Genomic DNA, 144,179 nt, shown 5'->3' on the forward strand with positions numbered 1-144,179 from the left:
GTAGAGTCACTCTTGCTTATCATAACTATGTATTTAATTTGTTTAAATAATACCCAGGAGTAGAGAAGAGGATTTTCAAAGAAATAATACACTTTCACTATATGACCTATATAGTCCCACCCTAGCACCAGAACCCCTGACCCTGGGGCTATGAATTTCACAATATTGTTAGAGTCACCCTTGCTTATCATAACTATGTATTCAATTTCTTTCAATAATACCCAGGAGTACAGAAGATGATTTTCAAAGAAATAATGCACTTTCACTATATGATCTATATAGCCCCACCTTAGCACCAGAACCCCTGACCCTGGGGCTATGAATTTCACAATTTTGGTAGAGTCACTCTTGCTTATAATAACTATGTATTCATTTTGTTTCAATAATACCCAGGAGTAGAGAAGAAGATTTTCAAAGAAATAAAGCACTTTCACTATATGATCTATATAGCCCCGCCCTAGCACCAGAACCCCTGACCCTGGGGCTATGAATTTCACTATTTCGGTAGAGTCACCCTTGCTTATCATAACTATGTATTCAATTTGTTTCAATAATACCCAGGAGTAGAGAAGAAGATTTTCAAAGAAATAATGCACTTTCACTATATGATCTATATAGCCCCGCCCTAGCACCAGAACCCCTGACCCTGGGGCCATGAATTTCACAAATTTGGTAGAGGGATCAATGCTTATTACAATGGTGCCAACAGTTTGACTGCTTGATGTCCAGGAGTAAAGAAGAAGATTTTTAAAGATTGCATTAATTTTGATGGTTTTGGCCCCACCCCTCAGGCCCCAAGGGGGCAGGGGCCACGAATTTCACAATTTTTGTTCCCCTTCACCCATAGATGCTTTATGCCAAAATTGGCTGAAATTGGTTTGCTGATTCCAGAGAAGAAGCTGAAAATGTTCAAAAGTTTACGACCGACGAACGACGGACGACGCACGACGACGGACGAAAAGAGATAGCAATAGGTCACCTGAGTGACTCAGGTGACCTAAAAAAGATGTCACTAAATTATCACTAATTCTTATCTACTTCCCTTGAAATAGGACTTGGTCCTTCATTTGAACAAACTTGAATCCCCCTTATCCATGGCTGCTTTGTCGCAAGATTGGTTGGAATTGATCCAGTAGTTCTTGAAGCTGAAACTGTGAAAAGTTTACAGACAAAAGGGACAGTCAGACAAAATGTGATCAGAAAAGCTCACTTGAATTTCCAGTTCAGGTGATCTAAAAGTATCAACCCCAACACCAATTATAACGGCACATGACAGTATAAGAATAACGCCAAAATTGATTTCCAAATAATCAGTACTACTTAACAAAAAAACTAATACATGTATTCAATCTCCAAGTATAAAGTACAAGAAAAAGAGAATAGGCTTATTTTTCAGATATCTCAAGAATTACGGAATCTTTGACAAATCATAGTGAAGTACATCAATCCTGGATACAATTTTCTGACCAAAACGCTTTCTCCCTATAGTATTGAAAGTAATGCTGTCTGTCTCACTTCGTGCGTATGTGTGTAATTGTCAATCTCTCTTTCCTTACTCAAGTAAACATTTGTCAAAACACTATATCGACGACATTATGTGCTGGCCTTGACTATACATATTGTCGCCAACGACAATATGTGCTTGTGTTTGACTGTACATTTTGTCGTCCATTATGCTGAAGAAAATAAGGCTTGTCTCGGCACATATTGTCGCCGGCGACAATGTGTACCGATGAACGACAATATGTGCCGTGAGGGTAGGTACATATTGTCGTCGATGACAATATGTACAAAACGACAATATGTACCGTCACAAGGCCTCATCCGAAAGACCCGTGACTTTCACTTCTAATGACAGGCACTTGGCAATGGAACAGTCACTACCTATGTATATGTCTTAAGTTTGACGTGGCGCGGCGAACGAGAATCGAACCCGGGCCTCTTAATCACGAGGCTACTGTGACCGGTACTAAAATAGACAGAGAACTTCTAAAAGGACAATGGATTATGAAAATTTATTTTTATCTGCATCCGACTTTCGGGTAAACATATAATTTTTTTCATGCAACAAACCAAAAATACGTGAAAATATTTCATATAAATACAACAGATTAATATGTTTATTTTATTTTGCTTCTTTCACAACATTCGGCTAGGACGTCAACAAATGTTAACAGTCAAGAATAATCGCAAGTTTATTTTCCTTACAGAATATGGATCATATGATCATTAAATCACATAACTTTACAATTATTGCAGTTTTTCAGTCAATACGATGATTTAGTAGCCCATCAAAATACAATATTCACTTCGCCCTTCGGGCTAGGTTAATTGTGATCCTCGGGTGGCTAAATCACCGTACTGAACTCAAAAGCAGCGATAATTAGATTTTTTTTTACTCCTCACTAAGATATTAACAGTAGTGAAAGAGAAACTTCAATAGTACTGTGCAACAATATATTCGAGAAGTGGTGTAAATCAGATGTGGATACTTAAAAATTCTAAGGAACTTTCGGAAAATTTGAAATTGCGAGATTTTACCAAATTCAACAGCTTAAAAACTTACGACTTTTCAACTTTATACACAACCATTCCCCACGATAAATTAAAGTCAAGGCTTTTTGATATCATTGACAGCTGCTTTTTCAATAAAAATGGAACTCGTAAATTTGCTTACCTTGTCATTGGTAATTTGCAAAATTATTTTGTTAAAAACATTCTGATTGTACACACAAGTACTCTGAAGTTGACATTAAAAAGATGCTTGAGTTTCTGATTGACAATTTCTATGTGGTTTTTGAAGACCAGTTCTTCCAACAATCTATTGGAATTCCCATGAGTACCAATTGTGCCCCGTTATTAGCAGACTTTTTTGTATTCAAATGTAGCAGAATTTGTCCAAAATCTTATACGTGAAAAGAAGAAAACACTTGCTATGGCCTTCAACTCAACATTTAGATATATCGACGGCGTATTCTCAATCTAAAATGTTTTTTTTTCCATTCCTATGTCGATACGATATATCCTGGTGAGCTTGAGATAAAAGATACCACACAGTTTGACAAATCTGTTTCATATTTGGATATTTTACTTGAAAAAGACGTCAATGGTAATCTAACAACCAAGCTTTATGATAAACGTGATGGCTTTAACTTTTCAATCGTCAACTTCCCTTACTTATGCAGCAATATACCTTCATCACCTGCATGCGGGGTTTGTGTCTCTCAATTGATTCCATGCGCAGGAGCATGCTCTAGTATGTACAATTTCTAGGCGAGGTAAATTTTATGCAGACAAGTTGATGGAACGGGAGTATCGGCAGTCTCGTTTAGAGTCGTCGTTTCGTAGGCTCTAAGGTCGATACAATGACCTTGTCAGCAAATACAATTTATCATTGAGTCAAGTAATGAGTGTCGTTTTTCATGCTGGTTGTTGGGCCATTACTTGCGCACTGAATTGTCGACGGATTTTTCCGTTATTTCCCGATCATGACAAGGAGCACACGGCGGGTGTGACCGGTCCGCAAGGGATGCTCACTCCTCAATGACACCTGATCCCACCTCTGATGTTTTGGAGGTCCGTGTTTGCTCTGCTCCTATTTTGTATTGAGTAATTGACTTCTGAGCTTGAATATTGTTCGTTATCTCCATATATTTCATTTTTCACATGTAAAAATGCCATAATTTGTTACCAATGTTGCATATAAATGTTACATGTATGGATTTAGTACCAACCTTATGAAGTTCATTGAAATATTTGATAGATATATAGACAATGAATAAAATTTTAACGTGGCCAATCATTTCTTCTGGGTTAATATGTAAATAAATTCGTTTGATTATAATTACCAGTATTCGTCTTCGGACAGCCATTTCTTAGATCACATATTTCTGCTGGACAGTTACACTCTGACAGACAGAGTCTTCCATAAAAACCTTTCAGGCATTTTTCTGTGCAGTTTACCCCTTGAGTACCCAGTGGACACTCTGAAACAAGCCATGAACAGGGACCCTGACGAACTACGAATTAAGGGAATGTGCTTGAACAAATTAGAATCTACAGATTTCAGGCAAGGCTATTTCACTAAATATCATATGTACACAGTGAAGAAATTTTTTTAACGAATTGATTTTTAACTTTCCATAACCTGCCCTAACCGCTTCAATTTACATGACGCTGGAATGCTAATTGATGAAATGCAATTCTAGGAAATACTGTGTAGAGGGAAATTTTTGCACCCGTTTTAATTGCTTTCCTATTACCCATTTTGCAAGTAGGTAAATTTAAAACAGGGCAAATTCATGGAAAATAGCATTCTCCCCGAGACAAAATTCTTTGTGAATTAAAACGTAAAAACTGTTTGCAAAGGTGAAAGGGCAATACTAGCACGGGAGGAAAATAACCCTATATACAATAGTTCGAGGATGCAAGTTTTAAAGTTTTATAATACTCCCAGTGATTTTTTTTTGTCTCTTATTACGAGGGCTGTCCGGAAATTATTGAGATATTGTCATATTCTTTCTAATAAAAATTCTCACGATATCAGATATTGAAAATATGTAGCACCTCTGTTCAAACTCCGACTCATGGTAAGAGCAAAAATAATTAAAATTACATGTATGTATATGAAGGTATTAGACACACATTACATATATTGATTTAGTAAAGTGTCTAGGTATTTATATAGGTCACGATAAAATTGAATGTTATAATAAGAATTGGATGAAAGTCTATCATGAAATAGAGACTCTATTTGAATCTTGGAAGAGAAGAAAATTAACAATATTTGGGAAATGTACAATAATAAATTCTTTAGCGCTAGCAAAACTCATTTACATAGCAAGTGTCTTGGAAACACCAAAGGGATAAAAACATTAATAGATTAATATTCAATTTTATATGGAATAAAACAGATCGGATCAAAAGGAACACAATGGTTGGCCATGTTAAGGATGGTGGTTTAGGGATAACTGATATTGAATCTAAGTTTAGAGCACTAAAAGCCACATGGGTTCGTAGGTTGAAAGAAACAGGACACTGCATTAAGAGTTACGTAAATAGTTACTGTATTCCAATAAATATAGATATCGATTATGTGATAAATACAACGGAAAATAAAATAGAAAATTACGAAATAATACAAAATATGCCTTTATTCTATAAACAAGTATTCACCTGCTTTAACGCATGCAAACGTATACAAGACAACCTCAACATTGAAAATTTTCTTAAACAACCGAAATGGTCAAATCTAAGATATTCATATAAAGGAAAAACAATTTTCTTTAAAAATTGGCTTAAGAGCAGTATATTGTTTGTTAAAGACATATTTTCCGAAAATGGGACTTTAAAATCACCAGATGAAATGGCAGGGATATTGATCAATAAGAGTAATTGGTTATGTGAATATAAAATAATAAAATCAATTTTCAAGACATATGAAAAAAAAATATGATTTCAATGTGTGTCAACATCATAAGGAAGTGTCATTAAATACCCCATGCTTTAATAAATATTGAACAAAATTCTTTTATTAATAATGAATTTTTGAAGAGCAAATTTCAAGTTCCAGTTGTGCAAGCAAAATATAATAAAGAGTTTAATATGCTTAAAAGAGACTGGGAAAAAATCTATATAAATAAGATAGAGTTAAAGAAAGATAAACAAATCGCGGAATTTAATTATAAGCTAATAAATAATATACTATCAAATAATTATTTTGTAAGCAAGATAAATAAAAACTCTAATTACGAATGTAAAATATGTACCGTATATACTCGCCTATAAGTCGGTTTTTTGGGAGTTAAATTTTGGTCCAAAACTCTATGTCCGACTTATAGGCGAGTCATATAAAGATGAGTATTTTTCTGGACGGCGAAATGTAGTATTTTATAAACATTTCCCAAGATTATCGTTGAACACTGTCTGGATATATCATATCATTTATGTATTCTAAGATTATTAATAAAGTACAAATTTTTTTTTATTTTAAAAACTTTATTTATATCTTAAGTGTGCATTATGTATTTTTCTTAACTATTAAAAATTAGATATCGGCGACATTTCTAAAAATATTTATCGAAACCAGGTTACAAAATTAGAGCATTGATTTGAAATTATCAACTGATTCTGGCAAAAAGTTGTACCGACTTATAAGCGGGTCAGTGGCAAATCCCTCCAAAATAACCTCCCGGTCCTTCGGATGAGACCGTATAAACCGAGGTCCCGAGTCGCAGTAGGTGCTGGCACGAAAAAGATCCCTCACTGCTCAATGGCCGTAAGTGCCGAGTATAGGACAAAATTTGCAGCTCTCCACCGGCAAGTGGTGGCGTCTCCATATGAGTGAAAAATTCTCGAGAGGGACGTTTAACAACAAACAAACAAACAAACAAACAAAATAACCTCAGAAATTATAACCGACTTATAGGCGGATCGACTTATAGACTGTTGCGAAGTTGTAGAAAATTCAAAGCACCTAATTTTTGAGTGTGCAAATGTGCAGCTTTTATGGAATAGAGCGAGTGATTTTTTTAGGTTTTGGTGTAAAATGGAAACACATGATTTTGGTTTTTACAATGTTAGAAATGAAACCACTGTCATGTATAATTTACTGTTGTCTTTTGTGGCTTTTAAGATATATAAATATAAAATGTATTGTCGATTAGAAAATGTTGATGAAACAGCTGAAGGAATATTATTTAATTTAAAATCTTGTAGTTTAAAGTATTCTGAAATTTTACATGCTGTGGGAAATACAAATTATTCCTTATTTTTCAAAAAAATTATTAAGAAAAATGTAGATGTACATAAGAAGGGAGGTAAAATTAAGACTCTGAGATGGTTATAGATGTACCTCCCTTCTATATATCGTAAATATATATTGTATACTTATGTAATGATTTTCCTGACACCTATACAGTATTTGTTCGTTTAAAATTGTATAATATTTATTACTTTGTTGCACATATTATCTAAACATTCTATGAAATGCTAATATCAAATCAAGAAAATTTAACATGCACATGTAATTACAATGTTATACTTGTAATGGAGCCTAGTCAGGGCCCCATCCCTGGCAGCTGCAAACTTATTAGCATATATATTTATATATATATCAAAAATTGTTAAATAAGTAGGATCTGGGAAATAAATTTGAAAAAAAAAATATTGATTTAGTAGCAACCTTATGAAGTTCTTCATTGAAATATTTGATGGTTATATAGATTTTGAGTAAAATGTTTAACGTTGTCAATCATTTCTTCTGGGTTAATATGTATATAAATACTTCTGATTATAATTACCAGTTTTCTTCTTCGGACAGCCATTTACTGGATCACACATTTCTGCTGGACAGTTACACTGTGACTGACAGAATCTCCCATAATAACCTTTATGGCATTTTTCTGTGCAGTTTTTCCCATAAGTACCCAGTGGACATTCTGAAACAAGCATGTCACCATGAACAGGGGCCTAAACAACCACGAATAAAGGAAATATGCTTGAACAAATTTAAATATCAACAGATTATTACATTTAAAATTATTGCTACAGAGTGGATTTTTTTTTTAACAAATTGATTTTAACATTCCATTGTAAAACTTAAATTCCCTAATGAGGCGTTAACCTGCACACAACAGCTTCAATTTACATGAGTTGGAATACTTATAGATGAAATGATGTTCAAAAAAATACTGTATAAATGGCAATTTTCGCACCCGTTCCAATTGCGTCCCTATTACCCATTTTGCAAGTGGGTGAATTTAAAACAGGGCGAATTCAAGAAAGACAGCATTTACTCCCAGACAAAATTGTGTCCTGATGAATATAAAACGGGAAAATTGTTTGCAAAGGTGGAAGGGCAATACTAACACGGGAGGAAAATAACCCTGTTTACAATAGGTCGAAGATGGAAGTTTTAAAGTTTTGTAATACTCTCAGTGATTTTTTTCTCATCTGATAACCATACCCTAAAAGGAACCCCCTCTCTCAACAAATTTTGATCTGCACTTCATGTCAATTTCTGCATACCAATAAGAAAAACTGGTTCGGTTTTTCTTAAAAAGAATTTTTTCACATGTTATGTCATTACCAAGTAAAAATTAAGTATTCCTATTTAAAAAAAAAGTGTAAAAAGCACTGGCTGTTCAGTGAAGCCTTAGGTAGTGGAACGAGGTCTGTTAAAGCAATAAGAGCTGCAACTTGGATGTCGGATACATATTTATCATAATAGCATATTTTAACAGCATACTAAAATTCTCAAAATTTCTGCTCATATTGCTTAAAAGAAAACTTAGGATTAATTAAGGCATTGGTTAGACGTGGCTGACGAAGGTTTTCCTTTCCTATTGTACATATCAGCTAAACTTAAATAAAGTAACCTTACTTATAAAAAATACTTATAATACCAGCAGTCAAGAAGAAATTGGCGTAATTGAGAGTACTAAATGGAGCCCTGGTGATTGAAACCTCTAATTATAATTGATTGCTCTTACTTTTTGCCCTAGACAAAGTTTTAAATGATTTCTATTATTTCCTATTCAGGTGTGTATAAAATGATAAACTGCATCATAGATTAAATGTTACCTCGATAAAAATTATTTTTGATATTCTTATGAATTATGATGTAAACAAAAATAGAAGTAGGTTTTGCTCACCAAGACAATCCCCCTGCGTACTTTGGTAAAAACTGAGACAGCACCTGTAAACATTTCAAATAAAACTTCAACAAAACGATTTTATTTTAACTGATTATTTTTTATCACATACAATTAATCTAGAATAAACATTTTCAAAAGCCATCAATAACAAACCTGTCTCCACAAAATTTACTAGAAGCAGTTTTTGTAAAGATGTGTATGAAAATTAAATGACACAATCTCCTGATTTTTGTCATTTTCATTTTGATTAGAATATCAAAATCGTTTATATTTGAGATCCTTGTCTAGACTTAAATATACATAACTAACACGTTCTATTTTCCTGATTTTTCCCTCTTCCTTTGTTATTGAAAATACAGAGCACTGAGTTTCCATTCAAACTTATTTACTTGGTACAAATGAACATATTTATGGTCAATTTAAGGAAGTGTACATGTAAAATAAATACGTTGGACGTTTAAAATTTTTAGGAAATATTTCTACAATTGGTTTCGACCTGGTGTAAACGAATTTGAATAACACTTGGGAATATGAAATCAGAGAGGTTCTAACCTATTTCTGTGTATATACAAATATACTCCTTATCAGCACCCATATCTTTCACGAAGGCGCTACATCAATATTAAAAATGCTTTTTTGTACTTCTCTAATTTCCGTTTTTTTTTAATAGTTACAAAATATATATTTGTTATATATTTAGAATAAATGTTGAATCCGTGTAGAATTTCATATGCGCTGTTCCAATGCTGAAATATTGATATGAAACATAATCAAAGTTGATCACATGCATTTCGTTACCTTCAATTTCCCTTCTCTCTCTCTCTCTCTCTCTCTCTCTCTCTCTATAATGCGCATATGGCGCCAGGGTCAGGGGTTCTGGAGTTAGGGCGGAGCTCTAATGGTCATATGTAAAATTAAAACGCATACATTCTTTAAAAATCTTCTTTTCTACCCTTGTATATTATGCGGATAAACGAAGTGCATATGAAGCATTAAAAGTTTAAATCAGAAGTTTGAACTTATCTTCAATAAGTTTAAACTTTATATTTAAACTTTTAATGTTACACATATTTCTGATGAGCAAGGGTGCCTCTTCCAAAATTGTGAAATTTGTGGCCCCAGGGTCCGGAGTTCATGTTGTTTGTGAGGGGGGCTATATTGATTATGTAATGAAAATGAATTATTCTTTGAAAATCTTCTCTGCTCCTGGACATGTAGGAGTTAAACAGAAAAAAAAGTTGCAAAAGAGTTTTGAAATTCTGGACCAATTGATCAGATTGTTTGGTGCTGGGCAGGGCTCTTTCAATTTGTATTCTATTGAGTGAAGTTATTTCCTTTGCTATTCACCACTGTAAATAATGTAATATTTAAAGGTCGATTGAAGAAGAGAGAATTATTCAAATATATAATGCAAAAAGTACTTATAAAGTTTTTCAAGGTCAAGTAGATTGTAAATAATAGGTAAATAAAAAATGAGACAAAAATACCTTATCTTTTTACATTAAATATTCTTCAGAGACCAAGAGAGTCCAATAAGAAAGGTAATGATGTAAGTTTACTTATAGTGTTCATGTTTAGTTTGCATGGTAATAGTGACAAATTGCGGCAAGAAAATAGATCTGCTTTAAGATTTGTTATTAGTACTAGACTTAATATTTTGTTTATCCCTGATCATCCTATTTGTCTTTCTTTTTGACAAAATAGCTTCCTCTATCAGTTTATTTTGTTTTATTTCATTCTTATATGAATTCTTTACAATGTTGTAACTCCGGTGACCGTTACGTCCCTGGGGCCTCTTGTTTAATGTATCCTCGGTCTTTTTTAGGAAATAAGAATCCCGCTCATCAACTGATGCTTTGAGGCGAGGTTATTTGATGAAATAACTCAGTACTGCATGCACGAGGAAAAGAAACTCTTGTTAATTTAGATACCCGATAAACAATAATTGTTTTATTATATTATATAATTCAATTATTAAATAATACAAACTCGTTAAGCAAACTTTGCCATCTTTCTTGGTTGTTGACAATTTTTTTTTTTTTTTTTTTTTTTTTTTTTTTTTTTTTTTTTGAAATCCTTGACGAATGTAGTGACATAAGAGGGATTTAAATGAACATAACCAGTGAAATTTTTTTTGGTCCAATTTAAAAATAAAATTAACTGTGACGATTTAAATGTGTAATTTACATGTAGGGAGAGGGCGTAATAAGTTTTCAGAACTTTTGCCCAATCCCATTGTATTTATTAATTACAATAAAATATGTTCAAACCAAAAATAAAATTACGAGTTATTCGGTCGGGTGCAGGTGACCATGACTATCAATGAGGATGATCTCGGTCTATTTTTGGTGCAACGTTGAAAAAAAATGCTATGCTCATCTGGAAAGTCTTGTGGAGGTAAACATGATTAGGTTCAGTTCTACAATATTGGATCTCAGCCAATCAGAGAGATAGGAATTATTAAATCATATTGGATCTCAGCCAATCAGAGAGCTAGGAATTATTAAATCATATTAAAAAAAACAAATTATATCAAAAGCAAAAGGTCACTTATGACCAAATATTTTGACCCGTACTGTGAACTGAAGCCACTCTGATAAACATTGTTTCAACTTGAATAGCATCTACTACGTGAAATATCAGTTTTTGAATACCCTTTTGATATCATTTTTCAGTTTGACAGTCGAAAGTACATAGAGCATACTGTTAATAATATATATAATACTATATGTAAAAAAACAAAAACTTAACATGTATGTAGAATGAACATACCATATTCCATTCTAAAGTTTAAAAGAAAATAAAATATACATTTTTATTTAAAAAATGATAATTTACATGTAAATAAGTATTGCTCATGTACAGTGATAGTTAATACTTGTTGTTCACTTGTTTGGAACACCAAAAGATAAAACCGTCTCTGCATCAGTTTGTCGTGTAAATCTATTGTTTCCTGAAAATTGGATACAGGTAAGAGGCAATGTAATCGGCCTTAGGAATTATCCGACTTCTAAAGGAATGTCAATTTTTCACGCCTTTTCTCAAGGAATTCCAGCCCACGATCTTTTACAACAGCTCTTTATTAACAATAAGGGTTGATTGTTTTTATAGCCCCCCCCCGCCCCCCCCCCCCTTTTTCAACAGATATAATGTTGATGGAAGTTTAACACACTAGGTATGCATACTTTCAGATTGGTCTTCCAAATGTCAAGAAAACACGTTCCAGTTCATTTCCATTGCCATAATGGAGGTAAGAATTGGAAGATATCTCCCAGGCCAGTCCCAGCTGAGGTTGTCACTGATGATTACAAACTATAAACAAACTATAGCTGTTATATTGACATAAGTTCCAATGATTTTATTAAATATTATTACGCGTATGTATCAGAACTAACAAGAGAATGTCTTTTAACATGCATTCAATTGTCAATGAGTGCATGACTATAATTTGTCCACTGACCATGAAGTGTATGGCAGCAGTTTCAAAATTCTCTCACACGTGGCTTGTCGAATCCCATGAAATGGATACTCCTGGAGCGACTGCTGGAAGGAGTACAAGGCTTCCTGGTAGTTTCCTGTTACCTGTTGACATATTCCGAGAATCTGCCAGGATATATCCCTAAACATCACAGGTACAGTCAATGGTTCATTTTGATAAATTAAGAGCTGCAAATCTTCTAACGCTTGTTTTCTACTGATGGCGTCAACATGCCTACAGCACAAGACCTCCAGCATTTGTAAAAATACAAATGGTGGAATGATCAAGAAGAAGTGCTTCATCTGAGAGCTCCCATGGCTTGTATCTTGTTCTCTACATAGTTCATCAATGTACAATATCCCATTATAAAGTTTAATGTTTTGTGCCATACATCTTCTAAACTTTTTGGACCAGGACTGTCCCCCTGCAGCTTCCATATATCTATCAGAAACTGAGTACGTATACGCTAAATATGGCTGCGAAAATTTAGCCTTTGTCATTCGCAACACAGCTAAAGCTTCTGCATATCTTTTGGTTTTGTAATAAAACAATGCAATGTACAACAGGTCAGACGTACACCCAATTTGTGCTGCCAATTTCAGCATATTACATGACAATTTGTCAATGATATATTTCTGTTTGTTTTCACCTGAATTAGTGAACGTGTTGTGCAATATAAAAGCAGTTCTCTGAAGTACGGAGGCCGTAAGCTTTTGCAACATTAGGAAGTTATATTTTGTTAACGGTAAGGAAAGCAATTGTTCTGCAAAACGCAGATATTTCATACATATCTTTAGGTCTATAATGACAATTGAGTCCAGATTATACATCTCTCCAAACATCTGACAATCGAATTCAGTCTCGGAGATTACGCTCCGCTGATCTGTGCAAATGAAGACAGCTGGATTGCAAAGAACACTCATGATATTAGACGTGATGGAGGCACAATGTAGCAAGCATGCATATCCTTTATTGTACATTACATATAATGCACGAAATAAATATGATTGTGCAGAGCCATTTATCTTTCCCAAAAACATGTTGTTTTGTGAAATGAAAAAGTTTGGACAAACTCCCTCATACACCCATTTAAGGATGAGTTTAAAACAGACCCAGAAACACTCCAGGAGATTTTGTGGACACCAGTAAGCTATTGTATTTTGTTGAAGCACCCAGAAAACAGCTGTCTTTACGTGATAGGAACACAGCAACTTTTCTTCATCACTTAATCCTTTGTTAATGACTTCTTTTAAGAATAATTTAAGCAAACCATAAGTTAAGAATTGACAGTGATCCATCGAATACATAAGTTTTCTTTCTGCAAGAGAGAAAGAAATTCTCCATTCCTTGTCTTCGTGATTTCCTGATTTGTGTCCGATTGCTGCAAAGTGACATCCCTGGTTAACTATGTCATAAACTACACGAGGCGGAGGCCATGCATGACATCTGTTTCTCCACAAAGATGCAGATGGGGGCCAAAAACCACAGGCAAAACAATGGGCACAGTCAAATTCTATTCCAAATCTGACTCCACTACCACAAGGTCCGTGCTGTGTTGAATTCGGAACAACCTCTGAACACATGTTCACTCTGTATTTTGAACTAGATAAGAACTCTCTGTTGTTTATTCTCAGCAATGATGATTCGATTTTTCTTTCGATTGTGGGTGTCAATAATTGTAGTAAAGCATACCCTGGTGGACTATCAGAACAGTCGGCGAGAATAACAGTCTGTCCATGATAAAAATGAGACTGACATAAATTCCAGACCACTTTGTGATCATCAGGCCAAAACATAGAATCCATGTCTGATCCGTGCATCCTGAAACCCTCGCTTTCACTTCCACTATACCTAATAAATGGTTTAATGCTTGTTTTCAAACGGTTGTATACAATCTCAAAGATGTCCATCATATCTCTCCTCATGGTCACAACTTGTGACGTCCCCACTATACGACAAAGTCCCATAAATACCGACTTCGATATTTCTTGTGCATGTGCTTCACTGTGGAAAAAGATTTTAAAAAACATGTTAATATTTTTGTATTTTTTTTAAACCAAGCTTTACAAAATATTATTAAAAATGTTCATACGTACCTGATTACATGCACTTGATTATACTTGGGTGAATCGGCCATCTCCTTGCCTGATACTATAAATAACTCATCCAAAAATCCAAGTATAGAAATAGCCTTTAGTCAAGCTGTTTGTAAACATTGTTAAGTTGAATGGCTGTGTTTCCTTTGGATGAATATTCATCATAGACTGTGGGATAAAATAACTGTAAACACTCGGTCATATATACGTACGACCGAGAAAAGGCTTAAACTGACCATCCAACTGTCCGTCTCTATCGTGCGACCAATGACGCATCGTGTAATCAACAAAACTAAGAAAGACAACTCTCCTAGCAGGTTCTGCTAAGATAAAGTCCACGGTAAATATTGACCCGGGCGTTTAAAACTCTTTGCTTGACAAAAGTTATCATTTACGTCTATGATTTTCTATTAAAGACCGATTCCAAGATTTACTTTCATAATTCAATGTCTTTTCCCCCCGTTTTTCATATCAAACAAATGTTTTGAATATACGGTTTTATTATGTGACGGAGTTATTCCTCGTTGACCAGAATCAAGTGAGGAAATTAGTTTAAAACTAATGAAAGTAGTTCATTTCGTCTTTCTCTAACTCTATCTACGTAGACTTACATGCATACTACTTGAAAAAAAAATACATTGAAAGTTAGAAAAGTATTGTGTGTATGTTTTTCGCTATCGAATATTTTTTTTTTTTAATTAGGCCTTATATCCCCATGGTTACTTTTAATTAGGTATTATGTAATCTTCCGATCAGATTTATTATATCATTGATTTACAATGTCTAAGAATTTGAAAAAACTTAAAATTTAGATAAATGACACTTGTTCATTATCTATTGTAGATGTACTTTTGTCCGCTTGGGATTGATTTACACTATGACTACCAGGTATGTACGCGGTCACAAATTTTCCGCGGAAATTCACAATGTACTTAAACTATACATTAATATGACAAGAAAAACGGGTAATTTTCTTCCCGAGTAGAATAGAATATATGAATTTAGAGAAGATGGGGAGAGAATGTGTATAGATTTAAACATATTCAACTAACACAGTGTACGAGTAAGTGTATATTGTATAAGAATTAAATTGGATCAGTAGGATTTAGATAAATATTCAATTTTATCTTAAAGGTATCGTAATAAAATGATAGAAATTAAATGATGATTTTAGCAAATAAAATGGAAAATAATTTTATGCACTCATACAATTTTGTTTTTAAAAAAGTAATCCTGCGTGTATGTGGTTCAAGAGATTCGCGACAATGCACACGCACAATCACACACGCACAGCGAAATGAATACCTATGTTTTCATGGCCGTAGGAACGGAGGGGGGGGGGGGCACGGAGGGCAGTGCCCCCCCCCCCATAATGTTGCCGATATATAGATTACTATAGTAAACATAGATACTATAAGCTTGTGCCCCCTCAATAAAAGCGGCTGATGACCTTTTTTTTTTTTTTTTTGCTTGTCAGAAAATTTTTGGTAGTGCCCCCTCAACTGTCAACTAAAAAATGTTTGGTTGTGCCCCCCCAAACTGAAATTGCTTCCTACGGGCCTGGTTTTTCATTATAAAGTCATATGTGTTACCGAATTAATTTTGTTCCGAACCCCAAAATTTTCTAGTTGTTTATTTTAGCTAATACATTCATTATACAGGTAGTTTAGAAAAAGAACGAGAAACCAGCGGACAAGACAATTCCAAGTTGTTTTTTCTCTGCTAGCGTTCACGGACGGATTGGCTTTGGGGTATGAAAATTTAAAGAAAAACAAAACTTACAAAAATTGTATCACTGTAAAATTTATTGGGATCGACATATCATTCTTCTTTTACATTCTTTTAAAGTTTTGTGGAAAATATTCGTTTATTAGGCTGTCCAAAGTTAATTCTTTGTTTAATTCTATGTCTAATGTCACACGCCCGAGTAGGTTTAAAACGATTTTAAGAAAAAAAAATCTATTTTCGAATTATTTCAGTATGGTTTTACTTTTTACTTACTTACAACCTTAAACTGCCTTCCATAGAAATAGACAATATTTGGGGCCATTCATGAAATATATTTGGCATACTCTCTGAGGCTATCTTTTAAACTGACAGTAAAATTTAAAAAAAAAAAAAAAAAAAAAAAAGATCATTTAGTAATAAGCCTATGGCTATACAGGGTACATGTACTTTTTCTTTTTCTTTTTTTCTTTTCTTTTCTTTTCTTTTTTTTTTTTTTTTTTTTTTTTTTTTGACATTTTGATTTATGAAAATTTTGTTTGAAATTTTTGTTGTTAAAATTTTCCCCCTTCTTCCTAGGTGACTTACACATAGAATTAATTTCAGACAACCTTAGTTAATTTTGTTACGATATATAAAGGTTTTAAAATTTTAGGTGACTTACAGAATTAATTTCAGACAACCTTAGTTAATTTTGTTACAATATATAAAGAAAATATTCTCAAATGATAATTAACTTTACCAATATTGTATTTTTTCCGTTGGTCTGCGCTTTTCTTTCAGATAGAAAGATAAGTTTGAGTTTTGGATGGACACTTAACATAAACAAGAAGTCCAAGAGCCTTAACGGTCACCTGAATATAATACAACACTGTAAAGTATCCATAGAAGTACACAATTTTAAAAAAGTTATAGATGATGATAATATTTCCCAAAATTATGAGAAAAACGATGATAAGGGATCAGCAAAATAGTTAGTCTAGTACTCAGTAACAAATCATAATAAGCAGATTTTGCCTGTACTTGCCAGTGCTAATACACTTATGTGTTTTCACTATAAAATTGATATCAATAAAGCCCCACCCACCACCAGAACATTTAAGGTCAGGAATTTCACAATCTTGGAAGAGGCATCTTTGCACACCATAAACATACTTAGTTTATCTACTAAATACCTAAAGGCAGAGAAGAAGAGTTTTAAAGAATTTATGCATTTTCACTATATGAACAATAGATTCCCGCCCTAACACCAGAAACCCTAACCAAGAGGCCAATGATTTCACAATTTGGAAAGTGGCATCCTTACTCATCATAACCATAAACTTAGATTGTCTGTTAAATACCCATGCAAGAGCAGAGAAGAAGATTCTCAAAGAAAAATGCACTTTTACAATGTGATCACCCTACAGGAACCCTGACCCAGGGGTCATGAATTTTAAAATCTGAATACTCAAGAGCAGAAAAAAACATTTAAAAAAAAAAATGCATTTTAACTACGTTATCAATAGAGTCCCACCCTAATACCAGAACCTCTCACTCTGTTGCCATGAATTTCACAATTTTAACTTGAAGAGGCACGCTTGCTCATCATAACCATGCACTAAGTTTGTTCTCTCAATACACAGGAGCAGGGAAGATTTTCATATATATATATATATATATATATATATATATATATATATATATATATATATATATATATATATATATATTCATGCGTTTTTACAATGTTGTCAACATGGCCCTAACCTTACACCAGAACACCTAATCCAGGGGCCATGAATTTCACAATTAAGGAGGCATCCTTGCTCATCATAACCATGCATTTAATTTTTCTGTTTAATACCCAGGAGTGGAGAAGATTTTTAAAGAATTTATGCATTTTACTATATAATCAAAAGAGGCCCATCCTAACATCAGAATCCCTGACCAAGCGGCCAGGGACTTCATTATTTTGGCTAAGGCACCCTTGCTTATCATAATTATGCATTTAGTTTGTTTGCTTAATACCCAGGAGCAGAAAAAAGATTCTAACAGAAATAATGCATTCTCACAAGATAATCAATACATCCCTGTCTTCCCACCCTCACCCAACCCCAACAGAACTCCTGACCCAAGGGCCATGAAATTAACAATTTTGGAAGAGATACCCTTGCTCATCCTAACCATGCACTTGATTATCTACTAAATATCAATGAGCAGAAAAGATATTCAAAGAATTTATGCATTTTCACTATATAATCAAAAGAGCCCCGCTCTAGTACTAGAAATCATGACTAAGGGACCATGAAATTAACAATTTTGGAATAGGCATTCTTGCTCATCATAACTATGCACTACGTTTGTTTCCTAAATACCAAGGAGCTGAGATTAAGATTTTCAAAGAATTAATGCATTTTTCATTACATAATGAATACAGCCCACCACCAGAACTCCTGACCCAGAGGCCACTAATTTCACACTTTTGGAAAAGGCACTCTTGCTCATCATAACTATGCATGTAGTTTTTCTGCTCAATACACGGCAGAGAAGAAGATTTCTAAAGAATTTATGCATTTTCACTATATGATCTAAGAGCCACATCCTCCTTAACCTGGGGCCATGAATTTCAAAATTTTGGTAGAGGGCTCAATACATGGTTATTACAATTATGACAACATTTTGATGTCCAGGAATAAAGAGGAAGATATTTAAAGACAGCACTAATTTTGATGGTTTTAGCCCCATCCCTCAGCCACCGGGATGCGGAGACCATTTAATTCACAATTTTTGTTCCCCTTCACTCATATATATTATATGCCAAAATTGGTTTGAATTGGTTGAGCGGTTCTATAGAAGAAGCTGAAAATATTCAAATGTTAACGTACGATGCGCATCGCACAAGGCACGACGGCGGACAAAAACAGATAGAAATAGGTCATCTTAGTAACTCAGGTGACCTTTAAACTGCCTCATCGTCAGATGTCAAACTCGGGTAAAAATGTAGCTGCAGCTCTAAAGCTCTTTGGTCTGAATACAATTCGGATGGACGACCAGAGAGCTACAATGCCACCAACTGAAATAAGATTAGTGTATATTTATTGGGTACTACTTCCCTAACAAAACAATATGAACATGTCATGCATGAAGTGCGTGGGACCGATTTGGCTAACCACCCAAAATGGCAGTGCATCGTGTAAATAATCTCTTTTTATTTATAGAAGCGTATTAACAACCGATTTTAGGGGATGTATTGTTGTAGAAGTAGTAAAACAATTAAATTCGTTGAGAACACATGGTAATTAATATTATAAATCGAAAAACAGCGCGCTCTTTTACAGCGCAATAAACATACACATTTTTCAATGGATGGAACTGTAGCTCTCTGGTCGTTTTTCAGACCACCGAGCTACAGATCGCAGCAAGTAAAAACGGTATAGGAGATATTAAGTGCTGATAAAAAACAACAACAAAATAACATTCTTAATATAAAATATGAAAATGAAAGCCTGCCTCAGGAACAAAGATGTCATTGACCCAGGATCAAAGAAGGCCTGCCTCAGGAACAAAGATGTCATTGTCCTAAGATCGAAGAAAGCCTGCCTCAGGAACAAAGATGTCATTGTCCTAGGATCGAAGATAGCCTGCCTCAGGAACAAAGATATCATTGTCCCAGGATCGAAGAAAGCCTGCCTCAGGAACAAATATGTCATTGTCCTAGGATCGAAGGCCTGCCTCACGATCATAGAAATCATTGTCCCAGGATCAAAGGAAGCATGCCTCAGGAACAAAGATATCATTGTCCAAGGATCGAAGGCCTGCCTCAGGAACAAAGATGTCATTGTCCCAGGATCAAAGAAAGTATGCCTCAGGAACAAAGACATCATTGTCCAAGGATCGAAGGCCTGCCTCACGATCATAGAAGTCATTGCCCCAGGATCAATGAAAGCATGCCTCAGGAACAAAGATGTAATTGTCCCAGGATTAAAGAAAGCCTGTCTCAGGAACAAAGATGTCATTGTCCCAGGATCAAAGAAAGCCTGTCTCAAGAACATAGATGTCATTGTCCCAGGATCAAAGAAAGCATGCCTCAGAAACACAGAAGTTATTTTCTTTGGATCGAAGGCCTGCCTCACGATCATAGAAGTCATTGTCCCAGGATCAAAGAAAGCCTGCCTCAGGAACATAGATGTCATTGTCCCAGGATCGAAGGCCTGCCTCGCGATCATAGAAGTCATTGTTCCAGGATCAAAGAAAGCCTGCCTCAAAGACATAGATGTCATTGTTCCAGGATCGAAGGCCTGCCTCACGATCATAGAAGTCATCGTACCAGGATTATAGAAAGCCTGCCTCAGGATCATAGAAGGCATTATCCCAGGATCGAAGAAGGCCTGCCTCACGATCATAGAAGTCATTGTACCAGGATTATAGAAAGCCTGCCTCGGGATCATAGAAGGCATTATCCCAGGATCGAAGAAGGCCTGCCTTACGATCATAGAAGTCATCGTACCAGGATTATAGAAAGCCTGCCTCAGGATCATAGAAGGCATTATCCCAGGATCGAAGAAGGCCTGCCTCACGATAATAGAAGTCATTGTACCAGGATTATAGAAAGCCTGCCTCAGGATCATAGAAGGCATCATAGAAGTCATTGTCGAAGGATGGTATAAGACATGCCTCAGGATCACAACAGGCATTGCCATGGATGCATCAGTATTTTGGCAGTCAAAACAATGCCTCAGTATCATAGTAGTCAGAGTAATGCCTCAGTATCTTTCAGGTCAAAACAATGCCTCAGTATCTGAGTAGTCAGAACCATGCCTCAGTATCTAAGTAGTCAAAACAATGCCTCAGTATCTAAGTAGTCAGAACCATGCCTCAGTATCTAAGTAGTCAAAACAATGCCTCAGTATCTAAGTAGTCAAAACAATGCCTCAGTATCATAGTAGTCAGAACCATGCCTCAGTATCTACGTAGTCAAAACAATGTCTCAGTATCTGAGTAGTCAAAACAATGCCTCAGTATCTAAGTAGTCAGAACCATGCCTCAGTATCTAAGTAGTCAGAACAATGCCTCAGTATCTAAGTAGTCAAAATAATGCCTCAGTATCTAAGTAGTCAGAACCATGCCTCAGTATCTAAGTAGTCAGAACAATGCCTCAGTATCTAAGTAGTCAAAATAATGCCTCAGTATCTAAGTAGTCAGAACAATGCCTCGGTATCTAAGTAGTCAAAATAATGCCTCAGTATCTAAGTAGTCAAAACAATGCCTCAGAATCTAAGTAGTCAGAACAATGCCTCAGTATCTAAGTAGTCAGAACAATGCCTCAGTATCTAAGTAGTCAGAACAATGCCTCAGTATTTTAGTAGTCAGAACAATGACTCGGTATTTTAGTAGTCAGAACAATGCCTCGGTATTTTAGTAGTCAGAACAATGCCTCGGTAATTTAGTAGTTAGAACAATGCCTCGGTATCCTAGTAGTCAGAACAATGCTTCATAATCATGAAATGCGTGGGTAAGGTTATACCTCTGAAATGCCTTAAGCAGTATCACACTGATAATATGATATACTGAAACCTTCTTGAAGACTAGATGATTATGTCAATTTGTGCACATCGAGAAAAATGTAAGCATTATAAGTAAAACTCCTTTAGCAAATGTTCTGTATATGAATGTTTTCCTTACAAGTGTGATTTTTTATATCGAAACATTTAAATTGTTTTTAATTAAGCAATATCTTAATTTTAAAGATTTCTTTTTATTCGTCACATAGAAAACAGTATATTTAACGAACATAAATCACTTTTTCTCAACCACAATCGCCAACTGATTGTCGGTGTAAATGAAGTACACGTCACCTTATGTTACCTGACAGATATTTTACCTGGAGCTTTGAGAACTTCATTGATGAGAAAACAAGCAGTTATGTCAACACGATTATCGAAGACAGACCCTGTGCTGTAGCCGGTATAAATGGCAGCGAGTGATCGTTCGCCGTACTGTTTAACATTGGATTACGTGAGACGCACGGCACTTCTGTCAGTGAACAGGTGCGAGCTTATAGAGCGGAAGCACCGACTGTCCTACAGCCGGCCGCGCATGCCAGACAACTAACTGACCGCATTGTTTCGTGTATTAGTTTATCCCTTGTTTTCATAAGGTAGAAACATTTCTGTGAAGAATATGGCCCTCCAGGAAATAACCGAAAAATTCGGAGGGATATGGAAAATGGAATCGGAGGAAAATATTGCTAAATATCTAGAAGCGATGGGTAAGGAAAGAAATTAATTTTTCAAAACTAAACAATTTTGATTTTAAATTGTTTTCAATTTCCGATGAAAAGTCGTGGTTTTAATCGACTCTCTCTCTCTCTCTCTCTCTCTCTCTCTAGAAATGAAAACCTGTAAGAAAACTTTATTGTTCTATTTAAAATTATTTTTGATGAATTTTGACTCTATTTCCTTTTTACCTTTGACAAAAAATACCGATAAAACCACTTCATGTTTATTCTAAAAGATATCTTAATTAATTGCTCTAATTAACGGTACGAAAATAACACAAAATAGAACTTCCGTTGTAGCGTAATTATTTCTGACGCACGTTTCATGTCTTAATCATCTTTAACTTTGGGAAAAGAAAGCATGTTTCATAAAAAAAATCTTTTGGAGGAGACAGTAATGGGGAAAATATGTAACAGGTCGGGAAAATTAATGTGCTTGGGAGAGTGAAAATAGATTGTTGTCTGGGTGTACAGCTTACGTAATGTGTTTTTAAATTTACCCCTCACCTTTGTAATAAAAGATCAAAGTTCTTGACTGCATAATTTCAAAAAGAAAAAAAAACAATACCCTTATTTGTAGCTATGTGTAACTTTAAAATTTGAATGTTTATTGCGCGAGGGTATGTCACATGTAATTTATTTTGATTTAGCGAGTGTAACTGTCATTACTAACACCGGAATTTACATGCTTCGATAAAATAAATTCACCCCCTGGAGGACACGATATTTTATATCTTTTAAAACAGATACACACCTTGTTTTGTTAAATAAATGTAAAGTAAAAAGAAATTATTGATTTTATCTGCATCGGCGCCCTTGTACACACAGTACATTGAACTTCAAGGTGTCTGTTTACTTTTAAAGAAAAAAAATGACAATTAGCAAAGACATACTGTATAATTCACACATCAGACTTTTTCATATTTACTGCACCAAGCTGTCATTACCAAACACATAATTTATTTTCACTTGGGACCTCTTGGCATGTCGTCATATTTCAATGAGTACCATATTTAAAATAAATATATACTTCAGAAAAATAATGCTTTTGGGCGCCTCGGTGTCAGCGAATAAATCTTCAAGCTTATAATCCTAGACATCTACCGGCAATTAGGGGCACACAATAGTGTTAATGTTGATGAAAACAATCAGTCAACAACAACAATACTTTTTTCAAGTAAAATTAAGCACATTTCTGTCGCTTGTGGTAATAACTTCCTTCATTAATTCAAAAATATAAATGCGAGCAAACGTAGTGAAGTAAACGTACCAGGACATAACATGCATCGGGAGATAAGTATGTCGTTAGCGGTTAGTTGATTTACTAACAGACAGACAGTGTAATCAATGCATAGAACTCATACTCAAACCTGATCATTGATCACTGACAGACAAACAGACAGTGTAATCAGTGGGACTTATACACAGATCTGATCATTGTTCACTGACAAACAGACAGTGTAATCAGTGGAACTTATACACAAATCTGATCATTGATCACTGACAGACAAACAGACAGTGTAATCAGTGGGACTTTTACACAAACCTGATCATTGATCACTGACAGACAAACAGACAGTGTAATCAGTGGGACTTATACACAGATCTGATCATTGTTCACTGACAAACAGACAGTGTAATCAGTGGAACTTATACACAAATCTGATCATTGATCACTGACAGACAAACAGACAGTGTAATCAGTGGGACTTATACACAAACCTGATCATTGATCACTGACAGACAAACAGACATTGTAATCAATGGAACTTATACACAAACCTGATCATTGATCACTGACAGACAAAAAGACATTGTAGTCAATGGAACGTATACACAAACCTGATCATTGATCACTGACAGACAAACAGACAGTGTTATCATTGGGACTTATACACAAACCTGATCATTGATCACTGACAGACAAACAGACATTGTAATCAGTAGAACCTATACACAAACCTGATCATTGATCACTGACAGAAAAACAGACAGTGTAATCAGTGGAACTTATACACAGATCTGATCATTGTTCACTGACAGACAAACAGACAGTGTAATCAGTGGAACTTATACACAGATCTGATCATTGTTCACTGACAGACAAACAGACAGTGTAATCAGTGGGACTTATACACAAACCTGATCATTGATCACTGACAGACAAACAGACAGTGTAATCAGTGGGACTTATACACAGATCTGATCATTGTTCACTGACAAACAGACAGTGTAATCAGTGGAACTTATACACAAACCTGATCATTGATCACTGACAGACAGTAATAAGTGGAACTTATAAAAAACCTTAGCAGTGACTTCTTAATTCACGGAGGGACCTATGATCAATCCTCCATCACGAGTTGCTCCTTTCTCATTTGTTGGAGAGGGGATTCTTTGTGACTCAGAGGACCTATGCATTCCCTAGATTTCGTCGTTACCCTCAGTAAGGAGTTCGTAATCCCCCTGCTATAAAACACGTAATCCTTATTCCGAAAATAAACTTGAATAGTAATATTGAAAATTTTTTTTCTCTAAAGCACAAACAATGTACATTTTGTTCAAAGTAAATTCTAACAAAGCTTTAAAATCAGATTAGATGTTCAGAGCTTGAAGTCAAAGTGAATAAGATTGATTAATTGTATGTTAATTGTTTTACGTCCCATTCAAGAATTTTTCACTCATATAGTGACGTCACAATATACCGGTAAAGGGCTTCAAATTTAGACCTTTACTTGGCACGATCAGAGTCATTGAGCAGTGAGGGTTCTTTATCGTGCCAGCGCCTGCCGGAACCTCGGTCCGAAGGACCCACAACTTCAAAGTACCGAGCGCTTGGCGAAGGAACAGTTACTACCTATTTTTCAACGACTAGGTCAGTCGCGGCCATGGCTCGAACCCACGAAGTGAGCGCTCTACCGAATGAGCCACCATGACAGTCAAAGTAAATAAGAAGTTTGTGATATAATAAGGGATATATCCCTGCTGCAGATAATCTTTTTGGCGATATTTCATGGCTACAGATGCTCTTTTTGGCGATATTTCCACAGATACAGAACTCTTTTCGGTGATATTTCCCCGCAACAGGTACTCTTTTTGGTGATATTTCCCCGCTACAGGTACTCTTTTTGGCGACATTTCCCCGCTACAGGTTCTTTTTTTTTTGGCGATATTTCCCCGCTACAGGTACTTTTTTGGCGATATATAACCGAAGTCCCGTGTCACGGTAGGCGTTGGCATGATAAAGAACCTTCACTGCTCAATGGCCCTGAGTGCCGAGTTAAGGTCTAAATTTGAAGCCCTTCACCGACATACGCGTACGGTGACGTCTCTATATAAGTGAAAAATTCTCGAATGGGACGTTAAACACCGTACAATCTATCAATCGAATAATTTCGATTTGACTTACTTTTGAAAAACGTTTAACCTTGGCCACCTCTTTTGAACGGTTGGTACTAGGGTATTCATATTTAAAAGATATATTCCTTGTGGCAAGGCCTTCCCTTGGGTACCAATAATTATCTTTTACCTTGACTTTTGAGTTTGACCTACTTTTGAAAAACGTTAACTTTGGCCATCACTTTTGAACGGTTGGTACTAGGGCCTTCATATTCCTTGTGACAAGGCCTTCCCTTGGGTTTTAACAATTTTGACCTTGACCTTTGAGTTTGACCCACTTTTGACTTTTGAACAGTTGAACTTTTGAACAGTTGGTGCTAGGGCTTTCAAATTTGGCAGGTCTATTCCTTGTGACGAGAGCTTTCCTTGGGTACCAGCATTTATAATCTCTTGACCTTGGAGTTTGACTTGCATTTGAGAAACCTTAACCTTCGCCATAAGCTGCCATACGGGGGCAACAGTTTTTCACAAACACATCTAGTTTTATCCTGATCCGGGAGAGGTCAATCATACATTTTTTTTAAACGTAATAAGCACCTCAAGCTTCTGGCAAATTCGCCATTGTGTTGTTCGTATTTTTATGCCCCCGGTATCAATGATTCGGGGACATTTAGTTTTTGCTCTGTCCGTCCGTCTGTTTGTCTGTTTATCAGCAAAAACATAAAACTTTTGAAGAGTTGGAGCTCTGGTTTTCATATTCAATATGTGTATTTCTTTTGACAAGACCTTTCTTTACATAGCAACATGTTTGACCTCTTGGCCGACCTTGACCTTTTAAGTTTGATCAACTTTTTAAAATTTTTATCAAACTTAAACCTTGGCCATCACTTTTAAAATATTTGCTACTAGAGCTTTCATACTTCACATCTGTATTCCTTGAGACAAGACCTTCCTTGGGTATCAACAATTTTGCCCCTTGATCTTGACCTTGGAGTTTGACCTACTTTTGAAAACTTTTAACCTTGGCCATAATTTTGGAACGCCTTGGGCTAGGGCTTTCATACTTCACAGTTGTATTTTTGCGACAAGACCTTCCCTAGGGTACCATTTATTTTGACCCTTTGACCTTGGCCTTGGAGTTTGACCTACTTTAGAAAAACTTTAACCTTGGCCATAAATTTTGATCAGTTGGTGCTAAGACTTTCGTATTTCACAAGTCTATTTCTTGTGACGAGAACTTTCCTTGGGTACCAACACTTTTTAGCTCATGGCCTTGACCTTGGCGTTTGACTTGCATTTGAGAAACTTTAGCTGTCACCATGAGCTGCCATACAGGGGCATCAATGTTTCACAAACATATCTATTTATTTTTACATTTACTTAATACATCAAATGAAGTGCATTAATCTAAAGCAAAATATAATTTTGCATACTATTTAAGAGTGTGCATACTTTTAAGAATAGGTTAATCTTTCACATGTAAATATAACTATTAACTTGTTATTACTTGATATATATATTATCTGGAATTAATATTAAATGACATTTAGTGTGGTACAGATGTACTTTAAAGCTTGCGTCTTCTGACACATGTGTATTGGAAAATACTTTTATTTACCTAGTACGTGGAGTTCATCACGTCCATATATGCCAGAAGTACCTAACTACATTTCCTAGAACGTTTCTACCCTCTTTAGCCTTCATAATAGCTATGAAGAATATTTTCAAATAACCGATTTTATTGCCATTTTAGGAGTTGGGTTTCTAATGAAGAAAATGGCCTCCGCGATGAAACCCACTATGGTTATAGAAGTTCAAGGAGAGGAGATAGTCGTTACGAGGAAAACCCCGATCAAGGACCTTCATTCCCGACACAAACTTGGAGAGGAAACAGACATAGTCGAACACGACCGGAAGTATAAGGTAACGTCTAGCACTTGAATGGAGTCAAGGCAATATCCGGCAATTGAAATAAATCATAGTTTTTTAAACAAACATGATCAAATCTAAACATGAAAATCACCGACGCTGTAATTAGTATTAACTTTTGCTTTGTGATGTATTGATTTTACCTCTGGGTTTTTAGCATTCGTGGAAAAAATTATATGTTTTGATGTGCTGATTATATGATGTACACAAGAAGATATTTTTCCATAAAATGAAAAATGTGGTTCATTTTAGGGTAGGATGGTCAAAATTCTTTGTAGAACACGTATGCCAGTAGGAAATGTTTGATTACGTAGAGGATAATTTCAAAAACACGTCTTTAATTACATCTGTGTGATTAACAATAATTTTGCAGTGCCCGTATCCATTTCCTATCGCGTCTTGTGTGATTGACGTTAGTATGAATATGATTTCAGTTCTCAGCCATGCGTTATTAAGTAATTTCTTTAACATCTGGAAAATCTTTATTGGTAGTCCACCATGACGTTCAGTGATGGCAAGATTCAAATAAATAACGTGCCTGCGGACGATAAGGGAAAACCGAACACACTCACACGGGAAGTAGAGGGCGACAAACTAATTCAGGTAATCAAACATGTAGGCTTCACTGTGACATCATGAAAAAAGTACAATCTGATTGGAATTTTTGACAATCCTTCTATAATCAAATTAAAGTCACTCAATTTTAGCAAAGTCAAAGACAATTTCAATTTTCTTGTCTTACAAATTGATATGTAACGCAAAACGGACTCGATCTACATGTACCCTAAAAATCGGACTAAGATCGAGGTTCATGCAGGGTCATTCGGCGTCTCTTGTGAACACACTCTATGATTCCTGGAAATACATATATTTTTTTTTTCTCTTTGAAATCTCCTATATATACATCATTATACATATTGCTGCACTTTGGAAAAAAAAATTATGCTTATGGAAATTTTCGTTTAAAAAAATTACAATGATCGGTTTGCCAACTGATAAACACACTACCAAGGCAAATTTTATGAATTCCAAAAATCCATGTTTCCCTATGCAACGTGTATTTGGTCGATAAACAAACCCTACAGGTATAACATTTCTTGTACAAATAAATCACATAATAGACAACACATGTATCTCTAAGATCAAGTGATTTTATCGTCAGCTTTGAACCCTTTACTCCGACGAGGTGAAAGATTTGTTTATAAACCTGTGAAACTGGCCTCGGTGGATATAAGCTAGATACAGAACAGACCCCAGTCTGAGTGTTTGTAAAATGATTGATGTTAACTGGTAATTAATGAACATGCCTGCTCTAAATACGAGTCTGTATAACAGAGATGTATTACATATTTCTTAAGTAATGAAAACGATAACGTATTCAACACGACGTTACACGTCTTCTGTGATCTAAGATATTATAGCATTTAGTTCTTTTCCTAGAGAAATGTTTTTATCATTTATGTCATTTTAAATTTGGATCTTCTTTGCCAGTCTGCAGATCAATAACTTGAGTTCTAAATTTTTTTTAGAACATCCTTTTCAAAAAAAAGTGTTCAAAATGTTTTACTGTATCGGTCAATGTTTAACTTTTATTTCTCTGTAATTCATACAAATACAGACTTTTTTTAATTGGAACAAATTCGGCGATATAGAAGTAACTGCTGTGGTAAATAGCTATATCTGGAGTCAATAGTACACCCAAAAGAATAAACATTATACAAAGGGCTTGCAACAAAATGCAAGCAATTAATTTTTCTTTCAGAGAGAAATAAACTTCAAACATGAACCATCCACTGGAGGCTGATAAATTGCATTAAACCTATAATGAACAATTATCATTTAGATAAAGTTATAACGGACGAGCGACCGTTATGTCATTATTCAGTTAATCGACTTTTGTTTCGTTTCAGACGTACACAGTGGACGATATTGTCGCCACAGTGTCTTTCCGGAAAAATTGATTCCAACCATCACCAAGTGCCATTCTTCAATCTACATCACGCGAATCGCTTCCACGTGGCGAAACAGTTAATGGTGCCTTAAAAGCACGAACATTTTTAATGCCACAATTTTGTTGCAGATGTATTTGTGTTGTTACTTATTTTACATGCGCCCATATATCTGACTCTAAATAAGATTCTATGAACAGAGGGCGGCCATGTCGAAATCATCAGAATTGAATATTTCTGATGCTTCGATCCGTTCACCATTTTCTGCTTCTACAGACAGTATTGTCGTCGTGTTGAATGTTGATACTTATTTTACTGTATTTTATGTTTTTATCTATATTGCTCATTTTGTATTGATTATTTTTACTTTTGTTGAAAAATTTACAGTTCGTCTACATAAAACTTATTTAATCTTTAGTAGGACAATACTCACTTCCGGTTAGCGACAGCTGAATTTCTCTATAGTCTGTGCAGTTATTATAATCGCTCACTGCATGGAACAAAAAAGAGATCCTTTGATGTGCATGTAGAACAACTTAAAAATATCCTAAGGGTGGTCAAGGATGTCAAGGTAAACATAACCTTCTGGAGGAAGTACGACCTGACATATTCCTATGGCTACTCATTCACCAGGTTTTTAATAGTAAATGTTATACTACTTATATAGCTGGTATAAAACTCAATATACATGAACTTATTTTCAATTTAAAGTTTTAATTCATTAAAACCAAATATTTATAGCATTTTCAATCCTTATATTAATCTTGATGCACATTTTAAACATTTTCAATTTAACTGTATAACTTTGCTTAATGTTAATATGTCTGATTCGTATTTTGCCTCTAGACGTTCCAGAGCTTACGTTAAAGACTAAAGGAATGTTAATAGGGGGATCCAGCGTCCTCTGGGGCTAAAGTTTAAAGGCACTTGAATGTGTGATAATTTCCTTTGTTCCTCGCGCTACATAGAACGCATGCCTTTTTTTCTCAGCCATTACATAACAATTGACCTCCAAGAACAACTTCATCCTAGTCTTTGAATTGTCAGCGCTTTTGTATCAGAAACCAGGTTACCAGAACAAGGAGCCGTGAGTAAACTCTCGCTGTTGGATCGTTTCATTGCGGTTTTTGGAGGCTTGTTTTCCAGTTTTGAAAGCAGTGCAATATCAATCTAGATACTTATCGTTAGGAACCGACAAATTACGGCGAATCTTTCACGCCTGCCGGCGCAGCATCCGCCATGGGAACACGTTCCTCGTGTTCTGCTGCATTTTTCGGCATGTTATATTAATTATTTTGCACGGGTTGACTCCCCCAAAACATTTCCTTCTTGAGATTTTACTAGTTTTTTGTTAGAGACCGATTTCATGATGTGGAATTTTAATCAGGTTAATATAATATGGTAATTCTACAGACCTTTAGTCTGCCAATTATTATTTTAAAAAAACATGAAAGTTTTGTTTCAATTCCAAAAATAAAATTGGGAATATAACTACATGTATAACATTATCATTATTATTTTTCTAAATTTATAGATTAAAAATATAAGGACAGTCATGGATTGTGATAATATGTAGGTTAATAGAGAGCAATCACTCACATCATGATTACATTCACAGGAAAAAAGCAGATTTTTTTTTTTCAAAAAGCAGAATGGTATTATGTTCACAACATAATTTAAAAATATCAATTACTGTCCTATTTTTGTGTATCTCTTGATACTTTTTAAATTGTGTGTCCTAGTTCTAACATTGTCCTTGACCTTTGACCCTGAATCAATGGGCTTCTGTCTTTAGCCACCATGCATCTTTTTAGTAAGTATATATGAAACTGAAAGGACAACAGCCATTCTCTCAATCAATCCACAACGGAATTTATACCTGTACAGGATCCTCTGTCACCTGTAGTAAACTTAGTCTGAATTAAGGATGAAATAAGGTCGGTACTCTTGAGTAAATTAAGGACAATTAAAGGTCAGTATTCTTGAAGCTGAACTAAGGATGATTAAAGGTCGGTACTCTTGAAGCTGAATTAAGGACGATTAAAGGTCGGTACTTTTGAGTCAGAATTAAGGACGATTAAAGGTCGGTACTTTTGAGTCAGAATTGAGGACGATTAAAGGTCGGTACTTTTGAGTCAGAATTGAGGACGATTAAAGGTCGGTACTTTTGAGTCAGAATTAAGGACGATTAAAGGTCGGTACTTTTGAGTCAGAATTAAGGACGATTAAAGGTCGGTACTTTTGAGTCAGAATTGAGGACGATTAAAGGTCGGTACTTTTGAGTCAGAATTGAGGACGATTAAAGGTCGGTACTTTTGAGTCAGAATTAAGGACGATTAAACGTCGGTACTTTTGAGTCAGAATTAAGGACGATTAAAGGTCGGTACTTTTGAGTCAGAATTAAGGATGATTAAAGGTCGGTACTCTTGAAGCTGAATTAAGAATGAATAAAGGTAGGTACTCTTGAAGCTGAATTAAGGATGAATAAAGGCCAGTACTCAACAAATCATGAACACAAGACTGATACAAGACATCGTAATTTCAACCTTATTAATAACCTTAGAACAGTAAATATGAGGTTCATTTTTTCACCTTTGACCTTCAAATAAAAAGGGGTACTCCTCCTTGCATTAACATGGTCTTAAGGATCATACATGTATAGTACTCCTTATATTCAGATACCCTTACTTTGAACTTTGATCTTTTGACCTTTTAGACGAGTAGCCTTGTATTCGTGTATATCTTCCACCTCTGTGGCAGCTGAAAGTTTCAGTGTCTTCACAACATGACCCTCAGGCTGGCCTTGATTTGTAACTATTGGCCCTCAAAAGTTTCCTCTGGTCACTTTCCCTGAGTCTGCATGCTCAATGGTACACTATAAATATCGTGTTCACGACATTGCTAAGGAGACGTTTTTACTTTGACGATGGCAGATTAAGAGTAAGAATTAAGTAGATTGTTTAACCTTCAAGGACAGACATATTTACTGGAGAGAATTATTCTGTCCTCTCTCAAGGTTTTACAATCAAATCGCATCGAAAAGAATGTTCAGTTCACGCATCCGTGTGTTTAACGGAATCACTTGTTTTGAACATATTTTATTGACAATATGTCAAAGGGATTGGACACAAGTTCTAAAAACTTAGATAGACCTCTCCCATACATAAAACGGAATCACTCTTTTAACTTTGATGTTAAGAAATGAAAGTAGAAACTCCTACTTCCTCCCAGATCATTCTAGACAAAATAACGCCTTCCTCTCTCTGTTAAGTCCTCAAATGGTCTTCCTTTCCACATCGGTTTTCTGCAAATGTCAGTATGTCATACTGAAGTACCCTTCCTTGGTAAGCCTACGACATTTTAATTCTACGGAATGATAATATTTACAGCATCTAGTAACCCTTTATCTGTACAATGTCTTTGCCACCGTATAAAGGGCCATTTCTGTGGGTATTTCTAGCCGTGGGTGAAGAACTATATATAACGTTAATGAGTACGTAGCCTGTAACGGATCAGACGAGTTGTTCTTTAGAATATTGAAATCAAAAGAATAGGTGGGCTGTCACTTTCGTCATCACAATATATCAGAAGATTTAGTAGAGTGATGAGTGCTTTAAGCTAAAAATAGACTTAAAACAGAACGGAAGGCGTTCAAAAGATCTCAATTATATAATGCACTAAACATCCATTATCCATTGCCCTGTATTTATAGCTATAATAAATAAATCCAAGGAATCTTAATGATCCACAAAAAAGGCTCCTGCAAACCCGGAGGACAGTTATAATATATAATTTATATTCCAATCAATTCCAGTCACATGACGTTTGTGTGTTATGATAAAATACTCCTCTCTCCCTCTCTCTCTCTCTCTCTCCAACATCAATATGACTTGTCCTCGAAAGACAAGCATTTGCTTACGAGTGTTATGTAAGGGTATTGTGTGTCATTGTAAAGTAGTGCTCAATACTTTTAGAATAAAGAGCTATATTTCAATGCAATGCTGTATTTCAATGCTCCATTTCGCCTTTGCATTTAAATCGGACTTGGTCATTTCTAATGCTAGACCTAAAGACTCTTTTGGTAAAGCAAAACCTGAATGTGAACGGTTGTGATTGAATTTAAAGTTATCACAAAATTATGATGGCCCGATAGGGCCATTTAAAAAGTCTAACCCGTCTCCATATGAGTGAAAAATTCTCGAGAGGGACGTTAAACAACAAACAAACAAACAATCAATCAATAAAAAGTCTAACAGCGTGTTATCAACAACACAACGGCGCGCACCTTAAAACAACATGACGTCGCGCTAACACACAACACGAATTGTGTAAATTTGTGTTAGCGCGACGTGTTTTGTAAAGTTGCGTTAGCGTGACGGCGTGTTTTGTGCTAGCGCGACGGCGTTTTGTTTAAAGTTAAAAAGTTTTCTATTAGCGCGACGGCGTTTTATGTAAAGTCGTGTTAGCACGACGACGTGATGTGAACAACGCCCTATCGGGACACCATACAAAATATCACTTCTTCAACAAAATCGCGATATTAGGGATTTAAGGGGGGAAAACAAAACATAATTTATCATTTAGAACTATTATCAATTACCTGTGAAGCTGTGCCCTTGCTTGGTACAATAGAAATAATAAATAACTGCATGTATCACAGTCTGCACCGGAAGTTTGATGCTGTTTCGTTTGAAGTTACGTTTTCTATAATAGAATTTACTACTTATAGTTGTTTTCTATTATACGTTCTGTAGAGGACGTTTTGGTTCAGTCACTGCTTGCATGAAGCGAAAAACGATAGAAGGAAGTCATTCAATCATAGCTAGATCTCACCGATCATCGGTAGTAAATTTGTGGACATCTTTAAGATCAATTGTGAATGGAACCCCCACCCTACCCAGAATCCAAGATGTCCCTTTTTGCATAGAAAAATAAATTTTAAAAAAACCTGCAAATTCTACAGGTTTTAGTTTTAATATTAATCATCATTTAATAATCTAATTCAGTCATATTCTGAAAAACAAACAATACACAAACATACCATCCTGACTCCAGGCCCCTTTGGAAATGGTATACTATGTATGTATATATCATATATAAGTGGCATATATTTCTGCCCCCTACATGCAAGATAAAGTGTGTCAACATGCTATAAAAGTATGTCTACATGCAAGATAATTATGTCTACACATAAAAGATAATTATGTTAATTGACATGCAAGTTATCTTGCATATAAGGGGGGTGGGGGGGGGGCAGATATATGCCACCATATTTTCCTCTTTTTTTAATTACAAAATAACGAACAGTGGAAGACTTTCATTTTTCACTCGCTGAGACATAACATATTGAGTTGGCAGACCTTCCCTATACAATCAAAGTTTACAAGCATCTCTCTCCTTCCCGAGGCAGCTATTTCCCAGTTTCAGACAAGTCGTCTCTCATCCAGGTTCCTTAAAAAGCCTTCTGACACCAAAATCGGTTAAATGTTTTGAAATGTTCAAGGACTTCTATAATTATCGATAGGATTGTTTGTTTTTTATTGATTACAAAGTTATGCATATTACCGGTATTTAAATGCAGGTTGCTTCCGGAAAAGACGGTGACGTGTTCCGGTTAAGTGAGAAATACCGTAGGCTGAAAAAAGAACATAATTTTCCCCATTTAAAGATAAAGCGAATAAATCTAGATGTCGTTGTCAGTGCAGCTGACATTTGTAAAAACCATATTTCCTAAAACTTTATGCATAATAAAGGAGAAAGTATCAAGTGTGTTGCTGGCGGCTGATAGATAACTGTAAAAAACTTGCTTTACTTCAAAACATAGAAGTGATCAGTCAGTAAACTCTCTCTCTCTCTCTCTCTCAGTTACAGATTAATATTCCTGAATAACTTCGTCTTGGATTGACATCAGCATATCCCCGCTATATTTATAGAGATTTTTATTTACATTAAATGTTCCTTCATCCTGGGCATCATTTTGAACTAGTCTTTCAAGAATATGATTTAGTCTTGACTTGGGTTTGTATCAGATTCCCCACACCCTGGTATAGTTGTGAATTATATCAGGAATTATTATGTACTTCATAAACTCTGAGCATCATTTTGAAAATTACTTAAAGTCAGTTAAACTCAGAATATTAGTAACGACAGCGATAATAATTCAATTCAATTAGTTTATTTACCAATTAAGGGCCCTCATGGGGCAAAAAGAAAGTACATTGTAAATAAACATTTATATATAGTCATATGCATGTAATACAATATACATACACACAAGAGAGAAAGAGTTGCATGATTGATAGGAGAAAGACATAAAAAAGAAGGAATAAACCAGATAGTTTTTATACATATACATGTACATAAATTCTGCAAAATATCATACATCATATATATATGCAAATTTACATATTTATATCATATACACATATTAAAGTACATATTTTTTGCATAATTTATCATAAAACAGTTCACATGCCTCAGACTTGACTTATGGTAATGCTTTTTGTAAAAATCTTCCAAGAGAATTCAAAATATCTAATTCCTCACAATTTAGAATCCAGAATAATTTTTGTTTATCAGGCAATTTTGTAAAATGTTTTACGTTAGATGAGATTAAGTTAAATAGGTCTTCTCTTTCCTTTGTGAATTTGCTACAATGAATAAGGAAATGTTCTTCATCTTCAATTTGATTAAGCATATAATTTTTACATATGACAAACACCATCAGAGCTTACAGCGTGGTAGATGCTCTCATATACTCTGACTAGGACGATAATGCACGAGCAAAGCGAGTTAATCCAAACATCATTTTCCAGTATAGTTTGTAAAATGCTTCTATCAAGACTCACGTTGCTTTACTTATTTAAATACAAGCTGCATTTTGACATACCTAATAGTATTTATGAATACAAATGGAAAACAATGGATGAATAATAAATAAGTATAATCAAGGGTGGATCCAGGATTTTTCCTCCACGGGGGGAGGGGGTTGACATGTCAGACTCGGACATTTTTTTTTATTTTAAACAAAAAGAAAAGAAAAATTAAACAACTTGCCCAAACCCGCAAAAAACCTTTTTTTCAGGGTGGGGGATTAGAAGAAGACACTCCGGCCCCCAACCTTTTTCGGGGGATTGTAAAAATATACACTTTCCGAAGTCAATTTTCTTCAAAAACATGTCTTATTACCGCGTTATAGAGGGGGTACGTACAAGGCCATTTTTTGTTACTTTTACATATAAACTTAATAAATCTGATAATTTCAGGGGAGTTCCGGATCCCCCCCCCCCCCCCCCAGATCCACTCCTGTAAGTGAAAGCTTTTGTAAACATTTAAATGGTGTTATCATTATCTCAAGTAAAATAATATATTCCGCAGAACTAAAAAAATGTATTTTCCAGTAGCAGATGAATTTAAAACACATTGTTCTTTGGCAATTATCAAAATCCCGTGACCCACAAAACTCTTAATTTGCACGTGTGTTTTCGCAGAGTGTGCTCTGCATGGTGGGGACCGTTTCAAAGTCTTGAAAAGGGTTTTTATGTCAATGAATGTTATGAACTGTAATTTTTCTAGCACGTTTTGTTTTAATTGATAATGTATACATTTCTTCTCATTAGTACGTGATACATGTAGTTGTTTATGGATTTATAGGAGACATTTATACACTCCAATTTTCGTTTGGGGTCATCATTTTGGTTTTTCTGCGTAGCGATTGGTTAATTTGTGGAAGATTTGTGGAAGGTTTTCCTCGTAGCGATTGGTTAAATTGTGGAAGATTTGTGGAAGATTAAAGGACAGTGATTAGACAAAAGTCGAGCCAGCTGTTATAGGAAATGTTCTTCAGTCTAAGGAATCTACCAACTTGAGAAGTTAAACTATAAGTTAGGAGTAAAAAAGAATTAATTATCACAATATAGCAAATGGTTCCACTCTTTATTACATTATTAAAATTAAATCTTGTCGGTTAAGCTACAGTACTGTTTGCATGATTATGAATATGATCATTATACTCTCTATACATATCACTCACAAAATATTCCTAATACATATATCAAAATAAATAGATTGAACAACAAAGATGGTTCAATAATGATAATTACAAACAGTTACCGATAAATCTCTAGCCTATTCAATAAAGGATAGGAATATTACATCCATTTGGTTGACGAAAATAGGGTTAATGGCAAAAAAAGAGAGAGATGTCCATCAAAACAATCGCCTGAGGTAAAATTTTCACTAGTTCAGCTGCAGTATGTAACTTGTACTAACCAACCTGAGTAAGAGGGGCTGATAATCACGGATCAAATGAACAAAATATACTAGTGCATGTTTGTTAAAGTTTGTTAAACCCCCTGTGCAACGTAAACCGTTTTGGAAAATGCGTAGGTCTGTTTTTCAATTAACTGAATCCTGGCGTGGTGACATTTTTTTTTCGTTTTGAAAGTCACTTTATCTTTCAAGTCAGCAAAAAGAATTGTTAAACACTTTAAAGAATTAAGTATTACCTTTCTGAAATTTAAAATAAAAAAAGGAATTAAATTATGTTCACATATCATACTGCATGATAAAATGATTCTATTCAATATGGGAACAAAATAAATGACAGTATTTAATAGTAAAGCCTGCTTTTTCTTGAGATTTATCCGAGTTTTACCAATTTGTCATTCAACACAGAAAGATTAATCTTAACCGAATCATTCCTAATCACGAATCAGAATAATATTCTGAATTGAAATAAAAAAAAAAATTAAAAAAAAATTGTATATAACAAATTCACATCTATTGTATATCCTTCATCAATTAATTTCAAAATGAAAGAGTGAAATAATGCATATAACTGAAACAGAAGTAGATATATATAGATGAAATAAAAATAGTACCAAGTGCATGAAGTGGTCTTACAATGGTGAAAATAGTGGACCAGTTTGTTTACTTAGGTGTTGTTTTGAATTTTAATGGTATTTTTTATTACTCAAAAACAACTAGCAGTACAAGGCTGCGAAGCATTGTTTGCTCTTAAATCATGAAACAACTACATATTAAGCACCATACTTTACTCTCTCTTTTTGATACTGTTAATCACTTTTTGTTCGCGAGAACTTTATTTTCGCGTAATTACGGGAGACTGACTGCTCATGAAAATTTCTATCTCGCGTAGATTAGTATTATAAAAGATTATATAGAGCAATTACCGAAATTCGTGAAAATTTTGTCTTGCTTATAAATACCAAATAACAATCTGGCAAAAATAAAGTGTCACGAAAATTAAGTGATCAACAATACTCAAGTGTGTCGTATAATCTAAATTACGGTTGTGAAGTCTGGGGTATCCTAAGAACTGGTATAACAATCAAACAATTATCTTACTTATGTAATTTCCTTTTTCATTACATTTTTGAATGCACACAGAAAGAAACCAAAGAGGGTAGATAAAAAAAATAATCTCATATACAGATCTATTACAGAGAAATTTGAACAATTCTTTTGAACAACAAACTGTTTAGTATAAAAAAAAAATAATATGCAAAATCTGTTTGTTGTCAAACAAATCTTAGAAATAATTGACTTGAATGATTATACATGATATTTATATTCTAATACTGTTTATTATGTATATACATGTATTATAAGACCGCGGAACATTAACTGGCAAAATTGGAAATATGCAGCTTACGCCATTTTCATCTGTTACAATCAAAACATTTAATGATAGACAATGGAATGGGCGGGTACAATTCACACGGACGTCTGAGAAAACATTGGATTGAAATTCTAGTTTGAAAATCATTTTCAATCCACCTCAGTTATGCTAAAAGGCAATGAGTTATTGATTGACCCAGAAGACAAATAATTTCAATTTCGTAATATGTTGAAGTTTAAATATATAAATCAGAATTTCTTACCAGTGTTTTTAAAGAAATATAAAGGGACAAATATTTAATTTCTGTTAGGTATGTGCATGCATGTGTTTGGGGGTGGGAGTGGGGGTTGTGGAGGAGGCTGAACGATCTTGGAAATAAAAAAGAATTTTTTTTTAGTTTGGACAACCCTTCCCTGCTTTTGATTGTCAAACATTTTTCAGTTCAGACAAAACTAAAGAAAATACCTCCTGTCATCCTTGAAATAAATATATTTTGTCATGTGAAGGCATGATCTGACTCGACAATTTTTACCTTTTTACCCCCCCCCCCCTTTTAGAATCAAATAACCATCCCCTGAAAAAATAATCTCTGTCTTCTATGACTTTTACGTGTCCTTGGCATTATATGCTAAAAATTCATATAAACAATGATAAATACGAATTTCAAACAACATGTATTTGGCAATTGAAATTATTTGTCTTTTGGATCATACATTCATTTAGACAGCTCAGTTGGATTGAAAATGAATTTCAAACTAGAATTTCAATCTAATGTTTTCTCGGACGTCCGTGCCGAATTGTACCCGCCCTTTTCATTATCTATCACTTAATGTTTTGACTGCAACAGATGGAAAAGACGTAAGCTGTATATTTCCAATTTTGCCAGTTAATGTTCCGCGGTCTTATTCTCCCTGTGTTTGTAAATTCGCCTTCATTCCTTCTCTCTTCAATATAAATTTTGTACATTTAAAATTTAAAAGAATACATTCGTTGTCATTGTTTTGCATACATTTTAAATTGCAATTGCAAATCAAGAACAATTTTAACATAAAATATTGGAAAATGGGTATAAGATTAAGTGATTCACGTATATTTGTGTGGAAACTCATTGAGCTGCACGCCCTCTTGTTTACAGGTAATTATATGTAACGATAAATAAAGGTCAAAAAACGGGCTGATTGAGAGTTAAATCTGTTGACATTTCAAAATACATACATAAAAGTCCTGTTGTTGAGGAAAATGCTTTTTTAAAATAAATAATTTTCATAAGTACTATTTTTTTTATTACTGCTAAACGATATTAAAGCCGTTGTCTGTTATCCAGTTACTTTAATTTACTCAATAATTATTCTCAGTTAAAGCATTTTTACTGAACAACCTTTTCAACCCTTTGACGTACACTCTCGATTGTGCAATTACTCCAACCAGCAATTTAAAATTCATTCGATATTTGTAAAGTGGTCAAACAGGTGACTACATTAGACATTGTTTGTATTCCTACTCATCCATGGGTGTCCGAGGTGAGAATGAAGAACGGTGTGAGACAGTATATAAAGACAGGGGGCCTCCCACACCAACACACGACCCTGAGACCCACAGAACACCACATAAACACACAGATAAATATGGCCCTGGACGAAATTAAGAGTAAATTCGAGGGGAAATGGCAGTATGTGAAAGCGGAGAATATGGAACCTTTTCTTGAGGCTATGGGTAAGTTATAAAGAAAATTAATATTGAACGTCCATGCATGGTGGACATATATTTTTTTAATTCATTCATACAATAGCCCAATATTCTAAAAATTTGTATCTTAAATATTTTAAAATATACAGTAAAGCTATACAACTTAATTGTGTAAAAATGCGTATTTTGCGTATACGAAATTTCTTTCCAGGAAAAAAAAAACAATGCAGAGTTAATTTGCCATTTTCTCGATCTCAGATGTGAGGAAAATGTTCTGAAAGTATTTGAAAAATACGTGTTATTGAGTATTTTTCAGCTGCAGACCTGTAGCTCTCTGGTCGTCCATCTCAATTTTTTTCAGACCAGCGAGCTATACAGATCTGCATTTAAGTATTTTTAAAAACGAACGTGTACATGTTAAAATTTTGTTACCATTAAATGCCACTACAAACTACCTTTTTTTGTTTAAAAAAAAAACATGATTAAAGCTGTGTGATATGAACTAGTGGATATGACAAATGCCTTTGCATTTCTAGGAGTTAATGTCATTAAACGGAAGGCTGCCGCTCAACTTAAGCCGACCTTGATTATCACGGTCAAGGACGGGAAGGTCGAGGTCATTAGGAAACTCCCAATGAAGGAAATGAAGAACCAGTTTGTACTAGACCAAGACAACGACATCAGCGACGCCGACCATAAATTCAAGGTATGTAGCCCGCCTGCGTCTGAAAATATAACAAACACATGTACTATAGAAAATAATGCTACTTTATGGATACGAATAAATAATAACATCTATCAGATGACCTATTTTTGCTGGTCAATAAACTTTGTTTGGTTGTGCCTCCCCCCTCCCTCCCCTTCCAGCTTAAATTGCTTCAGGACTACATACGGGCTTGTATGTACAAGTAATCATGTTTATCTGTCTTGATATTACAAATACTAACTAATGGAGACCTGCCCTTCTCTACAATTTTTATAAATATGCCAAATGACTAGAGGACATACATATAGTTATAATAGTCGATTGTATTTAAGTTCAAAGCTTTTTTCACTGAATGGAACAGAAACAATATGGGTGAGTCTAGTGAAACAATAGAAAAGAAGGAAAAGTCTTTAGGCCTATGGTAGCAAATAAGATGGTAACAAACAGTGCGAAACGAGAATGGGAGAAGATCAAACATCTTGGATTGAAGATGACTATTTCTTTGATTAAATATTTTGTTTGAAGGTGATGTTCACATATTCTGACGGGAAAATGAAAATGGATTTTAAAGCGGTGGATGGTAAATCTAAAGACAATGTGGTAGTGAGAGAGCTAGAAGGAGATAATCTAATCCAAGTAAATACTTATTCATATATCATCAATAAAATTTTCTTAAATAAAAATATCAATTTATGTGCGTTTGATTTGTCAACTTATTGACAACTGTGAATTATTCAGTGTCATGATTGTCCTTTCTTTCTTTTTTTCAGACTGCGACTTGCAATGGAATTACAGCGAAAACAACATTTAAGAAGTTCTAGATCTGTTTAATTTTGTACGTGTTTATTGTTGTTTATTTGTAAATAAAATTTTTATTTCTATATCGGAATATTTACTTTTTATTCATCAAAGACTATTCATATATTTATAGAAAACATATTTGAAGAAAAAGTCACATCATATATTAAGTAAGCACTATGTACCTCCACCAGCCTTCGAAATCTGAAAATAAAACGCTACTTTTTTTTATATTACTGTGTGGCAATTTCAAAGTAAATAAAAGAATTTAGAGGACAAAAAAAAGACATACAGTGTATATGTGAATTAAATTTTGATTATTAATTAAATATTGATTAAATATGTACTAAAAGAGCAATTTTGTGATCAGGATGTGACAATTCCTTTCATGTTGCACTAGACTAGAGAGACTGTACGCACGTCCTAGACTGCGTAAACTGGACCTAGACTGACCGAAAATATGATATTGAGACAGGTCCTATACTGACTGTAAACAGGACATTGAGACAGGTCCTAGACTGACCGTAAAATGGACATTGAGATAGGTCCTAAACTGACTGCATGTAAACAGGATATTGAGATAGATCCTAGACTGACCGAAAACTGGACATCGAGACAAGTCCTAGACTGACCGTTATCTGGACATTGAGACAGATCCTAGACTGACCGTTAACTGGACATCGAGATAGGTCCTAGACTGACAGTTAACTGGACATTGAGATAGATCCTAGAGTGACCGAAAACTGGACTTCGAGACAAGTCCTATACTGACCGTAATCTGGACATTGAGACAGGTCCTAGACTGAGCGTAAAATGGACATCGAGATGCATCAAACCTAATTCAAAATCACTTCCCACATTAAAATAACAACTTGTGGAATTAAGGGTTGGCGTAGGGAAAGTAAGTTCCAATTTGTTGTCAGATAGTAATGCATTAATTTATAGATATCTGAATATCAATTTAATATTATGTTAAAACGCGTTTGGATATTAGCTTCATACAAGAACTAGTAATCAAAAGTTGGAAGTTGCATAAATATGGCATTGCCTTCTGCACTCATTGTACCCCTCTCTGGAAACACCATGGACCTGCCTTTTCGCCTTAATTCAAATTGACTTGAAAACATTTGTACAGTCTAATATACATGTAATAGTAATATGAAAATGGTTTAGATTTTTATTTTAAACTTACAGAACGGCCTTAACGCCTATTATGTAGTAAGTTCTGTAAACCAAATCAACAAAATATTGAACTTTCATTAATTGTAATTAATACTTGATTACAAAGTAATCATTACAATTTACGTTCAATCAGTTGTGTTATCCCATTAAAATCAATCATATTATTATATAACAGAAAACTCGAAATCTACTATATATCAAAGTCATGGTTCACATGGTAAATTTTACATTTATCCCGTAATCCTATTCAATATGGCGTTTCCTCGGCGTATATTCCTCTGGTCTACCCGGGGTATTTTGCAATATTCTGAAAAAGGATTAAAATCGAGAGTGTATTTTAAAATTACCAATAATATTTATAGAATTGATTCTTCAATGCAGCCGAGCGCTGTCGGGGTCACAAGGGAGAACAGGCTGGGGATATAAGGACTGACAGATTTCGGTAGGACGGTCCTAGCCTCCATCAGAGTAACCATGGCACTGGAAGAAATCAAGAACAAATTTGAAGGGAACTGGCAATGTGTAGAAATAGAAAACATGGATCCTTTCCTAGAAGCTATGGGTAAGATTGATGTAATCACATAGGCTTACATGTTTATATATTAGACGTGGAAACCAAATGGAGGAATGGGGGACTCTCACCATAGCAATGCTATAACAAAGTTCTTAAGTAGTTTGTGCCTGACAATATTAGTGAATTGTGTCAAGATATATAATCATTTGATGTACGTAGAGTCATTTCATTGTGATATTGTGCAACACAGCAATTAATTATGAATCTTAAAGCTCCTGATAATTTGCACCTCTGAAGTTCCAATTTATTTTATATTTTCCAAAATAATGTCAAAAACATCGCCCATGCAATTCGAATCTATTGCAAATAATTTAAATCCAATACCAGGGTCTATAGGAAACAAATTGTTGCGGGGTTCGAAAGGTGTGACTACAGATTACTAATCTATAGGGTTTTGCATCGATTAACGAGGGCCAATCGCATCTTTCCATGTTATAGGCACTCTGTAACAACCTGTCAATAGTTAATACATCAATACATGTACATGTTGCATTTGACGAGATGCCTCATGTACACATGTTCAAGAATGAAAGGTTTTAACAGTAGAAGGGAATAAAGCAGCTATAATTAGTAACCAGTTATAAAGCTTTAACGGTTTTCTAAGCTCTCGCGTATGAGAAATAACTGCTTTTTATGTTAGGGAAGAGAAGATTTTATTTGTTCAGAAATACATTCGAATGCAAATTTGAAAAATCGAATATTTCTTTTAATGAGTATTGATTTTGTTGCATCCTGTCTAAGCGAAAGATATAAAGCAAAATTGTTCAATTAAAATGTACAAATATTGCTGTCAAAAAGTGTTCAATATCGAATATTACCTATCACCATAAAGTCAAACTATGTAAAAAAAAAAAAAAAAAAACTACTTTTGGGTAGTACGCAAAGAATACTGTTAGAAAGGTAACATTGTTAACAAATACATATACAAAATATTATGTACAACAATTAGATAAATCTATTGCTGTACAAGTCAACCCTCTGTGTAGTCTTTGATATCGATACTTTAGGGTAATTAAGATTTCAATAAGCGACAACAGTCACATTGATTTTATATACTTATTGTACGCTGATTTCTCTATTTCCTTGACTTTTATCAGGTACATGTATATAAAACAGAACCTCTTCTGTATTCCTGTAAAAAAAATTTAATAAAATCTCACTGATTTCCTTCTTTCTATTAAAAAAACATAGGCGTGAATATCATAAAACGTAAAGCAGCAGCTGTACTGAAACCAAACCTGATCATCACCGTAAAGGACGGTAAAATGGAGTTTGTGCGGAAACTGCCTATGAAGGAAGTAAGGAACCAATTTGCGCTGGATGAAGAAATAGAAGTATCAGAAGATGGTCATAAATACAAGGTAAGCTTTCAGACATTACAGAAGTGACGTCATAAATACAAGTGCTTTACAGATGTGACGTCATAAATATAAGGTGTCATTAAAGAGACGTCAAGGTACCGTTATAGAAGTGACGTCATAAATGCAAGTACCATTACAGAAGTGACGTCATAAATACAAGTACCATTACAAAAGTGACGTCATAAATACAAGATGCCATTCAGGAGGTGATGTCATAAGGACAAGGTACCATTTTAGAGGTGAGGTCAGAAAGCCGAAGACGTGAATTAATAAATACAACGTATTCTTCTTGTAATTAAAATTTTACGAACACTTAATTTATTTCAAATAACTTTATAATGCAACTTTGTACATTGTTCAATTACTTTTTAAAAATTTGAAAAGATCGAATTGTCATTCAACTTTTATCTTGATTGATATTCTTAAAAAAATATTTTCATTAAAACCTTGTATATTAAACTCTTTCTAAAAACGTATCATAATATACTAAATATTTCCTTTGCAGTTAAATGTAAAAAAAAAAAATAGTTACTTGCTTCATATTTCAGGCAAAAGTGTCCTACTCTGATGGAAAGATGATGATAGAATTAAAAGCTGTAGATGGTAAATCGAAAGACAATGTTGTAGTAAGAGAGATAGAGGGAGAGAATCTAATCCAAGTAAGTGATCAGTCATTGTAACCATGATAGAGATAATCTAATCCAAGTAAGTTATCAGTCATTGTAACACAGATAGAGATAATCTAATCCAAGTAAATGACCAGTCATTATATCAGAGATAGAGATAATCTAATCCAAGTAAGTGATCAGTCATTGTAACCAAGATAGAGATAATCTAATCCAAGTAAGTGATCAGTCATTGTAACCAAGATAGAGATAATCTAATCCAAGTAAGTGATCAATTATTGTAACAGAGATAGAGATAATCTAATCCAAGTAAGTGATCAGTCATTGTAACAGAGATAGAGATAATCTAATCCGAGTAAGTGATCAGTCATATTGTAAAATAATGGGAGATCTATCTCACCGTGTGGCCAGTCTTTTTTTAAGAGGGATTTAATCTTCCAAGATTTTAATGCTTTCCCTTAAGCCCTTTCCTTTTTATTTTCCTGGCCATGGCTTCCTTTTTCGTTATACTTCATCTTATGTAATATAGTGAGGGACGTGTCTCTTTTTGTATTTTCTTCTTTTTTTTCCTTTTTGGGGATGGGGGTGGGATGTATTTATTGTTTTTAATAACATGTGACAAGGTAGGTCACAAATTTATTCAGCTATACCCTTGTGATGCTTATTGGATGAAATTATAAGAATATGTCATCTTCCACAGAAAAATACCCAGTTTTCTTTTAGCTTGTCAAGGCCAAAGGTGGTATTATATGTGTAGTGATAGTAGATAATGATGAAAATATGTCATCTTGAAGAGATCTTCAGATAAATGTTGATCATTTTTTAAATGTCAAGAAGCCAAGGTCAAATCTAATGACATATTCAAATTATCGAAATTACTATTGTGAAATTTGACAATTACACTCAGGCTGTATGTTTAAAATAACCAAAACAGAGATAAGCTCGACATCTAAACAAAACTGTTGATGGAGACAAAAAGGAAGATGGACATCCTAAATTTATTTTACAATCAAGCATATTGTGAAATTTGATAAACATGCACTCAAAATATAAAAAGTCGTGAAGATAATTTTTCTTACAATTCAAAATATGAAATAAACAAAATTTATGATTAGGACATCATAACAATTTTGATCTTTTTCAGACAGCGACTTGCAACGGAGTGATTGCGAAGACGATATTCAAAAAATCTTAGGTTCGGAGATTTTTTTTTTCATTGTGAATTGTGGTATTGTGTAATAAAAGGCTTTATGTTGTCCAGCGTTTTGTGTTTATTAGAAACTCGTATTCGTACTTACACAGAGGATTACATGCACGGATCTAGAAGGGGGTCGGGGGGGTCTGCCCCCCCCCCCCGGAATTTGCAGTCATTAAAAGTATATACTGAAGCAAAAAAAAAAATTACTTTGGAACCCCTCCCCCTAGAAAACCTGGACCCCACCATCACCACCACGAAATAGGTGTTTTTCACGTAAGGAAAATGGATTATATGGGTTTTTTTTTTTTTTTTTTTTTTTTTTTTTTTTTTTTGCTTGTCAAGAAATTTTTGGGTGGAAATTTATTTGACTGAGTTGGACCCTCTCTGGAAATAATTTCTGGATCCGCGCCTGAATTATTGTCTCATTCCCTGAGGAATTTCATTATTATACTAGAACTTTCCAGTGTCCATGCACCCATCATCTAACACTTTTTTGTCGTTGGAACCATTCTGTCCATTTTAAGATGCAGCAGCTTTTATGACAAGACAAAACATTGAGACAAAGTCATGCCAGAATTAAACCATGCAGCTGATAAATTCTTCTTTTTTTTAAGAAAAAATAAACGAAGTATTGGATTAGGCACATGTTCTAAGAACGTACTTGGGCCTCTATCTGGTAGACCAAAAAAAAAAAAAAAAAATTCACAACAATTAAATTTCATCTGTCCTAGAGTTCGTACAGAATAAATTAGCTTACAGCACGAATGCTAATTTTGCATAATATTTTAAGGTAATTTACTAGAATACTGAGTACACACGAAGAATAGGTCTAATTGAAAAAAATAAAGTTGTTTATTTTCACCGAGAAAAGTGAAATATCCACCAGAGTAAAGTATGGGCGTCAACAAAGTTCGTGGACATTGATGTTTTAATTAATGAAATAGATATATATATATATCAATAGTATTTTATTGATGTTGAAACTATCAATTTGTTGATGAAATTTCCATCACTGAGTGAATGTGTTCGTATTTGCAAGGAAATAAATACTGGTATCGAAATTATTAAATTCCGGTTTTACTTCCGATTCCTCTCGGTGTCTTAATTACAATAATTATGGTGAAATCAGTTGGACTCTAGGAGCTAGCCAGTGACAGATAAATATGGAAATCTTCAGAGGAGTCACGAGCTGTATAATAAAAAGTGATCAGTATCATTAATCCGGTAAACAAAAAGAATCGTGAACACGGCAAAAAAACGGGCCCCTGGAAAAATTACGAAAAGAAAGTATGTCCGAAATGGAAAAAAGGGAAAAAAATGTGGCTGTCAGCCGCCGGAGTGTTCCGTGCCGGAACCCGGGATTGAACCGGGGGCCTTTAGATCTTCAGTCTAACGCTCTCCCAACTGAGCTATTCCGGCTGACAGTTACTTGATGTTTAAGAAACGTCAGAATCAAGCACACTCATTTCACATGTGTATATTTTGACGAATTGTATAATAGTGCTTTATGCAGTTATAGGCTAAAATATTTCGAAATAATAAAGAACAGCAAAAAAACAGGAGAGTCAGAATTGCACTTAGTAGTTCTGAGAGAAGCAGACGTTCTACTTTGTCACCTTTCGTTATTTGTCGACATTAAACAAACAGTGGCTTGGGGCAATGTGCGTACACGTTTTATGATATCGGAAACCTTCGACCTGTTAGTGTTAATCCACAACTGGTCAAACATGGCTCTTGCAGAAATTGAAAAAACGATAGCAGGTGTATGGATTCTAGACAGGAACGAAAATTTAGATGAATACTTAAAAGAAATAGGTAAGTGTCCTTTCTGTGTTTTGAAATTCTCCCTCATTATCATCTAACCTCCAAAGGCTAGTTGGCCTTGTATCCATTAGGGCGTGTTCAGATGCCTCATCGATCTAAAGCAAAGAACGAGATAACACGGGATTGTAAGATCGCGCTTTCGTTTTTCAGTTTAATCAGAAACTACCAGTATTATACATCTACATTTATTATACATGTTATAGTGAATGGTTTCTATAATAATATTTTGATACCTAAAAGTACAAGAATTATAGCTGTGACAAACAATTATGGAAGAATGAAAGGGATATAGCCCTACGTGGAATTGATTAAGGTGATGAGCTTAAAGTTGAAAAACTACACCAATTTCCACTGGATATAGTTTTACATAATTAATAATTACAAAAAATGTAGTAAGTCACCTTTTTAGCTCACCTGAGCCGAAGGCTCAAGTGAGCTTTTCTGATCGAAATTTGTCTGTTGTCTGTCGTTGTCGTAGTCGTCGTTGTAAACTTTTCACAATTTCATCTTCTTCTCCAGAACCACTGGGCCAATTTCAACCAAACTTGGCACAATGCATCCATGGGTGAAGGGGATTCAAGTTTGTTCAAATGAAGGGCCACGCCCTCTTTCAAGGGGAGATAATAGAGAATTGGTGAAAAAATTAATAGCATCTTTTAAAAATCTTCTTCTCAAGAACCACAGGGCCAGGAAAGATGGTTGTTTGATTTTATGTTGTTTTACGTCCCATTCGAGAATTTTTCACTCATATAGAGACGTCACCACATACCGGTGAAGGGCTTCAAATTTTGACCTTTACTCGGCACTCAGGGCCATTGAGCAGTGAGGGATCTTTATCGTGCCAACGCCTGCCGTGACACGGGGCCTCGGTTTTTAAGGTCTCATCCGAACGACCCGCAACTTTCACTTCAAAGTGCCGAGCGCATGGCGAAGGAACAGTTGCTACCCATTTTTATCGACTTAGGTCAGTCGCGGCCGAGATTCGAACTCACGACCTCCCGATCACGAAGCGAGCGCTCTACCGACTGAGCTACCGTGAACGGTACCAGGATAGATGAAACTCATGTGGAAGCATCCTCAGGTAGTGTAGATTCAAGTTCGTTCAAATCATGATCCCCGGGGGTAGGGCAGGGCCACAATGGAGGATATAAGTTTTACATAGAAATATATAGGAAAAAGCCTTTAAAAATCTTCTTCTCAAGAACAGCAAAGCCATTATGAGTCATATTTATATGGAAGCATCCTCAGGTAGTGTAGATTCAAGTTTGTTCAAATCATGACCCCCGGGGGTAGGGCGGGGCCATAATGGAGGATCAATGTTTTACTTAGAAATATAAAGGAAAAATCTTCTTCTCAAGAACAGCAATGCCATGATGAGTCATATTTATATGGAAGCATCATCAGGTATTGTAGATTAAAGTTTGTTCAAATCATGACCCCCGGGGGTAGGGCGGGGCCATAATGGAGGATCAAAGTTTTACTTAGAAATATAAAGGAAAAATCTTCTTCTCAAGAACAACAAAGCCATGATGAGTCATATTTATATGGAAACATCCTCAGGTAGTGTAAATTCAAATTTGTTGAAATCATGACCCCTGGGGGGTAGGGCGGGGCCACAATGGCAGCGAATTTATTATTTACTTATAAAACCCAAAACGTTACACCATGATAAGTCATTTTGATATGGCAGTGTAAATTCAATTTTGTTCAAATGATGACCCCCGTGGGAAGGGTGGGGCCCAATGGGGGATTGAAAATTTTACATAGGAACATATAGGAAAATATCTTCTTCTCAAGAACTGAAAATCATGTTTAGTCATTTTGATATGGAAGCATCCTCAGGTAGGGTAAATTCAATTTTGTTCAAATGATGACTCCCAGGGCAGTGGCGGATCCAGGAATTTCGTAACTGGGGTGGGGGGCAGTAGTTGCAGTGGGTCTGGGGGCTGCATTGAAGCCCCCAGTGGGTCTAGAGCAAGGCCTTGGTGGGGGTCTGGGAAGGTGACGAATTCTTACAAAGAAGAGATGTTTTTTCCTTGATTTTAGGATAATGGACATATAAGTTCTACATAAAAAAAATTCAAACCGGCGGCGCACCGGCCCTGGATCCGCCTTTGCTGGGGTAGGGTTGGGCCCAATGGGGGATCAAAAGTTTTACGTAAGAACATATAGAAAAAATATTTCTTCTCAAGAACAGAAAAACTATGTTTAGTCATATTGATATCGAAGCATCCTCAGATAGTGTAGATTCAAGTTTGTTCAAATGATGACCCCTGGGATAGGGAGGAGCCACAATGGGGGATCAAATTTTTACAAAGGAGTATATGGGAAAAATTTTTTAAAATCATTTCAAGTACAACAAAGCCATTTGTTAAATTGACATGGAAGGTAGTTTAAAATTCAAGCCCCCCCCCCCCCTCCCCAGTAATCTTTTCAATAATGAACTGATTTGTGCTTTTGCCTAGCCAATGTGCTCAGGTGAGCGATGTGGCCCATGGGCCTCTTTTTTAAATTTCAGATAAAGCTTAAAAAGAAGTTTCTGTTAGCATTAAAAATTATCTTGGAATCACATAAATAGTGGTTCAAATCAAAGGCATAATTTTAATGATGAAAGTTCCGAATGATTGTAACTTAATGTATAAAATGTGGATATCAGGGAAACCATTTACAACTCAACAAAATGTATGAAATGAAGGTGCACGAATATAAAATGTTATTGCTTTTTATTGCCTTTGCACATCTGAAAAAAAATGAATAATTATGGTAAATATTAAACGATATTTTCAGGCCAGTAGGAAGCAATTTCAGTTGGGGGGGGGGGGGGCGCACAGCCATACATTTTCAGTTGAGGGGGCACTCTCATCTACCAAAAATTTCTTGACAAGCAAAAAAAAAAAAGAAAAAAAAGGTCGTCATATGTTTTTATTGAGGGGGCACAAGCATATAGTATCTATGTTTTCTATGGTCATCTATATATCGGCAAAATTAGTGCCCCTCCCGGTTCCTACGGCCATGATTTTAATTACATCTATTTTATAATATTCTTCTATAAGATATATTTCTATTTGTTACCATGTTATGTTGATGAAAGATTTTGCAAAAGCTAAAATTTAACTACCAGGAGTTGTGTGTTCCATACTAATAATATAGAAAGTAAAGTCTGAAAACGGCTTTTATATCTAAAGAATTTTATAAGGTGATCTGATCAGAGATTTTCTCAAATTTTAACAATGTTTATTCAGTGTAAAATTCATGATAGATGTTGAAAGTTCTTATCTGTGTAGTCGGTCATAAATTCGAATTCGTGTTAACATTGTTTAGTGTATAAAAATATTGATATACGAGGGATTATCAAAAAGTTCGTGGACTAGCGCCATAAAATTAAAACCGCTTTGGGTACATCAATGAATTTTAATACATTTAGTTAGCATCATCTTTTCTATCTTTAGAATAAACCATAAATCATAAGTTTTATTTTTTAATAAATTGTTAATGTTTTTGTAAGCAATGGTATGTCCAAGCGGCGCAACCTCAAATAGGACGTTTTTTCTACCTGAGTGTAACTGAGAAAAACTCTTTTGATATGAGCATTTGTCGTCAAAAAGTCCGGTTAATTCAGGCACGTGTTACAACACAATTGTTTCGTAAAATTTGCAATTTTTACCCCATTCTGTAAATTCTATGAAATTTTATCGTAAATTTTATATGGAGTGTCCAAACAATTAAGGGCTTGAAAATGACGTCAAAAAGGGGGAGGGGTTTCTGTTTCCAACATTCTTTAAAGTTTCGCACCTGGAAAAACTGGTATAGATCTAGGGAATGTTTAAACGGACTACAGAAAAATAAAATATATCCAGAGTACTTGTTTTTAAATGTCCAAAAAGATTCAGAGAGATGAAAGATGCACAGTTAAAGTCAAGTTGTAGTCAGGGTGTCAAAATTCAGTCACGTCGAAAAGTGACGTTGATCATGTGTGGTAGAAATTGAACTCCAACAAGCTAAGTATTCTGGTATAATCAAGTGAGGATCTTTCCTTATGTATAGATACATTTACAGTATTATATGCATTGAAAGCAGCTGTTCATGACATTGTAAAGTCACATAAACAAGACGGACTTAAGTCAACTCCAGGTAATCACATCAAGATAAGTGTATAAGGTAGGCGGAGTGGACATTGAGAAACAATGACGTTGTCGGACGTCATGAAACTAAACGCCGACAGCGCCGGGCAGGGTGATCATATAATGCATGTCTTTTTTATTTTAAAATAATTTGGAAAATTATCAACGTATCAAGCTAAAATTTTCAACATTTCTTAAACTATTGTTGTTTTATGTTTTTCATAAATTTTGTAAGCACAGACTACAAAGTATTAATTTTATCGCATCAGTCCACGAACTTTTTGATAACCCCTCGTACATGAATGCAAATATGATAGAATAAAACGCCATTAAATTCAGTGATCCTCTTCCATCTTGATTTTTAATTTATTGAAGAGGTCTATTCATTTTTTGTATTTTTGTGATCTTATAATCCTATTTAATCAAGCAGAAGAGTAGAGGTGGACTGAACCAGTCTTGATCTGAATCACATGAAAGCTATTGTGCTACAGACGAAATGGCCGGGTCGACGAACTCGGAGCGCTTCAAACGAGAGGATATGACACCTCACTGCATCTAAGCTATAATTATTTGTCAAAGTCTGTATTCATACTGGTAAATCCTGTGTGGTTCCCCGGAACTACTGAATTGTCGATTGAACATAACGTGGAGTGAATATCTGTTTATATTCCGAGGACTGTCTCTTGATACGTTGTAGATATGTAGTAAATTCATCTGAGATGAAAACATGAATTTAGAAAAATTAGCTTCAATCCCTACCTTTTTCTATTTATATGTCTTTCTGTAGCAACAATGACTAAAACACTAGATTTGATTCGCATTTTTATCAATTTTTAGATATTCCGAATAGGACAAGTGTACACATGTATATGGTACTTTGTTTCAACTCTATATCCAAATTATGAATGGTGGGAGCTGCAATTATATTATTTGAGTACATAAGCACACATGATAAACCATCAGTTGAAATAATCAGGAAGAAAGAAAAGTGGAAAAGCTCTAGAAACTACCACGAAGGCAAAGTCAATGTGAAATAATGTTAAAAATATTGTAAACATTCCACCCTTTCTCTTTAAGAGAAATGATATAGGGTCGATGTTTGTCTCTTTAAGAGAAATGATATGGGATCGGTGTTTGCGTTAATATGACAAAGTATCCATATGCTTCTGCATGAAGGTCTTCCAAAAATTTTAAAGCATTGATTTAATCATTTTGTTTAACAAAGAAATACATGTATGTATGCTGTAGACATACATGTATTATATAACGTTGAAGACAGGTCGTCTGGACATCGCAGAGTGCTGATCTAAATCAATATCAGCCGTGACCGAGGGCGAGACTAATTCTGGTTTCATTCACGCCCATCATTTCTGGAGTAATTTGATCTGACTATAAATACATGTTCTTTCTAAATACACTGTAAAACCCTTCTGTAAAACTTAGTTTATCTATTTAATTTTGTTTTTGGGCACGTTAGGTAGCATGGCGAAAAAGATTTAGCGCGGCAATAAAAGAACTACGCACGCTAACTCTCGATTCCCGCCTACATTTTACACCCATTTAATTCAATACTAATGGTAATTTGGCCGTAAAATCTTTGTTGAATGTAAAGAACAGTTCAAAGGTAATTGACTGATAATTTTAATACCAGTGTGAAATAGTTAATTACCCCTAATTTTAGCTCTTTAAATAAGGGGGGTAGACGATATTTTCCATTGAAATCGGGCTTTAAAGCATCACCAAATTTTAAAATATTCTTAAATATGAATAAATGTTCCTTATATAAATCTTTTCTTATGTTTTACGCATATAAAATTAAACTATATTATTAATAAAATACAATGTTTTAGTTGTAAACCCCTTTGAAATTGGAGAAAAAAATAAGCATTTTTGTAGTTTTTCGTTTGTAAACATGTGCCCCCCCCCCCCCCCGTGAAACACAAAAAGCTTTGGTATGAATTCGTAAAATGATAGTCGATATTACCTGTAAAAAGGAATTTTTGCTTCACGGGGGGTAAAGGGGGGGGGGAGGTGTTTTAAAAATATTTTTTCGTTTTCCGTTGATTTCTGTAGTGAAAAAACAAAAGTTTTACCAAAATTATAGAGTTATCTCTCTTTGTTTTCCCAAAGAAGTAATGTTTTATGAAAATTCATATAAATATCTATATAGATATGAAAAATCATTCAAATGTGTTAACTTTTGAAAATTGACTTGGAGGTAGGCGGGAGAACAATACTATCGTCCGCAGTTCTTGACAATTTGAGTGATTTTGAAATTCAGCTAAGACACGTGTAATTCAGATGCACATGCTATATCCTTATTTTTATTTTTCTACCTTCTCCGCTCCTGTCACTCCTGTGTATCAATTGCTATTTGTGCTAACAATTTTGTAGTTTAGCTAGTAACCCTTGTATAAAATCACATTTCATTTTACACAAAAAATGATAAACAGTAATTCTTTTGGGGGGTGGGATGGGGTGGGTGGGTTGCTATCAAAGATTTTCGGGTAATTTTACCCCCTTCCCAATTTTCAACCCCCATGCTAGGAGCCTGCTTAGATCTAGAAGGCAAAGTGAGGAGCTGGAGTCGGGATGGGTCGGTGTCATTTCATAGGTATACATGTAGCTTCCTTGTCCTTCATTTAAACGTAAATCCCCAACAGGCCATCACCCTAGAAAGATTTGTTCTATACGTTTGGTTGAAAATGGCCAAGTTTATGAGTCTATATAGTAAGCGAGTCAAAAAATGAAAAAAAAAGTTAATGAATCAAATGAAAACCCGACATACTATACAATAAAACGGTCGAGTCCCTACAAAAAATAACGTCTGAAGACCTTTTTTCGGCTTGTTATTTCTGTAAGTAGTCCCTCTCTCTCCCCCAACTGATATTGCTTCCGACGAACCCGGGACAAGAAAGGAAAATTGCTCAAACTCAAGATTTCTATTTCTTGATTTTGTATGGTGGTGGTGGTGGTGAGGCGGAAAAGGGGTTGTTAGGTTCCAGCTTATGATCGTGTTGAAACAAAAGAGTTGGCCGGGGGGGGGGGGGGGGCTTTCATTGATCGTTTATAAACTAAACAGTAAAAGATTAGGTTTGGAAAAGGGGTGCTATTTCCGTGCCTGTATAGTAAGCGACACTGTTGGACACTGTTACACTCACCGTAATTTTTCTCAAGATAATCTCAAACATCTTTATTAGGTGTGAACTTTGTGCTCCGGAAGTTAGCGGCTGCCGCCAATAGCACCATGACGATAACGGTGGAGGACGAACAAGTTCGGATCCACACCAAGGGACCAAAAGACTCCGACCATAAATTCTCTCTGGATACTGAGGTGGAGTCTAGCGATCCTCAGGACAACCCTATGAAGGTAACAAGATCACGTGACAGAAAGGGGAAGGACACAAGATATATATACTGTCTATGGCGGAGCTAAGGGTCAGAGGAATGGGAGGGGGGGGGCACTGACTTTGGTAATAGTCATTGTCCAGAAAGGATAGGGAAAACTATTGAAGATTCACAATGGAGGTCCGGAAGATACTGTAAATGATAGTTGTAAGGATGGGGCTAAGTAACATAGAAATCAGATTTATATACCATAAAGGGGGGGGGGGTTAAAGTAGACGTCGGTATATGGTGGGAGATTTGAGATTTATATAGTTCTGTACAATAAGTTTAAAGGCATTGTAATTAGAGGGTATAAAAGAATTATTTCTCATACACATTTGTAAATACATTTTTGCAAATTTAAACGTAAATTTCCTGATTAACTGCATAGGCGCTCCCCATGTAAATGACGAAAGAAAGGTATATATATATATATATATATATATATATATATATATATAAAAAGCACTAAAAACCAACAACACTGTATATCCGAAGTGTCGGATCTACTAAGTAGATACAAGGTCACGGATGGAAATTTATATAAAGCACTAAAAATGACCAACGACACGAACAATAATAATTGTCAAATTTTCGGGACAACCTGTCCCTTCCTCAGGACAAAGAAAAAAGTTAAGAAGTCATAAAAACAAAGGAAATAGAGAAGCAAAAACAACTAGCACTACTACTAAACTACTAAACTGGTAGTTTAGTAGTAGTGCTAGTTGTTTTTGCTTCTCTATTTCCTTTGTTTTTATGACTTCTTAACTTTTTTCTTTGTCCTGAGGAAGGGACAGGTTGTCCCGAAAATTTGACAATTATTATTGTTCGTGTCGTTGGTCATTTTTAGTGCTTTATATATATATATATATATATATATATATATATATATATATATATATATATATATATATATATATATATATATATATATATAGGTACACTATGAAATCAACTGTTGATTTTATAGCATAGAGGGGTATAGACCTATCTATATATACTTATCTTTCGGCATTTACAGAATTACATGGGGGGGGGGGGGGCTATGCATTTTCCGCTTTATTTTCTGTATGACACTTACACTGGTATTTCCTCTTGAAAGGCAGTAGTCAAATGGACAGACGGTAAATTAGTCACACATTCCATGCCTACAGTGGGGTCAAAGGCCAAAGAGACGAAAGTTATCCGAGAGGTGGTGAACGGCGAGTTAATAATGGTAATAATTAACTTTCCTATTACTAACTAACACTCTAACACGTTACAGGCTACAGTCACTTGGAAAGACGGGAAACTAATTACGGAGGCCAAACCGACCGAGGGGTCAAAGGGCAAGGCGACCCGAGTGGAAAGAGAGTTGGTGAATGGGGAACTTATAATGGTAGATATCAAGCTCCAGGTTATTTTAATCCACGCCAGCATTCATAGCGCAACCTTCACATGTGTGCATGAGAAAGAAGCGCACGTGCTTTAAACACGCATGCCTGCTTATTTGCTTTTCAGAAGGGGAAGCAGACATTAATAAATCAGACCTCTGGGTCACATAATTTCTTAGTTCTTTGCTGTGTCATGCATGTTTTTCTTTTGTTTGTGTGTGTGTATATGTTTGGTTTTTGGCTCGCGGAAGGAGGGGGTGGAAAGGGAGGATTAGCTAATGTAAGACGCTGTAGCCTATAACAGGCCCATAACGGCGTAAGAAACAATGTCAGCTGGGGAGAGGGGGCACAACCAAAGATTTTCCTTTTGGGTTGGCACTACTAAGAAAAATTCATTGACAAGCAAAAAAAAAAAAAAAAAAAAAAAAAAAAAAAAAAAAAAGGAGGGGGTGGTCATCAGACGTAATTATTGAGGGGCACTTCAGTAAAATGCCCATGTTTTCTACAGTATACCATATATCAGCAAAATTATTGGGAGAGGGCACTCTCCTCCCTCCCCCACCCGGTTCTTAAGGCAAGAAAACGCATGTTGTTTCCAGAGAAAACTAACAATAAACGACTTAATCAATATTCACAAATGAGAAACATTCCTATATTTAATTCAGAATTAGAACATTAGTGAATGAGGTGTCATTTTACATTATACCAGAAAAATGTGTATTTTCAGTTATATACAATGTAGCTAGAACTAATTGCCTGTAATTGTCTCTTCTCGACTTCCGCTTTATAAGAGCTTTATAAGATTCCTATACATGTACATCAGCTAAACTGCAACTGTAAATTTAATACTAATTATGCTTTCCTAATCCTTTTAGAATTTTTCTTTGGTTTAATGACTTAATTTTCTTTATTGTAGACAGTTTATGTCAACAATGTCGTGTGCCGGAGAATCTTTAAGAAGAAATGAGGTCCACCATTTCCTCTCGCTCAGACCAGATTTGTTCAGTATTAGCATACTTCACCGTCACATTAACCATTATAATAACATGATTACATCGTATCTGGACCATGTACATATATTCAAGCTGATATGCAGCCGTTATGTATATATTTGTTCGTTTGTTTTTGGCTTTTTTGTTGGGTTTTGTTGTGGTTTTGGAGACCAAACAGATGAGCCCATTCTTTCTATAAAGTACCATAAAAATTAGTGAGATTTATAATTGTATATGAGGACCAACCAATTGTTATATGCTTGTCAACAGATCTAATAAACAAGTGTTATAAAGTCTGTGTTAGGGTTTTATTGTGTGAAAAGTCCCAGTTTTATAGCAATACATGTTCACCAGTGCTGTATTCGGCAAAGCTCGAAGGATTCCGTCGCCTTCATTATAGATGAGGTACGAATCGTCCGAGGTGTACCGAGTGTAATTTTACACAATCTTTCACCAGAGGGCGTATTACGCTCCGCTCCAACAAGTAAGCGGAGCGTAATACGCCCTCTGGTGAGAGATTGAGTCTTAGATCTGTAACATGAAGCACACCTGATACAACCTCTTCAGTCACCATTACAAGAGGCCCAAGGGCCTTACTGGTCACCTGAGTATAATACAACACTGTAAGGAACCATAGAAGTAAAAATAAACTGAGAGATGATGCCATAAATACTCAAAAGTAAGAGGAATAGGATGAACATGGATCAACAAAATAAGAAATCTTAGAGTAGATCATTTTACTTGCCTGTGCTTGCCCCAATTTGTCACTATCACAGTACGATATATCATAAAAATTCTTGTATAACTCTCTTATTCAACTGACCTTTCAATTACATTATTAACAGTGTTTAATTATCATAGGCAAATAGAAAAAGGGGAATAACATCTCTCTGTAGAATAATGAAGCCCTGCCCAGCACCGCAACACTTGACCAAGTGGTCCTGAATTTCAATTACCCTTGATTATTACAACTTTGTAATATGTTTGCTCCTAGATCTCCAGAGCAGATTTTCAAAGAAATAATGTATTTTCAGTATATAGATTCAACACAGCCCCACCCTAACACTAGAACACAATGGTAAGGGGCCATGAAAATCAAAAGAAGATGGGTGTATTTAGCGTGTGATCTGCAGGAATCATCTGTACGAAACATTCATAGTTTAATGTCCACGATTTGGTCGGCTGACCACAGGTGGACAGACTTTCCAAAGTTAGGTACACAGGAAAATGTTACGTTTGGTTTCAAATATCTTGTCAAATTGTTATATTTAAGTCTGCCCATCTTAAAAATTACTATAACATAGTAATGCTTCCCATAAATAATAAAAACCATTATGATAAGGGTATAGTTAAAGACAAGTACATTTGTATATATTATTGGAACAATTGCTTTTGCGCTCGGTGCAACAGAACCATAATAAATACATTTTAAAATAAAACAGTGCATAAAATTACACTGATAAAAGATTTGATTATTTGCATTAAAAAAAATATTAACGCTCTGTGTGAGGATAGAACTAAAAAAATATTTCTTTCTCATTGCACTGGACGGGTAACGCATACTACTGACCTATACTACAGAAACATTATGGATTTAAAAACGACATTGAAGCACCGCATTCACACATTGGATTTTTTTTTCTCGAAAAAAAGTTCATTATTTTTTTAATGGTCTCCGGGTCTTTTCTCCATTTTTTACAGATGTTTGTTTGTTTCTTTGAATTAAAATGCACACAAATAACGTTTAAAAATCATGGAAAGATGACCAGAGATAACAATTGTTTTTTGAAAAACATGTTTAAAATTGTGAAATTTTGTATAAAATGACTCATCTAGCCAATTTTCAAGTTATGTTTAGCAAATCAAAACACAATATCAGGAAAATATTTCCCTTTCATATTTCTCAGGAACCGGATACATCAAAAGAATGCTAAAATTTCATGTGACAGATCAATGACATTTTCACTTTTCAAGTGTGCCCAAATTCCTGCCAAATGCCTATCTAAAATGCCCTCGTTCTTTTGTAAGAGAAACACTTGCTCATCATAAATATGAACTTAGTTAAATTTTTCAAAGAATTAATGCATCTTCACTATATATTCAATATAGTCACACCCAAACACAATGACCCATGACCCTGAGGCCATTAATTTCACAGTTTTGGAAGAGGCACCCTTGCTCATCATAACATTGCATTTAGTTCCTTTGCTTAATACCCTGGAGCAGAGAAAAAGATTTTTTTTTTTAAAAAAATATGTATTTTCACTATATAATCAATACAGCCCCATCCTACAACCAGAGCATAACCCTGGGGCCAAGAAATGCACAATTTTGGAAGAGGCATCCTTGCTCAACCTAACCATACACTAAGTACATGTTTGTTTGCTAAATACCTAGGGGCAGAGCAGAGGTTTTTCAAAGAAACAATGCATTCTCAGATTATATTCAACAGAGCCCCACCCTAACACCAAAACCCCTATGAATTTCACAATTTTGGAAGAAACACCAATATTTTCAAAGAGTCAATCAATATATAATCCATAGAAACCTGCCCTAATTCCAGAACACCTGACGCATGGGGCATGAAATTCACAGTTTTGGTGAGCAAGGGTGTCCCCCTCCAATAATTACAAAGTAGCCCCCCCCCCCCAAAAAAATAAATAAAACTGAAAATGTTTGGTTGTTACCCCCTCCCCCCTTTTTTTTTTAATTTAAATTGTTTCCTATGGGACTGGAGCTAAGACAAAAACAGAACAAAAATAAAATGTCTCTGGTATTTCACTTTGGGGGAAATCAGAGAATTAGTTAGTACACTGATACAAGACTGAAAATATATAGTGCTATACAAATGGTTGTAATGTGAGAAAATTTGCCTTCACTCCGGTACTTGAAACAAACTTGTGTCCTTGTCCATCCAAGACCATAAAAAACTTTGTACATACAAAATTTGTGTTGAAAAATTTATTTTCTAAAATATTTTTGACAATAATTTACATTATATTAAACAATACTGAATAGAAAAATATTATGACTTTCAACTACAAAAATTATCTGTGATAACACATGATAAAAATTCTTGCACAACCTTACAGATAAAAGTCCTTGATATGCTTATACATGTATACTGGAATGTAACCTATTAGCTACCTACAAAATTGATGAGGGATTTCTAATGAAAAAAAAAGTGTGTTCTACCATGACATACCACAACCCTGATGTGATGAGTGGGTACAAAATTAAGAAAACTCACGGAAAAGAACACTTATATTAAATCTATTACACTTGTGTATACAGCTTACTTTCATACATGCATAAAATGTCCAATGGATCCACTAATCATTACATGCAAGAATCTGTGCTTTAAAAAATACATTCATTTCTTTCTTACAAACTCATTCAAGGCAATGAACCATGATAGAAATTAAACATGTACATAGCACTGATATTATTATATATACAAATGATAAAAGACAATACATGATTATCACAGTATGTTTACAAGGTTACCATGACGATGACACCTAGCAACACACATAATGACCTCTTATACATGACCCCGAGCGACCTCCAAATTAGTGTCAGTAGAGACAGTTGACTGATTAACACAAAAATACAGATATCTCAGCCATTCATAATGGACTGTACAACACAATATAAAAACTGTATAAAATGTTATACATGTATGTAAAGGTTTGATCTCTATGTAGGAATCTCATGCTTTGATGTATAAATGGTTACAATATCAAATGAGTATTTTATAATCTAAACATAAACAGTGCATATTGTTCAAATTTTAAATCAAATTATAATTTATTGTGTTTAATCAAAATATAAATGTTGATTTCTGAATCAATTCCTGATTTTGTAATAATCTTTGTTGATATGCCTGGCCGATACAGAGTATTAAATAAGTTGCGATTTTTCCATACTAATATAACAAATTGATGTATATCAATATAAAAGGATAAAGTTCATTCAAAATTCTTATTACTTGATTATGACTGCATCAATATGCCAATTAAAAGTACATATAATTCTGGTAATTTCATTACTATCAATCATGTTTACAGTAACTGTCAATCATTTCCTTTTTAATCATTTTACAGCTTTATCACATATACAGGTATTTTATCATTCCTGAATCATATTAATAAAATTTCATATAGCCTTATCAAGTTTAGCCTTATCAGTCAGAATCTTCCTCATAATTATTGTACATGTCCGCTAATTTTGAGAATTTTGGTCCCCACTCATTTAGGAAGTCGTAATCCTGGTCTCCACCCGAGGATGACGTATTTAGAGAACTCAGTGAACCGGCATCACTGCCCTCCCCTTCATACTCGAAATCGTGCAGCGTGTCATGTGGAGGGGCATCAGGGTCATTGTTTGTGTCGTCAAGGCGATCTGTGATAAAGTCCCCAACAGTCCCTCCTGGGGGTCCAGCTGTATAAACAATGCACGGATTATAAACATAGACTCGACTGCTTCATCCTGAATCTTACAGATTTTACAATGACCATTAACTTGTGTATAATAACAAGAGTGAACTCTCAGGAATTAACATATTGTATGGTAATAGATTTGATAATTTGATGTATGGATGAGTAACATATAATTAAGGTTATTACATACATTTAAGAGGCCTGCTATGGGTCGCCATGATTGGTTTATCCATCCTCGTCATGTCCGCTGGTTTCCTCAATCGGTTTATATCGTATCCCTCGTGGTCATCTTCACCTGTCACACAATCATTTTTTATATTAATTCATTGATCTGTTTACTTTTGTAACTGTAGAATCAGTGTAGAATCATTCAAAAAGCCCACACCATAAAGTACACGTAGATGCAAAATCATATAAATTCTTTCATAATGGCATGCTTCACTACTTAAAGGCGAAGCAACCTTTACAAAATTACTTTTGTATTCTAATACTTAAGAAAATCTTTTATTACAAATGGTATATGTCATATATATTATCTAATACTCTGTCAAAATCAATCGAAATTAACTTTCAATCTAAATACATGCACATGTAAATGAATATATTTTATAAAATTGTTCTCTTACCCGCCCCATCTTCGTCGTAATCTACAATGTTTTCGCGGATGTCGTAGTCGTCTTTTTCATAGTTCATGATGTTTTCCTGATCAGCTGCTTTACGTCGTCTTATATACAGAGCCAAAATAACTGCCACAGCTACAAAACCCAGTGTGTTGTTGTGAGGTAACAATGTATTAAACAATACTGAGAGTCATCAGATTTAGAATCAGTAATACTTTTATACAAATAATATGAAATGGCATTTTAAAGTACTAATACATGTGATTAAAAAATTTCTTAAGAACTCTTCAGAATACTGCAATAAAATAAAATGCTCAAAATCTGAACGTTTAAAAATGGAAATTTTAATATATGCAGATATTCATACAAAGAGAACGCTGTGACTGACTCACCAATAAGCAATAGTATCAGAATGACAGCCAGAATTATGATCCAAATGGAGCTGGATGCTTCTGTCACCACGATCGGCTCTTTGTACACATTACACAGACGACCGCTCATGTTGGGGGCACAGTTACAGTAATAACCGAACTCTGTGTTTGTCTTATCAGATACACAGGTGGCCAGGTGGTGGCACGGAGAATTCTGACAATAATCTATAAACACACAGGTGGCACCGATCTCCTGGTGGTGTGGGGGGCAGCTGTAAAAGGGAGGTAATTACGTAAAGATTTACAGGGACTAGCCTGAATAAAACTCTTAAAATTCAAATAAACTCCTAATGACCGAAAAAATTACTTACACACACTTATGCATGCCCCATAGAGGGACACAGATCTTTCCGTTCATTCCGCATATATTTCCTGCACAGTCATCACGTGTACAGTTATTTGTTGTCTCTGCCTCTGCCACCATCTTTACATCAGGATTGTCGTTGTTCTCTGTCGCTGTCATTGGGAACCACTTCATGTCCATACGGATGTCATTCAAACAAGCTGAAATGTTCACAACAGTTACAGATACAAGGTATAATGCCAAATTTTTACACGTGTTATTACGATAAAACATTTACAACAATGTTATACATGTAATATTCACTCCCATCATAAATTAAACCATTACTTCTGCATGTATTAAAAAATGTTGAAAATGAAATGTTATACACTAATAATTAGGATAAAAATGATCTTTCTAATCCCAATATTTCTGTGCTTTCAATAAAAACACTCCACAATTACATGTGTACATCTCCATTGATCCCCCCAACACTTACAGTTTTCTAGATACCCCAACACGTACAGTTTTTCAGATCCCACCAACACTTACAGTTTTCTAGACCCCCCAACACTTACAGTTTCCTAGATCCCCCCAACACTTACAGTTTTCTAGACCCCCTCCCCAACACGTACAGTTTTCTAGATCCCCCCAACACGTACAGTTTTCTAGATCTCCCCAACACGTACAGTTTTCTAGATCCCCCAACACTTAGTTTTCTAGATCCCCCAACACTTACAGTTTTCTAGATCCCCCAACACCTACAGTTTTCTAGATCCCCCCAACACTTACAGTTTTCTAGATTCCCCAACATATACAGTTTTCTAGATCTCCCAACACTTACAGTTTTCTAGATCCCCCCAACACGTACAGTTTTGTAGATCCCCCCAACACTTACAGTTTTCTAGGTCTTTGGGATTAGTCTGGTCAATGGTCTTGGAGTGTTCATAGCTGACCTCAGCTCCAGCATATATCTGGTTCTGTTTAACGGTCAGTTCCTGGTATTTAGAGTCCACACTTGTCTCAACAAACAGTGGGCCTTCACCCCCATCCTGTGATAAAATAATGCTTCGTCCTCGGCGCTGGAAGTACAGGGTGTGCCAATATCCATCTGCTGCTGTGACATTAACCATCTGAAGGACTTTGTTTCCATCTCCAAGATTGTACAGGACTTGTATGACATTGTCTACAATCTGAAATGAAAGTACACAAACTCTTAGCTTTTCAAGAAAGAAATTCACAATGGAAATACAAATCTCTAAGCAAATTATTTTGAATTAAGTTTCTTATTTCTGTAACAAGAATTTTCTTGCAAAACATCTTCAAACCCATCACTGAAAATGTATCTTTTGAACATTAAATGTAGGAAATTTTTGAGATGTTTTCTACAGATCAGAATACCTTACCTCGAGTTTTATGAACTCTCCAATGCCCTCGCCAGTGACGTGGAAGATCATGCCGCTTTTGTCCCGAGTCCTGTACATCAGCTGGACATCCATCTTCCTCGTGTTCAGACTGGCCTGAAACTGCTGCTGTAATGCCCAGTCCATGTAACTCTTGGTCAGGAAAAACTTCTCTGTAGTCACTGGAAAAGGAAAGGGTCAAATAAGTAAATCAGTGGATTTTATTTTCATCATGATTTATATTTTAATGAATTTAGCATGAATATGCATATATGCAGTCTGTATTTCATAAGACCTTGAACTGACAAGTCTAAATTGGTACAAAAAGAACAGAGATAAATAAACAAAGAAAAGTGATTACAGCTGGATATCAGAAATTTGATCAGAACTGAAATTTACTCATTTACAATGTATTTGTTGAAGAAAAAAACTACAAGCATCTTATTTTCTGGAACACTAACATACAATAAACATGTACCTGTTTCACAGCTGGTACCACGGTACCTGGGGTTACAGATGCACCGAGTGGTTTGGGGGAGCGACACCAGTTCACATTTTCCATTCTCCCCACATTTCTTTGGTTGATCAGGAGAACTCTCACAGGCGTTATCTTCCTCTGGACAGCCATCACGACTGCCAGGGTAAAAGTTCTTAGTGTATAAGTTATACAACTGAAAAAAAGCAAGAACAATGTTAAAAATATATTCTTAATTTAAACTACATGTATATTTGTCTCAAATCTAATCTCAATGGACAGGACTTAGAAACTGTGAAACTAAATTATTTTCTGATGTTCTGATCTACTCTTCTCAAAATTACACATATTGTTTTTTTTTAAAATCTTTTTTGCCATAAATGATATAAATCTTTCTCTGTACCTCTCCATTATGCCTCATATTCCGTACACAGCCTTTAAACTTCTCGTTACTGACGCCACTGGGATAATTGGTGTCGACATAACGCCCTCCCATCTGTAATGGTGCATTCACATTCAGGAAGATGTTTTCTCCGCGGGTCAATCCACTGCTCTCACACGGCATTCTGTCCTGATCCTGACCGTCAGAACTATCAGCTGACAGACAGTGGTCTACTGTCAATGTCACAAACTACAAAAACACACAGAATGTCAGGTGAACATACAGACAGTGGTCTACTGTCAACGTCACAAACTACAAAAACACACAGAATGGCAGGTGTGTATTATATAATGTATGACACTTGTGGTCCCCTGACCAGAATACAAAAATAACCCTGCATTACACAGCTAACATACAATGTACATTACAAATGCTGAATAAAAATAAAATGTATTTTTTCTGATCTTACCTTGCCTTGCCTTGTGATGTCAATCTTATGCCAGGTCCCATCATTTAGAGGACTCATTTTCAGCTGCCCCTGTGAGTTCCTCCCATTCAAGGTCAAGGTCACATTCCCTGACCCATGGTCAAGGACCAGCTCTGGGTAACCCCCTGTTAACTGGAGGTACATAAAGTCCTGAGGGGCGTTAGGGTCTAGATTAGTGACAGGTCCACTATAAAGGATCAGACCGTTGGCTTTCGTGGTGATGATTTCTATGCTGGTGAGGGAGTTCTCACACTGTTGTAGTGGTTCGTATATAGCGTATCCTGTCCCGTCAAATCCCTGCTTCGTCACCTGACAACGAGGCCCATCAAACCCAGCCAGACATTCACAGCTTTAAAACAGAACACCAATATTATAGAAAACAATTTATTTTCAGGTTTTTTTCTACCAGCAACCTAAATAGAGAAAAAAACAGACTTCCAATTAACCAGTATTAAATTTTCATATTTTATAATTGAATTTCTTTAACTTCGTTAACGAGAGTAAAATTCAAAATAATTAAGGGTGTACTTTTTCCATTTCATATTTTACCTGATAACGTCCCAGTCGTTCATTCTACATGTCCCACCGTTCATACAATAGTCGGGGGTACACGATTTGACATTGGTTGACACAGTGCAGGCGCACTCTGCCACCACCCCTGTTTTGACTCCCACAACTGACTGTCCATTTGTTGTCACCATGTTGGGCTCATCGTACACCACAAGTTTGTTGTCACATCCACCGCCCTCGCATACCTCGCGGTAACACATGTCAATGCCCACCATAGCTATTGTGGCTCCTGTGTCTTGTTGAAACTAGAATAATGAAATCAACTCTTGTTATCAGAATGTTTCTGCAGAAAGAATGAAAAATTCAAAAATTTTAAATTAGTGAATTATAATTATAAGCATTTTGTTGATCCACAGATTAAAACATGTCAGTAAAATACAAGGAGTTTGTATTTAATATGTAACTACATGTACCTGACTGATGAAGACAGATCTTGTTTAAATAATTATATGACTTTGTTTTTACTGAAACCAATTTAAAATAAATTCTCTAAAATAAAAAAAATTACATCCTTTTTCTATTCTTGAATGATTTTTTTAAAATAAAAACCTACTTTGCAATAAACCCTAAATGATTTTATCATCAAATATCATTTAAGCACTGTTTTGTGTAATTCTAATTATACTTTGACCTACTGACCTCGTCTCTATACTGATTTACGACGCCATCCAGCTGACTGCCCTGGAAGTACGGAGATCCGTACGCGGCGTACCTCACGTCTGTGTAATCCACCCCATCCACAGTCGTCTTCAGTACGGAGATAATCTGAACATTGTCAATCTTGGGAACCTTAAGTTTCTCCTTCATGCGGAGTCGGAATTTTGTATAAGGACTCTCTCCAGTCTGTGGCTTCTTTATAAAATCCTCTGGAGTTGTACCTGATTTTTAAAGAGAGTTAAACTGCATTTAACACTTTCCTTCTATTTCCTCATGTATATATGTACATTGTATATCAACTGCAGTTCTTACTGATTTAAATAACTGTATTTACACGTGTCTCTGATCCAGATATTAACCTGCAAGTCTGACTGAGTTAGATATGCACCTGTAAATTTGACTGATCCAGATATTTACCTGTAAGTCTAACTGATCCACATATTTACCTATAAGTCTAACTGATCTGGATATTTACCTATAAGTTGGACTCATCTGGATATTTACCTACAAGTCCGACTGATCCAGATAATTACCTGTAAGTCTGACTGATCCAGATATTAACCTGTAAGTCTGACTGATCCACATATTTACCTATAAGTCTGACTGATCTGTATATTTACCTATAAGTCTGATTGATCCAGATATTTACCTGTAAGTCTGACTGATCCGGACCGATATGGAGCTTCCTCTGGTAAGTCAGTGATGTAGACGGTTACCGTGGATACGACCTTGAGAGTGTTAAACACCCGGTCAAAGATGTCCACCTGTAAGTTGTAGCCAGTGACTGTGGCAGGAACATGTTCCAACATCCGAATCATTCCAGAGCTCTTGTTTACACTGGATAAGAACATAGACATTAAATCCTCAGGAATTAAGCTAAAAAGCTGGTGTATTTTCAGGAAGAATGCCATGTAAATGTGGTAGAGAGAACTCTGTAGTAAACAGACTCAAACTTTTATTAATTTTTTAAAATCCTGATGAGTGTGTTTTGTACAATACACCAAAATATTCTAGGAGAGTGATTGTCTGAGGAAGGTAATCACTTAAGTAACACACAGTTTAACAATACAGTAGGAAAATATTGCACGGATTTCATTAAGTACAAAAGCATGCTACATTATTTCATGGGCTTAACATAAAATTTTGCTGGATGTGACTTTTTTATAGACTTAGTTCATTAAGTACTGCTAAGGGTGACTGTTTCATAGTCATACTTTTATACACTTGCGTTAAGTACTGCTGGGGATAACTATTTTATATACATATGTAAAGTACTGTTAAGGGTGACTGTTTGATACACTTACGTAAAGTACTGCATTGCCTGCTGTGAACCAAGAAGGGTAAATGTTTTATCGTCCAGATCATCATCATCCAAATCTGTGTCGGACACTTGACCAATGTCAATATTACCAAACAGTCCTACAAGAAAAAGTCAATATGGAAGTTATCCAAGGAATTCAGAGACAGTCTGTATGACTGTTAACAATAAACATCTCTATTTCACGTAATAGTTACTAATAGAATCATTCATTACTACGAGTGTGGGATAGTGAAATTCCACCAAGGGGACAAGATTCACGGTCTAGGACGAGGCTTTGCCGAGTCCTAGACCGTGAATCTTGGCCCCGAGGTGGAATTTCACTATTCCCACATGAGTATGTAATGAATGATTATTTTTCTCGCATTATTTTATCCAAAATAACGGCCTGTCAATGACGTCGCCATGATAGGGCTAAAAATATATTCTTTTAATTTTCCATCTAATTAAAAATCTAAATACACCATCGGAGAGAGCGAACCTGAAAATGGTTTACACAGAGTGTAAACTGATAAAATGAATTTAAGTCCATGTAAATTAATTAGATAGATAAAAACTGGGAATAAAAAAACTTATCTATCCGATAGCGTACATTCTTCATTCAAGAAGAATCCTTCCGCGATCTAAAAATAGTGCCATTTAAAAAGTGAAAATACGACAATATTTTGAATGAAAATAAGTTTATCTTGATAAGTTAAATGACAACATTTTAAGTATATGTGATATTTTTTAACATTGTTACAATTTCTTTATATAAAGACGGAATGTTTACATTATCGTTCGCGGCGTAGTAATACACAGTGTAAGACAGAAAAATCTCACACTACTGTCTCACACCGGACAAGTCAATCCTACACTGGTGATTATGCGAGAAATAATTATATCATACATGCATGCAGTTACATATATCATATAATTGTATCACAAAATGGTTATATCTACTCTACCTTTGTAATTGTACACGTGGATGTTCTGATGTGCCGGTGAGTGGGGATTATCATTCTCATCCCCTATCTCTATTGTCAGCGTACTCGTAGCTGTCCGACCCACTGTAGACTGTTCAGGATGTCCTCTCATGTCTGTCATCTTGATTGGGAGATAGTAGAACTTCTGGTCCTCACGGTTGAATGTCACTCGTGACCTGATAGTGGCTAGTCCATTTCCATTGTCTCCAGCTATCAAAAAATCAATCAAAACAGACTGTATCAAATATCCCTTAGGGTGATTTTATAAGAAATACATTTAAGAGATAATATTGTCCCATTTTAAATCGACCATTTCTTGCATGCTCTTTCATGTTACATAAACGATCATTTACATTACACGAAAGATTCTGCATGTCAGATTGGTTTGTCAACATATACATGTAGATGTACGTTGCAGCCACCGTAGTAACTAATTATTGAATTTAATCACAGTTACATGTTCGGTACATAATAAAGGATGATAAATTATACAAATATCATGTGAATGAAATTAAATTTACTTCATAAATCATTGAGAGATTTATTTTACTTCATAAATCAGAGACTCACAGGGATTAAAATCCAATGAGAACTTGTCACAGATGGATGCTATGCACACTGCCTCGAAGGTAAACGGGGCTCCATAAGGGGTACCATCGGGGTCCACTCCGTAAAGAATTGTCACTTGCTGGGGTGGACTATTCTCTCCGACCTTGGGAATGGGGCCAGGGACAGCTCTGAAGGTCGGGTCCTCGTCGTTTATGTCCTTCACGTTAATTGTCAAGGTCGCTGTACCAGTGTTAGGGGGGATTCCTGTAATGTTAAGTCTAGAGTAACAGCAGCATTGTAACACATCATGTGAAAAAACACTACTCTATAAATGCTCTTACATGCCTATTATTTTACTCCGGAAGAAGTATATTTTGTAAATTGGTTGAAAATGAAAAACATTTTGTACTTTACTGTTCTGTGTATGACAATCTTTGATTTCAATATTGTGATATTTTTTATGATAAATTATACTGTGGCACTGATACTGACTGTATACCAACAAGGTGATTTCAATAAATTAAATTGAATTTATTCAGAAGTATTAAAGTACAGTCAAATCTAATTTTCTTGAACTGATGGGGCCAAGTTAAAACTTCAAAATATCTGAAGATTCAAGGGTAAAATAAATTTTTAAAATGTGGATTGGATTTAAAATTAAACATATCCATGGTATTCCAGATACATGTATATTGATGTTAAAGATACCAAAGTTCAAAGGTATATACATGTATTTGATAAAATTTAATCAAAAACATGTTTGGAAAAATGTCAACATGCACAGTATAGGGCCACAATTAAAATATTGTTGGTTTGGCATTGCCGACTTGGTCTTTATACGTTTGGGTCAGTAGGTAGGGAAAATATTTTTTTATTTAAATTTCAGAAATGGTACAATCATGTTGTTAGTATCCCAACGTCATAGGTTTCCGATAGTTTAACAACAACCACAGTGCGAATTGGTTTCTCAGTTTTGTCATTGATTTTCAAACCCTATTAGTTTTAAACCTTTAATATACATAGTATTAAAAATCACTGACATTAAATAAGTGTAAATTCGAATCATGTGCACGAATCCAAGCATGGCAGCTAGACTAGCAAATTGGACAGGACATTGTACCGTGAAATTTCTATTTCTAACTGGTATATCTTACTCATCAGTTTACTTTTAAAACCACATTACCACAGAGAGTCATGCCATCAACTTCTGTAAAACCGAGTTTACATTTTACCGCTTTCAACAGCCATGCTTGGATTCGTGATACGCATTTATTCAGCATCACATAGATGCTTATAAATGAAAACTGTTTGATCAATCAAGCGTTTACATGATTCTTTCCCATTCTGAATATATTACGCAAACGTACAAACATCTAAATTCGGATGAATATAACGAAATAAAAATTATGATCAGTATCTGTTGAAAAAATTCTTCGGACCACACTGATTTATGTGAGTCGGCCGGCAACGCCAAACAAAGCTAATTTTATTTTTGGCCTAGAGGGAAACAGGTTCTCTACCTCTGTCTATTGCCAGAATCTTCACAATGTGTTTTGTCAGTGTCTCATGATCCAGGGAATTTTTCAGTGACACTGTTCCATTATCCCTATTCTGTGTAATCCTGAAGTAATAGTCTGGCTTCTCACTGATTGGTTTTCGGGAAACGTAGAAGCTGAAATTAAAAGTTTTCTAAATTACCAAACAAGTTGTATGAAAGCCATAAGCATCATATCAGCAAGAACTTGATTACTCATTTTAACTAAAGACATTCAAGCTGGGAAGAAATATGGTCTGCCCCATTTAAATTATTTTTTTAAAACATTAACCAGTTTTTCTTTCTCTTCAAGAATGGTTTTTTCCCTTTCATATCGATTTAAGCCAGACTATATACATGTATATATAATGAAAATGTTTTAAACATTCAAAACTGACACAAATAACAGCGAAGACAACTCACTCAAACAAGCCATTGGTTCCCTCGTCTCTATCTGTTGCCCTGAAATTGGCAAGGACTTCCCCGATATTGAGGTTCTCAAATTTAGTGATCTCTACACTTTGTGGCGTGATTATTGGGATCTCGTCATTCACATCAATGACTGTGATCTCGATGTATGCGATGTCTGTAAATCTGCCATCACTGACTTCCGCTGTCAGATTAAAGAATCGCTGAGCAGGGTTCTCATAGTCAGGTTTCTAATAGAAACAACAAGAAAATATAAATTATTAAAGAGAAAATTTATTTCAATGTAACTAAGATAAACCTTTATCATTCCAAATAGAAACACTTACAGTGTACACTTCAAGTCGCCCATCTCGTCCATCCACTGTGATCTGGAAATGTGTCCTGTCATTGAGACCAATGAGGTTATAAGACAGGGTGTCATCAATGTCAAGGTCATTAGCCCTGATGGTGATGATGAGCCCCTCCTGGGTCTCGGGAATTGTCTCCCTGTATATCTTCTTCTCAAACACTGGCTCGTTGTCATTTATGTCTTTGATGTTTACTGTTGCCGTGGCAGTGGCTGACAATGGGGGCACTCCTGCATCCTTAGCAACCACCTCAAAAGTGTACACTGGATGTTTCTCACGATCAAGGTCCCTAACAGTAGTGTAGACTTCCCCTGTTATGTTGTTAATTCTGAAGGCATTGCGTGGCAGCTGTGTTCCCGCTACGATAGCATAACTAACCTTGGCATTGGCTCCTTCATCATTGTCATTGGCAACAATCGTCATCACCAAAACATCTGACATCACAGAAAAAATATGTTATCTTATCATTAAACACTAATGAAAATTAAATTTTTTTTGTATTTTTAGGGGTAAATAACCTCAGTTTGAGCTAAGAAAATGAAGGAATTTGAAATTCAATAATCAATTTACTTTATCCTATAAATAAAAAGAAATCTATTCAAAATTTTAAAAAATTCTTACCTGGGTTTGACATTTCATTCACTGAGCCAATCAGAGAATTAGCATCAAACTTGGGTCTGTTGTCATTGATGTCCAACGGGAAGACACGGACCGTGGCGTAACCAGTCAAGTGTGACTCAGCCGCGGGCTCATCAATGGCGAGGACCGTAAACTGGTACACCGCCCGCCCGTCTGGTTTGTCGCGGTCCAGTTCACCATTAATGGTGATGACACCGCTGTTTTTGTCGATGGAGAAGAGACTATTGATGACTGCATCGTCCTGAGACAGGGAGTACTCAATCAGATTCTGGGGATTTCTGTTAACGTCCAGGTCTGTAGCGTGGACCTAATGAGCAGAAAACAATGACGAATGTTGTCAATTTAACACATACATGTACAATCATTCCACTTGGACTTTAAACAAATCATATATAAAGGTAACTACACTTGTCATTTGCCAAGAAATCTGATCTTGAAGCATAACATTTTATTCTATGAGCTTCAGCTGTAGTATTTCAATATTTCATTTGATAAAATATTTCATAGATTTGGCTCCTCAAAAGAATGAGTCCTTTATGAGTATTTATCCTTTACATGGACTAGTCTTTGACATGAACTACAGTCCCTGTGTTTTTTAACCTGTATGTGAATTACAATGGTTCTTTACATGGATTAGTTCTTTGCAGGGACTCATTCTTGATTAGTCTTTGCCTTGTATTGGTCCTACACATGTGGACTACATGTACTAGCTTAATGAGTAGATCTTAACTAACTGTAATTAGGACTTGGTTGTAGACTCTGCCAACCTCTAGGGTTAGGGACTTAGGGTTAAGGTTAGGGTTAGCTGGTATTATGTGGACTACTAGCTTATATAATAATAACTGACTGTAATTAGGACTTGGTTTTAGACTCTGCCCTCCTCTAGGGTTAGGGTTAGGGCTAGATGGTATCATGTGGACTACTAGCTTATATAATAATAAATAACTTACTGTAATTAGGACTTGGTTGTAGACTCTGCCCTCCTCTAGGTTTCGGATGTCATATGTGTTCTGATCAAACTTTGGCGTGTTGTCATTGGTGTCTATAATGGATATTTGTACCATGGTCTGACTGCTAAATTTCCCATCATTCACTACCAGTGTCACATTGTAAACCTGGAATAATTAAAAAATACAACAATTTATAAACAAATACAAGTACTTAGGATAGCATTGATTTTTTTCTAACCTTAAAAAAGGAGTTTCTTCATGTCATATTTACCCCAATTTCTTTAAAAAAAAAATCATCTTATCATGAAACTTCCCTATATTTTCCCTGAAAATATTCATAATAATTGCAAATATTGTTATATGTGTAAATATGCTTGTAATGTCTGTCAAGAGTTATAACAAAGCAAATTTATTCACTGTAATATTTAATAAAATGCCGTGTTACAAAGAAAGTAAAACATGCCTAATTTTTGTTTACAATGAACTTACATTGGGTTCAGTCTCGTAATCCAAACTTCCAGCGACATAAATTTCTCCAGTTCCAGATTTGACAGCAAAGAGACTAGAGCCAGACAGGGAATATGTGAAAGTGGCCTCTGTCAAAAGAGAAAGTAAAAGTTACAAACAGAAAAGAAAAAGCTACAGAATTTCAATGCTGATTTCATATTTCTCAAAAGATGTTCTAAAGATCTGGTATATAAAATTTTAATGTATTATACCTGAATAACTAAATGAAACCCTATGGTGACTTATTATCATTTTGTGAAAATGAATCACTCACCGTCCAAATCCTTGGCTGCAATAGTAGTGATGGACTGGCCTGTAAACGAGTCTTCACGTACCGAAGCAAAATACAGGCTCTCCTCAAAGTACGGCTTGTTGTCGTTTACGTCCTTAATAGATACTCTAACAACAGCGGAGCCTAGATTTAAATGAAGTCAAGTAAATAAACTGACACAGAATTAAGAATGCCCAAAGGATTAAGACTTGCTAAAGCACTAAGAGTAAAATGACAATGGATTGATAATGTCACTTTCTTATTTAATGTAAGATAAATCTGAATTTTATAACAACTTTGTTTTACTTTAAACACACCTGTATTGTGGGCACCTGATGTTCCTCTGGAGGATGGAGCGCCATCTACTGCATAAACCTTTAGGATGTAGAAATCCTTCGTCTCACGATCAAACTGGACTCGTGTTCTTATCATTCCAGTCGTAGGGTTAATTTCAAACTGATCCGTAGTGGTACTGCCATCTGGATGGAGGGCATATGTCACCTTTGATATTAGAAAAAAAGAACTCAATTACAGCAACAGTTACATTTTACAGTCAACACCACCCAAGTTCTACTTTTCTGTAAAATTTATTCAGAAAATATCTAAATTGTCACAATCATATGGAACATCATGTGGTATACTTTTATTCAATATCTCTTGTACATTAATTTCTGTGATTAAGACTTAAAAAACATCAGGTCAATACAGTGTAAAAGTTTTATCTTAGTCTTCAAACTTGAATAAACAAGATTTTTATTTTTACATCTACCAGGTATATTTTTCAAATCATGTCAAAATTTTGTACAAGGTTCAATAATAAATGTTGACTTTCAAAAAATTACCCTTTTAAAACTCTCCGTTTCATCAGCATCAATAGCACTGACACTTTGGACTGGAGTTCCTGGATCTTCATTCTCGAGCACGCTCAGTCCAATGTTTCCTGTTTGGGGGTCAATGTTGAGAAATTTTGGAATCTCATCGTTGGCATCCTCTACTACAATCTTTGGGTAATTGTCACTGTTTATAGGTGAGTCATAAACATTCTGAAAAAACAAGATCATAGGAAAATTACTCAGTAGAATTCAAAAGAGTTTAAATAGAATTAGGAATTGTTAGACTTATTCCCAACATAATACATGTATAGCCTGTCTTTAAAAAAACTGCATGTATGCATGAGTTCAAAATTCATGAAGACATGAATTAGTCAAATTTGAATATTTTTTTGCTTTATGTAAAATCATATTTTGGCAGTATTCATGACATAGCACATAGGATTGCAACAAGGAATCCCTCTGAAATACATGTAAATATTCAAGTACATCCCCCTCCAAAAAATGAATTCTTTTCAAGAAGTTTGTTTTAAATACATGTACAATTAAACTTCAAAATGTATTTACTTTTACAAAATAAATTTCCTTTCTTTCCCTCTCATCAGATACTCACAGAGGCTCGGAGATTGAGCGTGTACTCTTTCTGTGTTTCGTAATCGAGGATTTCCAGGATGGTAAGATTGACCGTGTCTGCACTGCTACGAATGATAAACTTCTCTGTTCTGTCCGAGAGCTCTGTCTGTCCATTCTTGTTAATGACCATGTTAAATATCAGTGAAGGATCAGGGATATTGGTAATACGATTCTGGGCTGACAGTGAGGCGATTACAAAGTTTACACTCTCAGACTCCTTGACCCTATAAGTTGGATTTATGGGGTTCCAGAGAGGGGGCAGAACACCAGAGTCTGTCGTAAGGGCTATGTTTATGGTCACATCTGTACTTCGGGGTGGAGTACCTTGATCTGTTGCCGTGGCAACTAATGTGACACTGGAATCCTACAAATGCAAGCAAGTACAACTTAATGTTATAAATAAGGCAATTTTATTCGAAAAGAAAGATTTTAGCAGTATCAGTCAAAATTGTAAACATTTATGAGGTAAATCAGAAACTCACTTAGATTTAAACTTAGCTCACTGATTTCTAAGAAGGAAAGTACAATTTTTATATCCATTGCATTACATATACGCATATGGAAGGAGCTGACTACTTACTGGTAACTGGAGGGAGCTGATTACTTACTGGTAACTGGAAGGAGCTGACTACTTATTGGTAACTGGAGGGAGCTGACTACTTACTGGTAACTGGAGGGAGCTGACTACTTACTGGTAACTGGAGGGAGCTGATTACTTACTGGTAACTGGAGGGAGCTGACTACTTATTGGTAACTGGAGGGAGCTGACTACTTACTGGTAACTGGAGGGAGCCGGCCACTTCAATGTCTCCTGTGTCCTGGTTTATGCTGAACAGATTATTAGGATTAGACTTCAGAGAGTACTTCACATTAGCGTTATCTCCTAAATCTTTGTCCGTAGCTTTGATTGTCAAGACTTTAGTCCCGTCAGTGGCGGACTTCAAAACTCGGCCCTCATACTGAGATTTTCCGAACTCTGGATTGTTGTCATTGATGTCTCGGATGGTGACGGGGAACGTACAGTAATCATCTAGTGGGTTACCTCCCTTATCCTGCACTTTAACAGTGATAAATAAGTTCTTGGAAGACTGCGTCTCTCTGTCCAGTTTCTCCCTTGTGTATATTTCACCTAATGACATCAAGAGTGAGATATTAGTAATTTCTGTAAATTCATAGCTTTGGTAATGCACTGTGGCCATGCTAAAATTCTTTCTAAGAGGAGATGTACTGTACTTTCAACCTTTGAAATACATGCAAGAGTCATCAAATTGAAAATATAAAAAAAAAAATTACATTTTGATACCACATTTGAACATAAAAGTGGATTTGCAAGGCCAGTTTTCTTAAAAAGAGACTAAGAAGTTTAAAAAAATCAATTGATAGTTTTCACCTATTTGTCAACATCTGTGTAACTGTTATTTTCATGGGCCCCTTAACCTATGTATTATTATTATTTACAGTAAGCACCTGTACATTATTACCTGTTGATGAGTTAATCCTGAAGTAATTTTTTTCCTGATTGTCATCCAGTTCCTTGACACTTGTAATGGAGTATACCAGCTTTCCATTCTGTCCTCGGTTAGGGTCTGTGGCAGTCACCTAAAATACAGAGTACATTAACATCAAATAAAATAACAGTCTGATAGATTTAGCTATATTTATATTACAGATTTTCTGCAATATATCAAACATGCAAGTAATTAAGACATAAAATCTTGCTTCATGACAATTGCATTTCAGAGTTGACCAGGATATGAACAAATGTCAATAAATTTTCAGGAATTTGGAAACTCTTTCTGTGGCTTAAGTAAAATTGTTATATTGTCTCCTCTCTGTAAATCTGCAGTAACTAAGAATTAATGTTTAAATATTATTTGTGTCTGAAGTTTGAATCATCCCCCTACCTTCTGGACCAGCACACCAGGTTCCTGTTCCTCTGTGACGGTCGGCGTATAATTACAATTCTCAAACCGAGGCTTGATGTTCTCCTCGTCCTCAATGTTAATCGTAATCAGAGCCGTGCTGCTCCGGATGTTCTGAGGATTGTCACAGCAGGATCCGTCGTCCCTCGCCGTGACATTCAGGAAGATCTGGTCCCTGTCCGAAGGGGGAGACTGACCCTGCCTCAGACTAATTCGACCTGAAGACGGATCTATTTCAAAAACATCACTAACTGTTCGTCCACCTGTGGAAATCAAGACGTTCACTACATCAGATTTTGATCCTGTTTATAAGTAGTTCATTCATGTACAGTAAATGTCTCCTTTATAAAAAGATTAGTGCTTCTTTGAGTTTAAGAAGTCTAAATTCTTAATAGTCCAAGAATGTGTTTATTCATACGAGGGATTTTACAATTAAAATTTATATCCTATCTAATTTTAGCTGTTTTTTACTTTAGCTGTTTTACACTTTTATACTGAAAAAATCAGGTATAAGCAGATATAATATGTTAATTCTAATGCTTCATAATACCCTGGCTTCAGGTATAAGCAGGTATAATACGTTAATTCTAACCTTCAAAACTGTAGGTCACACCATCTCCATCCTGGTCCACAGCACGGACGATGATGACCGTCGAGCCAGAAGGGGCGTTTCCCATCAGAGTCGCTACTTTATTGTCATCGAATTCTGGAGCTTGGTCGTTTGTGTTTGTTGTTGTGATAATCACGCGAGCTTCAGCAGTGCGTGGGGTAACACCGTTGTCCGAAGCTATCACTTTAAATTCGTAGTAATGAGGGAATTTTCTGTCATAATCGAGGGTCCTGAAATAAGGTTTTTAAATACATGTACATGTATATCCAAGCACAAAGCAGCTTAAACATTTGTGGACTAAAACAAAACAAGAGGCCCATGGGCCACATCGCTCACCTGAGTAACTTTGGCCATGCTGTTCATTACCAGACTCCCCCTTGTAATACCTATTGTGGCCCCGCCCTATCCCCTGGGTCATGATTTGAACAATTAAGAGTGTACACTACTTGAGGATGCTTCCACATAAGTTTCAGCTTTTCTGGCCCAGTGGTTCTTGAGAAGAAGATTTTTAAAGATTTTTCCTATATATTTCAATGTAAAACTTGTATTTCCTATTGTGGCCCCACCCTACCCCTGGGGGTCATGATTTGAACAATTTAGAATCTACACTACCCCAGGATGCTTCCACATAAGTTTCAGCTTTTCTGGCCCAGTGGTTCTTGAGAAGAAGATTTTTAAAGATTTTTCCTATATATTTCAATGTAAAACTTGTATTTCCTATTGTGGCCCCGCCCTACCCCCTGGGTCATGATTTGAACAATTTAGAATCTACACTACCCCAGGATGCTTCCACATAAGTTTCAGCTTTTCTGGCCCAGTGGTACTTGAGAAGAAGTTTTTTAAAGATTTTTCCTATATATTTCAATGTAAAACTTGTATTTCCTATTGTGGCCCCGCCCTACCCCCGGGGGTCATGATTTGAACAATTTAGAATCTACACTACCCCAGGATGCTTCCACATAAGTTTCAGCTTTTCTGGCCCAGTGGTTCTTGAGAAGAAGATTTTTAAAGATTTTTCCTATATATTTCAATGTAAAACTTGGATTCCCCATTGTGGCCCCGCCCTACCCCCGGGGGTCATGATTTGAACAATTTAGAATCTACACTACCCCGAATGCTTCCACATAAGTTTCAGCTTTTCTGGCGCAGTGGTTCTTGAGAAGAAGATTTTTAAAGATTTTTCCCATATATTTCAATGTAAAACTTGGATTCCACATTGTGGCCCCGCCCTACCCCCGGGGGTCATGATTTGAACAATTTTGAATCTACACTACCCCAGGATGCTTCCATATAAGTTTCAGCTTTACTGGCCCTGTGGTTCTTGAGAAGAAGATTTTTTAATGACCCCACCCTATTTTGTCTTCTCTTGATTATCTCCCCTTGTGAGGGGACTTGGCCCTTCATTTTAACAATTTAAATTCCCCTTCACCCAAGGATGCTTTGTACTAAGTTTGGTCAAAATTGGCCCAGTGGTTCTTGAGAAGAAGTCAAAAATGTGAAAAGTTTACAGATGGACGGACAGCTAGACAGACGGACGGACGGACGACGGACAAAATGTGATCAGAAAAGCTCACTTGAGCCTTCGGCTCAGGTGAGCTAAAAATCAAGAAAAAAAACACCAACAGATTTAATCTGTTGAGTTCAATAGAGCTGAAGTAGTTTGACTTTTTTCTCTGTTGCAATGACTTGTGAAGAACCTTTAGTACAGATGACCCAACATAACCTATATATATCCATTAATTTAGATGACCCACTATGTCCTACCCATTAGTTCAAATGACCCACTATAACCTATACCCATTAATTTAGATGACCAGCTATACCCTATACCCATTAATTTAGATGACCACCTATACCCTATACCCATTAATTTAGATGACCTACTATGACCTACCCATTAGTTTGGATGACCCACTATACCCTATACCCATTGATTTAGATGACCAGCTATACCCTATACCCATTAATTTAGATGACCTACCCATTAGTTCGGATGACCTACCCATTAGTTCAGATGACCTACCCATTAGTTCGGATGACCTACCCATTAGTTCGGATGACCTACCCATTAGTTCAGATGACCTACCCATTAGTTCGGATGACCTACCCATTAGTTCGGATAACTCCGACTTGTGTGTTGCCAGCAGTGGTGATTGAGAACGTGGGATCCGTCAGGGTGTACGACAGAACGGTACTGCCATCTTTGTCTGATGCAGATACTGAGGAAAAATGAAAGGATTTGGTGTATATAAAAATGAAAGGAATTGCTACACATGAAGGTTCCTTTACAGACAAAAATATTTCCTTGTTTTGCAAATTCAAAAGGACTTTTTTTAATACACTGTCACGAACACTGTATCTCTGCTTTTTACGTGAAACACACTTCAGTCAATGCCCACATGTATTTCAGAATTTCATTCTTCATTCATACACATATGTACATTTTAATTATTCTGGTTTAGTACAGGTTAATTTTGTTTTAGTCTATGTACGGATTAAATCCTGTACCTTCAATGACAGAGGTTCCTATTGGAATGTCTTCCTTCACTGTCGCAGTGAACGTGGATTTACTGAAGAGGGGAGCATATTCATTTCTATCCAGTAGAGTAACTTTCAGCTAAAACACACATTAATATTTGATAATGCCTGAATTTTGTACAATAAATGGTTGGCCTTATTTCTCAAGACTACATATGTAGGTCTCAGAAACTTAATAATAAATTTACATTTAGACGAATACACAGTACACGATCTCCTTACCGGTACGTCGCTGCTACCTCCAGAGACCGTGTCTGCAGCACGGACCGTCAGATCAAACTGTCGACTGTCAGTCTCGTAATCCAGTGTTCTCAGAGTCTTCACCATTCCGTCCTCTATGGCAAACCGTGTAGATATCGCAGTGTCTGACTCGTACACAGAGTATATGATGGTCCCGCCCACTTGAAAATTCTTAGCTTGGATTGATACTTTGTTTCCATCTGCATCAAAAGCCTGAAACCTGTCAACAGAGTACAGAAAAAAAAAGTTAAAGTTAAATTTCTTTCTGTAATAATTAACTTTTGGTGCTTTTTAACATTTAATTTGCTCACAAAGGCTAAGCCAGCTTAGCTACCAATAGTTTGAAAAATTCTCTTTAGATGTATATATGTATACATGATATGTATATATATGATGTTTAATAGCAAAACAGACTAGAACCAGTGCATCAAACTACATGTTTGTTTAAAAATCATTGGGATGGAAATTTTCATTTCTTCAGGGATAAGCATTTGAAATGAAGCATTCAGATTTCAAATTTTAAGTTTTACCGAAATTTCTTTTTTTTTCTATACATTGTACATATGTATCACTTCAATAATTCTGAAAGCAGATCGAATTGTTAATCTAAATACCTAATGAAATTATGAACATCCTTGTTCAATTAACAAACACCCACATGGACCTCAGTAATTCATAACATAAAATAACACCATTACCTGCCATAAATGATGCCATATCATTTTTTTAATATAAACATATAGTATGGCAGACAGATAAAACTACAGCAACAATCATATATTAATATGTTAATTTACATTCAGGACTTCTGGTTATCGTGTAAAACAAACAATTTCTGTAAAACTTTGCATAATTCTGATTACTCATATAAATTCTGTATGTTAACAATTCCAATGGCAACATCATGCAATAAACAAGAACAAATGAATGCATTGTAATTACTGAAGCGGTGCACAAAACAGAACAAGCAGGAGTTGATCACCTTTACGGATGATCAGGTCATCCTGTTAAAGACTTTGGGAAAAAAAAGAGTGAATGAATAGGAGAAATTTTCAAGGAGATGATGTGACTATGATTTATTTGTCATCAAAACGGGCTTTACCAAGCAGAGAAATAAAATACGAAGAAAACCCCATAGCTGAATGAGTCAGATGTGCCATCGTAATAGCCTGAAGTTTTTCTACAATCATTTTGTTTAAGATTTCCAGTTGCCTTAAATTTACAAAGTAAAACATTTCCTAATGCATTAAGCTCTTGTTAACACATCTGTTTGTCACGTTCGGAGAATTCAGTTTTAATTTTATCTAGGACTACGTCATCTGATCCTTGTAAACTGACATGCAAGTTTTTATCATCATTCAGGTCTTGAATTTTATCGGGGTCATTTGACAACTGATCCTCAAAATACTCCTGCATATTTTTCCATTGTTTACAACTACAGCTGTACAAGTTGATATCAATTGGATACTAATTTAAAACACTTCCTAGCTACTATAACGCTTAGTGACGCACATTTTCTGAATAGACTACAGTATATTTTCATACATTTTATAAATGTACAGTACATATTTATACACAGTAAATACTGGTAGCTAAAATTCCTCTTGTTACTCAAGAATAGCTTCAGTTAGTGGATATATATGTGCCTTAAAATTAACTTATAGTATACATGTACATATCATTTTATGTTTTATTTACAGTTGTATAAATAGAGTTGATATGAAAGAATACAACTTTATTTTATTATCATTATATAATAAATTATGTGTTTCCAACAATGTCAGGCAAATTTTTCTGTCCATTTATCAATCTTTTGATCTGTTATTCATGCTATTGTTTGTGAGTTTCTAGTTTTTATTTCATATGGTTTCTCTAGACTCAAAATGCGTTTTTCAAAAAATCAAATGGAACAGAGAAATCTACTCTACTAGGTATTGTCACACAGAATTTAGTAGCAAATCCATTCTAGAGTCATTTGAAAACAAATTAATCACACATGCACTTTTGAAAATCTTTTGAAATCTTAAATTTTCAGCAGAATTAACCATGTTTATGATACATTGGCTGGAACTCAATATATACCACAGTTATAAACATGGTGTGCAGTGTCAATTATAAACATGATAAAGTGAATTCAATTTATCATGAAAAATATACTAAAGTTCATTTTATACTGATTTAATAATAAGGTAACCGTTGATGTAAGGGTAGGGGGAGGTAAAATTTGTTGTACAGGTTATATTGTTTTTAGAAAATTTCATAGCATCTTGGATAATGTTATAATTTACATATTCTACAGGGGAAGGAAGTAAACAAGGCTTGTTTTGTACCTGTTTTCAGAGGCACTGAAAGACAACAAAAAAGAAATCTAAAGGATACACATATCACCAATGATTCACTCACATATAACTAATGATTTACTGAATTTGGATGACTTTTTTCACTAACTACATGTACATATTGAGCATGATGGAAAAAACTCAAAACACATCTACACATTAACAATAAAATTACAACAGATATAAAGAGAAAATAAAAGCAAACTTCATCTTTCACTTTCATTTAAAAGAGAATCATTTGCTGAATAATAAGGACCATATTTTGATGTACTTATCATTGAATGATAAAGACCATTGTAAAATGCTTAGTACACCTGATCTAAGTTGAATGATAAGGATCAACAATAAATGCTTACGCCTGATCTACTTGGTCCGATTCTTCTACCGAGGCTTCGTAAGAAGTGGAGTAGAACTGGGGCGGTCTCTGTCCACGACGGATGTTGATGTTGACTGGGCCGGTCTTTTGTTGAGTCTCGGCCTTGGAGTCGATGGCATACACTTTGATAACGTAGTCCAGACCACTAGTTATCACCTCTGTTGTCCGGATGATGCCAGTGTCCTGGGCAACCTCAAAATAAGGACTACTCCCATCTAAAAAAAAAAAAAGAAGAATTTCAAAAGTGCAGAAATACTATTCTAATATTACTTCACTGCATTTTCAAAAATTGAACAAGCAATGTAAACTTTTTGCTACCCATGTATAATTATTAATTCCTAATCACAAACTAGTAAATTATCACTATTAATTATTTAAAATTTCTTTAAATTTTGATGTGTATTATGTACAATAACTTAAACATTAACATGATTAAGACAAGTTATTAATGTACCATTCTCTTTGAAGTATTTGACTGCACCAGGTCCTCCATCAACGTCTTCTGCCTGGATCTGGAAAACGGACACACCTGCCTGAGCATCTGTAGCCACGACAGCCAGGTATGGGACAGGCTTTGTGATAAATCGGGGTGGTTCATCATTCACATCTTGTACATTAACGGTCACTTCTACTTGCTGCAAAACTGTTCGGGGAAAATGATATTACTATTGAATTATTAAATATCCTTTGAAAATTTTCAAAACTACTTCTGCTGGTTTAATATATTTATAATAGTAATAGTAATTTTATTGTCTTAAATTTAAAAGAAAGCTGTATATGAAATTCTAGTAGATGGTGATCGGTTATGAATTAATTATGACGCCTTAGTACGTGTCTACAGTTTCATTTTCTGATTATTTTCAGTGAAGGAAAATTCATAAATCAAATCTTGAAAAATAATAAATCTATTACAAATTGCCAGCATAAATATATATTGAAATTCTTTTTAAAAAGATTAAAACCATTTTCATCTTTATGTTAAAAGGAAAGTTATTTTCAAAATTACAGGTCCAAGCCTCCAACAGGATCTCGAGAATGAGAGGCTGCTAAACTTCAAACAACTAATGAAAACTTTCAGATTTCCGGATATTATTAATGGACCTAAACATGCTGATTTTTTTAATGATTCCCTTCAAGAGTTATTATAGACTGATACAATCGATAGATTTCATTATTCTACAGTCTTCTTACCAAGCTTGTTACACTGATTTAAAACAAGGTGTTAAAATACCTTTCTTTAACATGTTTAAAGTTTAAACACTATAGAAATTATCTCGACATGTAATCTTTTATTTTTACAAAGACATTTTAGATTGCACTTAATCACTTGTTAAGATACGCAGTGAACCAAGACGGAAGTCACATTTTTTCTGCATGTTTCATTAGAAAGGAATGTGTTTTGATTACGTATTATTGCATTTCTAAATTTAAACATTGAATAAACCCTTTCATAGCTTATTAACAAAGTGAACAATGACATCTGAAAGACTTTCTGCTCAATAGACAATAGCTACGAAAAAAAAAAGATAAAAGAATTCCACTCGTGAAAATTTATATGAAGAGAGAGAAAAATGGGGGGGGGGGGCTCAAGAAATGCTCTAAAAATTACCGAAAGTTTCCTAATTTGATGTCTTAATCATGATCAGCGATACACTGTTATAATTGCTTATAATTTTGTTGTATTTTGAGAGAAACAGCAACAGCATTCTCAATAAAGATGCATTTTAGCTGTAGATCTGTAGCTCGCTGGTCTAAAAAAAAAAATGGATGGTTCTCCAGCTACAGATCTGCAGCTATAATTATGCATTTTAAGTTCAATATTATCTAAAAAGGAATGTCAATTAAAGAGCATGAATTTATAACTATATATATATATATATATATATATATATATATATATATATATATATATATATATATATATATATATATATATATATATATATGCTTAGGTATATTTATTTAATTAGTTTATTCAGGATATAACTTTGGGCAATACAGCCCATCAGTTTACAAAAATAACATATAATAAGATATATTACAAAATTTAAGACTCTCAGTGAGCCTAAATAGAGGGGTGATGTTTTTTAACTTTGTTAGACACGTATCTTTTAACAATTTGCCGACGAAGGGTACAGCATTAACTATTAGGACACAATAATTAAGCTTCCTATTATGGTTCTCTTTAATGTGACTCACCAGACAGGAAGAATATATACCTTTATATTACAGAACTTTACAACACGCACGTGCAAGAGAAAGTGTTACCTATCTGATATGTGTCACGTATAAATTAATGATCTCTTTGTCTGCATATAAAGCAGTCTAACTTTGTTTAGTATAATAAAGTATCTATTTCAATTTTTCGTATAAAATTTCGCCTCCGTCGATTTTATACATCAAATTTCTAAAATTCAATATCCGTATTAAGGTGTCAATAGTAGTTGAATAATTAATCGATTGTTTTATAAAACAGGGGGTATTCATCGCTCCATCTGATGTTACGGTAAGTCCACTGTACCAACAGTACGACACGCAAAGACATATATAGCCACTTCATATATTCGAACTGGTTGACAGGAAATTCTCTCAATGACCTCTTGGTCAATGTTTATTCGCCACATTAAAAGCCAATAAAAGGTGAAAATATTAAGCTTCAATGCTATTATGAGTCATAGGGTGGATTAATACAACGACGAAAGTATTAAACGGCTTAATTACTGATAGATTTATTATACCAAGAGTAACCAGCGCTTATATTTCGTGATATATATACGTATGTATGACCTCTGAAAAGATGGTGGGGGTAAATAGAGAAATCATCCAGACATATACATGATACATGCATTTAGATCTTCATTTAAAAACAGCAACGACAGGGGCTTCATAACAGGGTCAGCATGCATATATTGATTGAAAATAACGAAGAAAATTCTAGGCTAGTTTGTGCTTTCAGAACAGACATTTTATGGTGGTCACCAATCAATAGATCAAAGCAGATTATTATCACAGATTGGAATTTCCCCCAGAAGGCAGGTAGAACAGGGCTGCAGTCCACTGATAGATCTACAGTATATGTATAGCCCACAGAAAACGTGTTAACACGACTAGGACTGTGTTTCAGTAAGGATGTATCAGAAAATAGAATTTGGTATCTAAAACATTGACATGAAAAAAGAAAAAGAATCATCTTGACAGAAAAAAATCTTCCCTCACAGAAGTGAATCAGAACACAACATAAGCCAGCATGCATTGATGAAGAGACATACTAACCTATCCAGTTAGCTAGAGAAAATACAGTGTACGTCAATAATAAACAGATTAACTCAAGTCCATAGGCAGCTTCTCTGTTCTATATGTATTACATTTAATGGTAACCTTTTAAACATGCTTTAGACTTTTTCTACGACATTCAAGTTTTCCACTACCTGTTGTTATAAAGATTTGTATTAGAAGATTTATCATGTACTATTATCAGGTCCATCCCACAAAATACGTCAAAGATTTTTAAAATTCTTAACGCTTGTATAATAATAGTTCAGATATGTAAATACACAATGATTATTGTCTACTTATATAGCTTTGAGCGTTTACCTGAGATAGACAGAATGGGGACGTGTAGAATTGTCTTTTAATCGTGATAAAGAGGATTTAGATTTCTCTCCATTTAAATAAACCAGTTCCAGAACTTAATGTTCTTTTTACTAGGATCCTGAAAAATCTAACCTAACAGCTCAATTTTACTTCTGCTGTAAATTATTTGATCGTATTTCTTGTTTTCTCCAAAGGATAATGTATCAATCGAATATAATTGAACTCGAACTTTAATATATTCAGGATTATTCCCACATTAGAAAATGATGCTAGACGGTAATAAATCAAGCATCTCTTATGGTTAAAGAAAACGAATGCAATTATCGTGGACTCTATTCTTGTACAGTTTTAAATATGACAGTAGGTATTTGCAATGAATTTCTGTAGTCAAAATCTGAATTACAACTCAAATGATTTAAGTGACGAGACAGCGGCCTTGTTAGAGTATGTTAGTATACTAGCAGATCTGTGCAAAGCATTTTTGTTCAGAAACAATGTCTGTTTAGCATGTTTAGATGGTTAATTTTGTGAAGATGAAGTCAACGGGCACCTGCTTTTGTGATACCTTTAGATGACGTTACGTGACATTACATGACGTTATATACCTGTGTCGTCTTCCAGTCGTTTGACATCAATGTTTATGACGTGTTGCTTGACCCCACCATAATCATAATCAAGTTTGGCGGTAGTTTTTAAGGTTACTTCTCCAGTTGTTGGGTCAATCACAAAAATATCTTCCGGGACCGATGAACGAATCTCAAATCGAACTTGGGTCCCCTGGGGTTGTCCAGAATCCACAGTAAAAAGTACCCCCACAGCGTTCTCGTCTATAGGCACGGTCGTTTGTTGCTTAGGAATGTTTGGAGCTTGTCGTTTGAGTCGAAGAGCGTGAGAATCTACATTGTTTGACAGATCTTGTTCAAACTTGGCAGTGAGGTGATTTGACCTCAGGTTATTGTTTGACACTGATGGCAAATTTGTATTTTTCATGTGAGGTTTGTCAACACGAAGAATCTCAACATTAGTATGACCAGTAATTGCACTACCAACTTTGGATAAAAGGGTAAAATAAAATGCACGTTTTGAGGTTTTTGAAGGGAACTCATTGTCCAGAACAACATGGATTTCGTCATTAAACTCATTGGGTAGAATTTTAAAATAATTCGAATAAAATCCCCGCAAAACAAACTCTTGCTGTGGTACTTTGTGTACTGGGATAGTGACGACTGGTCCTTGTTTGCCTTTGGTCACTACATACCCTGTGTAGAGTCTCTCTGAGAACACATCAATTTCTGAGGGAGCAACATGTATCAAAAACGTCCTTTTTGTGGGGACATTATCATAACAGTTAGAGTGAGATAGGAGGGTCAGTTTGTAACTCTGACCCACTCGGTGAGGGATCGTCCTTCTCAGGACCAGATCCCCGCGGTCAGTCAGGACAAAATTGTCATAAAAGTCTCCAAAAGGGTCTTTGGTTCTCAGTTGTAGGTCAGATTTAGTACAACCAAGTTTTAATATTTTGTACCCGATGTCAGCTTTGTAAGGTACAATCACAGTTGTATAGGATTCCGATGTCACTGAATGAAAAAGAGTGAACACAATAGTCGCTAAAATACAACACACACAGGTAATATTTGTAAACTGTACCGATTCCGCCATTTTGAATGTGTTTACACCGTTGTACGGCGATTCAGAGCTAATTAGAAATCAATAAACCAGGTATGATCTACCTGATTCTGACCACATAAGATATGACACAAAAAATCACAAAATCTCCAAACGATCGTCCGAAAATCGAAATACCTTCATATCACATTATGAAACTCCCTTCCTGTGTAATTCAAAAACGATGACAAATTGTATGAATAATCTCCCACAACCGTTAGAGAAGTGAAGCGCGTCCTACCTGTGACACGCCTGAGTAATTTTGTCCCGGTGAAAGCGGCCCTGTAGCACTGAATGCTGTGTGTTTGTAACAACACCGCATGCCTCTGGTAGTCCCAAAACACCGGCGTCTGGGTCAAGGTGTTTAAACGGCACCACTATTGTATTCTTTTTTCACTAATTGAACATTTTGACAGATTTTATTTGTAGAATTTAATGTTTCAGTGGGGAAGTTGACAGCGACTTTACGTAGATATACTGTACAGTCAATTCAATCTAAGGACAGAAAATCATTTTAAAACCATCATTCAGCCAGTTATACAGATACTCTGGTATGCATAGCAAAATACGGTATAGATACCGGTATATACAATATACATGGCCGTAGGAACCGGGGGGGGGGGGGGTGGGCACTGGGGGTCGTGTCCCAGATAATTTTGCCGATATAGTTTACTTTAGAACACATAGCTATTATATGCTTGTGCCCCCTCAATACAACGTCTGATGACCTTTTCTTTTTTCTTTTTTCCTTTTTGCGTGTAAAGGAATATTTAGTAGTTGATAGTGCTTCCCTCAACTGAAAATGTAAAGCTGTGCACCCCCCCCCCCCCCACTGAAATTGCTTCCTACGGGCCTGATATACAACAAAATACGGCAAACTTCTGCCAAATAGATACCGGTATATATACAGTATACAACAAAATGCGGTATCCTCCTGTCAAATAGATACCGGTATATATACAATATACAACAAAATACGGTATCCTCCTGTCAAATAGATACCGGTATATATACAATATACAATAAAATACGGTATCCTCCTGTCAAATACAATCATGACAATATACAACAATATAGGGTATCCTCCTGTCAAATAGATAATGGCATATACAACAAAATATGGTATCTTAATTTAAACAAATACCGGTACATGCATAGAGACAACGAAATACGTGAGCACAGGATAGTGAAACTGAGGCTGAAAAATTTCGGGACAGCATCAAAAATTCTCATATTTCTAAGATGCCTTTCTCCTACATCCCAGTGGATATAATACAAGATACAAGATATTAATTTTTATTGACCAATCAAGGGCCACGGAAGGCAATTTAACTACAATTTAAAAGTTATTTCACTACAGATTTTTATTTATTTTTTTAATGATGATTATTTATATAATTAATAAATTACAAATTGGCCAACAGAAAAAGTATTGGGGTTAGAATATCGGAAATGCTTATTCATTGGTTCAGTGATTAACGATGAAATATTTAATTTATAAATTATCAAAAATATTTATAAATATATTCAGTACTGATCTGATCAGGGAAAAAGTTTTTATATATCTTTATTAAATAAATACAGATGCTGAAAAAGAAGAACACAAAAAGCTTTAAAAAAAACTCCCCGAGTATATTCTATCCATTGAACTTTACATACAGTAGATAATAAATTAAATTTGTTCTATTAAAACATTTTAAACTAAAATGTCTTAAGAAAGTATACTGCTAAGCATTTGGATTCCAAAGTTACAGGATTAATAATATATATTCAAAATTTGTGTTTAAAATTAATCTTCATAGTCATAAAATAGATATTATATAATTATTAAAATTCAAATTAATTGAGCCCTTAAATTAAATTAAATTTAAATTGAAGTAAATTATAAATTATTATAAATTAAGTAAATATTATTATGAATAAAGTAAATTATAATTATTATAAATTATTAAATTAAAGTAAATTATAAAATTGTATTTATACGACATAACGTATATAATTTTATCGATTAACAGGCAAAAGGTCAAATACTTTTTGAAGGAGTTTTCTTTGGATTTATTATCTCTTGCTGAAAGATTGCAATCGAGAAATGCATTAAGGTACCAGGCATTAAGAAACCTGTTATGCACAACTATTTTTTTTTTCTTCTTGAATCGATATTTGAAACTTGTTTCGAAGTGCAAAAAGGTCAATATTTCACTAGCTTTCACTAAGAATATGTCACCATCCTTTCTCTTTTGTATTCTTGTTCTCTATCGTAGAAGATAATATAAAAATTATACTTCATGAAAAAATGACATTACAATACTTTCAGGTGCGCACCTCTTTAATTAGCTCATAATATTCAGTTCCTTTTTCATCGCCATATATTCATAATAAGCTGCAAACGTAGCATAGAAACAGTGTATGATATAATAAATCACCAAAAGTGGTTAAATTATCGTAATTTCTGTCAGAGGTTAAGTGTCTGTTGACTGGAGGACAGAGCGATTGTTTGCTCCTCTTATCAAATGTTGTGTTAAAGCTGTCGCTTACATCCTGGTGTAGCATCATAAAGAGCCTTATCAAAACGTATACAGCTCTCGATTTGTCAACCTTTAATTTATAATCTCACTCGAGTCACAGGTTAACATCCTGTAGTGTTGTTTTAACTAGCAAAACTGGGAATGTTTCTCTGGGTGATACTGTTTCTAAAAAAAATCGAGTTAGATTTTTATTTAAAAATGTGTTTGTGAAACACTGATGCCTCCGTTTGGAAGCTCATTATGATGGGCCGTTTTGGTATTTACTGCCATTAAGTCACATCACCTATTTGATTTCAAATGAATGATGATATCACCTATTCAAATAGGTGATATCAGCTTTTCAAATTGGTGATATATCACTTAATGACAATAAACACAAAAACAGCGCCTCAGAGCTCATAACCGAGGTTAAGGTTTTTCAAAAGTGGGTGAAAACATAGGCACCTGACGAATGTTTGGTGCAACCCCCCCCCCCCCCCATCCCTTTCCTACTGAGATTTTTTTTTTTACACACGATAACTTAGCAAATATACATGAATTCCAAGTCTATGATACCAATACCTCGATATTTCATATCATCTCCCATTTTCGTCAGGTTTTAGAGATTGCCCCTTTGCGGTATATTAAGATACTACTTTAGTATTTTTATGTACCGTAAAGGGACAATCTCTAAAACTTGACTGAACATGGATTATGTTATAGGGATAATAAAGTTGACATGAATTGCCAAACTTCACGTATATGAATTATTCTGTAATTCAAAATTGAACTCGATTCCACCCCTTTGTCCCCTACCATTACGTACTATTATATTCTACTATTCCTAGGACAGTTCGAATCTGTAACAAATGCAATTCTGATAGAGTGAAAAATAATATCCATTTTTTACAGTGAACTTTTAATTATCTATTTTTTTTTTTTTTTTTTTGATCTTATAGAAGAAAATGTGCATTACTTCCACACACTCCCAAAATGATGAATATGAATTCATATATTACACTTGTCACTAGTTTATAATAAGTATTAAGATATATATGTGTAATACTAGTTTATAATAAGTATTAAGATATATATGTGTAATACTAGTTTATAATAATTATTAAGATATATATGTGTAATACTAGTTTATAATAAGTATTAAGATATATATGTGTAATATTCTATCGAGAATGTATTACATGAACTTTACATTAGTGATAAAGTATGGGAACAATTTTTTACCTTAAATGTAATATGATACGTGGGAGTAATTAAAGCATGTTCAGTGTCACTTTTACAGTCAGTGTGGTATCTTGCTTTCAGTATTTTACAGTTTTTAGAGTATTTTGCAGTATTCAAGAGCACTGTTTTTCTTTACTTGACATTTCGCTTAAATCAATCGGCCTTATATGTATTTTATTACCAAACGTACATTGATACAATGGATGTTTTTTCAGTAAATGTATTTAAAAAAAACGTATTACGATTCATAAATGTCGTAAAGTGGGGTCTATCATGGATCTTCCAGAAGTGCTGGACGGAGGGGAATAAACTCTATATTTCAGTTTTTTTTAAATTTTACAGTATGACGAGTGTGAAGCGTATCAGTAATAAACTGTAAGTGTAGAGTGTCAACAATTAACGGTCAGTGTAGTGTGGAGAGTGTCAACAATTAACAGTCAGAGTAGTGTGGAGAGTGTCTATAATTAACAGTCAGTGTAGTGTGGAGAGTGTCTATAATTAACAATTAGTGTAGTATGGAGTGGTCTATAATTAACAGTTAGTGTAGTGTGGAGAGTGTCTATAATTAACAATTAGTGTAGCATGGAGTGGTCTATAATTAACAGTCAGTGTAGTGTGGAGAGTGTCTCTAATTAACAGTTAATGTAGTGTGGAGAATGTCAGCAATTAACAGTCAGTGTAGTGTGGACAGTGTCTATTATCAATAGTTAGTTTAGTGTGGAGAGTGTCTATAATCAACAGTTAGTGTAGTGTGGAGAGTGTCTATAATTAACAATTAGTGTAGTATGGAGTGGTCTATAATTAACAGTTAGTGTAGTGTGGAGAGTGTCTATAATTAACAGTTAGTGTAGTGTGGAGAGTGTCTATAATTAACAGTCAGTGTAGTGTAGAGAGTGTCTATAATTTAATGTTAGTGTTGTGTGGAGAGTGTCTTTAATTAACAGTCAGTGTAGTGGACAGTGTCTATAATTAACAGTCAGTGTAGTGGACAGTGTCTATAATTAACAGTCAGTGTAGTGTGGAGAGTGTCTATAATTAACAGTTAGTGTAGTGTGGAGAGTGTCTATATAATTTACAGTTAGTGTAGTGTGGAGAGTGTCTATAATTAACAGTCATTGTAGTGTGGAGAGTGTCTATAATTAACAGTTAGTGTAGTGTGGAGAGTGTCTATATAATTTACAGTTAGTGTAGTGTGGAGAGTGTCTATAATTAACAGTCAGTGTTGTGTGGAGAGTGTCAACAATTAACAGTTAGTGTAGTGTGGAGAATGTCTATAATTAACAGATAGTGTTGTGGAGAGTGTCAGTAATTAACATGAACTTTATTTTCATAACTGACAACAGTGAAGAGAAGATATGTACAATATAATGAACAGAAAATATTACATGCCTGAAGAAGAGATAACAGAGTGTAATATTAAGAATATTGTTAAATCATAGTTTTTTAATGATTCACATAAAAAATAGCTTGCTGAGTTTCACTTCTCAAACTGCCTCTCTACTTGTCACATATAGTATGTCAATGTAGTAAGTTTAAAATCAACGATTCAAAGTGAGTTTTTTTTTTTTTATAAAGTTCACAATTTACAATAAGTATGCGTGTTCAAACTTTACAGTAACTCAACATGTCCATAATCAACATGCAGCAGCAAGACAGGGGTCGATACGGTAAGGAGTCATCAAGTGTATTTTCTATGCATTTTGCGACATGGTATTTCAAAAGACATCTGGCCTTATCCAGTTTATTTCAAGGTGTTTATTTAGAACAGCATTACAAATTAAAAAAAAAAATGTCGACCAGTGACAGGTGAGTTGTACCTACATAGGTATAATTAAAATAATGATGAACGAACACACTTCATTAAGTAATTATTAAGTACGATATTTATCTATACGCCTACAGTGAAGAATAACTTCACTGAACCAAAAAATTAGAATGTACATGTATGCAGTTCAATAATGTGTTTTTTAATATATAATTTTACACCTTAAGGCTCCCTAAATACTCATGCAGTTATGATAAATATTTTTTGGACATCGAGAATATTGTAGTCTATAAAGGTTTAAACAATGAGGGTTTTTTTATGTTATCTATATTACCTCGTGGTGTGCAGTGCGTATAGAGGAAAAAAATAAGACATTTGAAATACTAATATGGATACTTATAATTAGTAGTAAAACTGTTGTTTTTTATTCAGCCTCCGAAGCTGCAATATTGAAGAAAAGAAAAGAATGTTCCGTTTGTCTGTATTTTTGTTTATCTACAAATTAAACATCCTGTTTTAAGTTATTGACTTTTAGTGATTCAGCTTTTAATTGTCACATTTGATTCTTATTTTTGCTTCTTTTTTTATTTATTTAGGTCAGAACAGAAATGATCAATTGTTGATTTAGCATGACGAGTCATTAATATAACAGGTCTAATGTTTATTTTAAAATTACATAACATGAGTTTCATTTAATCATTTGGAATGAAACTTTCACACATAAACCAAAAAAAAAGTTTATATGTGATGGTGTGGTGATATCGAATATTACAACAATTGACACTGTCCGCGAACTTTTCGAACAGCCCTGGATAAGGAAAGTTGACGATAGAAAAGTTAAAGTCATCACATTTATCATAAAGTTTTGAAGTTAGTTTGCCATCGACGCCTTTCTCTAGTAATACTTACGTATCACCATAGGTGACCTATTGCTATCCGTTTTCGTCCGTCGTCGTGCGTTAACATTTGAAAATTTTAAGCTTCTTCTCTGCAACCGCTGAACCAATTTCTACCTTACCAATTTTGGCATAGAATATCTATGAGTAAAGGGGAACAAAAATTGTGAATTTCATGTCCCTGTCCCCCTGGGATCTTAGGGGTGGAGCCACAATCATCAAAATGAGTGCAATCTTTAAAAATCTTTTTCTTTACCCCTGGACATCAAGCAGTCATACTGTTGGCATGATTGTAATGAGCATTGCGCCCTCTACCAAAATTGTGAAATTCATGGCTCCAGGGTCAGGGGTTCTGGAGTTAGGGTGGTGCTCTCTTGATTGTATAGTGAAAATGCATAAATTCTTTAAAAATCTTCTCTCCCCCTGTATATAAAGCAGATAAAGTAGGTGCATGGTTATGATGATCAAGGGTGCCTCTTCCAAAATTGTGAAATATGTGGCCCTAGGGAGAGGGGTTCTCCGGGAATGGGGGGGGGGGTCTATTGATTATATAGTGGAAGTGCATTATTTTTTTGAAAATCTTCTTCTCTGCTCCTAGGCATTTAGCAGATAAGCCAAGTATATAGTTATGATGAACAAGGGCACATCTTCCAAAATTTTGAATATCTTGGCCCCTGGGTCAGGGGATAGGGCAGGGCTCTATTGATCATGTAGTGAAAATGCATTAATTCTTTGAAAATATTTTTCTCTCCCCTGTACATAAAGCAGATAAACTAGGTGCATGGTTATGATTTTCAAGGGCACCCCTTCCAAAATTGTGAAATTTGTGGCCCAAGGGTGAGGGGTTCTCCTGGAATGGGGGGGGGTTCTATTGATTATACATGTATAGTGAAAGTGCATTATTTTTTTGAAAATCTTCTCTGCTCCTAGGCATTTAGCAGATAAACCAAGTATATAGTTATGATGATCAAGGGTGCCTCTTTCAAAATTTTGAATATCTTGGCCCCTTGGTTCAGGGGTTAGGGCAGGGCTCTATTGATCATGTGGTGAAAATGCATTAATTCTTTAAAAATCTTCTTCTCTCCCCTGTTCACAAAGCAGATAAACTAGGTGCATGGTTATGATTATCAAGGGTACCCCTTCCAAAATTGTGAAATTTGTGGCCCAAGGGTGAGGGGTTCTCCGGGAAAGGGGGGGGGGCTCTATTGATTTTAATTATAGTGAAATTGCATTAATTCTTTGAAAATCTTCTCTGCTTCTGGGTATTTAGCAGATAAACTAAGTGCATGGTTATGATGATCAAGGATGCCTCTTCCAAAATTGTGAAATCTGTTCCAACTAGGGTTAGGGGTTCATGATGGGGGTGTGGTGTGTTTATTTAATATATAGTGGAAATCCTTTTTTTTAAAAATCTTCTTCTCTGTCCCTGGGTATTTAACAGAACAAGAGGCCCAGGTACCACATCACTAACTTGAGCACTTTGGCTAGGAAAAAGCAGAAATCAGTTCAGTATTGAAGAGTTTAAATATAAAAGTGACTCGGGGGGTGGGGGGTATGATTTGAACAAACTTGAATCTACACTTCCTAAGGATGCTTTTGAATTAATATGACACACAATGGCTTTGCTGTTCTTAAGAAGATTTTTTTTTGACATATCCTTTTCATTCCTTTATATTACTATGATCCCCTGTTATGGTCCCTATACTCGGGGGGGGGGGGGGGGGTCATGATTTGAACAAATTTGAATCTACATTACCTGAGGATGCTCTTATATTATTATGACCACTCATGGCTTTGCTGTTCTTGAGAAGATTTTTTAAAAGATTTTTTCCTATGTATTCCTTTGGAAAACTTTGATCACCCATTGTGGCCCCACCCTACCCTCGGGAGTCATGATTTGAATAAACTTTATTCCACACTACCTGAGGATGCTTCCATAGAAATATGACCAATCATGGCTTTGCTGTTCTTGGGAAGAAGATTTTTAAAGATTTTCCCTATGTATTCCTGAGTAAAACTTTGATCGCCCATTGTGGCCCAACCCTACCCCTGGGGGTCATAATTTGAACAAACTTGAATCTATACTACCTGAGAATGCTTCCACATAATTTTCATATTTTCTAGTACAGTGGTTCTTGAGAAGAAGATTTTTAAATGATGCTATAAATTTTTCACAAATTCATAATTATTTCCCTTTGGAATAAGGCGTGGCCCTTCATTTGAACACACTTGAATCCCCTTTACCCAAGAATACTTTGTGACAAGTTTGGTTGAAACTGGCCCAGTGGTTCTTGAGAGGAAGATGAAAATGTGAAAAGTTTATAATGACAACAACAACGACGACAGACAATGAACAAATTTCGATCAGAAAAGCTCACTTGAGCCTTCGGCTCAGGTGAGCTAAAAACTAATTGCATTGTTATGACAAGCAAGGAAATCTTTTCAAAAAGTTTAAAATTCATGACGCTGGGGTCATGGATTTTGGTGTTAGAGTGAAGATCTTTTGAATATATATTAGAAATGCATTATTTCTTTGAAAATCTTCTTCTCTGCCCTTTGTTATTAAGGAAACATACTAAGTACATAATGATGATGAGCAAGAGTGCCTCTTCCAAAATTGTGAATATTTTGTCCCCTGGGTCAGATGCTATGGTATTAGGGTAGAGCTATTTTGAATCTATAGTGAAAATGGATTATTTCCTTAAAAATCTTCTCTGCTCCCGGGCATCCAGGAGGCAAATAGGGTATATAAAGTTGTAATAAGCAAGGGTGTTTTTATCAGATTTTGAAATTCTGTTGCCTTCGGGAAATTTATTAATTTCTTCTGAAAGAAGTTATTCCCCTTTGCTATTCACCTAAAATAGTTAAACACTGTAAACAATGTAACTTAAAAGGTCAAATGAATAACAGAATTATACAAGAAATTTTATGATATTTAATACAAAAATACTTTCATAGTTTTTAATGGTCAGGTAAACTTTACATAATAGATAAATGAAAATTGGACAAGAACACTGTATCTTTGTACCATAAATAATTTTCAAAGAATAAGATAAGCCAATGCAAGGGGGAATGAAATGTGTTTACTAATAGTGTTTTCTAGAACTATTGTTTTGTTTAGTCTGCAAATGGGGGAAAGTACAGGCAAATAAATAGATCAAGTTTAAGATTTGTTATTGAGTACTAAATTAATATTTTGCTGATCTCTAGATCTGATCATCCTATTTCTCTTACTTTTGGGCAACATAATTTTATTTATCAGCTTATTTTGTTTTAATCTATGGATTGTTACATTAAACTCAGGTGACTGTTAAGGCCCTAGGGCCTCTTGTTAATAATGCGATAAGAAAGATAACTCAATACATGCAATGATCACAGTCCATAGTTATCTCTCTTTCAACATTCTTCCTAGCTCCATTGCTGACATACATGTACAACACAATGACATTATCAACTGAAATGATTGTAAAATAAAATATGACTAAATGTCCCTGAGTTTTTCCCCTTAGTCATGAAGAACAGCTGACCCTGAGAGATTTGGACCACTCTGGGGACCTGGAGGAATATCCAGCCTTCTCAGCTTCTTCGTCAAATTCCATAGGATGCTCCAGGATACTCAGAAGTTTATTGACCCCACTAAAATCATTTCTGTCTGCTTTCTCTACAGCCTCCTGGGCCATCCAGTTCCTCAGTATGTATCTTGGATTGGTTTTATTCATGAGAGACTGTCTTCTTTTTTCTGTTGTCCCTTCAAGTTGTAATCTTTTTTTGTAGATTGCAACCCACTTCCAGAACCACTCATGGTCTGCCATTGTATTTAAAGCCCAGTAATTCTGAGGGACGGACTCTGTCTTCAATCCTAACAGATCAATTTCTCCAAGTTCTCTAAAGGACATAGTAAAATCTGACTTTGTATCTTCCATGATTTTTAGAAAAACTGCAATTAAATTCTCATCATCCTCTTTGTCTGTATACAAACCTAGCTTCTGCCTAAACAACTTCATGAACTTGTCTTTATAAATTCTCTCATAGCCTTGCAGTATATAGGGTAATTGTTTCAGCTGCTGGTGATTCAGTACAGGTTTTATTGCTTCTCCTAATTTTTCCAAATTAAAAACTCCTACATCTGGCTGGTTTTCATAGCTGTATCTACCTTCATCATCTGAGGAGTTTGGTACAAATTTAGGATTGTAATCCTCCATGAACCCAAAGGGGCCATAATCAATTGTGATTGCGAGGAGGCTGAAGTTATCAGTATTACAAACTCCATGAGTGAATCCTACGCTCTGCCAGTGGGCAATCAGCTCAGCTGTGTCCGACACAATCGTACTGTAGAGCTCCAAGTACTTATCCTTGTCTGTCGTATTTATGTGTAAAAAATAGTTCTCAATGACAAAGTCTAAAAGCTGACGAAGAACCTGAAGCTCCTTATTTTTTGCCAGGATTTCAAGTGATCCAATTCGGAACCAGGAAGGAGCTAACCTAAGAACAACAGCTCCTCTCTCGACTCGAGGATGTCCATCATAAAACTGGTCCCGTATAACGGGGTCATCAGACACCACTAGAGTTGCTGCTCGACTGGTGGGTATACCTGATTTTAAAAAGAGGATCATTTCACATCAGAAAGTGGCTCTGATTTGATATCTATCAATTACAGAAATTTATAAATTTGACTTCACCAGAGATCACATCTGTTATATAAATTATTTGTATAAATCTAGTTAACTTGGTTTTGATTTACAGTACATACTCCCTGATGCAGGTACTCAAAACTTTTTTAAATATGCTGATTAATACCCAGTTTGTGCCATATATATATGTGATGTTTTAATATATTATATGACAGTATACACATACCAAGATGAAACATTGCCTCGCTGCATAAGAACTCCCTTACAGATGACCTGAGGACTGCCCTACCATCTCCCTGACGAGAATATGGTGTCCTTCCCGATCCCTTAAGCTGGAGTTCCCACCTCTCTCCTCGCTGATTAGTGTACTCCCCCAACATCACTGCCCTTCCATCCCCGAGCTGACCTGACCAGTAGCCAAACTGGTGTCCTCCATACCTGTGGGACAAGGGAACGGAACCAGACAACACCCAGGATCCACTCACAAAATCTACAAATTCTTTTGAGGTGGTTACATAATCTGACAAATCCAAAATGTGATTGAGAACTGACTTGGAATAAGATACAAGATACGTCTCTGTCTTAAGAGGAACGGGGTAGACGACAGAAAATAAACATTTCGGGACTTGTCTCACGTAGTTTTGCAAAATTGGGTCCAGAGGAAAAGTAGTAGCTAGGACCTGTCTTCGATCGAATCTCCAAGTTTTAAAACTGTGTAGGATAGAAGCTCCAGGACATTGATCTCTTAAGATTATATCAAAAATGCAAAGCCTTTTGCACTCTTTGGACTTTGGATAAACAGCGCCAGTGTAAAGAAAACACAGAAAAACGACACAAGAAAACAGACAAAGTGAAAGTAGGTCGCTAGATGACATGTCATTTCTCATAAATAAGAATATATTCTATAAAAACGAAACATGAATTTATTTATGCATTTTACCACAATATAATTATATTTTTGACAAGATATTCATAAAATTGAAATAGTATGATAGATTTAAGATTATCTAGATTTTTTTCAACTTCATATTTATGTTATGATTTCGTTTTCTTTTATTTGTTTCGTGCTTCAGTTTCTTTATAATTCTGGAGAATTAAAACCAAAAGTATCGGTATGTCGAGCACGGAGCACATTGAACAAAAATTAAAAACATCGCCGGAGCTGGCTGATCTGACTCACTTGGTATGTGTACAAAAAACATTTTTTTAATTTGAAAAAATCTCTAAAATTTTAAAAGTTTAGTTTTAATTGAAGTTAGATATGGGGCAAAGGATGAATCTCCGTCAGTCACTCGCAGGGGTATTCCTCGCAGGTGCTCGTTTGTCAGGTCCAGTACAAACAGTACATTTAGCTACGTAGCTAAAATTACCTACCGTAGCTTTATTTACCTACCTCAGATAGCTTTATTTAGCTATTTCAAGGCAATTTTGCACAATTTTCCTTTTTATTTTGAAAAGACAAAAAATCGCAAATAAATGAGTACTTATATTTATACTAGGGGTTAATTAAAAAGCAATCCAAAGCAGAGATAGTTTTAACATTGCTGCGTTTGAACACTTTTAAGGAAAAGATGTATTTCCATTGTTTGTAACTGTACACCAACTTGTGTGCGATGAGGCGTGGGTAAGTATGATTGCTTCTCATTGTGAACTGGTTTTCTTTGTTACTTCATTCAAGAAGTCATTCAAGAAGTAACTGTTTGGTCACAAATTAACTATTGTATTAGTATATAGCCCCAAATCTTTTAGAACTTTGATTGAAAATTGCGCAGAAAAAGACACATCTCCAATAGTGATTTTTTCATGAATTGTTTTCAGATGAGTTCAAAGTTGAAAATTATCACTGCATCAAAGTACAATTTTCTGCACTTTCTGGGAAAAATGCTAATTTAAGAAATAAGGTTGATTTAGTAGCTAAATAAAGCTACTTCAGGTAGGTAAATAAAGCTATGTAGGTAATTCAAGCTACGTAGCTAAATCTAGTGATTGTACCCAGACCTGTTTGTGTATTTTATATAGTATAGGGAGGGGTGAGAGAGAAAGAAAATTAATCATCATCGTGACAAGCCCCTGTGCTTGGAATATTATAGGTCTGGTACTACCACCATGACCACTGGGCATTACAGTGATTACTGGAGTAAACGATTACCAGGTTAAAGTTCAAACATTTCTGATTAAAAAAAAATTTAAAATAGACGAATTTCACATTTACAAAAGTTATTTCCCTTTGCGGGGTCAATCTGGGGTCAATCGGCATAACACACTGTTTTCCCTCTATAACATTACCAAATTTTGGGAGCAATATCACGCAAATTAAATCCGTTTGAATATGATCATTATGTTTTTCATGTTGCTCCATACATACTAAGGCAAATCAGGAACGGGTCAAAATTGTCCGATTCCGTTTGAAGGCTGAAAATATTTACAGGTATTAGTTACAAAGGATATACTGGCAAAAATGAGTGTTATGCCGACAATGAGAGATAACTCTTAAGAATATGAAATTCGTCTATTGTCTTTTGAGTTTATTTTAAAATTGTTGAAAAAATGTCCACTTATCTTTGGATACTCATTCTTACAAAAATAAACTTGTATGTATCCAAGATACTAAATGAGCATTCTCTCTGTGAATTTACTGATTGTCATTGGTACTTATAGGAAGTGGTTGATATGTCAGATGGATGTGGTGCCAAATTTCAGACTGTGATTGTTTCTTCCAAGTTTGAGGGGCTCCCTCTTCTTCAAAGACACAGGTAAAAAAAAAACAGTGTAGAAAATAAGTTCATATATATTCAAATACAGTAACTATAGACATACAATTGAACTTCAATAACTTGAACACTGATATCTCGAATACCATGGATATGATGAATATCTCAAATCCTTGGATATCTGGAAGTTTTTTCTCGGTCCTGTAGAGTTGGAAATAATGAGGATTGATTGTACTTTTTTCTGCATGGAATCAATTTTTTCCACTAAAATTTGTCACACCATACTAAAAGTACAATGAAGAAATACAACAGAAGTCAAAGAAATCCGTATTTCTTTCTACTTGTGGATTGAACAGGAATTGTGATTCAGCAGAATTATGACTCTGTTGGAAAAAAGGATGTTTACAGTAAATATCTCCTCGGTCATTTTATTTAAATTTGCCATCAGGCTAGCCACTGGATTATGGACTGCTATATATATTTATTATACTTTCATGTTAAATACTAAAATCTGATTGGTTTAGACGCATTTAACAATTCGTAATGTTACCCTCAGCGTTAGCAACACACTTGACTACGGGTAACATTACGAAAATATCACATGCGTTCAAATCATGCGTGTACGGTTCACCGTAGAATTCTCAAAACGTCGGTTGTGCGTTTGAAAGAAGCAGAATAAACGACGTCAATAAAAGCTTGCGTCCGATGTAGCTTACTTGAAAACAACAAACGACAGACGAAACATCCTTGCGAGTGCAAACTTTAGATGATAAAGGACTTTTTGAGTAGCAAACAAACAATAAAGAGGTTGGAAAATCTTTTCCGAAGCTTTCTTATTGAGAAAAATAGAAGCGGGGAGTTTGAAAGCTTTCTAAGCGTGAACTTAACGACGATCTCCGAATTTTTTTATGACACCCGAATTCAATAAGACATTCAGTATAATAAAATAAATAGTTCACGTTTTTGAGGGTAACGGTTGAAATTGACACCCCTCGGAAAACCATTGTCAACCTCCCTTGACGCGTCGGTTGACAATGGTTTTCCTTGGGGTGTCAATTTCAACTGTTACCCTCAAAAACGTGCACTATTTATATAATATTTATATATATATATATATATATATATATATATATATATAGTAGGGATGTCAAATCGGTCAATATTTGATAATCGGTTACTCGGACGATTTTCAGATCGAGTACCCGGGTACTCGGAAAAAGTGTTTATACATGTAAAAGTTTGAGACCTGTTTACCACATCGATGTTTTCTTTCATTTATAACATGCTATAATGCATGTACATAAACATCGAGCCCAACGAAAACAATTTTTTTTGTACTGAATTTATTTATCGAACAAACACAAAAGACATGATCAATTAATACACCAATAATTACAAATGTGTTACAGTTCTTATTTATGAAGACTATTTGGTCGATGGAAGAGAAGGACGCAACTTTGTAATGATTAGACTATCGAGAGAGAATATCTTTGGGAACCATGGGAATGGACTCTGTCGTGATTGCGAGTCATATATTATTTACGTTTGCAAATGTTTTCTTTGTGATAACTCTGTAAGTTAAGTATGTTAATTTCTCGATATTTACAACTCCACCCGTTATGCATATATTATTCCACGTTTCCAACTGCCTTGGTATGCACAGCAAACTAAAAAGTGATTCCTTTAATATATGGTTGTTTCCACCCTATACACTTTTAACATTTTTTTAAATCTTCGGTTATTTATAAATATTTCTTCACTTTTGAACAGTCTGGTGAATTGGTAGCTGTATTTCTATGTATGTCCAATTTCGTTTCTGTATGCTAATTGAATAATCATAGAATAATTAATAGATCATAATTAAACGATGAAAACAAATAATGAAAGCCATCTAAAAATTAGGGTCACAAGAGGTGAGAATGGCTGTGTACAGTGTCCAGTGATTAATTACTGTATATACACGAACACAGCCACAGGCGATAACGGGTATTAACTGGTGTAGGTGACGGTAATTACTGTATAGACATGGACAATGCATATTTAAATCACATTTTTGGTAAGTTTTTAATAAATATATGCACTTTGAAATATGAAAAAAAATATACATCCGAGTAACCGAGTACTGATTTTAGTATTCGATACTTGGACGTTCGAGCGAGTACCCGGTTAACCGGGTACTCGTTGACATCCCTTAGGGCTAATATATAGTAACTCAGGTGAATGTTGTGGCCCATGGGCCTCTTGTTATTTTGAAGGTCCTTCACATGACAATCAAAATAAAAAGGAGCTAGTGAAGGTTTGATTTTAATCAGGCTAGAAAAGATGTAACTTATTTCAAAGCTTCCTTATACAGTGTAGATTTAAGTTTAATGAAATCATGACCCAGGGGTAGGGTGGGGCCTTAAAAGGTGATCCAATTGTTTACATAGGAATATAAAGGAAAAAAAAATCTTTAAAAAATCGTATTCTCAAGAACCACTGGGCCAGAGGAGTTGTAACTTATGTGAAAGCTTCATTACATAGTGTAAATTCAAGTTTGTTAAAATCATGACCCCTGGGTGTAGATGGGGCCACAATGGATGATCAGTGTTTTACATACATTTATTTAATAAATAAGTCTCTAAAAATCTTTTTCTCAAGAACAGCAATGACATGATTAATCGTATTGATATGAAGCATCCTCAGATAGTGTAGATTCAAGGTTGTTCAAATCATGACCCCAGGGAGTAGGTTTGGGCCAAAGGTTATCAAAGGTTTACGAATTAGGAATAAGGAAAAATCTTGAAAGAACACAATGGCTTGATTAGTCATATTGATATATTTACATTTGCTGTGTTTTTCTACTTAACCAACTATGAAATTGATTTGAATGCCATTTTCATGTATACTCACGCGTAGAAATATACACTGTGAAACTCGCGCTAAAGTGACGTCGCAATGAGGCATCAGAGACGTTAATAAAAATATAACGATATAGGGCAACAAGAAAATCAAACATTGAGTATATTTTTGGTGCTGTTGAACTTGTAAAATGTAAATACAAGGAATGTTTTTAATGTTTAATGTTTTGAAGTTAAACATTTTTCATGAAGCACTAGTTCGCTTCATGAAATATGCCAACATGACAAGTCTGTGTGATTTACACACCAATATCTCACACAAAACTTAGAAACATTCCTTGAATGAAAGCATCCTTAGTAGTAAAGTTTGTTCAAATCATGACCCCCAGGGTTAGGTTGGGTCCATTATAGGCAATGAAAGTTTTATTAATAAACAGGAATATATAGGGGAAAAAAATCTACAGATGAAGAACAGTGGGGCCATAGTGACTCAGGTGAGCATTGTGGCCCCTGGGCTTCTTGTTTTTAACATCCAATGAAACGATCAAAAATCAAGAGTCTGAAGTCACTAAATTATATAGCAGACCCCATTCAGCCTGATAATAGTGCAAAAGTCGTACAACTTTCGATTTTATGTGGAAAGTTTCTTATGATTCCTAAAACATTCATGTTAATATCTTGTTCTACTTTGTTTAAAAAGTAAAAAGTAATGTAGTCTGATAATCTTAGTTAAACATATTTTACACATTTCTTTGTGAGAACATAACTTGAATAATTCATAAATTCAAAATACAAAAGAAGTCTAATATGTTTGATTAACCAGTTAATATATCTGAAAAAAAAAATTATGAATAACCAGGTTAAAAATTGGTTCAATCGCCATCCCAAATTTTTTCACATTTTTTTTTTCAGTTTAGTTTATTTACCTAAAAAAAGTTATACATGTAATCCGTCAAATGGAACATGTACTAGCAACTTTTTTCTCTTGCAGATTAGTGAATAAAGTTTTAGAAGAGGAATTGAAAGTCATTCATGCCTTCCAGATGAAGACCCTGACACCTGAACAGTGGGAGAAAACAAAGTCCTCGTGATGGGGTCAGGAAAGTGTTTGATGAAGTGGACTTTAACACAGAGGACTGTGAACGACATTGAAGTGGACTGAAGTAGTACTACACATACCCCAGATCAACAGAACAATCTTTACTAAATTGTAAATGAAATTAATGTAGATGAACTTTTATTGAATACAGTGTATCTTGTCTCCAGAGTAAGTAAAAGCCACATATTTCTTGCTCTTTGCATCACTACAGATACATGTACATGATTATACAGAGACACCATGTAAGAAATGCCATTGTTTTAGTGAACTTTGTAGTGAAATAAAGTATAATAGTGAATACATGTATTTCTTTGTGCCCCTTGTTTCATGCACAAGTTTTGTGTATATGGACAAAACCATCCAGGTGTAAGAGGATTCAGTTTTCTTCATGTTGAATACCAAAATTTACGTTGCTACTTCTTTATTGAGTACCATTTTAAAATATTTAACACACAGTGGTACTTCTCTAATTCTATTTCTGTCCTTGGAATAAAATGTATACACAAAGCAGGTCCACACATCTCTTGCTGGTTCACTATTATGCTAATGAATCTTGCTGTAACAGGCTTCAAAAGTTGTGTTGCATTGTCAAACTTTGCATGAATATAATCAGAATCTGTATTTTATAGCCTTTGCAAAGGTGGGTTTGGGTGTGCTTTACTGCAATCAAGTTCATATGTAAGTTTGAATTAGAAAAAAAAAGGCAGAAGTTCATAATCAAATGATATCAAGAAAGCAAACAAAACATGACATGACTTTGACATAAATGTCATTGAGCAAATTCATTTGCAGGAAAAATGCAAAATTCCAAGTTCATTTCATAAATTTGAGTTTGAGGGAAAAATTTGAAAGCTCAAACTAAATGACACAAAATAATTTTGACCTGATTTTCTTGACTTTGATTTAATTTTATCTCAGAAAGTCTTCTAACAATAGCATTTGGTTAAAGGTCACTGATGGAAGAAAGTAAAAGCATGACCTTGCCTTAGAACCTTTTAACAGATATATACAGTCATGTATTGGAAACTCATGCTTGAAACAAAGATTGCTATGGATTTAGGACCTGAGGATGTGTTCAAAGAAACTGACAGAAAAAAGCTAACATTTTACATGTTACTATGTGAAGAAAAATTACTAGGAGTCGTATACAGAGATATGAGAACGTATTCCATGCATCAAAGCTGATAGAGTATGTTCAAGGTCTCTAGTGAAAGTTTTAACCATTACCAAATCTCATCAGTAAGTGACATCTGAAACTAGTATTGATAAATAAAATGTTAAAATTTAAAATGAAGTTAAGACAGAGAGGAATCCTTTAAAACTGAGTTTGCTTTATTAAACTAAGATTTTTAGTAGTTATAACCTAGTCTAGTTAAATTGTAACAATCTGTTGCCTTCACAGTGGCTTGGATTCAATATTAGCATGAGAAATATGCTTATTAGTTTAAATATAAACTAGTAACCATCTTGGTAAATTTTTTTTTCAATTTATGGAGCCATACATACACTGAAGCAAATGATATTTCATGCAGAGCTTTGCCATTTATTAAAATTACCACATCTCCATCAGACATACATGTTTCTAGCCTCATAAACCACAGAAAGGACATGTAGACAGATTTTTTTTAAATAAAGGGCCTGTTTATATCTGTAATAGAGAAAGCAGAGCTGTTTAAGAAAATGATTCTGAAGCATTAAATTACACTAGGTCTTAGGCTGAAGCATTTGATAGTGCATACAACAGCTTCTCTGCTGAAGCATTTATATACAGTGCTCCTTGGTTGAAGCATATTCACTGCTCCTTGGTTGAGGCATTAATATATGCTGCTCCTTGGCTGAAGCATTTATATACACTGCTCCTTGATTGAGGCATTAATATACACTGCTCCTTAGCTGAAGCATTCATATACACTTGTCCTTAGTTGAAGCATTAAATTTACATTCAATTTGCCTCTTGGCTGACGCATTAATATACACTGCTCTTTGGCTGAAGCAGTAATATACACTGCTCCTCCACTGAAGCATTAATATATGCTGCTCCTTGGCTGAAGCATTAATATACATCTTGACTGAAGCATTAATATACACTGCTGCTTTGGTGAAAGCATTAATATACAGTGCTCCTTCGCTGAAGCATTAATAAACAGTACTTCACAGCTAAAGCATTAATATACACTGCTCCTTGGCTGCAGCTTTAATATACAATGCTCCTCAACTGAAGCATTAATATATACTGCTCTTTGGGTAAAGCATTAAGTTACACTGCTCCTTGGCTGAAGTATTAGTATACACTGCTCCTTGGCTGAAGTATTAATATACACTGCTCCTTGGCTGAAGCATTAATATACACTGCTTCTTAGTTGAAGCATTAATATACACTACTTCTTGGCTGAAGCATTAATATACAGTGCTCCTTACCTGAAGCATTAATATACAGTGCTCCTCCACTGAAGCATTAATATACAGTGCTCCTCAACTGAAGCATTAATAAACAATAGCTTCTCTGTTGAAGCATTAATATAGACTTGTCCTCAGCAAAATACATGTAAAACCACATAAGAACACATCAATGTAGTTAAATTCCATTTGATATTTTAACACACCTTTACTGTCTGTACTAGACTTATTAATGCTATGCTCGTGAGCAAGTTTTTCTGGTCCAGCCTTCTTCAGCCATGCCAACATGATTTATACTTACATGGGTGACTGCTCCACGTTAAAATTACAATACACATAAACCAAATTCTGGTTTCGAATTTATTTGGAATCAATTCTGAAGTAACAAATTTCATCTTATTCATAAGAAATTAGGAATGGACGGATTTAAGAAGTGTGCACTAATAATATATATTACATAAAGATATATCACACCACCACTCATTTAAATTGTCCAGCAGTACTCGGAATTATAAATACAAGTTTAAGAATCATTTTGTTGTAAGGCATTACTGCATACACTGTGTGCAGGTCCTCATGCTGAGCTACAAGAACAAATCAACATACATTGGTCACTATATCTTTGAAAAGACACTGTATCTTATTTGTCAGAATTTTGAAATTTAAAGCATCAAATACTGATATATTTTATTAATCATGTCATCTGAGAATTATTTAGCAAGCAGTATAAAAAGAGACAACTCATTCTTCTTACAATGTGTTGTACTTTTTCAACTTGTGTCACTAGAAAACAAACACGGCTAGTAATTAGCTAGCAGCTAAAAACAAAGATGTACATCATAATTTATAGGATGCAACACAGATACTGACATGTACCAATAGCTGTTTGTTAAAAAACAAGATAATTAACATAAAAACCAAAACAGAAATAAATCCCAATGTTTTATAAATCTGAATTATCTGTTAGGACACACACACAATAAAACAGCAAGCTGACAAATATTTCACTGGACAAATGATTATCTGAAAGTATAAAGTAATGTTAATAGTAATGATGGTAGTGTTAAATCACAAGTACAGGCGTACTTATAACAGTGGTGTTACAGTGTGATCACAACAGTCAGCTAACTAGCCAGACACACAGAGACCGCACACAGACAGCTTTACTTTTTCTTTTTGCCGCCTCCCTTCTTCTTGCGGGCTTTGAGGGCCTTGCGGACTTTGAAGGAACGCCAGAAGGCCTGAATTGTGGTGGCAGCTTTGACCATCAGAGCCATTTCTCGTTCAGCTGCCTCACGTTTCTCCCTGGCTACACGTCGCTCTTCCATGATCTGTTGGTACTCGGCCTCCAGGGTTTTGAAGCGCTCCTCGAGCTCGTGTAATTGTTTCTTTTCCTCCGTGTAAACCAGGTCAATCTCCTCATACTCATTCTGCCGAAAATAAAGTGTTATCCATTTCAAAGGACATCGTGTTTTAGACCTTTGTCTGAGGCATCAGAAAATAAAGAAATATGTTTAAACTGCTGATTAGCTTAAGCATGTTCCCAAACAATTAGGCCTAATTTGTACAATACCTGTCTCTCATTCATATCTGTGTCGTATTTCTGGATCCAGTTCTCCACCTGGGACTCCACTCGGAACTTTTTCTGTAATTATTGTCATCAGTTAAATTTAAATCAGAAACAACTTATTAATTTAAGACAAAGTAAAAGTCATGTTTTTTTTTTCTTAAGGAAGACCTGTATGACAGAAAAAGAATTTAAATATTATGTGAAAAGAAAGTTAAAATTTGATTTATGAATTATTTCAAAATTTGAAAATAAAAAAAAAACACATTAATTATAAAAAGCCGGAACAGAAGGTTTCATTATTTCTAGTTCTTTTTTTTTTTTTTTTAAAGAGTACTGTTTTGCCATTTTTGCAGTAAAATTGATTTATTAGAGACTGATTCTGAATTTTGTCATTTTTTTTTTAATTTGAATTCAATACATTATACTTTATGAGTGTTAAAAAAAAAGTAGACTGGGTAATTTTTTTTTTTACTTTTTTACCCTCTGCATTATTTAATTTATGAATTCACTATGTCCAGTATCTGCCTTCAGTTGACTTTGAATCTAGATGGTGAACATTAATTATTTTGACATGATTTAAGCTGACAATTACAGTTAAGGTCAAGATCTAGTAAATGAGTTTAGACTGTCTTTTTCGTGCTAGATCCATTATGAAGTCATAATTGATTTAAACTTAATTTTTCCCATACTTTACGGGTATTATAGAATTATGCAGAAAATGAAACATTTTCACGGAATTCAATTTGAAATTTCAAAATTAACCCTGATACCTATATTCAAATTAATATCATTTTAAAGAAGAGGTCAAGAAGATATGAAACACTGTTTTCTGAGAGACTGTAGGCAATATTGATACGTTTTCTTTTTCTGAGAAAGTAAAAACTCCCATATTTATACCTGAGTTCCTTCAATTTTCATTGAAAATAACAGTTTAAAGTATCTTTTTTCGTTGAGTTTACCTAAAAAATATGCCCCGATACACCTAATTTCGCCAAGCTATATTTGTAAAGGATCATTGAAAGAACTTGTTTCTCAAATTTAGAAATCTGAAGGCACTTTCATTTACTAGATCTTGACCTTAAATAACTGCATGATCAAATAAAATCATTATTTCATAATAATCATTTGTGTTTTAAAATTGAAGATGCCATATTTAATGGAATGGTATAGAAAATTTCAATGTCTTGGATGATTAATAGTTAATCATGATGAATCATGCAAATACAATAATAGTAATTATTCAATTTATATTCAAAAATGAAAATTCTCTGAGGCTTAGGTAATAGTAAAGTATGCTTGTTACTATTATATAACATGCTAATAAAAAGTAGGTTCAGTAGGTTGTTATATACCATGCTAATAAAAAGTAGGTTCAGTAGGTTGGATTTTGTTTTTAATTTTTTTTCCTGTAAATTAAGGCATAACTTTGAAACACAATTTTTAAAGACAATTTGAAGCTGTATATTTATTACTTAAAGGGAAACAACCACTTAGAAAAAAAATTCGCGGAAAAGCAATCTATGAGTTGATTCCCAAAATCTAATTACCTTGGGTAATGCACCTGAATCAACAACAACAGACTGCCAACACAATTATAGCTCTTACTTCTTCATCATATCATCAGCTGACGTGTTGCTCTCCATTTAACTTACCTCAAAGTCAACTAATAAATCATACAGTGTTAGCATTCATTTAATCAGTCTTCAGTGCTAGTTTGACACACAGGTCAAAGGAGCAGGGAACTAGAAAATTACCCATGTTACCAAGAATGTAGTGCAGTGACACTTTCAGGAGGGGGGATAACTCTGTAGATGTTGTACTTTTTCTTAATAAAGTTTTTCTTAATCAAGCTGGCTTGTTCAAACTTTATGCTAAATAAATGTATTCTCTAAATAAAAGTTTTTAAGTATGGATAATTTTTTTTTTATTCAGGTCTAAACTTTTGACAAAAAAATCTTGTTTTTCCATCCTACATCTTCTGTTCAGTTGACCAAGAACTGAAAGCTAACTTGCACTCTTCACCATTATACATGTAAACAGATGAAAAATGTTAATGATCTATCTTTAACCAAACTAGGAGAAAGGGGGAAACATATTTCAAATTAGACATGTTGAGCAAGAATGGAGAATTTTGACAACTATGAGATAGGATTACATTTATCTATACGCGTATAATATTTTTAGCTCACCTGAGCTGAAAGCTCAAGTGAGCTTTTCTGATCACATTTTGTCTGTAGTCCGTCTGTCTGTCTGTCTGTCTGTCCGTCTGTCCGTCTGTCCGTCCGTCTGTAAACTTTTCACATTTTCGACTTCTTCTACAGAACCACTGGGCCAATTTCAACCAAACTTCCCACAAAGCATCCTTGGGTGAAGGGGGTTCAAGTTTGTTCAAATGAAGGGCCACGCCCTCTTCCAAGGGGAGATAATTAAGAATTGGTGAAAATTTGGTGTCATCTTTTAAAAATCTTCTTCTCAAGAACCATTGAGCCAGAAAAGTTTATACTTATGTGAAACCTTCATTACATATTGTAGATTCAAGTTTGTTCAAATCATGACCCCCGGGGGTAGGGTGGGGCTACAATGGGGGATCAAAGTTTTACATAGGAATATATAGGGAAAATCTTTAAAAATCTTCTTCTCAAGAACAACAAAGCCACAATTAGTCATATTGATAAGGAATCATCCTCAGGTAGTGTAGATTCAAGTTTGTTCAAATCATGACCCCCGGGGGTAGGTTGGGGCCACAATGGGGGATCAAAGTTTTACATAGGAATATATAGGGAAAATCTTTAAAAATCTTCTTCTCAAGAACAACAAAGCCACAATTAGTCATATTGATATGGAATCATCCTCAGGTAGTGTAGATTCAAATTTGTTCAAATCATGACCCCCGGGGGTAGGGTGGGGCTACAATGGGGGATCAAAGTTTTACATAGGAATATATAGGGAAAATCTTTAAAAATCTTCTTCTCAAGAACAACAAAGCCAGAATTAGTCATATTGATATGGAATCATCCTCAGGTAGTGTAGATTCAAGTTTGTTCAGATCATGACCCCCAGGGGTAGGTTGGGGCCACAATGGGGGATCAAAGTTTTACATAGGAATGTATAGGGAAAATCTTTAAAAATCTTCTTCTCAAGAACAACAAAGCCACAATTAGTCATATTGATATGGAATCATCCTCAGGTAGTGTAGATTCAAATTTGTTCAAATCATGACCCCCAGGGGTAGGATGGGGCTACAATGGGGGATCAAACTTTTACATAGGAATATATAGGAAAATTCTTTAAAAATCTTCTTCTCAAGAACAACAAAGCCACAATTAGTCATATTGATATGGAATCATCCTCAGGTAGTGTAGATTCAAATTTGTTCAAATCATTACCCCTGGGGGTAGGGTGGGGCCACAATGAGGGATCAGAGTTTTATATAGGAATATATAGAAAAAAATCTTCTTCTCAAGAACCACAGAGTCACAATTAGTCATATTGATATGGAATCATTCTCAGGTTGTGTAGATTCAAGTTTGTTCAAATCATGACCCCTGGGGGTAGGGTGGGGCTACAATGGCGGGATCAAATTTTTACATAGGAATATATAGGGAAATTCTTTAAAAATCTTCTTCTCAAGAACAACAAAGCCACAATTAGTCATATTGATATGGAATCATCCCCAAATATTGTAGATTCAAGCTTGTTCAAGGCATCCTCCAGCAGTAGGGTGGGGCCATAATGAGAGATCAAAGTTTAACAAAAGATCATATACAGGAAATATCTTTAAAAATCTTCTTCATTCATAAGAACAACAAAGCCATGATCAGTCATATTGATATGGAAGCATCCTCAGGTAGTGTACATTCAAGTTTGTTCAAATCATGCAATCATGAACCCCCCCCAAGCAGGGTAGGGTGTTAGACATATCTAAAATTCTGTTTTAAAGAATAGCAAAATCATGATTAGTTATATGAAGATAGAAGCATCCTCAGAAGGTTTATATTCAATTTCATTCAGAACATGGCACCTTGGGGTAGGGTATGCCTAGAACAGGCGATTAAAGCTTTATATATGAATATATAGGAGAAATATAGAAGAAATCTGCTGACGAAGAACAGCAGGGCCATATTGATTCAGGTGAGCGTTGTGGCCCATGGGCCTCTTGTTAAAAAGTTTGTAAGTACAATAATGTCAAATTTATACTGTTTGATTATTCCATCATAAACCACTCACTAAAAAAGTGAAGAGGAAATAAATCTAAGTATTAACATGATAAAGTTATCAAGTTAAGAGTTAAGATAAAATTAGCATAACAAATCATTTGTTTGCATTACATAAATGAAAAGGAAAGAAGAGAAAGGAAAAAAGGTAAACTGGAAAGCTCTCTACTTAAGGTTGAACTGTCTGGACTATCTGTGTATCTACAGAGTAGGTAAAGTGGAAAGCTCTCTACTTAAGGTCGAACTGTCTGGACTATCTGTGTAGCTATGGATAGGTAAACTGGAAAGCTCTCTACTTAACACAAGATCGAACTGTCTATCTGTATATCTATAGAAAAGGTAAACTGGATAGCTCTCTCTAATTAGGTACTGACTAAATGGTGTACCCTACACCTGTGGGATCTACATAATAGTGCTACAGAGAGTACATGGAATCTACATAATAGTGCTACAGAGAGTACTTTTCTGTGGGATCTACATAATAGTGCTACAGAGTACAACATCTACAGGAAGTGAAAGGTGCTGGTACCAACTGGAAACATTGCAACATTGAACAAAGAAATTAAAAATGGGGAAGTATTTTAAATTTCTTACTTTTTAAAACAAAGAATTTACAAAGCATGATTTACGTCTATTAAATTTTTTAAGGACTTCTTTCAGAATAATTAATACATAAAAAAATTGATTGTGCATGAGAGAAATGGATCATTCATGCAAGTAAATCAATTTATACTCTTGGCATCGTCTAATAAAGGGAAATTATTGTCTTTGTCCAATGTTCACCTACAAGTTTCCAATTAATACATTCTAGGGCAGGTTTTATTCCAGCATCTGAAATTTCTCTGATGTGTGCTGACATGTACTTATAATTTCTTAAAAATTTAATATTTATCAGCAGACATCTTAGATTTCAGAAGCTGGTGGGAGGTGATAGGAAAGTGAACACTACACTACACTGAGTAACAACACATACTCTTCTGAGTTCCTGCTCATTTTCTCTGTGCTCCATTACAGCGTTCTGAAGCTGTGTTTTCAGTTGATTGAGCTCCGTCATGAGCCGCTGTTTTTTGCCTTCACTGTTCTTTAGGTCTGCTTGTTCCTGTTTTTCTGCTTCATTGGTCACCCTCTTGTTATTCTCATCTGAAAACTTCTCAATTTGTCGCAAGTCTGCCTGCAATTTCCTGATAACAGAGTTCTTTTTCTTTATCTGGAAAAGTTTATGGACCAATATGTTATGTAAGATGTATAAATAAACTATTTTAATGTATACAAACAATCAATGGTGACATTTTTGAAATTAAAATAAACAAGATGAGACTCTTTTCATTTGATATTAGTTGGAACTTAAATTAAGAATGATATTTTTGAAAAATATGAATATATTTCATATTAATTTAATACACAAATAATTGTACTTCTTCATCTTTTTCATCCATGGCAGCTTTCAGTTTTTGCTCCAAGTCCTCGATGACTACGGCATTCTGTCTCTCCCTTTTGGATACCTCCTGGATATACTGCATTCTTTCTTTCTCTTCCTCTGGAGTTGTCAGTAGCTTGTTCAGCAGGACATCTCGGAGGTCATTCATATCCTTGATAAACACGTCGCACTGCTCAGAACGTCTTGCTTGTGCTTTGATCATGTTCAGAGCATTTGGATTGGACAGGAATGCCCGGAGGATGTTTTTGCAGGAGCTGCTAAGTTGCTGTGCAACAAGACTGAGACTTCTCATTGTTCTCTCTGTTTGGCTGTCATAGCTCTCCACTGACTGGACTGATCTGGCAGACTGACCACTAGCCACACTGCTTCTTCTTGATATATCCCTAACTACAGCTTCAGGCATTGGGCTTTCTGTAGGTGTTACCCCCGCAGCCCCAAACTCCCCTGTTCTCTCTTCTTCAAGCCCTTCACTCTTTTCTGTGCTTGCAGTTCGAATACGTCTTTGACGCAACTGAATATCAAGCTGCTGCTTTATCTCCTCATAACTATCTACTGTATTTTTATGAATGTCCAGTAAAAGAGATAGCTCGGCCCCCAAACTTACACGGAATCTTTCTCGGTTCTCCAAAATGTACGGAAGGATTGTGACAATCTCGGCTTTGCTTATTGTATCCTCAAAAACTGACATTACCCGTTGAGCTTCAATAGTAGAAATCTTTTTTCTTGTAGGTTCTAATGCTCTTGACGGATCAAGTCGTAGCCTATTTCGAATTTTGTTCGATGGGCCACACATCTTACTGTTTGGAGGCTGTGGCATATGGAGTTTTAAGGTAGGTTCAGCTGGAATAGCCTCCGTGATAACACTCGATACTTGACCCGTCGCCATAATTAGTTTTTCCTTAATATCACAATAAATATCTTTCTTTTTTGCTTAGAAAACAGTATCCATCTTGTTTTTCTTATCTGCCATATTTACACCCAATTACCTTTAATTTGTTGTAGTTTCTTACACTAGCAACAAATAGTTCTGGAGTACATAACTATTTGAAACTCTTTAACAGGAGAACTTTGCAAATTATTTCTGCATTTCTAGCGAAAAAATAATTTTATATTGATAATTATTATAATATGAGGTATAAAATCCATTTTTCTCAAAGTAGCATAACGTGTGGAAAATTGATATGCGGAGGAATAAAACTAAACTATTTTTACATTCGGAACATCATTTTTCCATGTTCCGAATGTATAAAAACAAATATGGCGGGTAATGTGGAACGGCCTCTTAACCCTCTCCGTAAAAATCGACGTACTTCAAGTCTTTGTGAGTATCATTAGAGTATTTTGATTAATTTTATAACATTTTGATGAATGTTTCTTTATGATCTTTTATCTTTAATCTTGAAGAAACGTTCACAGCATAAATTTTCACTTTCACTTCAAAACATTCGTAGGTTAATAATCTTTCAGGAAAGAAGCCATCAATGAGTATGTATTTTCCGATTATACTTGACAATCTGAATTAAATCTGGAACGTTGCATATATTTAAATGTTAAATACCCCACCCAACAGATTGATAATCCCTTCCTCTAGACCATGTAGATTACAGGTCCAGCACAATCTCTTGATTAAGCTATATAGCTTGAAATAGCTATATAGCTGTATTAAGCTATTCAAAATAGCTTGATAAAGCTATTTATTATACTTCTGTTAAAATGTTTCCTATATGAAGTTAAGAAGGTAAAATAACTATTTTTCTATAGGCTGAAAATTTCACATCTAACAAAGCTATACCCCGGGGTATTACCGTATAGTATACACTTATCCACTGGCTGTGAGTGGGATAGCTCTTTTATCAAACCCGCGACAGGAACTATTCCCCGAGGGCTTGCCCGAGGGGAATAGTTCCTGTCAAGGGTTTGATGAAAGAGCTATCCCACTCACAGCCAGTGGATAAGCGTTTTATTATACTGATGTATATCATAATTTCTGAGTGTTGGATTTACCTGATACTACAGTTCGATAGTAAAATCATGAAGAAAAAAAATGATTTATAAAAGTTTTGAACAAGTATTTGGAATAAGATAACACTGCTAGAATGAGCTGAAATCCTGATGACGTCACAATGCTACTGAAGTCAGGATGACATCATAAGTCTATAGATTGATTACAGGAAATCAAAATTGGCGGCGAAAATTGCATGAAAATTTTCCGAGGGGTGGATATAAAAAACTATACCCAGGGGTATAGCTTTGCTATGTGTGGAAATTTTGAGACTATAAAAATAGTTATTTTACCTTCTTAACTTTATATAGGAAACATTTTAACAGAAGTATAATAATTTGTGCTATCCACCCCTCGGAAAACTTTCATTATCATCATTTATTTGGTATCATATGTCATCATACATAAAACAAATACACATAAATGTACATAGTCATTTGAAAGACAATATTTGAGAATCCATAAATTTTAAATAGATTTATAAATAGATATTCAGGAAACCATATTTTAGATAGTGACTAGTTGATACCAGGATAACCCATTAAAGCTGGAGAGCTTATTTCCAATGGGGTCCTACCCTAAATAAGATAAAAATACAATGTTTCATCATTAAAGCACTATAACAATTTTTGGCACTATAATTTTAGCACTGCGTTGCTTACACGTTAAATTTAATTTAAGTATGACAACATATAGGATCAATAAAATAATAAAATATGTTTTATAAGTTAATGCTAAAACATATCACTTTCATGTTCTAAAATGCCGTTTTGTAAGATAAAACTCTTAACTTGTTTCTTAAAAGTACTCTTTCCTTTAGTACATTTAATAGAAGCTGGTAAAAAATTCCAGTCCTTAATGCCATTATAGTAAAAAGTATCCGCTTGACATGCTTTCACATGAGGAATAAAAAAATCTTCATTAGTGGATGCTCTAGTGTTTCGTGAAGACACGGCTGACCTTAAAGTAAAATTTTCGCTTAGATAGGATGGCGCACAACCATGATATATGTTATACACATGGTTTAATCTGAGTTGTCGTACCCGGTCTTCTATATTTAAATAATTTAATGTACTAAGCACTTTGTAGTTTATGGAATGTAAAGGAGTTAAATTCAGAATAAATCTTACCATTTTGTTTTGACATACTTGTAATTTCTTTTTCAAACTCTTTGACAAACCTGCATACCATGCACAGCAAGCATAATCTAAATGACATTGTATAAGAGCAGAACATAATAACATTTTACTTCTTATATCCAAAAAACGAGCTTGTCTGTATAAAAAACGCAACCTGTTGTTGACTTTTTGTACAATGGACTCAACAATAAATTCACCACTCAGAAATTGATCAACAAAAACTCCTAAATATTTAACTTTTTCCATAGAATGTATTGTATGTCCATTACACTCAATGTGAAAATCTTGGACACTTGAAAGCTTCTTTCTTGATCCAAATAAAATACATTCAGTCTTCCCAAGGTGTAGAGATAACTTATTATCTACTAGCCAATTTGAACATTGTTTTAAAACAGTACTAAGTTTTTCTGAAATAAAATCTACATTTTTATGAGAAAATAAGATTGCACTATCATCAGCATATAAAATAAGTTTGCAGTCAGGATCAATACTGGAAGCCATATCATTGACATAGATTAAAAATAGTAGAGGGCCTAAAATACTGCCTTGCGGTACACCACATTTTACTGTTCATTCAATTTTTGCCGCCAGTTTTGATTTCCTGCATTAAATCTATAGACTGATGATGTCATTATGACTTCACTAGCATTGTGACGTCATCAGCATTTCAGCTTATTCTTGCAGTGTTATCTTACGCCAAATACTTCCCCAAAATTCTTTTGAACTTTTCATATTTTGCCTATGACACTGTAGTAATAGGTAATCCAACCCTCAGAAATTATAATTTACATCAGTATAATAAAACGCTTATCCACTGGCTTTGAATGGGATAGCTCTTTCATCAAACCCTTGACAGGAACTATTCCCCTCGGGCAAGCCCTCGGGGAATAGTCCCTGTCGCGGGTTTGATAAAAGAGCTATCCCACTCACAGCCAGTGGATAAGTGTATATTATATGCAAGTTTTCACAAAATTTTATTTGTACAAAATAGACAAAAAGTCGCAAATATTTGACTATTCCTATATGTAGCATGGGTTATAAAATCAACAACCCAAATCAAAGATAGGTCTAACATTGCAGCATTTGAATACTTTTAAGCAAAAGATAAATTTCCATTGTTTGGGTAACTGCACACTACCTTGTGTGCGTTGAGGCATGGATAAGTATGATTGCTTCTCAAAGTACTGAATTATTACCAATCAATTATCTTGTTGGCCTCCTTTATAAGAAGTAACTGTATCAATTGCTTTATATAGCCCCAAAACTTTTGGAACTTTGAGTACAAAGTCTCTTAAGGAGACGCAATTTGATGAGTGATTTTTACTTGCATTATTTTCATAAGAGTTCAAGGATGAATATCATCACTGCACCAAGGTGCGACTTTCTGTGCATACTTGGAAAATAACACATTTGAGAAAAAAGTGTGATAAAATAGCTAAATCAAGCTATTCTGAATAACTTTATAAAGCTTTATAGCTAAATCAAGCTATATAGCTTAATCAAGAGATTGTGCCGGACCTGGATTAGATAGAACGTATTATATTATATTGTTAAGAGGCTGGATAGGAATTGGACCCATAGCCCCAACATCAGATGTCAGGTGCTCTAACCATACTGAGCACTGGTGCTTGAGGACAGGACACTCCCCAATACAGACTAGCCCCCATGCCTTTCTGATTTTTTTTCTCAAAAGTTATCTTTTAATGACATATTTCTGATCTTATCCATACTATCAATTTAAAAATTCCTAAACACAAACATTTTGAAAAATTCTACCCTACTGAATATATTATTAGGGGTTATGTAGACACTTAACTTATATGTAGACACTTAGAGGGTTAATACGGAAATATATGGGGTCCTTGAAAATATGCATTTTTTCAAGGACCCCATATATACATATATAGGTACATGTATTACCCCTCTAAGTGTCTACATAACGAATTCATCCTGTCAAAGATTTTTTTAATAAATTCATTTTGTCTTAGTTAAACGAAGCTTTCCATAACGATTATTTACATTTTGATGTTGTTTGATGCTTATGTGATGTCAGTTGTTAGGCTTTTTGCATATTCAAATGAAACAGCATATTGAATATGATCTGGACAGGATGGCACGTGGAGGGGGAATATTGATTTGATGTGTGGTGAGTAGGTCACATGGAGAGGGCATATTAAAAAATATGCTGGTAGGCAGCATAATATGGTTTAATACATCCAAGCGGTGAAAACCAATAAAGCGTATGTTTACAGAGGTAAACAAAAGCATGTGTACTTCCTTCAACGGGTAGAATCATCTATACAGCAAGAAAGAAAAGTAGTAATGGCTTTGTTGTAAATTGTATTCAGGGGACAAAGAGCCAACAGATCGTCATTTACCTTAATTATGCTCAGTATGCTGGGAAGGGCAAAGATGTGACATATGCTAAAAGGTAGACCGACTGAGATCAGTTCTTAGGTTGTATGAAGGAAGCAGAATTTAGTAACTGCGAATAAAATTTGAAATAAATCCATGCCAATATTTTTATGTCAATGTATTATAATCAATTCAGTCAATTACATGATAGAATCAATCAACCAGTCTGACTCTCTTGACCATTATGAATAATATGTAATTATAGCTGTTAAGGGAAGTAACTCAAAAATAAAGATTGGTGCCGATATGTCCTTGTCTTGTTTCTATATATACATTTTCAGCCAAAATAACTACAAGTCATAGGAGATAAAGATACAATAATGTATATAATACAAAAACTATGTGAAATAAGTGGGTTTTGGAGAATTGTTATGGTGAAAAATTATGTAGGTCCCTTTTATCAACATTTTACATAGGAAATGCATTGGGAATTGCAAAAACACTGATTTGACAAAATCTAAAAAAGAAGGCTGGCTTGGTAGGTAAAATAATCCAGAATATAGCCTGTTTAGTACAATTAAACCTACTCAAGAGTTCTTGAAAAATTCTATATGATAACCAGGAACCTTGCCAATGTCCTTAAAGGGACAACACTCTCAAAACAAAACCTGCAAGTCAAATGATAAGTCATATAATTTAAAAGAAATTAGATAAATTTAATTTACAACAGTGGTTTTAAACACTTTGATACATGTACTATGTTTGAAATACATTTTTAAAAAGTGTTTTAACCAACTTTCTTCACATGCTAATTCTAAAACAGTGTTTCCTACAGTACTTCCAACAGTAGTAAATTTGGGTAGAAAGTCATCTCTTCATCACTTCCATTGATTTGACTTTGATCAGTTGATGCTAACATCCTTGTGGAGTTGGCCATTACTACAGTAACTGTTGAATGCCTAAACATAAATAATGAAACTTGGTGATGAATGAAATGAATATTAAATCTATAGATTTGAGTTTTTGATTTTTGCTAGGTGTAGTTTCATGAAACACTTTAATAGAAATTCCTTGTCATCTAAATTGGAGAGAGAAAGGGGGGGGGGGGGGTCCTGTCCTCAAGCACCGGTGCCACTGAGCACCAAGGCTGATATCCACAGCCCAAACTATTACAGTACTATTGGTATGTGTCGTACAACTACAGATCAAGAACTGAATAGTTTCTTAATATGTTGTAAAGTTTTTGGCAATTTAAATGCATTAGAAATAACTCTTATGAAAATGATCTTCTTTGATCACCTCACCTATGATTACTACACCTTTTGAAGCAATCATAGGTGAGAAGATTAAAGGATTTTATTTTGTTAGGTTAGAAACAAATTGACAAGGTGTTCATAGCTTAGCTTACTGTGCAAGTTTTTATTACAAACAAATTGATTAATAATTCTGTTTTTATTTTAATCTTACAGCTGAGTCAGAATATGAAATTGTCAATGACACGGGGAATATGGGATATGAATTTCCGATCTCGGAGCACATGTCTCGCCGCGAGAACAGAAAGCTGTGGGAGCTGAACTACCAGGAGGCCGCCATATTTCTCCAGGAGGGAGAAAATAACGACAAGTTCTACACGCACCCCCGGAGTTGTAATGCCCTGCCAGCCTATCAGATTGCTCATCATCAGTGGTTTAAAGTCCTGGACCTTGTCGCTGCTCTTGGTCTCCTTTTCCTGGCTGCATGTGAACGGCCGGCCGTGCCATTTCTAACTTTACCAGTTGGTGTAAGTAAGGATGGAACATATTTGGTAGATTAGTGAACTAGCAGTCTGAATTGAAACAGGTTTTTTACTATAGAGACGAAAGAAAAATATTGTTCAAGTTTTATTGTGGATCTTGGTCTTGGTTTAGCATATTGTGAACGCAATCTCTGAAAATACTTCAACATTAGGAATGTTTTTTTTTTACAGGTCCATGGTTCTCTAGAGATTCTGGGGCAACTAATCCTGGCTCTGCAGTTAGCCATCAAGTTAAGGTGGCTTGGCTGGAAGACATTCTTCAAACACAAGAGGACAGCAATCAAGGTTAATCAGTACTGAGTAAACTCATACAGATCTCTGTTACTTCCTAAATCTTTGACAGCAATATGTACCTACTATACAAGTGAAATGAATATTCCCTTCAAGTTGATTATTTCAATATTTGAATGAAAAATAACCAGCTTAATGAAATTTTGCTAGCAACTAAAATATAATAACTTTTTAAAAATAATATTTAGTGAAGTATTAATATTGCTGTATGATTACTGTGTGCAGTTGTTTCTTTTTTCAGTCGTTTACGCTGACGATCATGTTTATTGAGTCTGTTGTTGTTCTGATTCGTCAGACGAATCACTTCCGGGTCACGAGGGCACTCAGGCCGCTCTTCCTTATTGACACACATTACTTCAGAGGGGTCAGAAGGTCATGTAGCCTCCTTTTATTTTGATTGTTCAGACTTATGGAAGATAAGTAAAGTGTATGTGTGTTGGGGAGGGGGATCAATCAAAATGGTATATAAGATTTGGGATGAATGTCTATGAAATGAAATGCTCAAATGGATCTGTGAAGAATGTTAATTTTTTTTTGGGCATAAATAATATGAACAGAATACAGTAATGAATGGACTACATTTTATATTTACACTGCACATTAACAGCAGTTTTTTGTTAATTACAGAATCAGCCGTCAGATCCTGATGTCCCTGCCTCCAATCCTGGAACTCATATTTCTCCTCATGTTCTTCATCCTGATATTCTCTATACTTGGTAAAAATATACATGATTTTATGTGTTAGCATTTCTGCTTTATTAAAGATTATTAAAACCCTATATTATTACATAGTTACATGTAGATGGCATTCACTTAGATAATAATTTGTAGATTTTAGGAGACCTGAGTTTAGACGTTTTCTTAGCTTGATATTTTCTTCCCTTCATTTTCTTTTGGTAACATTTACCTGTGACAAAATAAAAACTTAGTTAATATTATGGATTTACATTATTTAAGTTTTACAATCCTCAGTCACCCTCAAAAAGAGATTCCAAGCAATTATATGTACATGTGCATAATAAGTATTTTTATGCCCCCGGATCAAAAGATCCTGGGGGTATATTGTTTTTGTCCTGTCTGTCTGTTTGTCTGTCTGTCTGTTGTCAACTTTAACCTAGCCCATAACTATTGCGCTGTCAAGGGTAAGGATTTAATATTTGACATGAGTGTTCATTATGACAAGACCTTTCCTTGGGTACCACCACATATGACCTTTTGATCTTACCTTGGAGTTTGACCCAGTTTTGCAGGATTTTACCAAACTTTAACCTTGGCCATAACTTTTGAAAGGTTGGTGCTAGGGCTTTCATACTTCACATGTATAATCCTTGTTACAAGACCTTCCTTTGGATACCAACAACTTTGACCCTTTAACCTTGACCTTGAAGTTTGACCTACTTTTGGAAAACTTTAACCTTGACCATAACTTTTGAACGGTTGGTGCTAGGGCTTTCATATGTCACATATGTAATTCTTGTGACAAGACCTTTCTTTGGATACCAACAGCTTTGACCCTTTGACCTTGGAGTTTGACCTACTTTTGGAAAACTTTAACCTTGGCCATAACTTTTGAACGATTGGTGCTTCGGCTTTCATATTTCACCTGTGTTTTTCTTGGGAGAAGGCCTTTCCTTTGGCACCATTAATTTTGACCATTTGACCTTGACCTTGATGTTTGACATATTTTTGAAAAAAACTTTAACCTTTTCCATATCTACATGTATTTAATGGTTGCTGCTAGGCCTTTCATATTTCACAGGTTTATTCCTCGAGACAAGACCTTACTTTGGGTATCAACATATTTGATTTGCATTTGAGAAAGTTTAACCTTTGCTATAAGTTGCCATAAGGGGGCATCAGTGTTTCACAAACACATCTTGTTTCTATTTCATGTAGGTTGTACAGCTGACTTTTTATTTTAAAAAAATAATTATTGTTTGTATATTTACAGGGTTTTACCTGTTTTCTGGTGTACCAAATGACACAGTAAGTGTTTTGTAAAGAAACATCTACTTTCTGTGTGTAATTGAACAATGATCTTGAAATAATTTAATGTTGAATTTTGATTTTAAATGACAGACTACATTTGTTATACCCTGTATCTGTTGTAGTACTTAAATGACAGACTACATTTGTTATACCCTGTATCTGTTGTAGTACTTAGATTTTAAATGACAGACTACATTTGTTATACCCTGTATCTGTTATAGTACTTCAGTGTGGAATTTTGATTTTAAATGACAGACTACATTTGTTATACCCTGTATCTGTTGTAGTATTTTGATTTTAAATGACAGACTACATTTGCTATACCCTGTATTTGCTGTAGTATTTTAATTTTAAATGACAGACTACATTTGTTATACCCTTTATCTGTTGTAGTACTTTGAATTTAAATGACAGACTAAATTTGTTATACCCTGTATCAGTTGTAGAACTTTGATTTTAAATGACAGACTACATTAGTTATACCCTGTATCTGTTGTAGTACTTTGATTTTAAATGACAGACTACATTTGTTATACCCTGTATCTGTTGTAGTACTTTTGATTTTAAATGACAGACTACATTTGTTATACCCTGTATCTGTTGTAGTAGTTTGATTTTAAATGACACACTACATTTGTTATACCCTGTATTTGTTGTAGTACTTTTGATTTTAAATGACACACTACATTTGTTATACCCTGTATCTGTTGTAGTACTTTTGATTTTAAATGACAGACTACATTTGTTATACCCTGTATCTGTTGTAGTACTTTAGCACGATCCAGGACAGCTTCATCAGCCTGTTTGTGTTGTTGACAACAGCAAAGTAAGTGTTCAAGCTGACAACAGCAAAGTAAGTGTTCAAACATGGATGAAAATTTGATCACATTTTGTCTGGCATCTGTCTATCCATCTGTCTGTCAATCTGTAAACTTTTTGCAATTTTGACTTCTTCTGAAGAACCATCGGGCCAATTTTGAGCAAACTTGACCAAACTTGCCACAAAGCATCCTTGGGTGAAGGGGATTCAAGTTTGTTCAAATAAAGGGCCACACCCCCCTTTCAAAGGGAGATAATTATGAATAAGTTAAAATTTGGTGTCATCTTTCAAAAATCTTCTAAGAACCATTAGGCAAGAAAAGTTGAAGAAGAACTTTTGTGAAACCTTCATTACAAGTTTGTTCAAATCCTGACCCCCAGGGGTAGGGTGGGGTGACAATAGGGGATCAAAATTTTACTTAAGAATTTATTAAAAATATCAAGAATACTGTAGATTCCTTATTTTACGTGAGTACTTAATATCGCGAAAAGGCCGAAGGGCGTCAAATGGCGAGAACAATAATTCGCAAATGGGTGATTTATCTAGAGATTTTACATGCATTAAAGCACCATAAAAATAAAAGCGAGTAATTTTATTTCGCGAGTGGTGCTTCTCGCGTAATTACACGTTAATTTATTCCTCGTGTACATTTAGGAATCTGCAGTAACAAATCTGTGATCAGTCACATTGATTTGGAAGCATCCTTAGGTAGTGTAGATTCAAGTTTATTCAAATGATGACCCCTTGGGGTAGGGTGGGGCCACAATGGGGGATCAAAGTTTTACATAGGAATGTATAGGAAATAATCTTCTTCTCAAGAACAGAAAAGCCATGTTTAGTCTAATTGATATGGAAGCATCCTTAGGTAGTGTAGATTCAAGTTTATTCAAATGATGACCCCCGGGATAGGGAGGGCCCCCCCCTCCATTTAAGCTTTTCAAAATTGAACTGATTTGTGCTTTTTCCTAGCCAGTGTACTCAGGTATGTGATGTGGCCCATGGGCCTCTTGTTAACATACACATCAGAATGTTTTAAAACCACAGGAAATGAAAATCACTTTGCTATAAGCCATAATTCATTATAAGCATGTTTGCTATAACCATGTTTTACCGTAAATCTCCAAATAAAAATACATTTATTTCTCATTTATAGGCTATGACATGGAGACAGACACTAAAACAGTAAAAGCAATTATATTATCTGTTTTTGTGATGGCATTTGACAGTTGCATTTAATTTGGGTTCTATGTGCATTGTAAATGGACTTGCAACATCTCTAAATGGGTACAAATCGTTTTTTTTTTTTTTTTTTACATTGTTCACTTTCTAGAAAGATTCTTGAATTTTTGAAATGTCAAGAACTGCCAACTGTTAATCAAATTACTTTACCCCTTAAATCCCACCCATGGGAATTTTTGCTTTTATGTTTCTCAAACATTTCTTGTTTTAGCTTATTATAGGCCCAGATAGTAAAAGGTTTTGATGTTAGATGTATTTGTTAATTAAAAAAAAGGAATCACATTTGATCGTGAATGCCCTTGAGCTCCTTGGCTTAAAGAGAATTGCATTTTTAATTAACTACAGTAGAGGAATTGACCTGTGTTTGTTAATTAAGCAATATCCTAACTAAAGTCTTCTACCTGGAAAATTTGGAAATTTCTTTAGAAATCTGCTCTAATTGTCTAGGTTTAAATCTTGAAATTTATACTTTAGCAAATATATATATACATACATACATATACATATACATACATACATATATATATATATACATGTATATAATATCTAATATATACCATAGTTCCTGCACCTGCATATATTTGAAAAAATATTCTTTACATAAATAAAATCCTTGTATTGTAGGAACCCCTTTGTTGATTATGAATGCTTAATTCTGATGCTGACATAAGATAATTTTCTGTTCTCAGTTTTCCTGATGTAATGATGCCTGCATACGCTGATTCCCGCTGGAATGCCGCCTTCTTCATTGTGTATCTGGCCTTAGTTTTGTATTTCCTTATGAATCTGGTAAGTTTCTTTTTTTATTATGTATGTGGCTTTAGTTTTATTTTTTCTTATGAATTTGAAAAGATTTTGGCAAAATTTTCTTGATTGTGAAATCTGAAGGCAGCATTTTTTGTTAAATCAATCATACTAGTCTTCATTTGATAAATTTCAAAAATTGTCTTAACACAGAATTTTGTCTGAGTGATTGTTTTCTGTACTTTAAATGTTTTTCACATTAATATTAAATTTTATTTTGTATTGTAATTTTTGTTTAACTTTTTTCAGTTATTGGCTGTTGTTTATGATACATTTTCAAATCTGGAAAAGAGAAAGTTAAAGAGGCTATACTTTCACAAAAGAACAGGTTGTCAGCATGCTTTTAAACTCCTTGTTACAAAACAGGTATGTTTTCAGGAAAAGTCAGTTAATCATAGTCAATGTCTGTCTGTATCCCTGGTAATATTTACAGGAGAATAATGTAGTCTAGATGAAATATTGCCACTCCCTGATTTTCACCCTAATGTATAAATAAGAATCTAGCCCAGATTCAAGATTGCTGCATGAAATAAAAAGCATTTTGTTAATTAGCCTATATCTAAAATTGCTCCAGTGAGAATGTTTAAATTGGCAGATAGATATCACCACCACCACCAAAAAAAAATCACAACAGGCAGACATGTTACACACTATATGAATTCAATACAAAACAAAACAATGACTTAAGAATCTATTGCTAGAGTATGATTGTGTTTAGGTAAAATTAAGTTTATATTCAGTATGTTTTGTAGGATAACAACAAAGTCAATATTGGGAACTTCATGGGGATGCTCAAGTACTTCAAACCTAAAAAAAGTAAGTTACATAGCTATTCTTATTACAATGTTATTATAAACAGACACATGTATGAAAATGAATTATAAAAAAATTATTTCCCTATAGAGCGACTTGAAGCCTATTTGTCCTTCAAAACCCTGAACACATCCAAGGTCGGCAAACTGAGCCTGGAGGAGTTTTACAGTGTGTTTAGTGTCCTTGACCTTCAGTGGAAGGTCAGTATCAATCGAGAACTAATAACCCTTTACTGTAATATCTGATTGATTATAACTAAGAAGTAAATAAATTGAAGAGAATCAATAATGCTGTAGATCAAATAGCATGATATCAATTTCTGGCCTGATCACAAAGGCAAAATGTGTCCTGTTTATGATATATACATGTATATATTGCTGTCAGAAGGTAAATTGTATATGTACCTGTACATCAAGCACCTGTTTGTATTATGATTTGAAGATTCTCTTTTCAGCCCAAGCAAGAAGAGTTCCAGATATGGTCATCAAATTTTAGACATCCTTTCAACTTTATTTTTAGAAGTAAGTTTATTGTATGTCATTAAAGATTTTTAATTCATATACATGTAATTGAATTAGAAAGCAGAAATAATTGAAACAAATTTGTGATAAAATTTCATAATGATTTCATTCATAAAGAGGACTACATGTAATTGTTTTTATAATTATGTGGTAAAAGATCCAGATAGGGTATTGGTTCTCAGTGAAAAGGGGGGGCATATATGTCCATAATGTGTTTGTTCTCACAAGCATAGATTTATGCATCCTTCTTTTTCTTTCAGAATTAAATGATTTCATTAATTGGCGATGGTTTGAGGTATTTATATGTAAGTAACTACCAGGAAGTGAAGGTTTAAGTACATGCTGTATATGTTATGTACTTTTTACATTAATCAGTGTTTGTGATGGAAAATATTAATTGAGTAGGAATGATAAAATCTTGTTCAAAATTATAATAGCATACATATACATGTAAATATCTTTTTCCCCCCAGATTTAGTGATTGCAGCCAATTTTATATGGATTCTGGTGGAGACGATATCACTCTCTAGTAAGTAACTCCAACGTTAAAACTTTTCTCATGCTCTTGTATACTGTTTGTGAAAGTATGGTTGAGTTTTAAATTAATGTGTTGTCTGAAAGTACACATGTGCTGACAGTCCACAACTGAATATTAAAATTGTAATCATATTTACAGAAAAGAACATTGATGTTAAACATTACAACTTTACAATCACTTGGGCTTCCATCATTTTTGTGTGCAGTAAGTAAAATTACAAGTCTTTATTTGAACATGACATGTTTCATGTTAAGGTATGTTAAGACAGCACCCAGATCATTTTTTGGGAAATTTACCCTTTTTTATAAAAAAAAATGCAACTTAAATATATCGTCAAAAACCACTGATATAATAAAATAATAATAACATGATAATGATAACATAAACTATTGAATTATCCATTGTATAGATATCAGATATGTTAGAGCTTCCAAGGCTAATAAAAGTGCTATACCATGACATCGTCATGTGACATCTATAAATAGAAAATATGCCGTAATGAAAATGTGAAAAGTTCAACATATGTAGGTGTTTAGTCAATTGAGTAAGGAATAATTATCATGTAAAAACATCTCTGGGCCATGAAAAGTGAAGCATACTGTTCCATCACAGAAATGTTTAGTCCACACATTTATTTGAATCCTTACCTACATTTTTAGAATTGATTTATCAAGGAATTTTTACTGACTGATGTTTACCACATGATTCTAGCAGTATTTTTCAAGTATTATAGAACACAAACTTTTGATCTGAACAAATAGGTTTCAAAGTATACATGCATGTATGTACATGGTATAGATGCAGTGTTGAACTTTTGCTTCTTGTTATTGAGAATGACAGAGGAAAGACTGACCAGGACTTGAAAATGACTGCTTGTTTTTGTTTAAATACATGTAATTGGTGAAAATAAATCAGAGCACCAGGTTGAATAAATAATTTCATTTTCCTTTGAAAATTTTTGATAAACAGATATGATGTCATTAGTTTATGCTTAACCCTTGTGACAAATACTTTTTGATTGAAGTCAAAAGATTTTGTTAAAATTATATTTATGAAAGTTTCCATTTTTAGGTGTTAAATAAACCTTTAAATAGAAATGCTCAGAGATCATTGGCTCTAAAGTTCATATCATATAGCTTACTATGACATCATATTGTATTGCTGATTTCACCAAGGCAAAATATCTAGGTGTAGCTGTAACATACCCTCGTGAAGCATTAATCCAAAAACTCTTCTCCTTTTCCCTTTAGAATTGTATTTGATCCTGCATTTTTTGGTAAGTACATTAATTACTTTAAACATGTGACAATATGTTATTTCTTTACCTTTCAGTATATACCATGGAGGCCTCAATAAAAATTCTTGCCAAAGGTCCACTTGAATATTTTACAACAGGATGGGATGTGTAAGAATTTTTCTTCTAGGTTCTCTACAATATAAATTTTGGTGAAATTCCAGGTGACTGTAAGAAATATCAGTTTATCTATTATCTATTATCAAATGTGCTGCTATATACCACATGTAAGAAAGCAGTGTTAATTTAAGTGAGTTGTTGGAATGACAGATTTCTGATTTTTTTTAAAATAACAAACAGTATCAGGTTAGAGTTATCGGAATTAGCAGTATTAGATTAAATGTGTTATCAGAATTAGCAGTATTAGATTAAATGTGTCATCAGAATGTCCAGACCCCAGGATCATGAAACATCTTAAGCTTAAGTCAAAATCTTTATGTTGTACTAAAATTTTGTAGAAGTCAAACAGAGCAAAATTAAAATATTTTACAATACTGCTTTACAAAAGTGTTGTTAACTGCAAATTTAGAGATTAATTCAATAATTAATAAACAATTTACAGACCATTGAAAATTTGACTTAAGTCTAAATTTGTTTCATGATCCTGGGGCAAGTACTGTTTACAGGGAAAGTTTTGCTCCTATTATAGTTGTTACCCCATTCACCCTCATTGAAAAAAGGGGCAAATTTAAAACTGGGTGGTTTCAAAGAGGACAGCATTTATCTCTTTATCACAACTGCATCAAGGCCAATTTAAGTTGGGAAAAAATTGTTTGGAAGTATGAAAGGGCGAAAATAACATGGTGCGAATAAATCATAATACAGTATTGGATTGTGACCAATATAAACCATATCATATTAAGTGAGTTATCAGTATGAGTTATCGGAATAAATAGGATCAGATTGATCTCAGAATTAAGTTATCAGTGTATCAAGTACCAGTTTTAATTGTTAGCTCTTCTGAGCCAAAGGCTCAAAGAGCTAATGCTATGGGCATTTGTACGGTGTGCGTAAACTTTTTAGAATATGGGCCATAACTCAAGAACCCCTTGGCCAATTATTGTCAAATTTGTCACAGGGTATCCTTGGCCCAAGGGCTCCCTTTTATACTAAAACTGGGGTTGTAACCCTTTAACAAGGGGAGATAATTAGGAAAATAGAAACAAAAGTACTGGTTGCTAAAAAATCTTCTTCTCAAGAACCACTGGGCAGATTATCACCAAACTTACACAAAAGGATGAGGATATGTTGTAGATTAAAATTTGCACGGGGATTTACCCTGGGGCAAAGGGCGTGGTCTCAAGGTCACTTCAAAGTTGACCAAAAATTACATTTTATTAAAATGTTGATATTTTGCTTACTATAAGGACTAGGATCATCAAATCTTGTCAGTTGATGCATCTAAGGACCTCATATCATGTTGACTCAAAAGTAGGTCACAGTGACCTACTTTTTAAATTTTGCGGCCATTCTTTTTCAAAATGATTTAGAGGCATATTTTGAACAATTTAATGCTTATGATCATCAAACTTTGTCAGTTGATGCATCTTGGGTCCTCAAAGTACGTCAACTAAAAAGTAGGTCACCTTGACCTACTTTTTGAATTTTATGGCTAATCTTTTTTAAAACAATTAAGGTCATGAATTCGAATACGGGGAGGCTTAGAATCATTAAATCTTGTAAGATGATGCATCTTGGGGCCATAAAACATATTTATTAAAAAGTAGGTCACAGTGACCTACTTTTTGAACTTTGCAGGCATTCGATTTCAAAGCGTTTTAGAGGCATAATTTGGACATTTTAAGTCCTATGATCATAAAACTTTGTAAGTTGATGCATCTTGGGTCCTCAAAAAAGGTCAACTGAAAAGTAGGTCACCGTGACCTACTTTTCAATTTATATGACTATAATTAAATATTTCTGGTACTAATTGGCTTAGAATCATCAAACTTTGTCAGTTGATGCATCTTGGGTCTTCGGAGTAGGTCGACTAAAAAGTAGGTCACAGTGACCTACTTTTGAAAATTTATGGCGTTAATTAAATATTTCGGGTACTAATTGGCTTAGAATCATCAAACTTTGTCAGTTGATGCATCTTGGGTCTTCGGAGTAGGTCGACTAAAAAGTAGGTCACAGTGACCTACTTTTGAACATTTATGGCGATAATTAAATATTTCGGGTACTAATTGGCTTAGAATCATCAAACTTTGTCAGTTGATGCATCTTGGGTCTTCAGAGTAGATCGACTAAAAAGTAGGTCACCGTGACCTACTTTTGAAAATTTATGGCTTTAATTAAATATTTCGGGTACTAATTGGCTGAGAATCATAAAACTTTGTCAGTTTAGGCGTCATGGGTCCTCGGAGTACAACAACTGAAAAGTAGGTCACGGTGACCTACTTTTGAAAATTTATGGCTTAAATCAAATATTTCGGTTACTAATTGGCTTAGAATCATTAAACTTTGTCAGTTGATGCGTCTTGGGTCCTCGGAGTACAACAACTGAAAAGTAGGTCACGGTGACCTACTTTTGAAATTTTATGGCTGTATTTAATATTTTCAGGAATTATTTGGCTTAGAATCGTCAAAATTTGTCAGTTGATGCATCTTTGGTCCTCGGAGTAGGTTGACTGAAAAGTAGGTCACTGTGACCTACTTTTGAAAATTTATGGCTATAATTAAATATTTTGGGAACTTATTGGCTAGAATCAACAAACTTTGTCAGTCGATGTATCTTTGGTCCTCGGAGTACAGCAACTGAAAAGTAGGTCACGGTGACCTGACCTACTTTTGAAAATTTATGGCTTTAATTAAATATTACAGGTACTAATTGGCTTAGAATCATCAAACTTTGTCAGTTGATGCATCTTGGGTCCTTGGAGTAAAACAATTGAAAAGTAGGTCATTTTGACCTACTTATAAAATTTTATGATTATAATTTTAAAAAATATTTTAGGTATTAATTGGCTTAGAATCATCAAACTTAGTTGATGGGTCCTCAGAGAATGACAAGTGATAAGTAGGTCACCATGACCAACTCTCAGGTACTAATTGGCTTAGAATCATCTTGGGTTCTCAGAGTGTGAATTGGAATTTCAAGGGTTTATGTAAATATACAGGATACTTCGAGGCTTCAAATAGAAGTGATAGGTTGTACAGTTTATCAGAAGAGCGATTCAAGGCCCATGGGCCTCTTGTTATAGGCAATATCAAAATATGTGTGTGTAAAATAAAAAATAACTAGGCTTAGCATCAGATTAAGTGGGTAATCAAAATAACTTGTTTCATAATGTACAAATGACCATAATCACTTTTGTAAATGATTTAATAAAAGTGATATTCTTACACAGTACTAGTGTGAAAGGATATCAAAATGGTATTCTCACAGTGTAAGAGGTTTGATTTGTGACCAGCCTATATTTGGTCTATTGTTATTTTTAGGTTTGATTGTGACCAGCCTATATTTGGTCTATTGTTATTTTTAGGTTTGGTTGTGATCAGCGTATATTTGGTCTTTTGTTATTTTTAGGTTTGATTGTGACCAGCCTATATTTGGTCTATCGTTATTATTAGGTTTGATTGTGACCAGTCTATATTTGGTCTATTGTTATTTTTAGGTTTGATTGTGACCAGTCTATATTTGGTCTATTGTTATTTTTAGGTTTGATTGTGATCAGCCTATATTTGGTCTATTGTTATTATTAGGTTTGATTGTGACCAGTCTATATTTGGTCTATTGTTATTTTTAGGTTTGATTGTGACCAGTCTATATTTGGTCTATCGTTATTATTAGGTTTGATTGTGACCAGTCTATATTTGGTCTATTGTTATTTTTAGGTTTGATTGTGACCAGTCTATATTTGGTCTATTGTTATTTTTAGGTTTGATTGTGATCAGCCTATATTTGGTCTATTGTTATTATTAGGTTTGATTGTGACCAGTCTATATTTGGTCTATTGTTATTTTTAGGTTTGATTGTGACCAGCCTATATTTGGTCTATTGTTATTTTTAGGTTTGATTGTGATCAGCCTATATTTGGTCTATTGTTATTTTTAGGTTTAACTGTGACCAGCGTATATTTGGTCTATTGTTATTTTTAGGTTTGATTGTGATCAGCCTATATTTGGTCTATTGTTATTTTTAGGTTTGATTGTGACCAGTCTATATTTGGTCTATTTGTTATTTTTAGGTTTGATTGTGACCAGTCTATATTTGGTCTATTGTTATTTTTAGGTTTGATTGTGACCAGCCTATATTTGGTCTATTGTTATTTTTAGGTTTGATTGTGACCAGCCTATATTTGGTCTATTGTTATTTTTAGGTTTGATTTCCTGGTAACGGTGACTAGTGTTATAGGTTTACTAGGAGAGTACTTTAATGATTCTTTCTTCTACATCACTGTCCTTAGACCATTCAGACTTCTCAGGTAAAGGAATGTTAGTGTAATGAAAAAATTCATGTAACTTTGCACAGTTCTTTAGTATATAAAAAAACTGTTTATGAAAAGTTAACATAGCTGAGTACACAGCAGCAATATTACATTGATTTCAACTTTAATAAGTTTATTTGCAATGATTAAAATGTGTTTAAGATATTGATATATTTATTTAAATGTTTACAATATTGACTTGCTATTTGATCAGGTTGTTTAAGATGAAGAGAAGTTATAGGGATGTACTAGGGACGCTGTTCATTCTCTTCTCTAGGCTCCTCAGGTAAAACATCTCCATTTTTATTTTAATTGCCCTATTTTTACCTTTTACATGTATTTCTTACAAGATTTTTTACTTTTTGGACTTTGTTTGTTTGACAGTGTTTTTTTTTTTTTTACATTATTTTTATTGAAATGATCATTATTTGTAGAACTGTGAATTTGGATGTACAATGTATTATGATGTTTGTGCTATATTTAGTTTGACCTTGACCTATTCTTGTTTTAGTCTAGTGGTTGTCATCATGCTAGTCTACTATTTCTTTGCCATTATTGCCATGGAGTGCTTCCTATACGTTGATCTCAAAAATTGCTGCAAGTAAGTTATCAATCATCATCATTCTACTTTTTTTAAATAATCAAGTGCTGTGTATATATTCATAGTCTTGTCCAGTAAATAATATACTGTCCTTAAAAGTAGAAAATCAAAATTTATTATGAATTATTGTCTGTGATAGAAGTTTCATAAAGGGAATCCAGAGAGAGAGAGAGAGAGAGAGAGAGAGAGAGAGAGAGAGAGAGAATCAGTGAAAGGTTAACTTGTATACATGTACCTTATTGATTATCTTTGCAGAAACACCAGTGTAGAAGCATTCTACAAGTTTAGCAACAACACCAACAGTTTGGGATATTATTACCTCAATGACTTCAGTAATATACTCATATCTGGTGGTAAGTTTTCTGTAAAACTCAGTACATGTAATATACTCATATCAGGTGGTAAGTTTTCTGTAAAACTCAGTAATATACTCATATCTAGCAGTAAGTATTCTGTAAAACTCTGTAATATACTCATATCTTGTGGTAAGTTTGCTGATAAACTCAGTAATATACTGGTGGTAAGTTTTATGTAAAACTCAGTAATATACTCATATCTGGTGGTAAGTTTTATGTAAAACTCAGTAATATACTCATATTTGTAACTGGTGGTCATTTTTTTGGTTTTGTTTTGATAAAGTCAACTTTCACATACTTTTTTTCATAGGAATAATTTTTAAAGGAATCTGGAATGATACTCTTTTACTAAATTAGGGAATAACTTCTTCTAATTTGGTATTTGTGACCGTTAATGCTGATGTTGAGTTTTGTTATATGAAATACTTCACGGATTGTTTTTTTGCGTCGCTCTATTATGACGTCACAATCAAAGGCTTTCACTCTCGTTAATGCTCGTTTAACTGCCTCAAACTTCATTGCATTAGCAAATCAAAATTCATTTTACAAAACAATTGCATTAGAATTAAAAATTACATGTAGGAACACCTTTGAATTTTTATACTAAGTGTAGTAACGCTTAGGCTTCTCTCTCATTCATTCAATGAAAACCTTTTAAGGTCATCTAACATTTATTTATGCACTGGTCTTGATGTAAATATCACTATATATACATGATGTAAATTTTTAAGAACTTATAAACTGAAATGTAAACTTTACCTGACTTATTTTGTATCGTCTATTGTAGTGACGCTGTTTGAGCTAACAGTGGTCAACAACTGGTTCATAATAATGGTAAGTAAAACGATCGGACATCTTATTTTAAGATTTTATTTTTCAAAACTATTGCCTTTTGAGGTACAACTAAAGTAAAAACAGTTTATTAGATTGTTAACTAGCAGATGGTTGTACTCTGTAAATACATTTTAGTAGAGTGCTCCTGGCTTAAAGCTGGTAAATTCAACTATGTCAGATAAAATTGTTATTGCCTGTGTGATATTTTTTTTCTACTGTTTACAGGAAGGATTCGCTCATCACACGGGAGAGGTGTCCAGGACGTTCTTTATGACGTTCTACATCGTTATGATGGTTAGTATACACAATGTTAAATGTCATCTCATCTTCATTGTGTTCATTGCTATGATGGTCAGTATACATATTATAAATAAATGATAATTATGTTTTTTAGGGTAACATGCGAAATTGTTATCCTGCGAAAACCATTGTTGACGTGGCAGAGCTGAGGTCAACAGTAGTTTTCAAGGGATAACAATATTTAGACAACAAAATAAAATGTCTTCTCATCTTGATAATGTTCTACATCGTTATGATGGTAAGGTTAAATCATTAGATGCCATCTTATCTGTATTATGTTCAACATTGTTTGGATGGTAACTTAAAGGTAAAATCATCACATGTTATCTTGTCCCTTGATGATTAACAGATTGATATGGATAGGGGAAACGAGATTGTCAAAAAAAAAAGAAAAAGAGAAATGAATCAACTTTAACCTTTTTAAAAAATAACAACCCTCCAATGAAAACAAATGCAAAGCAGTCTGCATATACCATAATGAATGTAATGAGGGACCAAAGTTTTTCCTTGAAGGTTGCCATTACAATTATTTCCATTGTAGGTTGTCATGACAATTGTTTTAGCCTTCATTCTGGAGTTATTTTTGTTCCGTATTCAGTACAGAAGAAAACTCAAACTGGAGGACATTGATGGTAAGCTGGAAAACATTTGTAGGATTACATATTCATAGATTTAATAAGAACATTGAATTCATTGTTATATTTAAAAAAGAGCCATTTGAATATCAGTAAGAGTGTGGTATTTTCTTATCAGACCATGCCAAGCAGACTGAACATGTGTACATCAGTGATGAAGAGAAAATGATGTGTGAGAACCCTGACTATAAATGGACAGGTCGATACATAGCATTACAGAGAAACTCCACAGAACTACAGGTATGTCATTGTTATAAGTGGACAGGTCGATACATAGCATTACAGAGAAACTCCACAGAACTACAGGTATGTCATTGTTATAAGTGGACAGGTCGATACATAGCATTACAGAGAAACTTCACAGAATTACAGGTATGTCATGATTGTTATAAGTGGACAGGTCGATACATAGCATTACAAAGAAACTCCACAGAATTACAGGTATGTCACTGTTATAAATGGACAGGTCGATACATAGCATTACAGAGAAACTCCACAGAACTACAGGTGTGTTATTGTTATAAATGGACAGGTCGATACATAGCACTACAGAGAAACTCCACAGAACTACAGGTATGTCATTGTTATAAGTGGACAGGTCGATATATAGCAGTACAGAGAAACTCCACAGAATTACAGGTATGTCATTGTTATAAGTGGACAGGTCAATACATAGCATTACAGAGAAACTCCACAGAACTACAGGTGTGTTACTGTAGATTCCTAAATATATGCGAGGAATAAATTATCGCTTAGTTATGCCAGAAGCACCACTTGCAAAATAAAATTACTCGCTTTTATTTTTATGGTGCTTTAATGTATGTAAAATCTCTAAATAAATCACCCATTCGTAAATTATTTTTCTTGCGATTTGACGCCCTTAGCCATTTCACGATATTAAGTACATGTACTTGAGTAAAATAAGGAATCTACAGTATTTTCCTATCTAAACATTTCTTTGTCTTTGAAGTTTGGCACATTGTTTTTCTAACACAATTACATGCATTCAGATTTAGCAGAGAAGCAGCACAACTTTGATACATATTGTACTATGTCTCTGATATGAACTAGCTAGGACTTGATCCCTACTCTATTCAATCATTTAAATTGAACTTCTACATCACCAGTAAACATTTTGAAATTTTAAAGGAAATTGTATTAAAATTCTATATGGAATTTAATAACTTCCTGCAAAAAAAAATAGTGATTCATGAAAATTGACTTTGAAAGGACTTAAGGTTCATAAACCCTCTGCTCACTCATATAAAATGTTTCTTTAACTCTTTTGGTTTTCCAAATTAAATGTATTTTTCAAGTAAAATACCCCCCAAAAAATATAGCATAGCTTGTGGGTCAAAATTGGACAAAAAAGATACTTCAACTTGACAAATTTATAAAGGAATAATAGACATATTTGTCAATAAGGTTTATCTCTCTTATCAGAGTATCTATGAACCTTAATAAAATTTGCAGAACATAGTACAGTGTCTTAAAAAATATTTTTTCTGAATTTGTTTTTCCAGACCCCCTACCTGTACAAGGGAGAAAGACACAGGAACAAAGAAGACTTTAGTCTCAGGATGTATGGGGATGAGGTCAAGGTCAGTTTGATTAAAAATCTTTAAACAGCACTATTACTTGAGAAGTATCTCTCAAACAATTTTTTCCCAAAAGTTCCTGAAAATTAAACTTTGCTTTAGTCATAAACATGTTATAAATAATTTTATTTCATTTTTAACAGTGAAATACTTTGATTTCTTTATTGAATCTTTCTTTACTCTTTATGACATCACAGCCTATGACACTGTGTTAAGAAAAGACACAGGCAAAGAGAAAATCAAAGAAAATGTAATAAACAGAAAATTCAATGTTTTGTAGTTGGATATAGAATTTATTTCACTGGTGAGACAGGATTTTTTGATATTTTCTCTCTTGCTTCGCACTCGTGAAAATATAAAAAAATCCTGTCCCACTCATGAATTAAATTCTATATATTCTAGATCCATATATCTATATTGTTTGTTTTTAGGTCACCTGAGTCACTCAGGTGACGTACTATTGCTATCCGTTTTTGTCCGTCGGCGTTCGTCGTTTGTTGTGCGTCGTGTGTTAACATTTGAACACTTTTAGCTTCTTCTCTGAAACCTCTCAACCAATTTCAACCAATTTTGGCATATAGCACCTAATGGTGAAGGGGAACAAAAATTTCGAATTTCATGCTCCCTGCCCCCCTGGTGCCTGAGGGGTGGGGCTAAAACCACCAAAATTAATGCAATCTTTAAAAATCTTCTTTACTCCTGGACATCAAGCAGTCAAACTGTTGGCATGATTGTAATAAGGATTGAGCCCTCTACCAAAATTGTGAAATTCATGGCCCCAGGGTCAGAGGTTGTGGTGCTTGGGTGGGGCTGTATACATCATATAGTGAAAGTGCATTATTTCTTTGAAAATCTTCTTCTCTGCTTCTGGGTATTTAATAAACTACCTAAGTACATAGTTATGTTGAGCAAGACTGCCTCTTCCAAAATTTTGAATTTCATGGCCCCTGGGTCAGGGGTTCTGGTGTTAGGGCAGGGCTTTATTGATTATATAGTGAAAATGCATTAAATCTTTGAAAATCGTCTTCTCTGCTCCTGGGCATGAAATAAACTAACTAAGTACATAGTTATGATGAGCAAGAGTGCCTCTACCAAAATTGTGAATTTCATGGCCCCAGGGTCAGGGTTTCTGGTGTTAGGATGGGGCTCTATTGATTAAAAAGTGAAAATGCATTAAATCTTTGAAAATCGTCTTCTGTGCTTCTGGGCATGAAATAAACTAACTAAGTACATAGTTATGATGAGCAAGAGTGCCTCTACCAAAATTGTGAATTTCATGGCCCCAGGGTCAGGGTTTCTGGTGTTAGGATGGGGCTCTATTGATTAAAAGTGAAAATGCATTAAATCTTTGAAAATCTTCTTCTCTGCTCATGGGTATGAAATAAACTAACTAACTACATAGTTATAATGAGAATGGCTGCCTCTTCCAAAATTGTGAATTTCATGGCCCCTGGGTCAGGGGTTCTGGTGTTAGGGTGGGGCTCTATTGATTATATAGAGAAATTGCATTATTTCCTTGAAAATCTTCTTCTCTGCTCATGGGTATTAAATAAACTAACTAAGTACATAGTTATTATGAGCATGGCTGCCTCTTCCAAAATTATGAATT

The 144,179-nt window shown here is 34.7% G+C and overlaps 9 protein-coding genes and 1 non-coding gene across 11 annotated transcripts in view; 6 read left to right on the forward strand and 4 right to left on the reverse strand.

The window, feature by feature from the left end:
* The first annotated feature begins 21,931 nt into the window (after positions 1-21,931).
* Positions 21,932-29,849, forward strand: LOC133175366 (fatty acid-binding protein, heart-like). Its single transcript, XM_061310460.1, has 4 exons — positions 21,932-22,206; positions 27,308-27,477; positions 27,976-28,086; positions 29,394-29,849. The coding sequence occupies exons 1-4, from the start codon at positions 22,119-22,121 to the stop codon at positions 29,442-29,444; spliced, it is 420 nt and encodes a 139-aa protein (XP_061166444.1). The 5' UTR covers positions 21,932-22,118; the 3' UTR covers positions 29,445-29,849.
* Positions 29,850-40,691: 10,842 nt separating this feature from the next.
* On the forward strand, positions 40,692-42,288 carry LOC133175241 (fatty acid-binding protein, intestinal-like). Its single transcript, XM_061310343.1, has 4 exons — positions 40,692-40,788; positions 41,298-41,467; positions 41,993-42,103; positions 42,238-42,288. The coding sequence occupies exons 1-4, from the start codon at positions 40,701-40,703 to the stop codon at positions 42,286-42,288; spliced, it is 420 nt and encodes a 139-aa protein (XP_061166327.1). The 5' UTR covers positions 40,692-40,700.
* A 1,633-nt stretch (positions 42,289-43,921) lies between these two features.
* On the forward strand, positions 43,922-47,210 carry LOC133175242 (fatty acid-binding protein, intestinal-like). Its single transcript, XM_061310344.1, has 4 exons — positions 43,922-44,009; positions 45,213-45,382; positions 45,931-46,041; positions 47,153-47,210. Exons 1-4 carry the CDS (start codon positions 43,922-43,924, stop codon positions 47,201-47,203), a joined length of 420 nt encoding a protein of 139 aa, XP_061166328.1. The 3' UTR covers positions 47,204-47,210.
* A 1,342-nt stretch (positions 47,211-48,552) lies between these two features.
* On the reverse strand, positions 48,553-48,625 carry Trnaf-gaa (transfer RNA phenylalanine (anticodon GAA)). Its single transcript has one exon. It is a non-coding gene; the product is annotated as a tRNA-Phe (tRNA).
* A 144-nt stretch (positions 48,626-48,769) lies between these two features.
* On the forward strand, positions 48,770-59,196 carry LOC133175477 (fatty acid-binding protein, heart-like). Its single transcript, XM_061310576.1, has 4 exons — positions 48,770-49,021; positions 56,352-56,521; positions 57,803-57,916; positions 58,828-59,196. The coding sequence occupies exons 1-4, from the start codon at positions 48,883-48,885 to the stop codon at positions 58,876-58,878; spliced, it is 474 nt and encodes a 157-aa protein (XP_061166560.1). The 5' UTR covers positions 48,770-48,882; the 3' UTR covers positions 58,879-59,196.
* A 2,653-nt stretch (positions 59,197-61,849) lies between these two features.
* On the reverse strand, positions 61,850-91,138 carry LOC133175476 (neural-cadherin-like). Its single transcript, XM_061310575.1, has 37 exons — positions 89,850-91,138; positions 86,105-86,293; positions 85,631-85,865; positions 85,266-85,280; positions 82,918-83,155; positions 82,666-82,774; positions 82,265-82,376; positions 80,140-80,387; positions 79,530-79,810; positions 79,107-79,224; positions 78,402-78,754; positions 77,606-77,989; positions 77,005-77,205; positions 76,480-76,663; positions 76,166-76,306; positions 75,874-75,980; positions 75,385-75,549; positions 74,417-74,741; positions 73,775-74,229; positions 73,443-73,678; positions 73,006-73,157; positions 71,507-71,749; positions 70,919-71,146; positions 69,958-70,072; positions 69,303-69,490; positions 68,636-68,874; positions 67,976-68,241; positions 67,409-67,775; positions 66,961-67,188; positions 66,561-66,753; positions 66,086-66,264; positions 65,578-65,872; positions 64,708-64,900; positions 64,358-64,608; positions 63,972-64,100; positions 63,536-63,640; positions 61,850-63,346 (listed from the first exon to the last, which is right to left on the reverse strand). The coding sequence occupies exons 1-37, from the start codon at positions 90,901-90,903 to the stop codon at positions 63,090-63,092; spliced, it is 8,778 nt and encodes a 2,925-aa protein (XP_061166559.1). The 5' UTR covers positions 90,904-91,138; the 3' UTR covers positions 61,850-63,089.
* A 9,550-nt stretch (positions 91,139-100,688) lies between these two features.
* On the reverse strand, positions 100,689-102,822 carry LOC133175418 (protein adenylyltransferase SelO-like). Its single transcript, XM_061310524.1, has 2 exons — positions 102,174-102,822; positions 100,689-101,907 (listed from the first exon to the last, which is right to left on the reverse strand). The coding sequence occupies exons 1-2, from the start codon at positions 102,820-102,822 to the stop codon at positions 100,826-100,828; spliced, it is 1,731 nt and encodes a 576-aa protein (XP_061166508.1). The 3' UTR covers positions 100,689-100,825.
* A 218-nt stretch (positions 102,823-103,040) lies between these two features.
* Positions 103,041-108,903, forward strand: LOC133175427 (bolA-like protein 2). The gene is made up of 3 exons (XM_061310531.1): positions 103,041-103,130; positions 104,606-104,700; positions 108,490-108,903. The coding sequence occupies exons 1-3, from the start codon at positions 103,062-103,064 to the stop codon at positions 108,587-108,589; spliced, it is 264 nt and encodes an 87-aa protein (XP_061166515.1). The 5' UTR covers positions 103,041-103,061; the 3' UTR covers positions 108,590-108,903.
* Positions 108,904-111,733: 2,830 nt separating this feature from the next.
* LOC133175557 (dynein regulatory complex protein 10-like) lies at positions 111,734-119,183 on the reverse strand. Its single transcript, XM_061310678.1, has 4 exons — positions 118,194-119,183; positions 117,752-117,985; positions 112,568-112,639; positions 111,734-112,424 (listed from the first exon to the last, which is right to left on the reverse strand). Exons 1-4 carry the CDS (start codon positions 119,100-119,102, stop codon positions 112,158-112,160), a joined length of 1,482 nt encoding a protein of 493 aa, XP_061166662.1. The 5' UTR covers positions 119,103-119,183; the 3' UTR covers positions 111,734-112,157.
* Positions 119,184-119,449: 266 nt separating this feature from the next.
* Positions 119,450-144,179, forward strand: part of LOC133175555 (two pore channel protein 1-like) — a 26,490-nt gene continuing 1,760 nt past the window's right edge. Inside the window, exons 1-26 of one of the 2 annotated variants that reach the window (XM_061310677.1) lie at positions 119,450-119,537; positions 125,182-125,492; positions 125,679-125,792; positions 126,040-126,170; positions 126,426-126,514; positions 127,750-127,784; positions 128,555-128,613; positions 130,536-130,635; positions 130,900-131,016; positions 131,403-131,466; positions 131,554-131,663; positions 131,918-131,984; positions 132,245-132,289; positions 132,457-132,513; positions 132,661-132,726; positions 133,855-133,927; positions 138,139-138,243; positions 138,461-138,532; positions 138,758-138,847; positions 139,103-139,200; positions 139,991-140,037; positions 140,263-140,331; positions 140,879-140,969; positions 141,091-141,171; positions 141,505-141,545; positions 142,496-142,573. In XM_061310677.1, coding sequence (XP_061166661.1) covers positions 119,474-119,537; positions 125,182-125,492; positions 125,679-125,792; positions 126,040-126,170; positions 126,426-126,514; positions 127,750-127,784; positions 128,555-128,613; positions 130,536-130,635; positions 130,900-131,016; positions 131,403-131,466; positions 131,554-131,663; positions 131,918-131,984; positions 132,245-132,289; positions 132,457-132,513; positions 132,661-132,726; positions 133,855-133,927; positions 138,139-138,243; positions 138,461-138,532; positions 138,758-138,847; positions 139,103-139,200; positions 139,991-140,037; positions 140,263-140,331; positions 140,879-140,969; positions 141,091-141,171; positions 141,505-141,545; positions 142,496-142,573 — 2,274 coding nt within the window. In that variant the 5' untranslated portion in view covers positions 119,450-119,473. Of the gene's footprint in view, positions 119,538-125,181; positions 125,493-125,678; positions 125,793-126,039; positions 126,171-126,425; positions 126,515-127,749; positions 127,785-128,554; positions 128,614-130,535; positions 130,636-130,899; positions 131,017-131,402; positions 131,467-131,553; positions 131,664-131,917; positions 131,985-132,244; positions 132,290-132,456; positions 132,514-132,660; positions 132,727-133,854; positions 133,928-138,138; positions 138,244-138,460; positions 138,533-138,757; positions 138,848-139,102; positions 139,201-139,990; positions 140,038-140,262; positions 140,332-140,878; positions 140,970-141,090; positions 141,213-141,504; positions 141,546-142,495; positions 142,574-144,179 lie in introns of both variants that reach the window. The other variant, XM_061310676.1, reaches the window with a different exon arrangement.

Source organism: Saccostrea echinata, unplaced genomic scaffold (genome assembly GCF_033153115.1).
Source record: "Saccostrea echinata isolate AGI-Se365-2 ecotype Australia unplaced genomic scaffold, CSIRO_AGI_Sech_v1 ptg000062l, whole genome shotgun sequence".
NCBI classification, from domain to species: domain Eukaryota; kingdom Metazoa; phylum Mollusca; class Bivalvia; order Ostreida; family Ostreidae; genus Saccostrea; species Saccostrea echinata.

Bases quoted from the DNA above. Each gene is read 5' to 3' on its own strand.
- LOC133175476 (XM_061310575.1), bottom strand. From the start codon at position 90,903: ATGGCGGAATCGGTACAGTTTACAAATATTACCTGTGTGTGTTGTATT. The intron at 67,189-67,408 runs GTAAGATCAGAA...GTGTTTTTGTAG, and splicing joins ACATCACAAGGCAAGGCAAG to TTTGTGACATTGACAGTAGA. The intron at 64,901-65,577 runs GTAAGTGTTGGG...TGAACATTTCAG, and splicing joins TCCCAAAGACCTAGAAAACT to CTTGTTTGAATGACATCCGT.
- LOC133175427 (XM_061310531.1), top strand. From the start codon at position 103,062: ATGTCGAGCACGGAGCACATTGAACAAAAATTAAAAACATCGCCGGAG. The intron at 103,131-104,605 runs GTATGTGTACAA...TGGTACTTATAG, and splicing joins TGGCTGATCTGACTCACTTG to GAAGTGGTTGATATGTCAGA. The intron at 104,701-108,489 runs GTAAAAAAAAAA...TTTCTCTTGCAG, and splicing joins CCTCTTCTTCAAAGACACAG to ATTAGTGAATAAAGTTTTAG.
- LOC133175241 (XM_061310343.1), top strand. From the start codon at position 40,701: ATGGCCCTGGACGAAATTAAGAGTAAATTCGAGGGGAAATGGCAGTAT. The intron at 40,789-41,297 runs GTAAGTTATAAA...TTGCATTTCTAG, and splicing joins ACCTTTTCTTGAGGCTATGG to GAGTTAATGTCATTAAACGG. The intron at 42,104-42,237 runs GTAAATACTTAT...TCTTTTTTTCAG, and splicing joins AAGGAGATAATCTAATCCAA to ACTGCGACTTGCAATGGAAT.
- LOC133175242 (XM_061310344.1), top strand. From the start codon at position 43,922: ATGGCACTGGAAGAAATCAAGAACAAATTTGAAGGGAACTGGCAATGT. The intron at 45,383-45,930 runs GTAAGCTTTCAG...TTCATATTTCAG, and splicing joins AAGATGGTCATAAATACAAG to GCAAAAGTGTCCTACTCTGA. The intron at 46,042-47,152 runs GTAAGTGATCAG...GATCTTTTTCAG, and splicing joins AGGGAGAGAATCTAATCCAA to ACAGCGACTTGCAACGGAGT.
- LOC133175557 (XM_061310678.1), bottom strand. From the start codon at position 119,102: ATGGCGACGGGTCAAGTATCGAGTGTTATCACGGAGGCTATTCCAGCT. The intron at 117,986-118,193 runs GTACAATTATTT...AAACTTTTCCAG, and splicing joins TGGATGAAAAAGATGAAGAA to ATAAAGAAAAAGAACTCTGT. The intron at 112,640-117,751 runs GTATGTGTTGTT...CAATAATTACAG, and splicing joins ATGAGCAGGAACTCAGAAGA to AAAAAGTTCCGAGTGGAGTC.
- LOC133175418 (XM_061310524.1), bottom strand. From the start codon at position 102,822: ATGTCATCTAGCGACCTACTTTCACTTTGTCTGTTTTCTTGTGTCGTT. The intron at 101,908-102,173 runs GTATGTGTATAC...TTTTAAAATCAG, and splicing joins CGAGGCAATGTTTCATCTTG to GTATACCCACCAGTCGAGCA.
- LOC133175477 (XM_061310576.1), top strand. From the start codon at position 48,883: ATGATATCGGAAACCTTCGACCTGTTAGTGTTAATCCACAACTGGTCA. The intron at 49,022-56,351 runs GTAAGTGTCCTT...CATCTTTATTAG, and splicing joins TGAATACTTAAAAGAAATAG to GTGTGAACTTTGTGCTCCGG. The intron at 56,522-57,802 runs GTAACAAGATCA...AACACGTTACAG, and splicing joins CTCAGGACAACCCTATGAAG to GCTACAGTCACTTGGAAAGA.
- LOC133175366 (XM_061310460.1), top strand. From the start codon at position 22,119: ATGGCCCTCCAGGAAATAACCGAAAAATTCGGAGGGATATGGAAAATG. The intron at 22,207-27,307 runs GTAAGGAAAGAA...TTGCCATTTTAG, and splicing joins TAAATATCTAGAAGCGATGG to GAGTTGGGTTTCTAATGAAG. The intron at 27,478-27,975 runs GTAACGTCTAGC...CTTTATTGGTAG, and splicing joins AACACGACCGGAAGTATAAG to TCCACCATGACGTTCAGTGA.